Source organism: Dreissena polymorpha, chromosome 8 (genome assembly GCF_020536995.1).
Source record: "Dreissena polymorpha isolate Duluth1 chromosome 8, UMN_Dpol_1.0, whole genome shotgun sequence".
In the NCBI taxonomy this organism is placed as follows: Eukaryota; Metazoa; Mollusca; class Bivalvia; order Myida; family Dreissenidae; genus Dreissena; species Dreissena polymorpha.
The window spans coordinates 53,443,827-53,566,326 of record NC_068362.1 but is presented as its reverse complement, the minus strand read 5'-3'; the positions used below and the strand labels follow the sequence as shown (position 1 = coordinate 53,566,326).

General features: G+C 36.4%; 4 protein-coding genes and 2 long non-coding RNA genes across 6 annotated transcripts; 4 read left to right on the top strand and 2 right to left on the bottom strand.

The window, feature by feature from the left end:
* Positions 1–254: 254 nt before the first annotated feature.
* Positions 255–1,356, top strand: LOC127840536 (uncharacterized). The gene is made up of 2 exons (XM_052368951.1): positions 255–310; positions 1,017–1,356. The coding sequence occupies exons 1-2, from the start codon at positions 255–257 to the stop codon at positions 1,354–1,356; spliced, it is 396 nt and encodes a 131-aa protein (XP_052224911.1).
* A 5,357-nt stretch (positions 1,357–6,713) lies between these two features.
* On the top strand, positions 6,714–24,154 carry LOC127841935 (cell growth-regulating nucleolar protein-like). Its single transcript, XM_052371080.1, has 8 exons — positions 6,714–6,751; positions 12,385–12,511; positions 12,872–12,992; positions 14,249–14,356; positions 14,831–14,926; positions 15,750–16,032; positions 19,557–19,738; positions 23,272–24,154. The coding sequence occupies exons 2-8, from the start codon at positions 12,387–12,389 to the stop codon at positions 23,410–23,412; spliced, it is 1,056 nt and encodes a 351-aa protein (XP_052227040.1). The 5' UTR covers positions 6,714–6,751; positions 12,385–12,386; the 3' UTR covers positions 23,413–24,154.
* On the top strand, positions 16,040–18,567 carry LOC127841937 (uncharacterized). The gene is made up of 2 exons (XR_008031439.1): positions 16,040–17,626; positions 18,445–18,567. It is a non-coding gene; the product is annotated as an uncharacterized LOC127841937 (long non-coding RNA).
* A 1,011-nt stretch (positions 24,155–25,165) lies between the features above and the next one.
* On the bottom strand, positions 25,166–34,729 carry LOC127841936 (S-adenosylmethionine mitochondrial carrier protein-like). Its single transcript, XM_052371081.1, has 9 exons — positions 34,356–34,729; positions 33,228–33,384; positions 32,624–32,727; positions 30,965–31,069; positions 27,977–28,069; positions 27,641–27,710; positions 26,174–26,238; positions 25,734–25,807; positions 25,166–25,322 (listed from the first exon to the last, which is right to left on the bottom strand). Exons 1-9 carry the CDS (start codon positions 34,389–34,391, stop codon positions 25,190–25,192), a joined length of 837 nt encoding a protein of 278 aa, XP_052227041.1. The 5' UTR covers positions 34,392–34,729; the 3' UTR covers positions 25,166–25,189.
* A 5,217-nt stretch (positions 34,730–39,946) lies between these two features.
* LOC127841216 (exportin-7-like) lies at positions 39,947–109,356 on the bottom strand. The gene is made up of 27 exons (XM_052369879.1): positions 109,292–109,356; positions 106,181–106,327; positions 105,636–105,729; positions 104,422–104,492; positions 100,225–100,398; positions 98,437–98,586; positions 96,944–97,070; positions 93,001–93,074; positions 90,318–90,590; positions 86,818–86,990; positions 85,749–85,806; positions 85,186–85,321; positions 82,220–82,325; positions 80,723–80,858; positions 79,184–79,257; positions 74,952–75,096; positions 70,084–70,240; positions 68,915–68,979; positions 68,268–68,464; positions 65,105–65,187; positions 58,207–58,261; positions 57,584–57,743; positions 47,824–47,962; positions 46,737–46,894; positions 44,338–44,436; positions 42,975–43,102; positions 39,947–41,561 (listed from the first exon to the last, which is right to left on the bottom strand). Exons 1-27 carry the CDS (start codon positions 109,304–109,306, stop codon positions 41,450–41,452), a joined length of 3,306 nt encoding a protein of 1,101 aa, XP_052225839.1. The 5' UTR covers positions 109,307–109,356; the 3' UTR covers positions 39,947–41,449.
* Positions 52,757–54,044, top strand: LOC127841217 (uncharacterized). Its single transcript, XR_008030767.1, has 3 exons — positions 52,757–53,062; positions 53,384–53,574; positions 53,911–54,044. It is a non-coding gene; the product is annotated as an uncharacterized LOC127841217 (long non-coding RNA).
* Positions 109,357–122,500: the final 13,144 nt, after the last annotated feature.

Here is a 122,500-nt window from a genome sequence, read left to right as displayed (position 1 = left end):
CGAATTTGAACGGTTTTGGAGCCAGTATGAAATCGATCTGGTTGTTTTCTTGCCCGGATGGAGCATGCCTGGTCGCTGTTCTGGACGGTTTGTGTGGGTGCAGCGTGTTGGCCAGTGTGAGTGGGTGGCTTCTGGCGAACTCAAGAATTCTTGGCCAATGAAGTCTAAGAAGTGCGATTGGTCTCTCCTATACCAGTTTTGCCTACTTTTCATGACTAGTCTTGGTAGACGGCTGGTCCAACCTTGGCGTTACCATGGTTGCAGTCGCATTGGACGATAAGAATGCTATTGTTGGAGACTACAGGATGAGGTTGTCTCCCTTAGATAAATCAGAGGACTGCATATTGCTCATTCGATTTAGAACACAACAGCAACACGTTTTTGTATCAATTAAGCATTGTTTATTTTAAATAAATCTATTTAATTTCAGTTTTATATAAAAACGTACATACAATATGAATCGATGACACACACGTATGTTTTATGTAATACATATTCAAGCGCATGTACATTTACATGTAAAACATAAACAAATATCATAATGTTGGTACAAAATACGTCGACTGTACAGGATTACATTCAAAGCGGAAGCACATTGGGGTTTCCGCACACACAGTCAATACACGATTGTTAAGATTTGTCCTGACCTCGACGTAATTAGAAGGAAGTTCCGAATGAACAAAACGGATTCGTCAAACTGTCGCAAATTACCACGCGATCTCGATTCCAGTGTTTTAGAAATTCATAAAGCAGGAAACTCTGAATTGCGGAAGTCGACTATTCGTCGTGAGCCTAGTCCCAGATGAAACCAGTCACGTGATATGATAGAGAAAATCTGATTGGTTGTCCATTAAGCAGAGATTATGTTAGAGATGATGATAGAGATAACGATGGAAACAATGGTGATAGAGATGATGATGACGGCGATGATGATGATAGAGATGATGATGGAAACGATGACGATAGAGATGACGATGATAGAAATGAAAATAGTAGCGATAATGTATTAATGATAGAGATGGAGATGGTAGCGATGGTAATGGAGGTGAAGATGGTAGCAATGATGATAAAGATGGAGATAGTAGCGTGGATGATAGAAATGAAGATGGTTGCGATGATGATAAAGATCAAGATGGAAACGATGATCATAGAGATGACGAAGATAAAAATGAAGATGGTGATAAAGATGACGATGGCAGCGATGATAATAGAGATGACGATGGCAGCGATGATGATAGAGACGAAGATGATAGCGATTATAATAGAGAAGAAGATGGTAGCGATGATAATAGAGACGAAGATGATAGCGATGATGATAGAGATGACGATGGCAGCGATGATAATAGAGTAAGATGATAGCGAAGATGATAGAGATGACGTTGGCAGCGATGATGACAGAGATTAAGATGGTAGCGATGATGGTAGGGATGAAGATGAAAGCGATGATGATGAATGTGAAGATGTGGCGATGATTATAGAGCTGACGACGGTATCGATGATGATAGAGATGAAGACGGTAGCAGTTATGATAGAGGTGAAGACAATATTACATCAATGCCACTTGCTACGACGTTATTTTGAATATTTTTTGTGCATGTGGTTGGATTTTTTTGCGTAATAAACATTCATTGTTACGCTTAAGGTTGTAGACTAAATGATGATGTTGTCTCCTTGAGATAAATCCAAGGACTGCACGTGATTCGTTTGTACATGTAAATATCTTTATTAATCTTGCATCCCTAGTTTGCGATACATAAAAGAATAAGAACAACCTTTGAAACAATTCAATTTTGTTTATTTTAAATAAATAAATTTCAATTTAAAAAAACGTAAATAAAGTATGAATCCATAAAACGTGTGCATTACATATTCAATTATATGTACGTTTATATGTAAAGCATGAACAAATACTCACAAATACAACATGTGATGTATGTATCTCAATATTAACGTATTCACGAGCCATCGTTACAAGCAAAGGCAAAGACACTAACATTAGTATTTTGCGATAACTAGAAGCATTAGAGCCGCTTTTTCGAAAGCCGTTGCATAATGCATTTTAGTGTCGCTAAATGTGTCTCTATTATTGGCGAAAATCTAGTTTAAGCGGAAAGTGTCCTCCCAGATAAGCAGGTGCGGACTGCACAGGCTAGACTTAGACGTCACTTTTGTATAAGCATTAATCCCTGTTTTCCTAAAACGGGTCTCATTAGATCTACCATGAAGTAAAAATGATCCGTTATGTATCACACACAGCGTCTTATTAATACAAGTTGAACATATACACAAGTAAATAAATAGCAGTTCGTTTACATTTACAAGAGCACTGCGCTAAACATTACGTTCAATACTACACAACATCACAGGCTACAAACATGATGCTTTAGGTACAAAATACGTCGATTGAACATCATTACAATACATCCAAAACGGAAGCACATCCGTGATCCGCACACAAAATCGTTTCTTATCACGCGACCTCGATTCCAGTGGTTTGAAAAGCTGGAACACATGCAACTCTGACTCCCGGAAGTCGACCGTCCATCGTGAGTCTAGTCTCAGCCAGTCTCGGACCAGTCACTTGATATGACAGAGGAAATATGGTTGTTTTTCAATAGTTCTCCTAAGCGGTTTACAGAGCTTTAGGGTTCCGTACGAGACACATTCGAGCGGCGCTTTAGGAACATGGGGGTTAATGAATCTGCGTAAATTGGCGTCCCAGATTAGCCTATGCAGTCCGCACAGGCTAATTAGGGACGATACTTTCAACCTCAATTGGATTTTCGCTAAGAAGACACTTACTTGCAACAAAAAGTACCACTTAAGCGAAAAGCCTCGTCCCAGATTTGCCTGCTTGGACTGCAGGGGCTTATCTGGGACGACATTTTACGAACATACATTACGCCCCATTTTCCCAGATCGACGCTCAAATGTTTCAAATTCATTTAACCCAGTTTTTCAAAAGCGCAACTCAAATTTGCCACATGCATTAAGACCCGTTTTCCAAGAGCGCCGCTCACATGTGTCACATGCCAAATATGCAGATTAAATCCTATATACCTAGCAAAAGATATCTTCAACGATAGACTTATACGTCACATTGAACTAGAAGGCCAATGCCTCGGATATATCCCTGATGCATACAGGATACTACAAAAGTAGGACTTAATGAACGTCTTACGCTCATACGTCCAGGATGGAAATTTCCCCACAAAGCGAAAATGGAAAAAAAAAATAGTTGAGCGAAAAGTCGTAATGAACATAAAGAACGAAATACAGAGTCGCATCAATGACAAGGATCAATGGGGAGTAACTGTGCATGTAATAGACTCCAATAATTACTCCCCTTTATGGAGAGTTGTAAAAGACAATCCAAAAATAATTAACGTGTGCAAAACAATATTGAATAGCATAGGTATGTTTGTGTCTAGACAGTATGTGCGAAAATGCAGATATTGTTGCCTGAAAACCGTTAATCTCGTAGTTAATAAGTTGTATTATTTGTCACTTGCTAGAGGATAAGCGAAAACATTTATGGACAACTCTAATTGAATGCATCGGTATAACGGAATGTTCGCGCTTTATCCACTTAAATGGCTTAGAACAAAGAGCATCGTTGCTGAAAATGATATCTGAAACTTTTGACTCATATTTTGTGCATTTTAAATTGTGCAAGGCTGCTGTTTGCATCCTGAACTAGTGTTAGACGCTCTGAGCCAGGTTTTGTGGTGTTTTGTTTGTTTTTTTACACATATGTTGACATGTCGATCCAATCTATGTTAGTGTATCTTAACACTATATACCAGTGGAAGGCAAAACCTATGACATTTATTAAGTATATTCGTCTATTATGTCTTTATTTTCGTTTTCGCTTTAAGACATATCCTCGACGAATAAGTTACACTGAAAAAAGGTGATTTGTATTATTATTTCAATGTGATTATTTTCCTTAGGGATTAACAATTATGTATCATCTATATATAATCTAGTTATGTTATACTTATCTTTGTAAATAATCTAATGGCTGTATTGAGTTGTTTCATTTTTGATCTCTTGTATGTGTAATATACTCGATTGTTCTTCCTTGCTTGTATTATATGTTATGCTCTTCATGAATGGAGGAAAATAAAAGTCTTTCTATCTACCCGTTTTTGCTCAGCGCGGCTGATTTAAAAGGTCCCATTTCCTACCATTTCATGATGTCTTTAAGATAATGTAAAGAGAACACAATAAATTTGGTGTTTATCAAGTAAGCTATTGATTTTGATGCTAAAAATCACAAATCACAAAAAAATTGATCGAAACTAATGTGGTCAACTGGGTTCGCCAAAATGAGTCATTGAAGATGACGACCGATGGATGACTACGACACAGGACAGCGAAGAGTGCGAAAGCGATGGCAAAGAATGATGGAACTGAAATTAAAGTCTTACGCTTTATACGTGTATACAGAATGCATTCCTTTAGGAAATATTGTAATCAGTGCCAGATTAAGCACCGTAGATGCCCATAGGCACGGAAACTTGTGGGACCCGGCCGACGGAATTTCGTTACAAAAAGTAACTCTGAAATGAAGTAACGTCAAACAAGATTACATATGCAATCATTTATCTGTTATATAAATACGGTGTTTACACGCAAATGATGAGTTCTTTAGTACCGCGAGAATACCGTGTCGCATGCTCTTTAAGTCAGTTTTTTTTCATTTCGTGACGGTCTCATGGGGCCCCTAAAAGTCGCGGGGCCGATAGCCAGTTGCCTACTATGATTAATGAGAATCAAGACTGTTGGTTGTGATGTATACATGTTTGCATTATAATGTAGAAATGCATTATAAATACCATAGTTGTTTGAAGGCCTCATTGAAAATAAGATTGCCATTTTTAAACTGTTTGCATGACTTTGTATCAATGTGTTGTCTTAATGAGTAACCTTCGGAAAATAAAGAGATTATTATTATTATTATTATTATTATTATTATTATTATTATTATTATTATTATTATTATTATTATTATGTCTAATATTTGTTATGACCAGCGGGTAGTTATCGCCTGTGAGAAGTGTAAGAACAAGTTAGTGTCTTAAAAAATAATGTTGGTGGTGGTTGTGTCTGATGTTTGGCACGACCAGCTGATACGGGAATGCTATCACCCAAATATAAATCGCTGTCCTGTATATTGGAAGCGCGTTTGGTTTTTGCTTCGAGAGGTCCCGGGGTTTCGACCCAATGACATGCACATTTGTTTTATTGTATATATTTTCCCGTTTATTTATTCTGCTGAATTAGTCCATATATGTGCTATATTCCTCTTGAGTCGCGGGTTATTTTCATGAAAGATGTAACACCACAAATATTAGTCAAATAAAGGACCATGAGTCATTATAATCCTTATAATTAACCTTTGGTCTGTATAATTGTTCCGTTTTTCAAATGCGTATATCGTCTTTTAAATCAAAATAATCGTTTTTGGTGACAGTGCCAATCCGCCATCTTGAAATCATTGGTTATTCTTGAGCCGTTTTTATTGGCTGTTCCAAATTCAAGATTTGCATGCCATAGATAGCGTTAAAACTGACTTTGCATGAGAGATGCTGTCCGGCTATCGCAGTGGTCGGTACACTCGCTTTTCACATAGGCGATTCGGGTTCGATTCCAGTTCCAGTAAGCATGTGAGTTTGGTTGGTGGTCACCATACCGGACAGGTGGGGTTTCTTCCTGGTAATCCGATGTTCCTCTGCAACAAAAGACCATATTCAAATTGAAAAATAGTTCAGTAACACAAGAAAAAGCTAGAAATTGCAGCTATAATTCAAAATTCACCTCAACTTCCGTTAGTCTAGAAATTTAATCAGGTAGGAGTGTTGTGCCAAACTCCGGGTCCAACCATAATTTAGCCTCTGGCTCGGAAAGGACCTCATATACTTTAAATTACACAAATTGCATGGGGTATTTCATGTAACAAAATGTCAACAGAAGATGACGCATGAAAAATAATCATGAATAAACTAGTTTGCCGTACTTAGAATAACATTATATAAAGGAGATATTACGGCTCGATTGGTCATTGTCGGATCGGGTACTACTTACATGTATCCCGGGAACGGTAAATATACTTAAACGTACCCGGGAATGTTAACGCTTAATCGGTCGTTGTCGGCATTTTTTTTAAAACTCATTATGTTCACATTTATGTCAAATTTTCTGTTGAATGGCCTCTATATTATCGAAACTCATACTCAAAAAGCATGTTGATGCAGTTTTTAAGAGAAGTTTGTTTAAGATAACTCAGATACAGTCTATAAATATCGACCGAGTACACGGGGTACATGTAATAAGTACCCGAGCGGACAATGACCAATCAAGCGGGAATATGTGATAAAAACATGAATGAATTAAAATATTTAAATACCTGTTTTTGACCAAACAAAATTCAGAAAAAAAACGATGGTGACTGTGTCAAAAAAAAACGTAACGACTACACCATGTGCGAATTTTCTATCAAGGGATTTCACGCGATCAATAATTACGACTCAACAAGCACGTACCATATAAGCTGTGTTAGGTACTATATAATAACATACAACATAATAAAATATGTCAACATGTCAACGAGTCCTTTTGATGGGTCATACATGTAGTTTATCCAACTTGAAATATGAAGAGTAAAGTGATACGTAACCGGTTAGAATGGTTGTTTGTAATCCCATATGGTTACCTCCCCTAGAAAGCAACACGACAGTAATTTGCGGTATGCTATTTTATTTACAACTTTTAATAAGCATAATATATTAGAAAGGCAAACTATTTAAACTTAAGTGAAGAGTAATACACTCTGTTTTCACAAAATTGTTTGGTATCTCTGAAGACAAATAATGATATCTAAAAATGTTAATTATCATGTAATTTCGCGAGCAGAGTTAACCACATTTTTAAGAATTCGTGTCGAATTATAAGAGAGTCAACAAAGAAAATCATTTGAAAGCGCAGTGATTGGTAGACGCACTTCTCACATAGGCCACTCAAGTTATATCCAGCTCCATGCGTGGTCATCTTACACTGTGATGGGACACTTTTTGTCGGCGCATAATGTAGCCTGTGCTGGAAGCACGGAGTGTATATTGATAGGAGATGAATCGAGTATTTGACCCTTACTGTAGTAAATTCAATCTTATGCAAATACTATTCATCCGATTTTATTGGTTTATACGTTATCTTGTTGCTTATTAATTCCTCTTTCAAAAAAATATAACTAAGTATATTCCAGTTGTTATTAATGGATTTATAGCGAGGTAAACACAAGAAATACACATTTTATGTTTTACCATCGCGCGTTTTAACGTGTTGGGGCTATCTATCTTTTACAATTAGTGTACAGCGAAGCGCCAAGGTAATACATTTTGGTGTACCCACTCACGTATTTTGTTAAATTATAGTTTCATTTCTCTGCCCATTTTGACAAATTATATATCATTAGAAAGCATACGTTACATAGTAAACAGATATATAAATATATATTAAGTTTTTCTTCTGATTTCGACAACCCGGCGAGTTATAACTTTAACTTTTGCAAATATCATACCGTTTTGGAGTTATAGAATCTAGATTTACGGTTGACATGTTCATACTTAATACCAATTTGTAGCCTTTATATTTGAAGTTCAGTTTTAAAAATTACATCTTGCTTAGGAGAATAGAATTCTGTATACGATAGAAAAAAAATTGTTTAAAAACAAAAGTAATTAAGGAATGAATGCGGAAAAATGTAGCGCGCGTTCCTAACGCACTGAACTGATGCTACGGTCTTGGCGATTATGCTTTTGTTTAGAAACCGGCCATTGAATTTCCTTTGCCATCTTATAATATTTTTTATGAAATATATTGTAGTATTTTGTTCATGAAAAATATCAATAAAGCTTATTATAAATGAAACTTAATAAATTAACGATTTCAGCTCTTGTTTATAACACAGAAAGGGTGTTAAATTTATGATGAAACAGCGTATATAGCGGACCCTCTCGATATTATTCGGCTTTGCATGCATACTTGAAATAAAATGGGTGTCAAAAACATTCATCGTTTGCTGTTTATTATCAACGAAGTAATTATGTATAATTATATGAAATGTTATTTACCTTTAATTATCAATTTATTAAAGATTGTTGAAAATCACAGTCGGTATTACGCGGGTCATTTCGTATTTTGACATCAGGGCATCATGTCCAACTATTCAAAATCAGATTTTTAGCTCATCTATTTTTTGAAAAAAAATTATGAGCTATTGTCATCACCTTGGCGTCGGCGTCGGCGTCCGGTTAAGTTTTGCGTTTAGGTCCACTTTTCTCAGAAAGTATCAATGCTATTGCATTCAAACTTGGTACACTTACTTACTATCATGAGGGGACTGGGCAGGCAAAGTTAGATAACTCTGGCGTGCATTTTGACTGAATTATGTGCCCTTTTTATACTTAGAAAATTGAAAATTTTGGTTAAGTTTTGCGTTTAGGTCCACTTTTTTCAGAAAGTATCAATGCTATTGCATTCAAACTTGGTACACTTACTTACTATCATGAGGGGACTGGGCAGGCAAAGTTAGATAACTCTGGCGTGCATTTTGACAGAATTATGTGCCCTTTTTATACTTAGAAAATTGAAAAGTTTTTTGTTAAGGTCCATTTTATTCCTTAAGTATCAAAGCTATTGCTTTCATACTTGCAACACTTACTAACTACCGTAAGGGGACTGTGCAGGCAAAGTTATGTAACTCTGACTGGCATTTGGACGGAATTATGGGCCCTTTATACTTAGAAAATTGAAAGTTTGGTTAAGTTTTGTGTTTTGGTCCACTTTACCCCTAAAGTATCATAGATATTGCTTTCATACTTGGAACACTCGCAAACTATCATAAGGGTACAGTAAAAGGACAAGTTGCATAACTCTGGATGTCATTTTTACGGAATTATGGCCCTTTTTTGACTTAGTAACTTTGAATATATGGTTAAATTTTGTGTTTCGATCCACTTTACTTCTTAAGTATCAAGGCTATTGCTTTCAAACTTCATATACTTTCATGCTATCATGAGGTTACTGTACCTGGCAAGTTGAATTTTACCTTGACCTTTGAATGACCTTGACTCTCAAGGTCAAATTATTAAATTTCTCTAAAATTGCCATAACTTCTTTATTTATGATTAGATTTGATTGATACTTTGACAAAACTACTCTTACCTGACATACCACAATAGACTCCACCCAAACCATCGCCCGTGCCCCCCCCCCCAACCCCCCCCCCCTATTTTTTTTTTTTTTTTTTTTTTTTAAGATCATCATATGACCACCACACCCTCACACTATACCCCCCCACCCCACCCCCTCCCCAATTTTTTTTTTTAAACGGTTAAAAAACAAAACTATTTATTTTGATTATTTTATGTTTGAAATACCATCCAACCATCGCACCATCGCACCCAAGAATCCCCCCTCCCCCCACCCGAATCCCCCCCCCTATTTTTTTTTTTTTTTTTTTTTAAGATCATCTCACAAATTACCACCACACCCTCACACTATACCCCCCCACCTCACCCCCCCTATTTTTTTTTTATGAAACGGTTAAAAAACACAAATATTTATTTTTATTATTTTATGTTTGAAATACCGTCCAACCATCGCACCCAAGAATCCCCCCCCCCCCCCCACCCCCCCCCCCCCCCCCCCCCCCCCCGATTTTTTTTTTTCCTTTTTTTCGCATTTTTGGAAGAAAATGTAATAAATGTCCACACCCCCACACAATGCACCGCTCTTCACTCCACCCCTCCCTCCTTTGTGATTGAAAATGAGAGTCCCTTCACCTTTAAAAAGAAAATAGATGAGCGGTCTGCACCCGCAAGGCGGTGCTCTTGTTTTCACTGGGACGATGACGGCTTGGATATAGACAGGCAGACAGATAGTTTATTCAGACTTATACAACAGTACATCGTCTTCAACTCAAATGTATACATTATTTTTAGACGAATTGTTAGGTGATTACACATATAGCAGTGATGATTCTGAGAATGTTGCCATGTTTCTTATCCGTGTAATCTAGAGTCCGTGGTTTGAGCATTTTTATAGCGGTGTTCAATAAAAGATATCTCAATAATCTTGTTTATTGATAGATCTGTGGTTTTATTGCCCCTGTGTTCAGCACAAACCAATTATCTTGTTATGATCAGATACTGTGCCGACCAATACTAAATAACACTATGATGTCATACGCCACAGCAGGGACCTATACTTGTATATTGGTCCCTAACCACAGGTGACAATGTCTGGTCAGTTTACACTTTTTATGATAGCTCCATGTCTTCTCGTGGTATTAGTGGTCATTTCTTGGAGTAATGTAACGCCAAATACTCAATTTTGCGTTTATAAGATATGTAGCGTATTGAAAACATTTATAGTCATCTGCCCATACAGATTGCCATAAACTACATACCGTATAGATGTTAGCCAGCTTAATCATAATAATTATAAGTGCCTAATACCTATACATGTACATTTTAAACATTTAAAAAATCGAATACTTAACATTTAACGTATTTAGAGGGTACCGGTAAAAACTCCGTCATTTCGTAGTCCTATAAAGAGTTATGGTAGTGTACGGAACAACATGATTAAAAACAGCATTCTCATTTGACCACAACGGGGTTAAATAATCTTTCCGAATAATACAAATAATACAGAGTTATAATTTAGAATTCTATATATTTATAACTCTGATAACTTATAAAGATATTTCAATATACATGCATAGACAGTTGACTGTGATTTTCAAGAATCTTTAAATAATTTTAATTGATTGATAATTTATGGTTTATAACCTTTCATATAATTTTACATAATTACCTTTTTGATAATAAACAACAAACGATAAATGTTTTGACACCCATTATATTTGAAGTATGCATAGCCGAAAAATATCAAGAGGGTCCGCTATATACGCTGTTTCATCATAAAATTAACACCCTTTCTGTGTTATAATCAAGAGCTGAAATCGTTAATTTATTAAGCTTCATTAATACTTAGCTTTATTGATATGTCTCTAGAACAAAATATTTCAATATATTCCATAAAAAAATATAATATAATCATGGCAAAGGAAATTCAATGGCCGGTATCTAAACAAAAGCATAATCGCCAAGACCGTAGCATCAGTTCGGTTTGTTAGGACCGCGCGCTACTTTTTTCCGCCTTCATTCCTTACTTGCTTTCATTTTTAAACCATTTTTTTTCTATCATATACAGAATTCTATTCTCCTAAGCAAGATGTTATTTTTAAAACTGAACTCCAAATATAAACGCTACAAATCGGTATAAAGTACGAACATGTCAACCGTAAATCTAGATTCTAAAACTCCAAAACGGTATGATATTTGCAAAAGTTTAAGTTATAACTCGCCGGGCTTCCGAAATCAGAAGAAAAACTTAATATATATTTACATATCTGAAAACTTCGTTATGTTAGCTTTCTAATGATATATAATTTGTCAAAATCGGCCTAAAAATGAAATTATAATTTAACAAAATACGTGAGTGGGTACATCAAATGTATGACCTCGGCGCTTCGATAAAAGATCGATGGTTACGACACGGTCACGTGACTTAGACATAACAAGATATTTGGCGTAACGGTCCCGTTTCTTATCCGTGTAATCTAGAGTCCTTGCTGGAAGGAACCCCCAACATTAGAAATGTTTTGTAATAATGCCAATGGGTAACTCTATACGATACTATAAAGCAATCAGATTTGTTTTTTTAATGCTTAGGTTAGTAGCTGTCCAGACTCACAACAAAATACTTTAATATGGAAATAGAATAAACTATTTGACCTGCAAATGCACATTGTGTGAGTTTTGGGTGACCATGTACCTGCTTGAACCTCAAGTCCTATGCTTTGTACTTATTGTTTCACTGTGGTGCACCCAATTTTATTCATTTGTCACATGTCTATTAAATGTAGTAATATGGTCTTTGCCTTCAAGACAGGGCCTTGTAGTGGGGATAAGAATGAACCAATTCGCAATCTAACAATATTCATTTGTCCTTTGGAATGAGCACCCTTATTGATGCTTCTTTTGTAGAATTTGTAAAACATTGAAATGTGAAACATGGTCAGGTTACTTTTGGCTTCCATGCTCCTAATCAAATGAAATTTAAGTCAAATCTTAATATCACATTGGGATTGATGAAATTTTGTCTGCTAAGCTATTTTGAATTTCCCACAGTCAAGTCCCGGTCTGAGAGGATTCTTAAAATCTCTTAAAACACCAGTCCAATATTACTAAATCAGACACAAGAATGTTTATGTATTCAAGCACTTTACTGTCCAACTCTTTACTCTTCCAGCAATGGTTGTGTTTAACTGCAACGCTTGTGGAGAGGCGCTAAAGAAGAATCAAGTGGAGAAACACTACATGACAAAGTGCAGGAGCTGCAATGTACTTTCTTGTATTGACTGTGGAAAAGACTTCTGGTAATTATACTGCTGTCTATTTTATACTTATTATGGTCAATTTAATATCTATGCAGCATATAATTATATACATATATCATTGCTGTTCTAAGTGTTAAAATTATGCTATCAAACAATTTAATACTTTGGGTAAAAGGTTTGAAAGAAATTAGCAGAAATTGTTTACTCAGTATAATGATTATTTCTCCAAACTCTAATACAAATTGTTTAATGATTTTACATTCATCGGTGTCAGTTTGCAAGTCGGTTTTTACTTTTGACTTAACTTCACTCAGAACAGTGCTTTTAATATATGTTTAAAGTTAAATAGAAATAACAGCATTTGTATATGGGTTATAACTTGTATAATTACATTTCTAGGGGCAATGATTATGAGCAGCATACAAAGTGTATCTCAGAGGAGGAGAAATACTCTGGCAAGAACTTTGTACCAAAGCCTGGACAAAACAAGAATGAGGTCAAGCAATTACAGTGGCTACAGGTATGCATCAAGTGACATGCACCTTGCTAAAACACAAGTTTGACAACTGGAGAACACAATTTATATCTTGCGCTATAAACTCTGTCAGAAGAAGACAAAATGTTAAGTTATTTTCTTCTTTTTTAATTGTGACAACAGTAAGATTTTGCCTTATTTTTAAAAGCAGCAATAACCCAACAAAATTTTATGTGGACAAGTATTTTAAGAAAACTATAATATATATTTGCATAAATGCAAATTACCAATACATTATAATTAATGCTTTCAATGTACACCATAGCTGATTGCAGTAGCCACGTTTACTATCCCATTGTTATCTGCAGTTTTCAAGTTTACTATCTCATTGTTATTAGCAGCATTCAAGATTACAATCCCATTGTTAACTGCAGTAGTCAAGTTTACAATACCATCGTTAACTGCAGTAGTCAAGTTAACAATTCCATCCTTAACTGCAGTAGTGAAGTTTACTATCTCATTTTTAACTGCAGTAGTCAAGTTTACAATCTTATTGTTTACTGCAGTACTCAAATTTACTATCACAGTGCTTTCTGCAGTAGTCAAGTTTACTATCCTATTTCTAACTGCAGTATTCAATTTTACTATCTTATTGTTTACTGCAGTACTCAAGTTTACTATCCCATTGCTTTCTGCAGTAGTCAAGTTAACAATCCTATTATTAGCTCGGCTGTTTTCGGAGAAAACCCAATATTTCATAGCCAGCTCGCCTTCGTTGTGCTAAAACCTTTACATTGGCTCTAAAATCAAATAGCTTCCACCTACAACTTTGAAACTTCATATGTGGATGCACCTTGATGATTTCTACACGCCACACCCATTTTGGGGTCACTAGGTCACTGTGACCTCTAAAAAAACCAAAAAACTCTGGCATCTTTTATTTATTTAAAAATGCACCCACCGCCGAGCGTTGGCACCTGTTATGCGGTGCTCTTGTTACTAACTGCAGTCTTTTTTACTGTTCAATTGTTAGTATTCTAGTTTACTTTCCCATTATTAAATGCATTATTCAAATTTACTATTCAAATGTTAACTGCAGTATTCAAGTCTACTATCATGTTGTTATCTGCAGTATTTTAGTTTTGTGTCCAATTGTTAACTACAGTATCTATCCCATTGGCATTGGTAATTGCAGTGTTTAAGTTTTCTATCCAATTGTTAATTGCAGTGTTTAAGTTTTCTATCCAATTGTTAATTGCACTATTCAAGTTAACTATCCAATTGTTTTTCCACTTTGTTAGCAAGTTCAGTTGGCGATAGACAAGGCGAAGACGAACCCACAACTGAGGGATCTCCTTGTCCGACTGAGGGACTACCCCAACATACCCAGGAAACAGAACAAGTTCATAGTACGTATTCGTGGATGGCAGGAGCTTTTCTAAGAAAACTTCTATGTGTTCTGTACACTAAGTATTGAAGGAACAAGAGTTGGCGGCCATGGCGAAAATATTAGTTATCTAATCTTGATATACTGCTCATCATGTCTCGTACTTCTATGTAATGAAATATTTTTAATTAATGCATTTATTTCAACTCTTCAAGCCAGTGTAAATCCACGACTTAGAATAACCTTTAACACAAAGGCAGACCAGAATGATTTCTTTGCCTCTTCAATGAATGCCACACCTTCTGTTCTTACTTCTAACACAGTTAAAATTATCACATAGTGGCTGGTATAAACATTACATTTGTGTTGTTCAATGGAACATGTAGATTGATAAACAAAAAGAAATAATAAATTTGTCAATTAAATACACAAAAGCCTTCAATTGCAAGTTAATGTATGTATGGCTATGTGTACTTATGTGCTTCTTGCTTTTCAGAACTTCCTGGCAAACAGCATCAAGTGTCGAAACCCTAAAGTCTGCAATGAAGCATGGAAAGTACTGATGGAAAATGTTGAAATGCCTCCTAAACCGGTACGTTTGTAAGCCTTGCCCACTCAAAAGCATAGACAAATGGCTATATGCAAAAAGCACGCAACAAGAACAGCCTGAAAGTAACTTGCAGCTCTTCAGGTTTTATGCTGTTTGCTGCTCAGAAATATTTTATGGTTGGAAATGAAGCATTTTAACTGAATCAATTAATTAAGGTATTAATTTTAATTTCATTGTCATGGTTTAACAAACAGGTTAAAAATGCATGTATGTGTGGTAAGTTTTTAAGAAGTTCCATTGTTTTTGTACATGTCCTGTTTTCAATGTTCCATTAAAATGTAATATCTGAATTTACCAGTAAGCATTTAATCATTACATACTTGTTTGTTTGATCATAACCAAGGTCAGCAATGTTCTGTATCACCAGTGAAATTATGTAAGATTAGGGTCTCAACTAAAATACCTAGTGTGTAAACAAACTTGTTTCAATTTGACCTACCCAGGATTGACCAAGTTTTGGACTCGCATAACCCAGATTTAAACTCCAAGATATTATTTGACAGATATTATCATTTCCCCCATAAGAAGCAAAGTGAATATGGTAAGAAAGGTCTTTAATTAAATGTAGCTTTCTAAGGGACTACAAATGGGTCAAAATATGTATCTAAGTGGTAAAGAGGTCAGGTAATTCATGCAGCTGGTATGTGTTGACATGTTCAATGCTGACAACAGTCTCAAGGCTTGCTATGCCCTTTGAACTTCCTATTGACAAATGGGCCAGCCCTAAATTATGTCTAATTGAATTGTCTCATTCATTAATCCTTTGTAGAAAATAACGCATATTATAACCAGAATTTAATTTAAGGCGGAGAATGGAGTGAACAGCAAGGAGTCAGCAGCTAATTCAGAAACAAAGACTGCAGACGTAGTGTCAGAAACCAGCTCCAGTGCAGGGCGAGTAAATGCTGTAAATGGGGAAACAACTGAAATTGACACACACAAATTAAGCAAAAGAGAGAAAAAAGAGGAAAGAAAAATGAAAGCCCATAAGAATGAGAAAAAGGAAAAATTTGTGGAGACAAACAATGAAATAAAAGAAACAAGCAAAAAAGGAAAAAAACGAAAGAAGGATGCACTGGAAGACGATGGTATGAACATTTTTTACCAGGTTTTCAACAAGTTGGAATCATGTTCATGAGATATTGGCTATGGAAGGCAGGTGGTAGGGCAGTTGGTTTCAATAACTTAAGTTTGCATCAACCAATCAAGCTTGCATTGAGTCTAGCATGGGATGGAATTTGAGGCATGTGTTGTGAAAGGGTAACTGTTTCTAAAAATAGAAAAACAGAAAATTTAATAAGTGCATAATCATTCAGTAAATCTTATGCAAATTGATAGATGTTTTTTTTTCTTTATGCAAATGATGTCATATATGATCGTATTGCCTTAAGATTTGGTTATGAATATAATTATGATATTTATTTTTAGCTCACCTGAGCGATAGCTCGGGGTGAGCTATTGTGATCACTCAGCGTCCGGCGTCCGTCCGTCTGTCTGTAAACAATTTGTAAACATCTTCTACTAAACCATTGAGCCAATTTCAACTAAATTTCATGTGGAGCATCCCTAGGTCATGGGACAAAAGAATTGTTAAAAAAAAATTGATCACATAACCAAGATGGCCGCCATGACCATATATGGTAAAAACCTTAAAAAAACTTCTTGTCAGAAACCGCTCATCAGATTTTCAAAAAATTTCACAGGGATGACCTTTGAAGGCTCCCCTGAAAAAGTTGTTCAAAGAAATTTGATTCGTCAAAAAACATGGCCACAGGAACTCGTTGAACTTTGCATGTTTATTCGTTTTTGCCTATTTTGTGAAAACTTTCAAAAATCTTCCACATTTTTTGTCTGATTCTTTCCAAATTTGCACAGTGTCTTTATATCAATGAGGACACGAACCCTACAAAAAAATTAGCATTATTGGTCCATGAAGTACAGAATTACCTCCCCTTGAATTGAGAAAATGGTGTTTATGCAATAAAGTCCAAATTTGTCATCCAATTCTTTCCAAACTTGTTTATATATCAGATTAAAGAGAATAAAATTTTCTTTATTATGGTTTTTCTTTCATGAAAATCCATAAAGGATAAGTGTTGTTAATCGTTGCTTAATTAATGAACAATGCGAATTATCGGTATTGATTTTTTTTCCTGACATGCCGTCCCAGATATTTACCGCTTTCAGCTTTAGACTGTGCATCAATACATCGCCGTGTTATTGACCTGAAAAATTCATACGCAGTCGGCATTAACACCGGTCATCGAGACAAATTACTGATGTGAAAACAAATCATACATCGTAGAGGATTAAATAAACAATTACATCTGATTAAAGATTAAAGATTGCTGCCGATTTAAATCAATTTGAGTACTTTTTGCATATATTTGATGCCGAATGGGAAGCTGTGTTTAGACTTAAGTTGAGAAAAATGGCAACGAGATAAATGCCTGTTGGTAGCTAAAGAAACTTCAGCGTACAGTTTATAATGGGTGGCCATTCCCCGCTGTAGTCTACGGGCGGGTAGTGAACTGGTTGAGAAAAGTGGAAGCTTGTGGAAAAGCGGTTTGAGAAGTTTGTAAGAAAACCCTGAATTATCAGTCTTGTGGGAAGAAGGCATTGCGTCTCCACGCAGAGGGCCCTTATCACATAAAGAATATAAGAACCATCAAGACCAACCAGGTAGGGTTTTTATTTTTTTAAACTAACACCCCGAATTTGGTCGTATTTTCTGTTGCTAAAGTTTACTGTTTAGGTTGTTTTGCATCAAAAATCGGCAAGATAGATCTAGCAAATTTGCCAATTTTTTTTATTAATAACGTATGATTCATTGATTGTGAGCTTTTAAAACATTTTGACCTTTGAATAAAGCATAAATCAGGAAAAGAATTTTAACAGTAATTGAAAATACGATCAAATACGCCATTTTTGCTGACTGGGACAGGTCTTTTTTAGTTAAATAAAATGTTTTATTGTCCCCAACATATGAGCCCAGCAGCAAGAAATGTTGTTTTTTTTTACTTTTTGTAAAACAAATATGGGCAACCTACCGTAATCCAAATTCGCCGACACCTTAATTCGACGATGTTCTATTTTTATCGATTAAATGGATGATTATTGTCTTGGAATCATTTCAAAGTAATACAGCCGAGTTTAAAATTATTATTTTGTGCTATTAAACATTCATTATTTCTTAAATTATTTGCTAAATATTGCTTCATGTAACCGTTACATCGTCAAATTTGGGTCACACCAGGATACAAATATTTAGCATTCAAACAACGATTGGGATAAAAACTAGGGGAACCCATGCTGAAATTTTCAATTTTAACTGTTTAGCAGAAGCCACCATACCCAATTTTCTTAGGTGTATTGGGAGGCTTCTGGCAGCATGATTCTGTGAATATAAATGGTGACATTTGATTCTGCATTAATTAAACATGTATTATTGACTTTTTTAAAGTATGTGTGAAAAATATAATTTGTAACCACTGTTACAGGTTTTATCTGGTTCTTCAAAAGCAACACCTGCAGTCGAGTCCATGCCAGACAGAGGGTGCATGTGAATGAATTGCCTTTTGACTAACTTTGTGTTCTTTATCAAATACATGAAGATTTTTAAATATATGTGTATGTTTTTTTTTTTAAGAAAATAGAATCACCAGAACAGGTACAGGCACCCTTTAAATGTGTCGAATCCAGAAGCTTCTGGGGGCCTCTGGCCCCCTTGTCCCCTGGACCCACCGAGGGCCCTGCGGCCCCCTGGCCCCCAGCTTTAAGTTCAGGATTTTCAAAATATCCAACTTTGACCCCTGCAAATGCTTTGCTAAAACTTTGGCTACAGTTTCTAAAATTTGGCTACACAAAATTCCATTTGGCTAAAATGTTGGCCACATAAATTTTTGGGCAAGAGGAGCCCTGTTTGGATTGTATTTGGGTCATCTGGGTTCAGCAACTAGGCACTTGGTCAAATAATAGAAAAACCTTGTGTAGACTATAGAGGTCACAGTTTTCATCAGATTTTATTGAAATAAAGTCAGAATGTTTGTCTTGTTAAAATCTGGATTGGGATTGACTTTGGGTCATCTAGGGTCAAAAACTAGGTCAGATTAAAAAAAACAACTTTTGTAGACAGTAGAGGTCACAGTTTTCATTAAATCTTTATGAAATTTGGCCAGAATATTAATCTTGATGAAATCTGGGTTGGGATTGTATTAGGGTCATCCTGGGGTCAAAAACTAGGTCAAATCATAGAAAAACTTTGTGAAGACAATAGGGGTCATAGTTTTCATATGATCTTAATGAAATATGGTCAGAATGTTTATCTTGATAATATCTGATTTTGGATCGTATATGGGTAATCTGGGGTCAAAAATTAGGTCACCGGGCAAATTCTAGTAAAACCTTGTGTTGATGAAAGAGGTCACAGTTTTCATCACGTCTTAATGAAATTTTGTCAGAATGTATTAATTAATGAAATTTGGCTTGGGATTGTATATGGGTCTAATAAAATTTAAGTTCATGAAGCAAGGTTAGTCAGGTGAGAGATTCAGGGCCATCATGGCCCTCTTGTTTAACTGAACTATCATTTTGAATATATATATTTTATCAGAAGAGGAAGAAGTGACATCACAAGACGACAGTAGGCTGGTTTCAGATGCTGAGATTGCTGAGGAGGAATCTAGTGAACCAGTCAGGAAAAAGTTCAAAACCAAGTTCAATTGGGCAGAGGTTATACTTGAGGTGGTGCAGTCAAAAGGAACAGAAATGAAGATGAAAAGATTAAAGAAGAAGGTACAAATATTTTTCATATTTTGATGGGGTGCATTTGTGGACGGTAAACATCAATGATGATGTGTTACAGAAATGTTTGCATTTTCTACCAGAGTACCTAGGACTGGCAAAATAATTGTGCAATTTTCAAGATTCGTATTCAAATAATTTCTCATCAAGATTAAATTATAGATGTGGCTTCAATAGTGGTAAAAAGGTATGTATAAGCTTACACATGGTGGCCTTAAGACAAACAATCTGACAAAAGTTTAATGAAGAACGAGCCATAAATGAGGCTTCTAATGTGGTAACAAGCTCCTTCTAAGATATATGTCACATATAATATTCTGTCCTGACCTAGATATTGTAAAGATGTGCATGTACATTCTGACCAAGTTTCATAAAGATGGAACAACAATGTGACCTTTAGAGTGGTTGTGTGGTAAAAGTTGACATGAGAAGCATCACACTGGGCAAAGACTGATCATAATAGCTCATATTGAGCCCTTCTCACAATTTACTGGTATTATTTTTTTTTCTTTTTCTGTGGCAATCTCAGGAACACTAGATCTGAAATAAAAGAAATCATGTATGCGGTATCGTTATATGGTGGACATGCGCATGTTAGGTTGTTCAGCTTCAGCTTTTAAGGCAGTGGTTGTCTTTTGAATCGTAATTTGTTTCCAAGCAAGGTACCGGGCACTGATAAAATTAATTGGATGAAATTTAGGTTAACACTCTTTCCAACACGATCTCTAGCACATACTGTATTTTGAAGATTGCTTTCAACCAGGCATAACTGTTTTTTTAAAAAGCTCTTGTTAATTATCGATTGTTTTACTCCTAAAATTCCTATATGGCCAACAGTGTTTACCCTGTGTACACATGAAAGAAATGAGCTGTGCTCTGTGAAAATAGGGTTTAATGCATGTGCGTAAAGTGTTGTCCCAGTCTACACAGGCTAATCAGGTACGACACTTTCTGCTTAAACAGGATTTTTGTTAAGAAGAGACAAATATCTTTAAACAACAAGGGCTGTTTGTAAAACATGCATGCCCCCCATATGGGCTGTCAGTTGTAGTGGCAGCCATTGTGTGAATCCGTTTTCTGTCACTGTGACCTTTGACCTAGTGACCTGAAAATCAATAGGGGTCATCTGCCAGTCATGATCAATGTGCCTATGAAGTTTCATTATCCTAGGCCTAATTATTCTTGAGTTATCATCAGGAAACCATTTTATTGTTTAAAGTCACTGTGACCTTGACCTTTGACCTAGTGACCTGAAAATTAGTAGGGGGTCATCTGCCAGTCATGATCAATGAACCTATGAATTTTCATGATCCTAGGCGTAAGCATTCTTTAGTTATCATCCGGAAACCATTTTACTATTTAGAGTCACTGTGACCTTTGACCTAGTGACCTGAAAATAGGGGTCATCTGCGAGTCATGATCAATGTACCTATGAAGTTTCATGATCCTAGGCGTAAGCGTTCTTGAGTTATCATCCTGAAACTATTTTACTGGTTCGAGTCACTGTGACCTTGACCTTTGACCTAGTGACCTGAAAATCAATAGGGGTCATCTGCGAGTCATGATCAATGTACCTATGAAGTTTCATGATCCTAGGCGTAAGCGTTCTTGAGTTATCATCCGGAAACCATCTGGTGGACGGACCGACCAACCGACATGAGCAAAACAATATACCCCCTCTTCTTTGAAGGGGGGGCATAAACATCATTAAAGCAGAAAGTGTCGTCCCTGATTAGCCTGTGCGGTCTGCACAGGCTGATCTGGGACGACACTTTACGCATATGCATTAAGCACCCTTTTCTCAGAGAACGGCCCAAATATAATGTGTGTATGCACTTTACAAGTTTCACATAGAAATCAATCTACTGGGGGCTAATTATTTGTGAAGAGCATTAATAAATCCATTTGCATCCATTGTTTCTAAGCCTATAAAGCTGAATTTGGCATATTTCTTTAAGACAGCTGCTAACTGATGACAGTTCTGCCATTTCTATTATTATAATAATAATATTATATTCTTACTTAAACTTATATTATAACATAATTATACCCCCATTACTGGTAATGGGGGCTATATAGGAGTCACTTTGTCGGTCTGCCCGAAATTTCATCCCATCTTCACCAAACTTGGTCACAAGTTGTATCTAGATGATGTCTAGGTCAAGTTCGAATATGGGTCATGCCAGGTCAAAAACTAGGTCACGGGGTCACTTTTGTGTTTTGAACCGAAAGTTTGTCCGCACCATAACTATGTCATTTATCGTTATATTTTAAAATGACTTGATACATTTGTTCACCATCATGGGACGATGTGTCAAATGAACAAAGTACGTTGATATCTCCAAGGTCAAGGTCACACTTGGGGTTCAAAGGTCACATGCTTGTCCGGGCCATAACTTTGTAATTAATTGTGAGATTTTAAAACCTTTTGGCAGATTTGTTCACCATCAGTGGACGGTGTGTCGCGCAAAAGAATTACGTCGATATCTTCAAGGTCAAGGTCACACTTTGAGTTCAACGATCATACATTAGCTTGTCTGGGCCATATTTATGTCATTCATTGTTAGATTTTAAAATCATTTGGCACATTTGTTCACCATAATTTAATGGTGTGTTGCGCGGAAGAATTAGGTCGATATCTCCAAGCTCAAGGTCACACTTAAAGTTCAAAGGTCAAAACTGGCCATAAATGAGCTTGTCTGGGCCATTACAATGTCGTTCATTGTGATATTTAAAAATCATTTGGCACATTTGTTCACCATCATTATACGGTGTGTCACGCGAAAGAATTACATCAATATCTCCAAGGTCAAGGTCAGACTTTGAGTTCAAAGGTCAAAAATGGAAATAACTGATCTTGTCTGGACCATAACTATGTCATTCATTGTGAGATTTTAAAATGACTCTGTACATTAATTTTGTTCACAGTCATCGGACGGCGTGTCATGGGAAGGAATTCAATAGTTCAAAGGTCAAAATGGCTGTAAATAATAAAGGCATAACAATTCTTAAAACTTGCCATAAATTACATTCTCTTGTTTTGTGAAGACATCATGCAAAATAGTCTTGTGTCAATGCGGCACGTGGGGGTATACGTCACGTCTGTGACAAAGCTCTAGTTTCTTATTTGTTGCTGAAAATCCATGAATAAACATTCATGCTAATTTGTTTATGGCTACTAAGCAACTGCATTGCTGAGCTAATAAATAAACCTTGTTCTGGGAAAATGTGGCTTAATGCATGTGCATAGTGTCGTTCCAGATTAGCGTATGAAACCCGTTCAGTCTAATCAGGGACTACACTTTCCGCTTAGACTAGATATTATCTAGAAGAGATTACCTTAAAACAAACTATAATAAAGGCAAAAAGTGTCAGCCCTGATTAGAAGGTCCGGACTGCATGGGCAAACCTGGTACAACTTTAACACAAACATGCATTAAGCCCCGTTTTCCCAGAAGGAAACATTAGTTGTCGATTATCAGACCAGGCTGCTGCATGTTACAATTGGTTTGTTACTATCATAGGTGCTGGCTGAGTACTTGTCACAAGGGTGCACGGAGAGGTCAGAAGAAAAACTGTGGGCCAAGTTTGACAAACGACTGAAGCGCCATCCAAACATTAAAATCCTTGGTGACAAAGTGAAGTTGATAAATATGAATGTGTGAAGGAATGTGTAAAATAAAACAATTATTGGATTTTGTGATGATATTTTGTTTTCTTTACAAGAGTATATTGCTTTAAAAAAACATGTACAGCTTTACAACCACATGTAAAAAGGGACTGTTATTTATGCAGCATGTTTAAAGAATGATTTTTTACAGTCCATAAATTACCTGGGTTTAGGGGGAATGTACATGAATACAATTTTAGTGCGTTAGATTGTACTTAAAATTATACGGATTTTTTTTTCCAAATACAATTGTTTTATGTCTACACTTCATTATTTTTAGCTCGGCTGTTTTCTGAGAAAACTGGAGGTATTGTCATAGCCAGTGTTGTTGGCCGTCCGTGTCATGCTAAAACCTTCACATTTTGTTAAGGTTTTGAACATTGGCTCTAAAATCAAAGTGCTTCAACCTACAACTTTGAAACTTCATCTGTAGCTGTAACTTGATTAGTTATACATGCCACACCCATTTTTGGGTCACTAGGTCAAAGGTTAAGGTCACTGTGACCTCTAAAAAAATATAATCTGACAAGCTTTCATTTATTCAAAACTGGACCCGCAGCAGAGCATGGCACCCGTTATGCGGTGCTCTTGTTACATTCATGCTGTTATAAGATTATTGAAAATAATGTTTGTCTAGTAGTAGTTTTAAGAAATTTTGAAATATTTGTATATTCATTATTGTTAATAATTTTGTTGGTTGTACATGGTTAACGATAATAAATTAATTTTTCAGCAAAGCCCATTCTATTATTACTTTTTAGATGATCACAATATGTTGTTTGTTATTAAAAGGTATAATTGAAATTTTATAGATTGGTTTGTGTGTTAAATGAAATCTTTGCAGTTTTTCAACGGTATTTCATATCACAGCAGTTAGTTTACAATCTCCTGGGGTATGCCAGTAATTGACAACTGCCCTACTAAAATCTTAGGTTGGGGGAGAATGGCAGTAGAAAAACAAGTTCATGATCTAGCTGCACACAAGCTATGTGGCTGGGCCGGAGATCAAACCAGCGATTCACAGATTTGTATCCCAGCGCTCCAACAACAGAGCTATGGACAGGTGTTAGGAAAACATGTTCCTATTTTATAGGCCAATTATATTAATTATTAATTATGTATTAATTTATGCATAAGTTTTGAAGTCTAATCTAAAACATGCTTTGTGTTTTGCTATTAGCTATAAGTAGGGCTGATTTCTTTCTCTGCTGCCATAAGGTTTTGGTCAAAAGTTTTGAAAATGGTCTTACAAATAGCTTTCTCTTGATTAGCAACTTTGACAGAGTCATTCATGCATTACCGATATGAGCTTTCCTTTATGCTTTAAAACTTTACGCACATGAATAAAGCCCCGTTTTTTTTTCAGAGGTAGCCTAATTATATAAATGTATGGGCCATTCTCTGTGAAAAAAGGGTTCAATGCATGTGTGTAAAGTGTCGTCCCAGATTAGCCTGGGCAGTCGGCACAGGCTAATCAGATATGACACTTTCCGTCTTAACTTTATTTTTACTAAGAGACTTTCTTGAAACGAAAAATATCATAAAAGCAGATAGTGTCGTCCCTGATAAGCCTGTGCAGACTGCACAGTCTAATCTGGGCCTACACTTTACACACATGCATTAAACCCCCTTTTCACAGGGCACAGCTCATATATTTATATAAAGCATGCTACTTTGCACTCGTCACTTTTTATCACATTCATCCCTCACAATTTCTCCAATATGGGTATCCAGAACAAACAAGGTAGTACAAATTTCTAAACATTTATTCATCAAGTCACTGCAATATTCTCCCTATAATACACAGAGTTATTGATGGTTTTACGGGCCTTGTCAAAGACTCCCAGGAATATGGCGCCCCCTATAGAGATCCACATCATCCGAGGTAACACTCCACTAAATAATCTGAAACAAAAAACAGGTCACATGGCAAGGATTTACAAAATATAAAAGGCGCATTTGTAAATCTGGCTCCACAAGTCTATTCAACCTGCGATCAAATGATTCCAGTTTAATCACTGGGTTCATAGCTGGTAAAAATATTCCAGTGAACGATGATGACTTTTTGCATGCCCTCGTCATATTTTTTAACAGGCATAAAAGTCGTGTATGGAACGTTGGACCTGTTATATCAGATAACCTCAACTGAATGCCAATGGCTTAAAGGTTGGTTGCTGTTTCAAACGTTTACTTGATTGTTGCCTGTAAACGTATTCAAGCTTTTATGTCTTTAATATAATGCAAAAGTTGTTTTTGAAATAATTCACAGTGTATCTATCAGGCAAATTATTCCATCTTTAAACATTACACAAATACCCTTTAACTCCTTTCTCCCTGTAAATGAGCTGTAGTGCTACATGTATGTGTCCCTTTGAGAGATGGCTGCCTTTCTGAAAAATAAAACGCGTGGACAACTTTTAAACATTGCAGTACATTTGTAAGAGCTATTCAACTTTAAGTAAGGTACTGACATTGAAAGAGAAGGACAAGAAATTGTGTTGTCATCAAACATAATCTGGTGAATATAAATATGTGGATGAAGATAAATTTGAAACGCAATACATGTATTTTTTTTAAGATTATATATATTATATACACCAATTGAAATGCTGACAGTTTTTAGGAAAAAAGACAATACTTATGTATTTTTTAACAAAGAAAAAAAGAACAATTAAATGACTAAATGCAAAAAATGATAGATAACTGTAAGGAAAGATTGTTCTATGATTCTCTTCTACTGCAATAATTTCATTTACCTCTGCCAGCATAATCCTAGTTTTGGCCACATCCAGTGGTGTGGTTATGCCTGCTGCGCAGCAACCTGAACACAACAACATGATAAATAGAACACAGCAACCTGATAAATAGAACACAGCAACCTGATAAATAGAACATAGAAACCTGATAAATAGAACAGTGACCTGATAAATAGAACACAGCAACCTGATAAATAGAACATAGAAGTCTGGTAAATAGAACACAGTGACCTAATAAGTAGAACACAGCAACCTGATGAATAGAACATAGCAACCTGATTAATTGAACACAGACACCCAATAAATAGAACATAGCAACCTGATAAATACAACACAGTGACCTGATAAATAGAACACAGCAACCTGATTAGAACATAGCAACCTGATAAATAGAACATAACAGCCTAATAAATAGAATGCAGCAACCTGTTAAATAGAACATAACAGCCTGATAAATAGAACACAGCAACCTGATATATAGAACACAGTGACCTGATTTATAGAACACAGTGAACTGATAAATAGAACACAGCAACCTGATGAACAGAACACAGCAACTTGATAAATAGAAAATAGAATGCAGCAACCTGATCAATAGAACAAAACAACCTGATAAATAGAAAGCAGAAACATGATAAATAGAACGCAGCAACCTGATAAATAGAACAAAGCAACCTGATAAATAGAACACAGCAACCTGATAAATGGGGAACAACAACCTGATAAATAGAAAACAACAACCAGATAAATAAAAAACAGCAACCTGATAAATAGAACAGAGCGACCTGATAAATAGAACAGAGTGACCTGATAAACATAACACAACAACCTGATAAACAGAATGCAGATCTGAAAACCTGGCAACCAGAAAAACAACTCAACATGACTTTCTCTATGTTCTGGATGTGTTCAAACGGTTATTTTTGCAGACTTAAATAGTCCTCCAGCTAGGATTTGAAAATGACAGGGGGGACTATTTTGTCAAAAGGGCACTTTGGATGCGCAGTATTTTGTCAAAAGGGCACTTTCGAGCATGTGGGTTTATCTGGGATGCTCCCTGTTGCATATTAATTTATATGTTATTCATAATTGTTAGAATATATTATTCCCATAATTATTAACCCATTCAAATAAAATAAATACACTGAGGAATAAAGAAATTACAATGTAATAAGAGATTTATAAATTATCATGTAAAAAAAATATATAAAAGGGCTGGGCCATTGATATTATAAACAACAAATATTGTTACCTCAAATTTTTAATTAAATGTTAAGTTATGTCAAAGTGTTTTTTCCAATAAACATTGTCTACAAATTATTTAACAGAATATATGAAATTATAATTTCATTGAAAAGATATAATGCTACAATATTTTTAACAGTAATTGACAGCATTTGTTCAATTTTAAGTCACTGAAGGGACATTCCAATGAACTTGAATTCACCCAACAACTATGTGTACTACCTGCAATGGCTCCACAGATTGCAGATTGCCAGGGCTCCACTGGCTTGCCTTGAAACTGTGTACAGCATTGCTAAGGAAACCAAACAAGCAAGATTGATTACTAATAATTGCAAGCAACACATTGTTAAATTAAAATAATTTCAAAATAGCCATCGATGTCGGTATTAATAAAACTTTGTGAAGATGAAATGTTTGTAATAAAATGGCATAAAATATCTTTGTACCTATACATATACATGTATTTGCATACAGATGTTTTATCACATTAGTACATGTAAGTGACTTGGTATGCAATCCACAGCTTTCCTTGACGCTGTCTCATATCACAGAGCTTACCTTGAGGTACTCCCAGAGTGGATACTGAAGGAATGAGAATGGGATCTCTCTTATCACAGTGCTGAGATAACCTCGGTACAGACCACTCCAACCCTGCAAAGCAATATAAACAAGGGCTGTTTGTAGAAAATGCATGCCCCCCATATTAGCTGTCAGTTGTAGTGGCAGCCATTGTGTGAATACATTTTTGTCACTGTGACCTTGACCTTTTAGCTAGTGACTTAAAAATCAATAGGGGTCATCTGCCAGTAATGATCAATGTACCTATGAAGTTTCATGATCCTAGGCCTAATTATTCTTGAGTTATCATCAGGAAACCATTTTACTGTTTCCAGTCACTGTGACCTATGACCTAGTGACCTGAAAATCAATAGGGGTCATCTGCGAGTCATGATCAATGTACCTATGAAGTTTCATGATCCTAGGCGTAAGAATTCTTGAGTTATCATCCGGAAACCATTTTACTGTTTCGAGTCACTGTGACCTTGACCTTTGACCTAGTGACCTGACAATCAATAGGGGTCATCTGCCAGTCATGATCAATGTACCTATGAAGTTTCATGACACTGGGTGTAAGCATTCTTGAGTTATCATCCGGAAACCATTTTACTATTTCGAGTAACTGTGACCTGGACCTTTGACCTAATGACCTGAAAATCAATAGGGTCATCTGCCAGTCATGATCAATGTACCTATGAAGTTTCATGATCCTAGGCCTAAACGTTCTTGAGTTATCGGCCGGAAACCATCTGGTGGACGGACGTACCGACATGTGCAAAACAATATACCCCCTCTTCTTCAAAGGGGGGCATAATAAATGAGATGAAATAGTAAGTGATCAACAATTGGATACATGATCGCTAGAGATTTGTAGCAAACATGACTTACATCTGTTCATCGCTTTTTCACCTATGTTCGATGGCAAATAGTTCAGGATCAAATTCATATGTGGGCTTGAAAAAATGTCTTACACATCTGAAATCCATTGTGATGACATATTTGAAATTTCAATTATATCGCTTAAGAAAATGAGCAAGGACCGAGCCTAAAAATTATGACAAAACCATCATGTGACTCAAATAACCCCATCCCTGTGGGCAAATAATCATTCATGAAGCCACATTTCAAAGGCTTAATATTGTGTTGAATGTTTACCTACATGTACATTACAAAGAACTTGGGCTAAAAATGTCTTGCATGGACATACTGAGTATAATGACGAATATGGGGTAGGGTAAAGATAAAGCCAAAATTACTCAACAGAAACTCTTTAGAAACACAAGACATTAAGAAAATCATGTTCTTCTATTAAACTATTATGCTTCCATGTGAAGAGTATTACAACTGGAGCTTTGTCACAGACTTGACGAATACCCCCACATGCCGCATTGAAACATAATATTTTGCATGTCGTCTTCACAAAAAACAGCGGACACCATGCTCAATTTTTAAAACGCACTAAGTGACCCCTTGACCTAGTTTTTGACCCAGAAAGGATCATGTTCTATCTTGGCCTTAAGATCATCTCCATAAAACTTCTGACCAAGTTTGGTGAAGATCGGATGTAAACTACTTGAATTAAAGAGCGGACACCCATGCTGTATGTTAAAAAACGCACTAAGTGACCCCGTGACCTAGTTTTAGGCCCAGAATGGCCCATGTTCAAACTTGTCCTAGAGATCATTTAGATAAAACTTGTGACCAAGTTTGGTGAGGATTGGATGAAAACAACTTGAATTAGAGAGCGGACAACATGGTGAGGTTTAAAACGCACTAAGATACCCCGTGACCTAGTTTTTGACCCGGCATGACCCATATTCAAACTTGACCTCCACATCATCTAGATACAACTTCTGACCAAGTTTGGTGAAGATTGGATGAAAACTACTTGAATTAGAGAGCGGATAACATTGTGATGTTTAAAACGTGTTTAAATGTTTAGTGACCCCGTGACCTTGTTTTTGACCCGGCATGACCCATATTCAAACTTGCCCTAGACATTATCAAGATACATCTTCTGACCAATTTGAGTAAAGATTGGATAAAAACTACTTGAATTAGAGAGCGGACAATATGGTGAGGTTTAAAACACACTTAGTGACCCCGTGACCTAGTTTTTGACCCGGCATGGCCCATGTTCGAACTTGACCTACATATCATCTAGTTACAACTTCTGACCAAGTGTGGTGAAGATCGGATTTAAACTACTTGAAATAGAGAGCGGACACCATGCTCAATGTGTATAACGTACTAAGTGACCCTGTGACCTAGTTTTTGATCAGGCATGGCCCATGTTCGAACTTGGCCTTCAGATCTTCTAGATAATACTTCTGATCAAGTTTGGTGAAGATCGGATGAAAACTACTTAAATAAGAGAGGACACCATGCTGAATGTTAAAAAACGCACTAAGTGACCTAGTTTTTGACCCGGCAAAGCCCATGTTCGAACTTGGCCTTAAGATCATCTAGATACAACTTCTGACCAAGTTTGGTGAAGATCGGATGAAAACTACTTGAATTAGAGAGCGGACAAAATGCTGAATGTTTGAAACGCACTAAGTGACCCCATGACCAAGTTTTTGACCCGGCAAGGCCCATGTTTGAACTTGGCCATAAGATCATCTAGATACAACTTCTGACCAAGTTTGGTGAATATCGGATGAAAACTACTTGAATTAGAGAGCGGACAACATGCTGAATGTTTAAAATGCACTAAGTGACCCTGTGACCTAGTTTTTGACCTGACAAGGCCCATGTTCGAACTTGGCCTAGACATCATGTAGATACAACTTCTGACCAAGTTTGGTGAAGATCGGATGAAAACTACTTGAATTAGAGAGCGGACACTTAATACGGACCGACAGACCGACCGACCGACAAGTTCACTCTTATATACCCCCTAAACTTCGTTTGTGCGGGTATAATTATGTCAGTAAATATTATACTTCAATTTAAGGAGTTTACAAATTCTATTAGTAAATATTCTACCTCCATTTGAAGAGTTTGCTTAAAGACCTTCAGGGAAGACAACTGTGTGTTGGCCTGTGCCCTCTGTTTCACAACCTCAACAGGCACTCGTATACTGCACGCTGCCTGATGGGAAATTGAAGATGAATATTGGAAAAATGCTTGTTTGCCAAATAAAATCTTCACCAAACATTGTATTGTGGTTATAAGCTGGAGAACAAAAACAAAAATATATGTTTCTGATTTTCCACTCTTTAAAGGCCGTTGGCTAATAGCAAACAGCCTAAAAACTTATGCTAGTTGATGTTAAAGTCCTAAGGTGATAATGTTCTTAATGCATGTGTGTAAAGTGTCGTCCTAGATAAACCTGTGCAGTTTGCACAGGCTACTGGGGACAACACTTTAAAGGGGCCTTTTCACGTTTTGATAAATTGACAAAATAAATAAAAAAAGTTTCAGATTCACAAATTTTTGTTGTAGTAATGATATTTGTGAGGAAACAGTAATACTGAACATTTACCATGCTATATAATATCCATTATGTGCATCTTGTGACTATTTAAAAACCTGAAAATTATAAAGCGTTGCAACCCGAAACAATTGAATAATTTGGAGAGTTCTGTTGCTGTCGTTATCTTTAGTGATACTACGAGGATTGCTTATATAAAGTATAAAATACAATTCGCATGGTATGAGCACTGATGGCCGAGTGGTCTCAGCGGAAGACTTTTTACTCCAGGGTTCCAGGGGTTAGTGGTTCGAGCCCCGTTGAAGGTTACTTTTTTTTCTTTCTTTAATCTTATTCTTGATTTTTTACTAAAGCTTTTTAACCAATGTTTACATTTATCAACAAGAGCTGTCACCATAGGATGACTTATGCCCCCTATAAACGGTTGATAGGAGTTATGAGCTTTTTACGAAACCTAAACGCAGATTTTGAAATCTAGACGCAGACCTTAAGTTCAAGGTCAAGGTCACAGGGGTCAAAATTTGTGTGCGTTTGTAAAGGCCTTGTCCATATACACATGCATGCCAAATATTAAATAGCTATCTGAAGCGACATAGACGTAATGAGACACCATGCTAAATCCTTGAAATGCACTAAGTGACCCTCTGACCTAGTTTTTGACCAGGCATGACCCATATTCGAATTTGACCTAGATATTGTCTTGATACAACTTCTGACCAAGTTTGGTAAAGATCAGATGAAAACTACTCCAATAAGAGAGCGGACACCATGCTAAATCCTTGAAATGCACTAAGTGACCCCGTGACCTTGTTTTTGACCCGGCATGATCCATATTCGAACTTGACCTAGATATTGTCTAGATTAAACTTCTGACCAAGTTTGGTACAGATCGGATGAAAACTATTTGAATTAGAGAGCGAACACGAAAAGTGTGACAGACTGACAGACAGACTGACTGATGGACAGTGCGTAAACTATATACACCCTTTTCTTCGAAAGGGGGCATAATAAAAAGCATTTAATGACAAACTTTAACACTTGAAAAAATCAGTGAAAAGGCCCCTTTAAGCCTAAAACTGGATTTTCCTACAGAGAAGACTCTTTAAACAAAAAATTCCTTAAAACCCAAAAGTGTCAACCCTGATAAGCCTATGCACATGAGATAAGCCCAGTTTTCCAGGAAAGCAGCTAATTTTCTTAATGTTTCTTACCACTTCCCCCATGGAGGCAGCTAACATGTGCACATACGGTCCAGACTTGGAATTGTTTCTTGCGGCATATTTCACCCCTTCGTATGTCAGGAAGAACACCGCAGCTGCAGCAATACACAGAATACATGATATACATGTAGTAAACTTATAAATGAGTCACCTCATGCAAAACTGGGTCTTAAGCCATATGCAGTCAGCGTTACTAAGCACCATACCAGCCTGTACATTTGTCCAGTCTGATCAGTGTTAATTCGTAGCAGACAAGGACACTCTTGACCAGACTGCGCGAATGGGCAGGCTGGTCTAGAACCACGCTGGCAGCATATGGCATAAGACCCATTTTTGCATGACATTGCTCAAAATGTTAAGTACAATTTAATAGATCTAAACAATGGTCTTAAATATTAAATACTAACAGTATTTTGAACAAAACTACTGATAGGGGTCGTAAATAAATTTACTTCAATGAAAACATGTTTTTATTTTTATCTATGGTAATCTAGAAATTCATTTAAATAAAAAAAAACAGTTTTGAATTGTTGTCACAATATAAAAACAGGATTTAACCTTAATTATTAAAGCATACAGTCATACTATCACTCACCAGTAGGGGCTGAACCCAGGGCAACTGACCCAATACCCGAGTAGATCCCTGAGAAACCCCCGGCCTTCCAGAAACCATGGGCACTCTGCAGGCGAGTTTTCACAGTGTCCAAAGGGAACAACGCCAGATCAACTGACATGCCCGCCATACCACCAGCCTTGAAAGTCATCAAATTTATAAATAAAATAAAAGTAATCGAGCCTTGCAAGTGTGTCGTGTCGTCCCAGATTATCCTGTGTGGTCTGCACCTTAACCCTTTGCATGCTGGGTAATTTGTCATCTGCTAAAATGGTGTCTGCTGAATTTCTAAAATTAGCATTTTCTTCGATTTTTTTCAAAGAATACTATCAGAATAGCAAACAGTTTGGATCCAAATGAGACGCCACATTTTGTGGCGTCTCATCTGCATCCAAACTGTTTGCAAAGGCCTTCAAAATTTGGTTTCAGCACTGTACGGGTTAACCTTATTTTATCAAATCAAATCATGTATTTAATTTTGTTTTACCCCTTTAAATTCAGTCAAATAAAACAATTATGCAAATGAAAATATGTCAGAGTGTTAAATATGATTTTCTAAATATAATGTGCTAGCTGAATTTTTTTCAAACCCATTTATTTAAGCTCGATTGCATAACAAACCTAAGCTTATATGAAACGCTCTTGAGTCCGTTTTCCTTGGTGTCTATGGGCGGATCTAAAGAACGCTCCCACAGTGGGGATCAAACCCGTGACCTCCAGATCGCTAGGTGGACACCATATCCACTACACCACGGTGATCTAGCTGCATATTTAATAAGAACCAACACATTGACTGAAATAATTTGATGTAATAAAGCTCATAAAGTGTGTCTTTCAAAAATCAATGACAGTAATTGCTAATAAGCACATGGCTGACCAATGAATTTCTTGATGATTGCATATCTCTCGTTCTGACAGGACTAATCACGTATGACATGACCGTACATGGCAGGGCGCACACAGAAAAAAGAACTGAATTTCACTTAATATGTTCACATACAAGGCAAGAAGAGACATAAACGCTAGCATATGACACTTTGACACATAATATATGTATATAACATAATCAATTACCTTCCCCACATTAACAACATGTACTGTGCAACTTACCAGTAAAGCTGAGGAAAAGTAGCCCTTTTCTGCCATTTAACAGTCGAGTGATATGCGCCCAACTTTGCTTACATTTATGTCCACAGACCACACAATGACACTAATCTTCAATGGAAGCGACAATGTAAAACATCCGAATATTACAATATCCGAATGTAGTGCAGGTAATGTAAACACATTTGTATTTGAATGTAAAGCACATATACAAGTATGCCAATTCTTGTTTCCGTATATATAAAAATAAATGAAATCTTAAGCAAACATTCAACTATTTTGTTAGCGTAAATAAACCGTTTACTTGCTTACACAACTTAAGTTCATAAAATGTGACTTGTTCATGTGGTTGTGACTTTGACGAATGCCATTGTGTTGCAGGGCCGACAACTCTAACTAAAACAGGTTAAAACCAACCATTATGTGTGTGATGACTAATGCAACTGTTAACATGTACATATCATGTACACTATTGACTATTTTTTGTTGGTTTCCAATTGTTTAAACTTTATTTTCACAAAACAAAAATGCTAATTGCTGTTTTGACAAATTAAACCAAATTCATTGTGAACATAAACTAATCTTCAATTTTTATACAAATAATAAGAGCATTAATTATTCAAATAATAAGAGCATTAATTTAAGGGAGCTGTGCATCCAAGCCATTCTTCAATGACACAATGTTACTGAAATGCTTTTAGAACTTTAAAGTATCATCTATTTTATTGGTTTTACTGAATGTGTGAGTGCATTTTTATCGATTGCAGCTGAATTCTCCTATATGGCAATCAAACACAGTATATGCGAATGTTGGTTTACCCCTGATTGCACCAGGGACACTTTCCACTCAATGGATTTTTTTTCATTTAAAGGAAGTCCATTCTTAACAAAAAATCCAGTTAAGCCAGGAAAGCCTTGTCCCTGTGTAGCCTGGTTGCATTATAAAGGCTAATCTAACACTTTTTTGCACATGCATTTAGTACTGTGTTGCCAGAGCGTGGGGGAATTGTTACAGCAAAATACCAAACAAGCTTTTAGCTCTTACTCACTGAAGCTAATCAGACAAATCTGTAAAAAAAAATCAACAAGTTGGTTTGTTTGTCTTCTTTTATTACAAATTATTTTACATAACATTGCAAAAATCTACTCGATTGTTCAAGTAGAAAATCATACACCTCAGTAATACATATGTACACATAGATTTGGGTGAACACTCAATGCTTATACAAAACATAACACTTTACAAATACACCCATAGCACTTCACTTTTGATAACAACTGTTTGTCAACCATACAAATATAGAGTATTTACAGACACATTGAAACAAGTCAAAAATCAAAATAAATTTATTTTCATTACTCCGCCTTCTATTATATAACCAAAATTAATATTGAAAGCACCTAAACCCCTATTATCCAAACCCTAAATATCCATCTCCATATTTAACCACAATAATAATTCTAGGATATATACCGTACCATTGGATGTAAATATAGAAAGACCACCACAATAGCTAATGGCTATAATATTTCAATTTATCCCTTTCAGAAAAAGATCCTTAGATTGTTCAATACATATATAAGAACAATAATGTTAAATTTCAGTTAGTGAACATTGATTACCTGTCACAAATCTCTAGACCAAACCACAAAGTAGATCAACTATGGATTCACATTATCAATATATGTGTAGTGTTCTGTGAAAATTGGCAAAATGCATGTGCGTAAAGTGTCAGCCCAGATTAGCCTGTGCAGTTCGCACAGGCCTATCAGGGACGGCACTTTCCTCTGTAATAGTATTTTGTTCTAAGGAGTCCCTTTTTACCGAAAATCTAGTTTAAGCGTAAAGTGTCGTCCCTGATAAGCCTGTGCGGACAGCACATGCTAATCTGGGAAGACACTTTACGCACATGCATAAAGCCCCGTTTTCTCAGAGAACAAGAAACATATAAACATTACAATGTAAATCGCAATGGCTCCCCTTGAATTTAATCAATCACAATATTGTAAAGGTCAAAAGCCTGCATATCAAAACTATATGGTTGGAGTTGAAAATTAAATAAACATTGAAGACAATCAGAGATGTATTCACTAGTTAATACATGGTACCTTTAAGGGACCTTTTCACAGATTTTGGCATTTATTCAAGTTTGTCATTAAACCAAAGAAATGTTAACATTGGAACTATATAACTCCTGTTAAAAAAGAATTACATTAATGAAAGAAAAAAAAAATCCTCAACTGGGTTTGAACCACTGACCCTTTGTAAAATTTTAGCGCTATAACCACTCGGCCATCCGTGCTCAGACTAAGCGAAACGTATTTTGTACATTATATAAGCAATCCTCATAATGTCACAAAATATAACAATAACTCTTTATATTATTCAATCGTTTCACGTTTGTAACTCTTATAATTTTCAGGCTTTTAAATAGCCAAGAGATGCATAAAATGGACATTTTAAAGCATGGTAAATGTTCAGTATTACTGTTTCCTCGCAAATATCTTAATTACAATGAAAATTTGCAAATCTGAAACAATTTTGTTCAATGTTGTCAATTTACCAAAACATGAAAAGGCCCCTTTAATGATTTCTGTACAGGGATTCTAGTGCATTTTAAGGTCTGAGAAATAACAGCCTTCAAATAATAAGAAACAAACAATATGACGTCAAAAAATTAGTTTAACAATAGCGGGTATCAAGAAATAAGTCTGGTCACACTCACTGAGACAACAAACTTACACATTTGATTTCTGCTTCCAGATTGCCCTTAAGTTCATCAAGGCATAGCAAATCAGGTACAAAGAAGTGACATTTGACATGTATTATAACAGTGCTTTAGTAAACACAACACAAATATTTGATAATGCCACGATAAACATCATGTGCAGCATACTTTACATGCACATAATTTAAACACAAAAAAGTACAATAATGATATTAGGGCTAATAACAGGCTTCCTGAAAAGTCCCAAAAAGTGCCTGTCAACCGGACAGGCTGATGGAAAAGTTCACCTGTCCGAACAAAAACTCACCTGACCGAACAGCGTGAGTTTATAAATGAAGAATTAAGTAAAAACATCAAAGGGAGAGCAATCTTAAGAACTAGCAACGCATTATAGTTCCTAATGACAAAAAGGTTGGAAATTCACGAAAAGAGATATTCTAATTGGATGTTGTCCTTCTTTTGGCAATTATTAGACTTTTCAGTATTTAGTCATAGCTTTTTTGGCCACTCACAAGGACCGGCGATATTAGAAACTTTGCCGGACCGTAAAGAATTTTGACCGACAAGACCGGCCGTCTGGCCTTTTCAGGAAGCCTGTAATAACAAATCTTAAGTGTTAAAAAGACTTCAATTGAACATTTGTTTAAACAAAAAGCACTTTCAAAATGTTAACAATAATCATATTGTGAATATTTAGTTTACTGTATAAAATTCAAAAATTTCTTAATATATTTTTAAACAATTGATTAACAATCATGCCTTTTTTGTAGAAAGTACAAAATTACACTAGCATAAACACATGGTATAGATGTATCTGTTTGCATCATTCGTCTGTTCTTATAAACACACCTACAATTTTCAACCAAAAAAGATATAACAAATACAAAATCGAAAGGATATCTATTCAAATAATAGCCATGACATTTTTTCCTAAAATATATCAGTCCATGTGAAGTGATTAACAACATGGAAATCTGAACACCAAACGCAAAACAACTGACACGCTGGGTGTAAAAATCTCTCTGCAAATATGTTTTAAATAAAAGCTTTAAAGATCTCAATCAATTGACATTTTATGAAAAAAATACATTTTCAAAAAGCTTCACAGTACAGTAACACGATATCTTTCTGCGAACAAATTACCATAACACCAGGGGGAACTATAACAGTTTATACAAATTAACAACACAAAATCTAAACAAAAATGAAGGATTTATTATAAAATGCATCCCTCAATTGATAAACAAGCTCTGTTTTTTCATGTCAGCATTCATAAAAGTCTAATTTAATTCGTAATTTAGAACTGCATACTTCTTTACTTACTATCTTGGACAAGTATATCTGTGGAAACATGTAAATGATTATTGGCAGACAGACAATAGGACAAAACTAATGTAAAACAATAATTGTTCGTGGAACATTGATTTTAAGGGTTGACTTATCCACACATTTAACACAAACATGACTGGCCGTGCCCCCTGGGGTCACGTGATTTACATGGACCGTGCTCTCAGGGACAAAACTTTCTGCTTTTATGATATTTTTGTTTCAAGAAAGTCTCTTCTTTGCAAAAATCTACTTTAAGCTCAAAGTGTCGTCCCTGATTAGCCAGTGCGGACTGCACAGGCTAATCTGGGATGACACTTTACGCGCATGCATTAAATCCCCTTTTCACAGAGCATGGTCCATGACTGTTGCACATTCCTCTTTTTTTCCCAAAAATCAGAAAACCATAAATTAACTTGTCAACTTAAGTGTTCTTTTTAAGCACGAAATTTCATGCTGTTAAATATACAAGACTTACAGAAGATTGAAACTGCAGTATTTCTTCTTTACAGTGACACAATTGTAGCTGCCACCTTAAAAATCTTTAGTTTGACAAATATACAACATTAAAACCATTAATGTGCATCACAACACAATTCAAAGCATTATTCTTCATTAATCCATTTACCGAATACTAGTAGTAGGCGATCATCTTCAATACACTCGGGCAATTCACAAACAATCTTACTGTCTCAGTAAACAGCCAACCTTTATCTGCTACACAGGAATATGTCTTCTTAAAAATTAAACATCATAATTATATTTCCATCATTTTTCCATAGAGCTAACCACCAACATCTCAGATTTGTCAATGTCTTTAATTATTTTCCTTATTATGAGTACCTAAACTACATTAATCATAAAAATATAAGTGCAGACTATACACATGCATTTTTCACTTCAAAATACAGTTGTAACTTGCTGTTATAGTTTTGAAAAGAATTGGTTTGGTCTAGGACACTATGTTTGATGCTAAAATGTGAACGTAGTGATGACAAAAATTTGCTATGATGTCATCAGGGCCAATTTTGGTGATGTCATCAGATTTTGATTGTCACAATTTCAATGCACTCCACTCTTCAACAGACAAAACTAAGTTTCTTGAAGAACAAATATCAATCTCTTAAACGACAAAACACATAGTTTACTTATAATACACTGCTGACATGTCATTGGTAATAGACAACAAATAGTCAAGGTAACAAAAGGAGAAATTCAGACCCAAGCATGATGTCAGGAAAATGAAGGTCCACACATACAGGAGAACATCAGACCCAAGCATGATGTCAGGAAAATGAAGGTCCAAACATACAGGAGAACATCAGACCCAAGCATGATGTCAGGAAAATGAAGGTCCACACATACAGGAGAACATCAGACCCAAGCATGATGTCAGGAAAATGAAGGTCCACACATACAGGAGAACATCAGACCCAAGCATGATGTCAGGAAAATGAAGGTTCACACATACATCAGACCCAAGCATGATGTCAGGAAAATGAAGGTCCACACATACATCAGACCCAAGCATGATGTCAGGAAAATGAAGGTCCACACATACAGGAGAACATCAGACCCAAGCATGATGTCAGGAAAATGAAGGTCCACACATACATCAGACCCAAGCATGATGTCAGGAAAATGAAGGTCCACACATACATCAGACCCAAGCATGATGTCAGGAAAATGAAGGTCCACACATACAATGATGGAACATCAGACCAAAGCATGATGTCAGGAAAATGAAGGTCCACAAAGCATGATGTCAGGAAAATGAAGGTCCACAAAGCATGATGTCAGGAAAATGAAGGTCCACACATACAATGACGATTCGACACTTTTGAAGTGCTTAAAATTATTGTTCATGGTATCAACTTACTCACACCTGATTCAAAAAAATTTAACACTTGAAGCAATACTTCACAAACCATTTAATTTGCATTTACCAATAGTTTAGAACCCACTTATTCCTACAAAAACCTGAAATGCTTCATCAACATAACACAACTACACAGTCACATTTCCTACATTGTTCTGAATATAACTGGTTGTTAAACAGTCAAAGATGTTATTCATTAATTTTACTTCTAAGAAACTTGACAACAAACACTGTTTTTTATAGGAACACTTACTGCAAATTGTTTATACATGTTCTATGGTAATGACTGTCCAAAATTCAAATTCAGAAACTTTCATTATTAATCTTAAACAAACTCTCTCCCATGATCCTTTGTTATTTTGCTGAAATTCATGCTGTAAGTCCCGCTTTTTAACAGAAACTTGTAATGTTCACACTACATTTGTATTTGCACATGCACATTAGAAACAGATTTATCTAATGCCATATCAAATTGATCAAATGTTTAATGGCTATGCTGCATCTCAAATCCATAAAACATTTTTGTTATCTCGCATGGTCCATTCTGTCCTGTATATGACTTTACAAAACAAAAGTGTTTTTTTTATTTTAAATATCATTTTGGTTGAGTTCACGTATTTGACGACAAAGGCTTTTTTTTACAATTGCAATCACAATCAACAACAAAACTAGCCAGATTGTATAACGAGGAAACGATTTCCAACAAGGCCTCAACCATGAGTTTGGCAAAAATGTTCAAAACATGAAGACAAAATATTTTGTATTCTGCACTTTGCGCTTGCCTCCGAATGTATCAAAAACATGAGAATTTTATTTTTTTTTAATTTTGGTAGCTTGCTTCAATTTTCTGGGGCCAAGTTCAATCAAACAACTGATCGATTTGCTTTGGCATAATCAAGAGAATGACTTGGCAAAACTTGGATTATAAATCTTAACAAATACATGTACTGTTGTTTCCACGACTCTGTGTATCATGTATACTCAGTATGAACATGTATACACATAGGCCGTCCTCATCTCAACATTATTCTGCGATCTTTCTGTGTTAATCTATATACCCAGGAATTCAGGAGCGTTCATCACATTGCGAGACTTGTCCAAACTGACTCATAAACCTCGACATGTCCCACCATTATTTTTTTTTAGTATCTACAACAACCTGTTTGCTACAAGTTCATCATATCTAGATTGTTCGGTGACTCTGTAGGACTGTTAGAGCCCGTAGCTTTCAGGGAGTCATTCACATCACGACGGAACAGCGACAAGTTCTGGGTAAATCTGAAATTAATACAAATAATACATTGAGCCTAAATCTGAGCTAAATGATTGTGCGTAAACTATCATCAAAGATAAGCCTGTACAGTCCACACAGGCTAATCAGAGATGACACTTTCCAATTGTATGGTATTTTGCGTTAAAAGAATATCTCTTAAAAAAAATTCTGTCTACGCAGAAAGTGTTGTCACTGATTAGCCTGTGAAGACTGCACAGGCTTACCTGAGACAACACTTAAAGCACATGCATTAAGCCTTTTTCCCCCATAACCTCCATGTATTAGTAAAACTGTAAACTGTTCTTTTAATGAATACTTATTTCCAAAAATGACAAAAAAGGAATATCCAAATCAAGGATAATTCTGGCTTAAAAATGTTCTTTCTAAAACAGTAAACAGCTGTTTTAATTTATAAATCTTTAAGTCTAAGTACTGGTTACCTAAAAAAAACTGCCTTAGAAACTTGTCACCCATAATTTTTCATGTGAGCGAAAATCACTTATATGAAAATATAATACAGGTAAGGGAAATGCCTTTAACTGACCTATAGCATAACGCCCTGGCATAAGTTTGCAGAGACTAAGTTTTCTCACCACAATACAGCACTATTTACCGATACTTACGTTGAAAGGCAAAAGGTCAATTAAATTTGATCATAAGCTGCTACAAATCATTAAAATTTTAATCAATGTTTTACCTTTTTTTATCTCACAAAACAGAAAGGAAAACTGTACTTAAATTCCATCTATACATGGCATCTCGTTTTTTTTCCATAAAAAAAAAGCTCAAACAATTTTACATTACATAAATTTGGCCAAGCTCTTTTTTCTGGGGAGAATATATCATTCATGTTTGTCCTATCTAACCGCTGACCTATTTATGCAGCCAATGTAGAAGAAATTACCGCTCTCTTACCATTGACTATTGATCTGAACTATAGCTGAGGTTGTAAAACAGATCTAATTGTAGTTATCATCCTATGTTATTATTCTTGCAACGACCTTTTGCTGAAACTTTGTAGGACATATTCACTGGATGCTATTTTATTACTGATCTAATGTTGCAACCCTGGTATAGTTTAAACCTATTTATTTTTGTTCCATTGCATTGAAAGCCTATGGCTTATTGGAATGCTATCGAGTCCATTTCCTGGGACTAAGAACCAGAACTTGGTGTCTTTGGAGAAAGTCGAAAGAATGCTCCCACAGTGTGGATTGAACCAGTGACTTACCTGGTATCAGAGCGAAATGTTCTTGACTGGTGTCTATCTTTCAACAGCACCTACCTGTCCCTGTTCTTGGTGAGTAAAGATCTCTCAATGCCCTCCATGAGGCCATCAAAGCACTGCACCTACCTGTCCCTGTTCTTGGTGAGTAAAGATCTCTCAATGCCCTCCATGAGGCCATCAAAGCACCTACCTGTCCCTGTTCTTGGTGAGTAGAGATCTCTCTATGCCCTCCATGAGGCCATCAAAGCACTGCACCATGGTCTGCTGCTTGTCCTGAGGCTGACTCGTGATGATGCTCTCACGTAGCTTGCTGAAGTACTTAACAAACAAGCACATTCGTTCAATTGATATCCACGGCTAAATATATTTTGTTTTCAGAGGGGCTTGATGAAGTATTGAACAAACAAGCAAATTCCTTCAATTGATATCCATGGCCAAATGATTTATGTTTTCATAGGGGATTGCTGAAGTACTGAACAAACAAACAAATTCCTTCAATTGATATCCCCTGCCAAATGAATTTTGTTTATGAGGGGCTTGCTGAAGTACTCAACAAACAAGCAAATTCGCTCAATTGATATCCACTGCAAATACACTTTGTTTTTAGAGGGACGCAAACCCTTGATGTATAGTAGAATTCTAACAAATAACGCATATTTTTGCCCTAAGTGTGACCATGACCTTAGAGACCCGAGTCTAACCTGTCACATGCAGCCTGATAAAGGAAAACAATAGTGCAAGGTTATTACACAGTTCCTTGACGATTAGTGAAGTAATGGCTAAATTATGACTAACTCATCAAAATTGTGATCTTAGACCTCAATGTGTTATCTTGACATTGCCCTTAGGGTTATAGGTTTTGCCGAAGTCTAGGCCCAAGCTGATTGAGATCAACTGTGGTAAGTTGTATGGCTTTTGCCTACATGTTATTGGAGACAAAACAAATCCTATAGATCTAAAAGTTTATTTTTAAGTCAATGAGGGCCGTATATCTGTTATTGACACATGGTTTGCGTCGTAATTTAACCTGCTTCTTCTTTTTACCCATATACACAGTCATACCAAGTTTCAATGAAATCTGCCCAAGCAGTTACAAGATGTGACTCCAGACAAAAAAGTGTGCTTCTTTCAAGTAAAACCGGGCCATAACTCTGTTGTTTGCAAAAGGATTGTGATTGGATTTGACATGCATCCTCCTCTTATCCATATATACACGCATACCAACTTTCCATGAAATTGGCCCAAGCAGTTCCGAGATATGGCTCTCGACACATAAGTGTTCTTGACAGGCGGAAAACACTAAAACTATATTACTCTGCCTATGGTTCGGGATAAAAAGGTCACTACAAATCTTTCTTTGATAAGTGGGGTAAATTTACACCTACTATTAGATAACTTTGTAATAAGATTAATAGAGTTGTATAAAATAAAATAAATTCTTCATTTGTACATATATCCAACAAAGTTTATAACTATTTGTAAAATTATTTTGAAATTGAAAAGAAAGCAATCAGCTTATAGGAGGAAACATTACGTCAATGAACGGTACATACCTCTTCGTTAAGCAGTATGAGGCCTAGCAGGGGCCGGGACATGGACCACTGGTTACGGCAGTCCTCAAACATGATGATGTTCAACACTGTCTGTAGCATCTGTAAACATATCAATTGAACATTGGTTATGGGGGTCCTCAAACACTAAATGACAATGTTCAACACGGTCTGTAGCATCTGTAAAAATAACAAATGAACATTGGTTATGGCAGTTCTCAAACATGATGTTCAACACGGTCTGTAGCATCTGTAAACATATCAATTGAATATTTAGGCTAATTTCTGGGAAAACTGGGCTAAATGCATGTGTAGTCTGCACAGCCTAATCAGGGTCCAAACTTTAAGCTCTTATGAAGTTTTTCAAAGGATGTCTCTTCTTAACTAAAATCCAGTTAAGGCGAAAAGTGAAAACCCTGATTAGCCTGTGCTGATTGCACAGGCTATTCTGGGACCAGACTTTACTCACATTCATTAGCCCAATTTTTCCAGCATATGTTTAATTCATCCTGTTTCTACCTGCAATATTGATGTAATAAAGGGATTACAGGAGAAACATTTCTATTTCTATTCCAAGTAAATAGGAAGTGGGAAATTTTTAAAGGTAGGTGGCATATCCATAAATGTCGGATAACATAATGATTATGTACTCATGAAGGTAGACTCACTAACCAAAACAAGAGGCCCATGACGGCCTGAATCGCTCTACTGCTATAAACACTGTGCAAGATGGAAACTGTGTACTTAATCGCGCAAACAAGGAGAATTTTCTCAAATTCAAGGGGAGATTATTGTGTACTTATTCCTCCAATACTGCTTATATTCAATAGGGTTCAAGTCCTCATTGATATAAAGATACTGTGCAAATTTGGAAATAATTAGATGAAAACTGTGGAATAAATTGCGTTAACAAGCAGGCTTCAAAATTTTCTCATATTCAAGGGGAAGTCATTCTGGACTTATTGCTTCGATATTGCACTTTTTAACAAGAGCACTGCATAACGGGTGCCACGCTCAGCTGCGAAAGCTTGTCAGAATTTTTTTTATTTCTTTTTAGAGGTCACATTGACCTTGACGTTTGACCTAGTGACCCAAAATGGGTGTGGCGTGTAGAACTCATCAAGGTGCACCTACAAATGAAGTTTCAAAGTTGAAGGTGGAAGCACTTTGATTTTAGAGCCAATGTAAAGGTTTAAGCATGACGCCGGCTGACGACGAGCAGGCTATGACAATCAATACCTCAGGTTTTCTCCGAAAACAGCCTCGCTAAAAAAGGGTTTGAGTCCTCATTGATACAAAGACAATGTGCAAGTTTGCCAAGAATTGGATGAAAATTATGGACTGTATCACATAAAAAAACTGAATTTTCATTTTTTTCTCAACTTCAAGGGCAGATAATTCTGGATTTATACCTCCGATATTGCTCATTTTCAATAGGGTTTGACTCATCATTCAGATAAAGACACTGTGCAAGTTGAGAAATAATTGGATGAAAACTGTGGACTTTATTGCATAAACAAGCCTTATTTCACAATTTTCTCAAATTCAAGGGGAGATAATTCTGGACTTTTTACTCTGATGTAACCCATTTTCAATAGGGCTCGAGTCCTCATTAATATAAAGACACTGAACAAGTTTGAAAAGAATCGGATGAAAACTGTGGATTTTATCGGGTAAACAAGAAAATGACTAACGCACGCATGCACGGACGACGGAAACCACGCCATGACATAAGCTCTTCCGGCCTTATCTGAAGTGTTTTGTTTGTTTTTTTAAACTCTGGGAAATGGCTTTTATACAATTTTCGAGTCAAAGGCCCATAACTTCTCCATAAATCAATGGACCGGAAAAAACTCACACTTCATCCGTTAATCATATATATAGGTTGTTTCACATACCATAAATCAATATCTGAAATCCTTTTTTTTAAATCCAGAAAACGATTATTTTAGAGAAATTTTCTAAGTACAACCCCATAACTTTGCAAAAAATCACTGGACAGGAACGAAACTCACACTTCATCTGTAAGTCATGTAGGGAGACTCAGACACGGAATATCAGGTCAATAGCATAAAAATATGGCATTAAAAAAGTAGAAATGATTTTACTCTCCATTTATTTATTGTTGATAATAAGCAGGTAAATTCTTTGAATGTACATTTTATTAATCAAAAATAAAGTTTATAGATCAAAGAATTAAGCCTTTATCCTACACCAATTGCTTAACTGTGAACTGCAGTGGCCCAGAAAATTCTACAAAATAAATACAATCTAAGATTCGAGGCATTATATGTGTACACTGCTTGTTCAAACCTATGCAGACTGCACTGGCCAATCAGGGATGACACTTTATGCACATGCATTACGCCTCGTTTTCCCAGAGGGCTTAGCCACCCAGGTACCTGTTGCAATATTTCTGGATGTAGCTCCAGGATACGCAGGAAGGTCTGGCTGTCCTGGGGGCTCGTCATTGTCTTCTTCTTCTTGCTGGTGAGCCTCTTGAACAGGTAGGTGATGATGTTGTCCAGCGTGGCGCAGCAGCCTGTGCACACCATCGTGTCTGGAATACAAGATTAACGGAGGAGCAGCGCTATGGGGCTTCGTGCATGTGATAAAAGTGTCGTCCCAGATGAGCCTGTGCAGTCTGCACACTTTCCATTTTTAATGTATATTTTGTTTAGAGCAAGTCTCTTTTTAAAGATTTAAGTTTTTTTGAAAGTGTTGCTCTGATATGCGAAGTGTACATTAGTTTCAAGGTGAACAAGAAATGTGTTTGCCAGAAACACAATGCCCCCTATTGCGCCGCTTTGAAATACAATTTCAATATATCATTTAGAAGGTTCAGAAATTATCTCCCTTTAAAAGCGTATTACTTCCCTTATATTGTATTTTTTTTACTTTTGACCATAAAGGATGACCTTGACCTTTCACCACTAAAAAATGCGCAGCTTCATGAGATACACATGCATGCCAAATATCAAGTTACTATCTTCAACCAAGGTTAAAGTTTTGGGACAGAATGACAGACAGACAGGCCAAAAACAATATGCCCTCAATCAATCGATCCGGGGGCATAATAATAAATAATACAATATCATGCAAGACTTACACAAAGTGGTAAAAAGCTCAAATTTAGTATGGGGAATAGCCATTTTAAATTTGAAAGAAATCCCTTCAGCAGTTGCTAAGAAACCATTCTATCCACACATAATGCACTGACGCTTAAGCAAGATCATGCCTTTTCTTCAATAGTAGATCTAAACATAAATGCCAACCCTACATTTTAATCATTCTGCAAAACAATCCAATCACTGCAGTTGTATGTCCTCCGTTAAATTGTAAAACAATTATATTGCATAAAACATGTGCAAAATGTTTGCTGACATTCATGAGGCCAATCGTATATGATTTTGAAATAAGAAAAGTGTACCGGTTTTTATTTTGTAGGAACACATTTTTGTGTGTGTAAAAGATAACAAGCCAACATACCTAAAGCTGAAAGTCCCTCTGATATCGTTGACAGTACATACAGGAACACTTGTGGTTCTAGATTACTGATGAAGGTCATGTGGTCTTGGGCTAAACACTCCAGCAGCCCGTAGTAATTCTGACTCAACTTTGGGTAGTCCTGTGGGGAAAACATCACACGCAACTAGTCATTGTTAACCCTTTACCACTAAGATACGTATTTTGACATGTTTGTAGTCTCGTAGAAAGTTATAATTAATTAAACACCTTTCTTACTATATTCAAGTTTTAAAGGCTTCATTTCCAAACCTTAGATACTGATGAGCAGAAAACAGCATAAAACCTGAACAGACTGCGAGTTACTTGCAGGCTGTTCTTGTTTTATGCTGTTTGCACATAGCCATTTTCACTTTGCCTTTGAGTGGGAAAGGGTTTATACATTCCTGTTTAGAAGCAAACCGAAAATGGCTAGATGCAACGAGCATAAAACCAGAAGAGCCTGCTAGTACCTCGCAGTCTGTTCAGGATTTATTCTGTTTGCTCCTTATTAACATCTTAGGAATGGAATGAAGCCTTTAAAACTTGAATCTCTTAATAAAGGTCTTTTATTAAACAGATTTTCTAGTCAACTACAGTTGCGTCAAATAGCATTTCTGAGTGGTAATGGGTTTACAGTTATAGAATTTAAATATGCGATCTACTAACCAATTGAACTGAAAACAAACCAACACTATTTAGCAGGGAAATTAACAATGACACAGAATGAAATTATGAACACTGACTTCTCATTGAAAACAAGAGCACCGCCTTGCCTTGCAGACCGCTCATCTATTTTTCTTTTTAAAGGTGAATGGACCAATCTCAATTTCAATCACAAAGGAGGGAAGGGTGGAGTGGAGAGGGTGTATAGTGTGGGGTTGTGGTCATTTATTACATTATCTTCCAAAAATGAAAAAAAAGCAAAAAAAAAGCAAATTTAAAAAAAAAAAACATTTTTTGGGGGGGGAAGGGGGGGGGGGGGGGGTTGGGGCGGGATATAATGTGGTCATTTATTAGATGATCTTTTTAAAAAAAAAAAAATATCTAATCATAAATAAAGAAGTTATGGCAATTTTAGCAAAATTTAAAGCAAAATTTAATCATTTGACCTTGAGAGTCAAGGTCATTCAAAGATCAAGGTAAAATTCAACTTGCCAGGTACAGTACCCTCATGATTGCATGAAAGTATTTGAAGTTTAAAAGCAATAGCCTTGATACTTTAGAAGTAAAGTGGATCTAAACACAAAATTTAACCATATATTCAAAGTTACTAAGTCAAAAAAGGCCATAAGTCCGTAAAAATGACAATCAGAGTTATGCAACTTGTACTTTACTGTCCCCTTATGATAGTTTGCGAGTGTTCCAAGTATGAAAGCAATATCTATGATACTTTAGGGGTAAAGTGGACCAAAACACAAAACTTAACCAAATTTTCAATTTTCTAAGTATAAAGGGCCCATAATTCCGTCAAAATGCCAGTCAGAGTTACATTACTTTGCCTGCACAGTCCCCTTATGATAGTTAGTAAGTGTTGCAAGTATGAAAGCAAAAGCTTTGATACTTTAGGAATAAAGTGGACCTAAACACAAAACTAAACCAAATTTTTGATTTTCTAAGTATAAAAAAGGCACATAATTCTGTCGAAATGCCAGTCAGAGTTACATAACTTTGCCTGCACATGCAAGTCAAAAAATAACCCACTTTCATACCAAAACACACTTAAACCAACATAAAACTGTGTTTTTTCTGAGTTTTTCTTAGCGGAAGTTGGTTTTTGCTAATAAAAGTGAGTTTTATGTGCGCTAAACTGTGCTTAACTGAGTTTAAAGTTGGTTATTTTAAGAAGATGTGTGTTTAAGCGAGTTTTTTTCTGTAAGAAGTCGGTTTTTTGTGTGTCATAAGTGAGCCTTTTTATTTATGAGTTGGTTTATGTGTGTTTAAGTGTGTCTTTTTGTTTTATAAGCAGTCTTTTACAACAGAAGTTGGTCTTTTTTTAAACAGAAGTGGGTTTAAGCGAGTTTAACTTGGTCTTTTTGTAAATAAGTTGAGAGCTGCAACGAGGCTTAAAGACTCACTTTAACACACTTTTCAACAAGTTGGTCTTTTGTTTATTAATATAACTCATCAATGAAACAATAATTCTTCAACTGGGTCTTTGTTTAATGTTTATAGCCATAAATAAAACAAGTCAATTGTAAAGGGGCTTTTTTTACAGCTTGTTTGCCATTGTCCCTATTGTACATTTGTGTGCTCCCCATAATTTTTAGGGAATATTGGATGAAAATGGCTCTATCAGATTATCACAGGTTCACAGATGGACAACAAGTATCACTGACAAAAACTATAACAATGGTCAAGCTTAGTTTTATACATGAAAATGAAAGAGTTTGTGTTTCACTTTGAATTTTTTCTTTATGTTTGTTTTTATTATAAACAATATCTTATGATTGTTTTATGTCTTAATTTTATTTTTTTTTTAAACAATCTCATATGATTGTTTATATTTTTTTAAAACAGTATTTACTTGTTAAATCTGCATATTTAAATAATTATGGTATTGGAAACATTATTTTGGAAATAATCTATTTATTTTTGTACATAAGTTATGCAAGATTTTGATATTTGCATATGATACCATCATATCCATTTTCTTAATTTGCAATAAAATAATAAAATGCCAAACATGACCTGTGTTACATAAACTGTCAACAAAATAACAAGGCTCTAGGAGAAGTGCCCCCCCGGAGAACTGCCCCCCCAAAGATTTTTCACTGGGCGGAGAACTGCCCCCTCACTGTTTTTGTATAGGGCGGAGAACTGCCCCCCTGCTGATTAATAAGGGGCGGAGAACTGCCCCCCTGTCAGAATTGATGACCCGGAGAAGTGCCCCCTAATTAAAGAAATAGCGGTATAAATAAAGCGAGTATTATAATGACAATAACGCCAGTAACTTTCTTGCTATTATGTATGGAAATTGAGTGAAATTTCAAAAGTAATATAAAGTTGTACAAGTAATAAAAGTTATAAAACGGCATAAAATACCTACCTCGGCATGGACGTCGTCACGTCGCCAACTTTATAATCACGTGATTTTCGTCAATGTGAACAAAGTAAAACAAATAACTTTTTGCTAATAAAAAGTTTTCGCGGCTGAATTATTTGATATTTTCCCCGTAATAAAAACAAACAATTAGCATGCAATTTAATCCATCCTTATGCCAGCTGAAAACAATAATTTATTTGTTTGTTTTCGCCAATTACGGATTTGGACGGTTCAATATAATAAACCCATATGCGGCTTTATTCAAAGCTAACAAGTTCTTAACAATTAAGGTCGGTCCGGTCTACCAATTAAAAGATTAAAAGATCGCGGTACTTATCGTTAACGGTAACAAGTTCTCTGCCTGCCTTATTAGCTGCTAATTAAAGCAACTGTTACCGATTTTGTTTGTTTGGCATGTCGACATGATCTGCTCAAAATGCAAACTGCGGACGACTCGACGGTCTGGCGATGCTACCGACGGATAAGGTGCTAGAAGACATGAATTAACTAAACAACATAAATAAATTGCTTATAAATTCAACTTCACTTCACTTTTTTCTTTATGTCAGCTAAATTATTGCCTTTGCCTTGCCTATTAATTTACTTTTTTATATGTCAATTAACTTTTTTTCCATGGGTCAATACTATCTTTATAATGTAAATTAATTCCGATGTAACTTTTCCTCCATAAGTACCGAGTTGCACGTCTATATTTAGTTGCAACACATTGCCAGTATTAAAGGTGCCTTTTCACAGATTTTGGCATTTTTTTAACTTATTCATTAAAAGCTTTATATTGATAAATGTAAACATTGGATCGTAAAAGCTCCAGTAAAAAATCAAGAAAAAAATTAAAAAAAGGAAAAGAGCATTGCCCGGAGCAGGTTTCGAACCAGTGACCCCTGGAGTCCTGCCAGAGTCCTGAAGTAAAAACGCTTTAGCCTACTGAGCTATTCCGCCGAGTACACATACTGTAAGTATTTTATTCCTTATATAAGCAATCTTCGTAGTTTCACAAAATTTAACGACAAAAACAGAACTCTCCAAATTATTCAATCGTTTCGCGTTGCAACGCTTTATAATTTTTAGGTTTTAAAATCGTCAAAAGATGCATATAATGGCTATATTAGAGCATGGTTAATGTTCAGTATTACTGTTTCCTCACAAATATCATATCTAAAACGAAAACTTGCGAATCTGAAACAACTTTTTTCAATTTTGTCAATTTACCAAAGCGTGAAAAGATCCCTTTAACACGCACGCGTTTCCTGTGTGGATCTCGACTATGTTTCGCGCTCTTATTAAAACACGACTTTTACAAGGCATTCATGTATAGTGAGTGGTGCAGATGCGTACCAAGGGCCTTAAACAGTATTATCACATGCCTCTAGACAATTTGTGTTATTCAGTTCGATAAATGGTAATATACTTGTACTGAAATTAAATTGTTACCGGATAAAATGTGGTCGGCGATAACGTAAAATTACCCGAAAGTATTGTTTTCACTACGTAACTAATAACTAATATGACACCGGGGGGCAGTTCTCCGCCCCTACAGATTTGATGGGGGGGCAGATATCCGCCTACTAAATTCTGACAGGGGGGCAGTTCTCCGCCCCTACCGATTTGATGGGGGGGCACCTCTCCGCCACCTTTAAAATAAGGGGGCAGTTCTCCGGGGGGCAGTTCTCCGGGGGGGCACTTCTCCGGATACCAAATAACAAGACAATACCTAAAACACCCTTATTTCACACCACTAACAATAAACAGATAACAATCTGTCAGGCATTCAGAGCTAAACAGGGTACTGATTATCTAGGGGAAGATAAGGCTACTGATGGGGTTTGCCTAGAGATAAGGCTGTGTGGAATAAGATATAAGGCTTTTGATTGGCTATTGCACTGAGGAAGTTATCTTTTTGAAAACAACAACTTTTGAAAAATAAGCTGGTGTCAGCAATTGAATATTGAGCTAAATTTAATTCAGCAACATTAATATAATGAAGTGAAAGACTTATAATGGTAGTGTAAAATGTCTTGAAATTCTGTCAGCATGAAGTATTGTGTGATGAAAACAATGTGTTTTTTACTGCAATGTGGAAATCAATAATAAGATTGTTGGAAAGGAGGTTGAACTGCCTGTTGTTGTTTTTGGAATACTGAAGAACAGTTTTAACAGGTTTGTATTGTCATTTCTTCACCCCTTTTTTTATTTAGTTTATTGAATTAATTATGATCATTATCATATTTATGTATTGTCACTGGGAAATGTAAATGGATAAGTTATTGTATTGCAATTTAAAGGATAAACAACACATTTTGAAGCAAAAATAGATAAACTTACACATGAAAAAGTGTAAATGTTGTGTACAGTGAATAATTATGGTTGTGTTTCATGGTTATTGTCATCTAAAATTTTATTTATATCTATTTCTGGTTATTACTGAACGGATTTCTTTCCCTCATACTTAATTAGAACTTATATATTTTAATTTTGAAGGTTAAACTCTTGCCACAAGGCAAAATTGACATCAATGGGAAGATCCTTTGGAAAGAATGTGCATCATCGCCTGCCTGATGTATGGACTTTTAAACCTGGTTTTTACCCTGCACAAGCTGGCAAACTTGAGGGGAACAACAGTGGGAAAACCTCGCCCTGTCCTTGACCAAGAAAGCTCGATTTGTTGAGAGGTAAACTATACAGGTTATTGCATTTACAATGCCACCAGACCACACAGCCAAATGAGACCACGCATCTTGGTACATTTTCAAACTGCATTTTCTACCAAACGCAATTTCTTTTAATAATTGATGAAAAGTGCTTAGTCACATGTGATCACGGGATTAAAATTTCAAAAATAAACAAACAAAAACAACAAGCAAATAACTTAAATTTATTATTATTAAAGCAAAAAGATTACCATAACAGCAATATTTCATAGTTAAGTGGAATGAAAACATAACCAATCAACATGTTTGAAGAATGCCTTGCCCTTTTGAAAGTGATATGGTATTAATCCTTTGCAGATCAACTGGCATAAGAGATGCTCAAGAGGAGAAGGACACAAGCAGCATCAATGGTACAACTACGTGTCGCTCCAGGGCCCGCTTTCCAGGTCTCTACCAGCTGCTTTCCAGGTCCCTCCACCCGCCAAGATCAGGTCTTATTCCCTGCACTGGCTGCTTTCCAGGTCCCCTAGCAGTCAAGGTCTCTCCAGTAGCTGCTGTGCAGGTCCCAACACCGTATGCCGTCAAGGTCCCTCCATAAGCTGAAATCCAGGTTCCTCATTCCACTGCGGTTCAGGTACCTCCAACAGCTGAGATCCAGGTCTCTGCAGCAGCTGCGGTCTAAATACTCCACCCGCAGTGGTCCATTGCGGTCAACCTTTTGCTTTAAAATCTTCCATATATGTCTATTATTTTATAATGTATTGTAAAAATAATCTGTTTGTATTAATTTGCGGTGTACTATTTTTGTCATATAAACATAATTTTCGTACACATTGTGTTTTTTTCCCTTTTAACCACATGGGGCTTATAATGAACTGTTGTAATTGCTTCACAAAAACTATTTTTTCTAGAACATATCAGTCCAAAATTATTTTTTTTCACACTGCAAAATCCCACAAAAGGCTCACAAAAAACCTACTTTCTTAAAAAAACTCACTAAAACACTGTTAAAACCCACAAAAATCAACTTAGCCAAACCCACAAATTTCTTTTGTTTTTTCACAGATAAAATACTGTTAATAACTAGGTTTAAAGCGAGTTAAAAGCATGTTTTCACTGTGAAAAAAACTAACAAAGGCGTGCTTTCAGCTCACTTTTCGCTCACTTAAAAACCGTGTTTAGCCTGCTTATAGCTCACATAAAAAACACACTTTTTACTCACTTAAAACCAACTTCACAGATAGAAGTTGGTCTAAGCATGTTTAAAAAACCTCAAAAAACCAACTTGTAGAAAATCATACTCACTTTAAACCCACTTAAGATGGTTAAAAAACCCACTATGTTGGTTTAAAGCGAGTAAAACCAAGATTTAACTCAGAAAAAACCAAGTCGGTAAGCTAAAAAACCCAGTCGGTAAGCTAAAAGCGTGTCTGAAAAACCCGCTTTTAGCACAGTGCAAATACCGCAGAGTTTAACACAGATGCCTGAAAAAAACTCACTTTAAACCCACTTAAGACGGTTAAAAAAACCACTATGTTGGCTTTAAGCGAGTTAAACCAAGATTCAACTCAGATAAAACCAAGTTGGTAAGCAAAAAGTGTGTTTAAAAGACTCGCTTTTAGCTCGGTGCCAATACCGCAGGGTTAAACCCAGTTTAAAACTGGGTTATAACCGGATTTTGCTCACTTTTTTGACAAGGGCAGTCCCCTTATGATAGTTAGTAAGTGTTGCAAGTATGAAAGCAATAGCGTTGATACTTAAGGAATAAAATGGACATAAACACAAAACATAACCAAAATTTTCAATTTTCTAAGTATAAAAAGGGCACATAATTCTGTCAAAATGCACGCCAGAGTTATATAACTTTGCCTGCCCAGTCCCCTCATGAAAGTAAGTAAGTGTACCAAGTTTGAATGCAATAGCATTGATACTTAATGAGAAAAGTGGACCTAAACGCAAAACTTAACCGGACACTGATGCCAAGGTGATGACAATAGCTCATTTTTTTATCAAAAAATAGATGAGCTAAAAATAAATTAACGGTATATTGATATAATAATAGTATGTGTTTTCTGCGGTGTTATATACTCTGTTAACATTCCTTGAAAATTATTTAATGGTCAATCTGTGATAAAAGTCTTTGTGCCCAATATCTCAAAAAGGCCTATGCAATTACTTTATATTTTAGAGATGGATCTCAAACATCAGTTCCTACTGGTAAATGATCCTATGTTGTTTTTTGACATAGGTGGATTTGATTCCTATGTTATACGTCAGAAAACTGTTCCTTGAAAGCCTGGACATTGTTTCTTAATTTTAACCACCAGTGTAGTTTGTTTCTATTAATTTGTTTCTCGATCTTTCGTTGACTTGTATGAAAATGAAAACTTCAAATGAGTAACTGTGAGTTACCTAGTTTAAATATAAGTCATTCATTTAATGCACACTCCAAGACAGCTCAATATGGGTCTTGTTCTAAGAAAACTGGGCTTAATTCATGTGCGTAAAGTGTCGTCCAAGATTAGCCTGTGCAGTTTGCACAGGCTAATCAGGGACGACACTTTCCGCCTAAACTTGAATTTTGGTAAGGAGGGACTTCCTTGAAACTAAAAATACCATTAAAGCGGAAAGTGTCGTCCCTGATTAGCCTGTGCGGACTGAATTAAGCCCAGTTTTCTCAGAACAAGACACATATGATCACAGTTTTTCAAAGTCGAACCCAACAAGCTGTGTTGTGAAATTATGATGGCATAACCATCTTAAATTTCTGTAAATGATTTTATTAAGTTTTGCACATAGTTGAACTGGCATTTGAAAACAATATGAAAACATATGCGTAGGCAAAAAATGTAGGAACCATTGACTTAGCTGTAAAATTAACATAGGAACCATTGTCCAGACAATTAAATTAACATACTTATCAATGTCTGCCTAAGTCAACAAGAATATCAGTAAAACTGATGGATGCTCCCCGATTAGCCTCTGTGACCTTGACCCCAGTGACCTCAAACCTCATCAAAAGGTAGATGTCCATGCAAGGTACCTACATGCCAAATATGAAAGAGATCGGTAAAGTATTGAAGGTACTATGAAAAACTGTAAAAAAAAGTGTGACAGAAAATTCTATTATTAGCCTCGGTGACCTCGACCCCAGTGACCTCAAACCTCATCATAAGGTAGAGGTCCATGCAAGGTACCTACATGCCAAATATGAAAGAGATCCGTAAAGTATTGAAGGTGATATGATAAAAAGGGTAACAAAAGTGTGACGGAAAAAGTATATTATTGTTAGCCTCGGTGACCTTGACCGAGTGACCTCAAACCTCATCAAAAGGTAGAGTTCCAAGCAAGGTACCTACATGCTTAATATGAAAGAGATCGGTAAAGTATTGAAGGTGCTATGAGAAACTGTAAACAAAGTGTGATGGAAAAAGTATATTATTAGCCTCGGTGACCTTGACCTTGACCCCAGTGACCTCAAAACTCATCAAAAGGTAGAGGTCCATGCAAGGTACCTACATGCCAAATATGAAAGAGATCAGTAAAGTATTGAAGGTGCTATGAGAAACAGTAACAAAAGTGTGACGGAAAAAGTATATTATTATGAGCCTCGCTGACCTTGACCCAGTGACCTCAAACCTCATCAAAAGGTAGAGGTCAATGCAAGGTACTTTTGCCAAATATGAAAGAGATCTGTAAAGTATTGAAGGTGCTATGAGAAACGGTAACAAAAGTGTGAAGGAAAAAGTATATAATTATGAGCCTCGCTGACCTTGACCCAGTGACCTCAAACTCATCAAAAGGTAGAGGTCCATGCAAGGTACCTACATGCCAAATATGAAAGAGATCGGTAAAGTATTGAAGGTGCTATGAGAAACTGTAACAAAAGTGTGACGGAAAGAAGGAAGTACGGAAGTAAGGAAGGAACTTCAAACTGGCAACTATATGCTCCCGGAAAATTTTCGGGGAGCATAAAAATAAATAAAAAACCATTGTCTGATGTATGGATAGCCTCAGAAATGTCACTTACCAGCAAGTCATTCTGAGAGATGGACAAGAGCAGTTTCACAAACATGTTGAGAGCGTTGTCAAGGGCGTCGTCTCCATAGAGACGGAACACTCCAAAGTTTACGTAGTTCCCACATAGAGCTGCCCGCAGCATAGAGAAGCATATCGATATGCCTTTCAATGTGAATACAGTGTCAAGGAAACAGAGGGGTGAAAAACATTCAATAATTATTTTTGAAAATTATCGAGCTAATTTTTCTCTACCATTTTAACTAAATACTATTGAATCATCCATATTTGTTTTTATTTTTAAGGTTAAATGATATTATGCACTGAAATAAATTAATTGGTAAATTCAGAAGGTAAGTTTAAGTATTTTACACATTATTTTATTAAGCTCTCATATTGATATACATGTACCCATGCACTGTAGCATAACAAAACATACCGGTATCTGCTTATAATCATAACAGAGGATGAAATAAGGCATTCACATACATGATTAATAAATCTTAATTTCTCCAAACATTTAATTCAACACCTTGAATGTGTGTGTCCCTTTTACAAATATGGCGCAATTTTTTCTGCAGAACAGAGAATTTTTTCTCCTTACAAACACAGATCTCTACTATAATCAAAGGATATTTCATGGGGTACATTTGATCTTTGGGTGGGTCGCCTATTGTTAAAATTCTGGATCCTGAAATAAGAATACAACCAAAACCTAAATTACATGAAAACATTTCAAACTCCCTTAAAATCATAATTTAATGACATGTATTATAAAGGTTCTTATCAAAAATAAAAATTTATCAAATATTATTACAAATTTACAAAATGAACAGATATAATCACTCAAAAGCTGGAGAAAACTAATACTTGAATTCTTTAAAGGTAAGCAACATTTGATGAACAATTTTTAATTGAACACAGAAAGGTCATATTCCAAACACTATAAAAATGATTAAACACTTATCTAAGTGGTTAAGGGTTAAATATGTATCTAAGTGGTAAAGGGTTAAATATGTATCTTAGTGGTAAAGGGTTAAATACTTATCTAAGTGGTAAAGGGTTACATACATACCTAAGTGGTTAAGGGTTAACTACGTATCTAAGTGGTAAAGGGTTAAATACGTATCTAGGTGGTAAAGAGTTAACTACGTATTGAAGTGGTAAAGGGTTAAATACGTATCTAAGTGGTGAAGGCTTAACTACGTATCAAAGTGGTAAAGGGTTAAATACGTATCTAAGTGGTGAAGGCTTAACTACGTATCAAAGTGGTTAAGGGTTAAATACGTATCTAAGTGGTGAAGGCTTAACTACGTATCAAAGTGGTAAAGGGTTTAATATGTTTTTAAGTGGTAAAGGGTTAAATTTTAAAGTAAAATTCATTTTAATTATTAAATACTTACCTGCTATCTCATTGCTTCTCCTTTCCAAGGGAAATTAACTCATCCGGAATTTTAACTGGGAATCCGCCACCTCAATACCGTAATACAGGCCAGGTTAAACATAGTGCAATGCAACCTAGTCAAAAATCGGTAACCAACCCTCTATATTCTTTCAATATATATACACAAATATTAATCGAATAGTGGGGTGGGAGGTGGGACTTACCAATAGCAGGTAAGTATTTAATAATTAAAATGAATTTTACTTAAAAAAATATTGTTTTAATGTCATAAATACTGACCTGCTATCTCATTGCTGATTTTGCAGCTGCGGTGGGAAGGTTCGTATATATTTTCCCATCACAGTAGAACCCATAAACAGGGTTATCAGCTAATGATAGCAAAACCCTAAACAAGGGTTATCAGGTAATCTTCGTTAAAATGGTATAAATATGTCTATGTCGTAAAGAAGATAAAAATATGACAAAAGGTGGTGGGATTCCTCCAGAAAACAGCTTAGAGCACGTCAAAAAGTGGGGTGTAATTAATATATGCCCACAAAACAGACAGAGCTCTTAATTCATGCGGTCAGATCCTAAAAAGGTATGAATCCTTAGATAGAGATAAGAGTAACTTTCCGTAGTCGAGGTCTAACCCCGAGAAATAGAAGCCGCAGACACATCTCCCCCTTTTTTAGGGAATTGATGAGTGTCTTTTGAGAACCTCGAATGGACTAACACTGCTGAGATAGAACTTCAAAGCCCCGATTGGCCATAGAAGTTTATCCGCATCTTCATGACTACCAGTTTAAGAAAAACTTGGAAACTTTAATGTTTTTAGAAGCCATATAGAGGACTTGATATTAAGCAAGGAATCCTGGCTGACATAACAAAGTGAAGACGCCAAAACCGCTTAAGAAGGTAAAAGAACGAAAAACATAGTGTTGACGTTCCATAGCTTGGATCAGTTCCAAAATAGGTAAGACAGCACAGAGTTGTGATGACTTACACAAAACGCATAATCTCTATCCTTTGATGGAGAGAAGAACAAATTTCTTATCATCAAGAAAAAGATGAGAAAAACCTCTATGCATCTAGCAGATAGATTAAGGTAATAACTTTGCTCTCAAATACCCAGTCAAAAAAGAATTTCCATAGAACCTTTATACAGTTCTGATGGAATTATCCTTGCACAAGTAACAAGGATTGAAACTCTAACAGAAAAACGTTCTTCTGTAGAGATAACTAAATAATGGCCAGACATGTAGTGGCACATGTTTAGATCAGTAAAAATATGTCACTCAAATATGATATTTGACCTGTGAAGAAGTTTCCTGAAAATATTTGTACAGGAGACTTAAAAAGGTCGTAGAACCATAATCCCATGGTTCATTAAGTAGATTCCATGAAATTATGGCAAAAACTCGGTTTTTCCAAAAACTCACCAAGAAGGCAAGATATTTCCAGTTTATGTAAAGTGGACGAATGTATAACATCGCACACCCTGCTGGATCAATTTCTGTGAACTGCATTATTGACGTTGTTCAGCATATATACTGCGATCTACGATCGCATAACGCTCATGACTAGCGTAAGATGAGAAACAACGTTCTTCGATTTACTTTGCATCTATTTACTACGCCATTGCAAAAATACAGCCGCGCATGCGCAATTACATTTCATTTGAACCAAACGGAAAAATAATTCGACAGAAAGAACTGCAAGACAAAACGTCCATCAGGGAGTTGATACGACCTGGTATGTGAAAGACAATAGAAAAATTTGATGTTCTTGCAAAGAACGAATAAATTCCTGGTTTCCAGATACAAGGAGTGATAATATGATCACCTCCATGTCTGTACGTAAACCACGACCGATGTGTGTTAGTTAAACCATCACAAAGGAGTCGTGAAAATGTGTTGTAAATGAAAAACAGCTAAAAAGAATTTTCGCTATTCAAGATGTAGATGTGCATGTGATATTCATTAGGATACCACATTATTGAGAAAACATAGATACGTTGTTCTATGTAATCATCCCTAACCTTCCCTGCTCACATCTGTATAAGATGTAAGGAAGGTTGTGATAGAATAAACTATATTCTTGCCAAAATATATTCTAGTCTAGACACCAATGAATAGTGGGAAATAATGACAAAAAGATGGAAATCTGTGTCATTGAATAATCCCCAGATTAATACAATTAACTTAAAAATAAAGCTGAAACGGACGTAAGAAAAGACGTCTCAGCAGAAAGACCAGTGACCAGACCGGTAAATACCGACCAGTGGCCGGAACCATTAGTCAAGGATGGGTGGGGAAAGAAATCACGGCAAGCCGAACTTTCCCACTTCCAACACACTTTAAAATCGGTAGAATAGGAAAGTGTTAACACTTATAAGTTTATGACCTATCTACAGTATATAGCCTCTTTTTTGAACCAATAAAAGGCTCCTTTAAAATCCTGGACAATCAAGGTCGTGAAGTCATTGATTTGCGAAGTACGGAGATATGATTGACAGTGGTACCTCCGCAATCGGAGGTGTGGTTGCAAAAAAAGGTGAAAACCCTAGGAGTAACCTTAAGGGGGTCCACCCTTGCCGGTAGAATGCTTGGAAGTCTTCAAATCTGACTTGATTAATCTATTTACTTCAAGACTCCTAACCGGGACGAATTCCGAAAGGAATACGATCAGTTATAGGAAGATGGCCTGTTATTGCCAGAAGTGTAATAGAAGAAGAACTTTAAGAGGGAAACAAAATTGTTCTTTCTTATAAAATTGTCTCCAACCAGGGAATCTTGAAGATGAAACGAGATGAGGTCCCTCCAGATCCTTAGCATCTAAGATCTGAGTTCAATAGCTCCCAAGCCATCTACAAGACTGTAGGTGCCATGCGGTCAATCTGATAGGCAATCCTATGTATCAGAACTCTTGTTGATTCCAGTAACTAGAAAATATGCACTGTCCTAGGAGCAATAAAAAAGCAGAAGTCGACACGAAATGTTGCTAATCCTGCTAGCGTCACATGAAGTCGACACGAAATGTTGCTAATCCTGCTAGCGTCACATATGTGTCCCAACTGTTTCGTGACACTGACTGCAAAGTCTGTAGCCGACAGGTAAAGGCGGTTAAAACAATTCATCCTTCGGGTCTCGAACATAAATTGATAGAGGTCAAATAATAAAGTTCGCCCTCAATGCTAGACTCTAAGCCCGCTTCAGCCGATCCATCTGCAAGACTAGTAGTCTGCATGTAACCTGTTGAGATAGAAGTAGAAATAACAGATATAGGTATTTCATAATCTTCTAGTATTAGTAGTTCATAACCAGCACCAGAATGGATAGCTGGTCAGGAAAATCAACCTTAGACCAAGTCAGCGGAGATGATTTGGTAACCAAAGGTCGCCAGTAGAACATCAGTATTGAAAAACACAAAAAGTCATGTAGATTGTTGAATCCATAAAATAGGAGGAAGAATAGTCCGATGATGATTACGAAGAAGAGGTGATGAACAACTACTTATTCTGACCGTTGACCAGTGACCGGTGATATGACCGGTGAATGGTGACCGATGTCCGGTGATCGGACCGGACCGGTATAATATAACTGCGTCAGAATGGAATTATCTGGTGCAGAAGAATGACCATCCACGAAGTCATCTGATAATGTAAACCGGAAAACAACAGTAGATTACCAGTATTAATAGTCATAAAGTATTCATTGTAGTCGTAGTGGAGAAATGAACCGAAGCACGAAAGTTAAATGAACTAGTATTCGTTTACAAATACGGTTCGGTGACTGCAACATGTGTGGATGCCATAAGAGAACCAACACACGTGGAATGGAGACATGATATTCCGTAAAGGAATAAAATGGAGATTGTCGATATGACCAGTAGGTAAATTAACGCCTATGTGAGGAGTGGCAACATCCCATATACCTTCGGCTACGCTGGAAATAATGTCTCCTACAATAGTGTCTCCGTGAGCGTTGACGTGATCACTTATGAATGTATCGACGCTGAGAAATGCACAATAAAGGAGAGGTGTGTTCGATGACTATCCTGTTGTGCTCAAGGACGGAGAGGCGTCGCCAATGACTATCCTGTTATGTTCAATGAAGGAGAGGTGTGTCCGATGTCTACCCTGATCTATTTTGGCAGCTCGTTGACGATGATGAGTCCTTCGACGAAGAAGAAGAAGAATAGTCCAATGATGATGAAAGATTTCTTCTTCTGACCATTGACCGGACCGGTGCAGGGTGACAAGAGATGACCGGTGACCGGACCGGTGACCGGATCAGACTGGTGACCGGATCAGACTGGTGATGAATGGTGACCGGACCGGTGATGAACGGTGACCGGATCAGACCGGTGATGAATGTTGACCGGACCGGTGACCAGACCGGATGGTCAGACATCGATCAAAGCAGAGCCAAAGATCCGTGATCAACGTCCTCTGTGACATACCGGTCATATCATGACCAGTGTTGTCACCGGATGATGACCAAAGTATGGCGGCTGTCATATGGTCAGACATTGGTCGATGTCCTTGACCAATGCCCTCAGGCAAAGACCGGCGTAAGGGGACACCATATGGTCTGAGGTTGACCGACTGTTAAACTTAATAAGCTCAGTATGGTCGCCATCTTGCCCGGTACCCGGTGACTGATGCTGCAACTCGTCATCCATGGTCTGCGAAGTCACCGGGTATTTATCAACTCTTGTATCTGCGACCATCATGTAGTCGATTATATAAAAAACAAGAGCAAAACATATTCAACAATAAACTGGTCACAGACCAGATTATCATATGGCACATAAAATTATTATTTGCCCATAATGAAAATTATAATAACACTGCCATAGATCATAAATTAAAGAAAAGTTGAATTCAAAACAATTGAAAAACAAGGGCTGTTTGTAAAACATGCATGCCCCCCATATGGGCTGTCAATTGTTGTGGCAGCCATTGTGTGAATATGTTTTTTGGCACTGTGACCTTGACCTTTGACCTAGTGACGTGAAAATCATTAGGGGTCATCTGCGAGTCATGATCAATGTACCTATAAAGTTTCATGATCCTAGGCATAAGCGTTCTTGAGTTATCATCCAGTAACCATTTTACTATTTCGGGTCACCGTGACCTTGACCTTTGACCTAGTGACCTGAAAATCAATAGGGGTCATCTGCGAGTCATGATTAATGTACCTATGAAGTTTCATGATCCTAGGCATAAGCGTTCTTGAGTTATCATCTGGAAACCATTTTACTATTTCGGGTCACAGTGACCTTGACCTTTGACCTAGTGGCCTGAAAATCAATAGGAGTCATCTGCGAGTCATGATCAATGTACCTATGAAGTTTCATGATTCTAGGCCTAAAATTCTTGAGTTATCATCCAAAACCATCTGGTGGACAACATACAGACGGACGGACATTTGCAAAACAATATACCCCCTCTTCTTCGAAGGGGGGGCATAATAAAATGACCATTAATTAGATTGTCATATGCAACGTTAAAATCATATTTGCACACAATGGCAAATGATAAACAATCTGTCAATGAATGAGAAGAACACGCTGTGCACGATCTCGTAACACATTAGAAGAACTTGCTTTGCACGTTCTAGCAATGTTTTAGAAGAGCACGTTTTGCACGTGGTATTTCGCGCCTGAAAACATCCAGCATGGTAGAAATAAACCATTGTTTGATAAAAGCAAGTATGGCTTACCTTTACAAATGAAACAAAAATCCATTAAATCCACATAAATTAATCCGAATGAGAAATAAAAAGATAAATAACACAATTTATCTATTCAAAACCCCAATCAACCAAGTGAAATAAATCAAAAAACTATTTTTAATTCAGAGCCGTAAAAGACACATATACACCTGGTCTATCAGGAAAGAATATTAAGGGTTGGTTACCGATTTTTGCCTAGGTTGCATTGCACTATGTTTAACCTGACCTGTATTACGGTATTGAGGTGGCGGATTCCCAGTTAAAATTCCAGATGAGTTAATTCCCCTTGGAAAGAGAAGCAATGAGATAGCAGGTCAGTATTTATGACATAAAAACGTATCTAAGTGGTAAAGAATTAAATACATATCTAGTGGTAAAGATTTAAATATGTATCTAAGTGGTAACTCACCATAGCTCACCATGACCTTGCTAACTTCCCTGAAGAGTAGAATACCATTTGGCGAGGACACATCAAACTGCAGCCTTTGAGATCTGCAACACAGCCACAGTAACCAGTGTTATTTTTCTTTCAAATTTAGGGCCGGTATTTGGCACAATTCCCAATATAATTTTTTATATATATTCTTCCCAAATATGATCTAAAATTTTCGATTTGAAGGATCCCCCCCCCCCCCACCATTTTTTTTATTTTTTTTAAGACTTCAACATTTTGTTTATCTCCCATCTAGCTGTATAAGTTGCACCTTAATAAAAATTAATATTAAACACATTTTCTCAATTTTGAAGCATTTGTTAGCAAAACAACAACAACACTAATTTCCCAATTTTAGTCAATACGCCGGGATGTTTCCCAATCCAATGGGACACAAAATGGTGAAACAAAAACTGATTACAATTACATGGATCATCAGTTAAACTTGTATTTATAAATATGTTGTATTGGTATATTGAGCATAAACTTCACTTCTACTAAGAAAAGATTCACTAATATGTAAATAAAACCAGTTTAAAAAGCCATGTGTATATTTGTGATATAACATTTTGTACTTAACTAAATTCATTGAAATTTGTAGTTGTTACTAAATAGATAAAATGCATTAAACAATCCTCTTCAAATTGTTTAACTTTCTATTTTAACTCAAGATCTTAAGCATGTATTTTTATGTTGGCTTCCTTTTTCAGGCCATCAGTTTTCTGCAGAAATTGTGATATTATTGATTATTTTTTTCAACTAACACACAGCATTTCTCTAATTGGGATTAATGCTGCAAAAAAAAACAAAAAAACTAATCGTAAAATATGGAAAAACAAATTTGGGACAAATATATTTTTTCTTTAAGTTTACAGAGTACGAATCAATGTTTTGTTTAAGAGCTGCTTTCTGATAAGCTGAATAAACAAGAGCTGTTAGAGGACAGCGCGTTCGACTATTCGAGTGCTTGACAGTATAACGTAAGCCATCATGGAGGGGGGGGGGGGGGGGGGGGGGGGGGTGTATAATGTGGGTGTGTGATCATTTAATAGATGATCTTAAAAAAATAAGAAAAAAAATATTTTTTTTGGGGGGGGGGGGGGCGGGGAGGTGGGGGGGGGGGGGGGGTGAGAGGGGGGTATAATGTTGGTGTGTGATCATTTAATAGATGATCTTTCAAAAATAAGAAATAAAAATTCATTTTATTTGGGGGGGGGGGGGGTGGGGGGTTCTGGGGGGGCATGGGGGATGGTTTGGGTGGAGTGCATTGTGGTATGTAATGTAAGTGTTGTTTTGTCAACTTTTAACATAGATTTATTAATAATATGCATATTCTAAGTATAAAAGGGGCCATAATTCTGTCAAAATGCTTGATACAGTTGTCTGCTCTTCTTAATAGGTTGGGGTCATGTTGGTAAACAAGTATGCAAAATATGAAAGCAATATGTCAAGGGACACAGGAAATATTTGGGGTAGTACGCAAACTTTAACATAGATTTATCAATAATATGCATATTCTAAGTATAAAAGGGGCCATAATTCTGTCGAAATGCTTGATACAGTTGTCTGCTCTTGTTCATAGGTTGGAGTCATGATTGTTAACAAGTATGCAAAATATGAAAGCAATATGTCAAGGGACACAGGAAATATTTGGGGTAGTACGCAAACTTTAACATAGATTTATCAATAACATGTATATTCTAAGTATAAAAGGGGCCATAATTCTATCAAAATGCTTGATACAGTTGTCTGCTCTTGTTTATAGATTGGGGTCATGATGGTAAACAAGTATGCAAAATATGAAAGCATTATGTCAAAGGACATTGAAAATATTTGGGGTAGTACGCAAACTTTAACATTTGCACGCAAACGGACACGGCAACGCCGACGCCGGGGTGATTAGGATAGCTCCACTATATATATTTCATATATAATAGTCGAGCTAAAAATGGTGCTTCAAACACAGCCATTAGATAAAAATATTACATTTGAGATATTTCTCTTCATTGAAGAGTACTGGCTTTGTTTCCAAAAAAGGTTTTCACAAAAAGGTTCAGATTGTGAATTAACTTTCATAAAGAATGTCGTCTTCCTAACAAACAAAACTTAAAAATGCCATTGGTTTATTTTAAAAATGAACTTGTCACAATTCTTTAGATGCCATTTTAATATGAGCCATGTTCTGTGAAAAGGGGGTTTAATGCATGTGCGTAGTGCCATCCCAGATTAGCCTGTGCAGTCCACACAGGCTTATCAGGGACGACACTTTCCCCCTAAACTTGATTTCTTGCTAAGAAGAGACTTTCTGTAAATGAAAAATATCATAAAAGGGGAAAGTGTCATCCTGATTAGCCTGTGAGGATTGCACGGGCTAATCTGTGATGACACTTAACGCACAAGCATTAAGCCCCCTTTTCACAGAGTGAGGCTTATATAAGGGACCATAAGGAAGTTGACAGAAACAATACAAGTGACAATTTGACAGGTTTGATTAAAACGAACTAAAAACTGCAAAATAATTTCCAAAGTATTTTGTTAAATTTCAAGCTAACAGCTTTCAGTTAAATTTTTACAAAAAGAGTTCAGTTGGCCCGTGTATGATTGTTAAATATAACAGAATTGTATACTGTTTCTAATTTATTTTATTCAAAAAAGAATAAAAATTAGTTGAACAACAGATGTGTTTGTCAGAAACACTATTCCCCCTATTGCGCCGCTTTGAAATAAAATTTCAATATATCATTTGGCAGGTTTAGAAATTATCTCCCTTTTAAAGCTTATTACTTCCCTTGGATTGTATCTTTTACTTTTGACCTTGAAGGATGACCTTGACCTTTCACCACTCAAAATGTGCAGCTCTATGAGATATACATGCATGCCAAATATCAAGTTGCTATTGCAAAAGTTATGGCCAATGTTAAAGTTTTCGGACAGACTGACGGACGGACAGACAGTTCAAATGCTATATTCCACCCTACCGGGGGGGCATAAAAATATTTAAGTTCATTAGTTTGTGTCTCATAAGTATGGAAAATGTCCCCAAGTTTTCATGAGCTCTGAGGCATTTGTGCCATCTTTTTTTATACCTTGCCAAAACTCTGAGTCTATACCTATATTGCCTTTGGCTCTAAGTCCATACCTATTCTGCGCTAATTCTGCCATCAGTTTAAGCACAGGTGTGGTGACACTTGGTTCGCTGTACCATATTTCTATTGCACGGTGTAATACGGGGGTATAATTGGGGTAAAGCCAATCAAACAACATCATGTAGCTGCCCTTGGTGTTGAACGCGAATGCAACACCTCGTAAATCTCTCGCCAATCCAACCAGTGAACGCTGAGAAGAGAAGTTAATGCATTACAAAAAACAACATGGCAATGCTAAAAATCCAGGTCTTCATCATTTTAGTTATTTATTTAAGTTAAATAATAGTGCAATATGAAGATAAGTCTGCATGTAAGCTAAATACACACACAATTTGAGCAAAATACCTCCATCCAATTATAAATTATTTGGCGGAACCAGTATTGCTTAATTTTTAATGCAACATGGTTGCAAGCCAACTGTTTTGAGGCAAAGTAAAAATTATATCACATGACTGAAACCCCTTTCCCATATGAAAGGCAAAAGGTTCATGTGAACGGAACAAAACTTGAACAAAATTTTTCAAAATGATTTTGTATGCAATTATTCCAATTGTTGGCAATATACTGAAACTGACTACAGAATGCTTGTATTTGCCGTACAGTAAAACAGTACAAAAGGCATTGCCAGTGTTTTTATTACCTTCGCCTCTTCTACTTTGATAGCTGTGTCTGCGTTGGCCAACATTGTCCCCACCTTGTCAAATGCTGAAGAAAGCAAACAACAGCAAGTTTAAACATTTCCAGATATATTAGTTGTGGTTTATGTATTTCCTTTTTGCTTTCATTATTCAAATTAGTAAGGTAATGGTCCATCTTTCAAAATTGATTATCACTTCATGTCAAGTGTTCTTTTTTCTCACCATTTTGGAACCCGGCCCGGGTTCCTGTGGATTGGGAAAAATTGCTGTGTTTTGACTTAATTTGGAAATTAGTAATATTGTTGTTTTGCTTATAAATGCTTCAAAATTGAGAATAAGTGTTTTAAATATTATATTTACTATGGTTCAACTTAAACAGCGACTTGTACAGCTGGATGGGAGATGAACAAACTGCTGAGATGTAAAAAAAATAATTAAATGTTTTTTGTTTTTTTTTGGAAACCTTCATTTTTTTTGCAAATTGTAAGGTTCCCATTGGGAAAAAATAAAAAAAATACCTTTGGTAATGAAAAGGCCGTATACTGGCCCTGAATTTCAAAGGAAAAAAAACAACACTGATGTCTGGTGTTGTTTTTTTCCTAATTGTCAACTAAATATAACCCATGCCTTGGGAAAACATTGTTTCATGCATTTGCATTAACTGTCGTCCCAGGTGAGCCTGCGCATTCCGCACAGGCTAATCAGAAACAACACTATCTGCATAAATTGGATAAAACCGAAGTGTCCTCCCTGCTTAGCCTCTCATTATGTCATCTAAAAGGATGAACAACTTTGCCAATTCATCATTAAGAAATAGAACTGACAGTCCCATGAACATCGTGATATTACCGTATAATGATCATACACAAACTTACAGTTCTATTTGTGACAAACAGACATGTGAATGAACATCAATGTTGATTCCAGCAAATCCTCCTTTATTTCACATAATAAAGTATGAAACGACAACTTGGTGTCAGATCTTATATCCATTACAAATGCTTTGTTTTGGGGAAACTGCGTTTTATGCATGTGCATAAAGTGTAATCCCTGTTAGCCTGTGCCAACTTCACAGGCTTATCTGGGACAACACTTTAGGCACACACAAAAAGCCAGTTTTCCCAAAGTGCGGCCCATATTAATCACGCAAGAATCAAAAAGAAATTTCAACCTTCTAGGGGCATCATGAACTGCTCAAATCTCTCCTCATCTTCCCCCAGGTCCACCATGAGTAGGCGACCCAGAGCCGTGTAGAATGTCGTCCTACATCGCATGTCGGTGATGGGACTGGTTCCAGCATTGATCCCCAGAAATGGGAAATGATCGCTCTGAAAATAGGATTGTTTACAATTACAGCGGATATGTATCCTTTTAATATGCAACAATTACTCTCAATCTGTATCACTAGAAAATGCAACAACTATTGTTCATACTTGTGCCTTGAATATGCAGGATTATTTACAATTACCGTTAATATTCATCCCTTGCATTTGAAGGGTTACTTACAATGCTATTTAATACATATACCAAGAATATGCAGGACTATTTTCAATTCAGGTTAATATTAGGGATGTCAACAAATATCCGAATTTTGGTCCCGCATCGAATATTCGAATACTATTTTCCGAATCGAATATTCGAAAGAAAAAAAATCAAGTAATTTCAAAGACTTTGTATTCGTGAAATTTGCTTCAAACATTGTTAAAATAAGTTGTTCCTCGTGTCATAGTGTTTATTCCGGTAGGCGCGATAATGCGTCGCTTTGGTGACGATAGCATACCTGATATAAATCCCACTAATTGCATACCTTCAGGAATCTTAAATTGACCAAAGACAGTCACTTTGTGTCAAAATTATGATCAGTACAAATCGCGTCTGCAATTAAAACACCGACCTGCACTTGACCTAATGCATCCAATTACATTTAAAATGATCATAGATTAAATGAGTAAAGGAAAAGCCGACTTGGTGTAAAAAACAACAAATAAGAACGTATGCAAAAGATTTTTGATTGACGTAAATCGCGTTCTCCGATCGAAAATTGTTTTTTTTTTCACTAATTAAATTGAGTAAATGCGCATCGTATTGTTACAATCACATTGTCCAATCAAAAAGCTTTTAGAAAATAATTTACTCAACCTCTAATGAGTATTTGCGTTTCGTAAGTAAATGTCCAAACTTTAATTAATTACTCAATATTCCATCAGGTACTTTACTTAAAGAAATGTTTTTGGGATTTCACCCCCATTTAATTGAAAATATTATCACTGCTTCACAAAGAAAGTAAATCTCTGTCAAATCAAAATTCCACCTAAATCATTCGCTTCCGATAAGAAGTTGGCAACGTGTAACTTGTGTGGAGCTTATCTTATGTACATGGGCGGTACGTCCAATCTTCTCAATCATAAATATTATGTTTTTCGTTCTATTGTTGATGTACAATATTAAAAGTCTAAAAACAGTTTTTGTCATTCAATTTTAACAATAAACAAGAGGGCCATGGTGGCCCTGAATCGCTCACCTGACTAACCAAATACAATCCCAACCCAGATTTCATCAAGATAAACATTCTGACCAAATTTCATAAAGATTAGATGAAAACTGCGACCTCTATTGTCTACACAAGGTTTTTCTATTATTTGACCTAGTGACCTAGTTTTTGACCCCAGGTGACCCAAATACAGTCCCCACCCAGATTTCCTCAAGATAAACATTCTGATCGAATTTTATAAAGATTGGATGAAAACTGTCACCTCTATTGTCTATACAAGGTTTTTCTATTATTCGACCTAGTGACGTAGTTTTTGACCCCAGATGACCCAAATACAATCCCAACCCAGATTTCATCAAGATAAACATTCTGACCAAATTTCAAAAAGATTGGTTGAAAACTGTGACCTCTACTATCTACACAAACAAATTGTTGACGTTTTTTCTATTATTTTACCTATTGACCTAGTTTTTTACCTCAGATGACCCAAATACAATCCCAACCCAGATTTTATCAAGATAAACATTCTGACCAAATTTCATAACGATTGGATGAAAACTGCTATCTCTATTGTCTACACAAGGTTTTTCTATTATTTGACCTAGTTTTTGACCTAGTGACCTAGTTTTTGACCCCAGATGACCCAAATACAATCCCAACCAAGATTTCATCAAGATAAACATTCTGACCAAATTTCATTAAGATTGGATGAAAACTGCGTCCTCTGCTGTCTACACAAGGTTTTTCTATTATTTGACCTAGTTTTTGACCTAGTGACCTAGTTTTTGACCCCAGATGACCAAAATACAATCCCAACCCAGATTTCATCAAGATAAACATTCTGACCAAATTTCATAAAGGTTGGTTGAAAACTGCGACCTCTATTGTATACACAAGGTTTTTCTATTATTTGACCTAGTTTTTGACCTAGTGACCTAGTTTTTGACCCCAGATGACCCAAATACAATCCCAACCCAGATTTCATCAAGATAAATATTCTGGCCAAATTTCATAAAGATTGGATGAAAACTGTGACCTCTACTGTCTACAAAAACAAATTGTTGATGGTTTTTCTATTATTTGACCTATTGACTTAGTTTTTGACCTCAGATGACCCAAATACAATCCCAACCCAGATTTTATCAAGATAAACATTCTGACAAAATTTCATAAAGATTGGATGAAAACTGCGACCTCTATTGTCTACACAAGGTTTTTCTATTATTTGACCTAGTTTTTGACCAAGTGACCTAGTTTTTGACCCCAGATAACCCAAATACAATCCCAACTCAGATTTCATCAAGATAACAATTCTGACCATATTTCATAAAGATTGGATGAAAACTGTGACCTCTACTGTCTACACAAACAAAATGTTGACGGTTTTTCAATTATTTGACCTATTGACCTAGTTTTTGACCTCAGATGACCCAAATACAATCCTAACCCAGATTTTATCAAGATAAACATTCTGATCAAATTTCATAACAATTGGATGAAAACTGCGACCTCTATTGTCTACACAAGGTTTTTCTATTATTTGACCTAGTTTTTGACCTAGTGACCTAGTTTTTGACCCCAGATGACCCAAATACAATCCCAACCCAGATTTTATCAAGATAAACATTCTGACCAAATATCATAAAGATTGGATGAAAACTGTGTCCTCTACTGTCTACACAAGGTTTTTCTATTATTTGACCTAGTTTTTGACCTAGTGACCTAGTTTTTGACCCCAGATGACCCAAATACAATCCCAACCCAGATTTCATCAAGATAACAATTCTGACCAAATTTCATAAAGATTGGATGAAAACTGCGACCTCTATTGTCTACACAAGGTTTTTCTATTATTTGACCTATTATGTGACCTAGTTTTGACCTGGTGACCTAGTTTTTGACCCCAGATGACTCAAATACAATCCCAACCCAGATTTCATCAAGATAAACATTCTGACCAAATTTCATAAAGATTGGATGAAAACTGTGACCTCTACTGGCTACACAAACAAATTGTTGACGGACGCACACACATATGGACGCCGGACATCACACGGTCACATAAGCTCACCATGTCACTGCGTGACAGGTGAGCTAAAAATAATCAACAAAATCAACTTCGAATTAGCGACAGCAACGCTGTGTCAATATTTAGTCAATTCCGGTGAACTTCCGGTAAAAGCGAAAGTAGAATTCATGGAGTAATAGTACGGTAAACAAGCAAATTCGTTGAATTGATATACCCTGCCAATATGCTTCTGGACACACAAATTTTATATTTGACACAAAAAAGCATTTTTTCAAGATACAAAGGGCCATAAATCTGTTATTAACAAATGGTGTACAATGCCATTTGGTGCGCATCATCCTCTTATATATATACATATACTCATACCAAGTTTCAATGAAATCCGCCAAAGCACTTCCAAGATATGGCTCCAGACACAAAAGTGCCGAACGGACGGACGGACAACGCCAAAACAATATCCCTCCGCCATGGCGGGGGATAAAAAGTTGATTTTGTTGATTTTTTTTTTCCAACAGATAATGACCGAATATCCGAAAAGTCGTTCGAAAGGTTGACCGAATATTCGAATACCAAAATCTGTATTCGTTTCCATCCCTAGTTAATATGTATCCCTAGAATATGCAGCATTGTTTACAATCATACTAATCATAGGCAAATGCAGAAAATGTTCACTGGCATCACAAATATGCATTGCTTACCTCTCAACCAAGTTAATACCATGTTGATATCAAATTTCAATGGATTTAATCAATGTTCATCTTAAACTATAGATAGAGGTTGTTATAAGTCCTAATTGTAAACAAGAGATGTGTTTGTCAGAAACACATTGCCCCATATTGCGCCGCGTTGAAATATATCAAATTTCAATATATCATTTGGCAGGTTTAGAAATTATCTCCCTTTTAAAGCTGATTACTTCCCTTGAATTGTATGTTTTTACTTTTGACCTTGAAGGATGACCTTGACCTTTCACCACTCAAAATATGCAGCTCCATGAGATACACATGCATGCCAAATATCAAGTTGCTACGTTCAATATTGCAAAAGTTATGAAGAAGGTTAAAGTTTTGTGACACATATATTTGACCTTGAAGGATGACCTTGACCTTTCACCACTCAAAATGTGCAGCTCCATGAGATACACATGCATGCCAAATATCAAGATGCTATCTTCAATATTGAAAAAGTTATGGCCATTAAAGTTTTTGGACGGACGGACAGACTGACATACACACATACTGACTGACGGACAGTTCAACTGCTATATGCCACCCTACAGGGGGCATAAAAATCAGATGATAATGTGTATATGTTGCATTCCATCTAAATTTAAATTGACTTAAGATGCTACGTTCAATATTGCAAAAGTTATGACCAAGGTTAAAGTTTTGGTTAAAGTTTTGGGACACACACAAACACACACTCACACAGACACATACAATGACAGACAGGCCCAAAACAATATACCCCTGATCTTTCGATCCGGGGGCATAAAAACAAACACAAAACTACTTCTCACTGTGTGGCTATTGAGCATGAACTGCACAGCCTCCAGTTTCACGAGCTTCCTCACACTGCTATAGCCCACAGAGAGGTCGCTAAGCAACTGCAGCGTCTTGGTGATGATCTGCTCACTGCGGCCCCAGAACTTCAGGTTTGTGATACTGTAAGCAGGTCGACAACTTGTGTCTCTCTTAGTTGTATTGGCCATTAAGGGGCATGTGTGAGATTAATTAATCAATTTAAAACATAGGAAATCTTTCATAAACAAAAGCTGTATTTGTAAAACACAATGCCTCCTACTACACCATTCCAGAAAGAAAACCTCAGCCTTGATCTGAAATTCATGCGGGTAGACACAGACACCAACAAGAGCTGTCTCCATAGAATGACATGTGCCCCCGAAAAACGCTTTGATAGATGTTATGAGCATTTTTTGAAACCTAAACGCAGACCCTAAGTTCAAAGTCAAGGTCACAGGGGTTAAAATTTTTGTGGGTATGGAAAGGCCATATGCACATGCATACCAAATATGAAGGTTACATCTGAAGCGACATAGAAGTTATAAGCATTTTTCGAAACCTTTACGCAAAGTGTGACCAAAGGACAGACAGACGGACAGTGCGATCACTATATGCCCTTTTCAGGGGCATACAAATTAGGTAAGTATCAGAAAGTGTTTTGGACAAAATCTGGACCAAGGCCCCTTGCTTGGAAAAAAAATCAATGGACCGGAACAAAACTTAGTCTTGACCTGTGAGTCATGTAAGTAGACTCAAACACCCAAAATCAGGTGAATATCTGCAAGTGTTTAGAAAAAAGTATGGAAAACTGTTATTCTAGAGAAAAAAGTCCAAGACCCGTTAATTTGCCAAGCATCAATGGACCAGATCAAAACTCGATCTTAAAAACATGATCTTAAGTTACGTAGGAAGACTCACAAACCAAAAATAAGGTGAATATATGAAAGCATTTTAAAACAAGAGCTGTCACCATAGGATGACATATGCCCTCTATAAAGGCTTTGATAGAAGTAATAGCATTTTTCGAAACCTAAACGCAGATTTCGAAACCTAAACGCTGACCCTAAGTTCAAGGTCACAGGGGTGAAAATTTGTGTGCGTATGGAAAATCCTTGTCCATATACACATGCATTCCAAATATGAAGGTTATATCTCAAGGGACATAGAAGTTATGAGCATTTTTCGAAACCTTAATGCAAAGTGTGACGGACGGACAGACAGACAGATCACTATATGCCCTCCTTTAGGAGCATAATAACTTCAAAAGTGGAATGTCTGACAGACAGACTGCTTTATGCCATACCACTGTGGTCACAAAAAAAATCCTGTTATTATTTTTTATAACAGATATTCAGAAGTCAGATTTTAAAGTTCAAAGTCATCACTGAACAGCAAATAACTGCAACCACATTTAGGTTTATAAATATCAATATGTAGTCCACCCTATTGTACTGTGAATCATATTGAACTGTACAAAATATTGTATATGTACATGTGAATTTATGTCTCTATAACAATTTTCTGAAGTGTTTTTGAATATAAGAGGAAAACAATATCATATAAAACATCAAATGAGGAACAATACCATGTTCTTTGTATTTGTGTTTTATTCAAAAGTGAGAGGTCTGAAAACTTCTCTTCAAAAGTGAGAGGTCTGAAAACTTCTCTTCAAAAGTGAGAGGTTTGAAAACTTCTCTTCAAAAGTGAGAGGTTTGAAAACTTCTCTTCAAAAGTGAGAGGTCTGAAAACTTCTCTTCAAAAGTGAGAATAATTGCAAGAACTTAAAATGATCACAGAAAAATGTTCAGGTCCATTATAAATTGCACTTTATTTGTACAAATTAACAACACATTTAAGATGTTAACTGTCTATTGCAACTTCATATATTAAATCAATCTTTTGGAGCATTGACAAGTTTGACAATTCTATCAATTTATTTTTATGTCATTTTTATTTATAGACAATATTTGCGAATATTTTCTTCTAAAATGTAATTAACAGCTACCAAGGAGAGAAAACAAATTCAGACACTTTAAATATATACAAACAAAAGAATATTATTAAAAAACAAGATAGTGTTTTTCCCAGCCCATTTTAGCGTGGCGAAAAGCCACGCCGCCCTTCCCGATCGCCACTCTGCCCTTTTCAAAGGCAAATTTCGCCATGCGCCCGTCTTTTCAAAGGCTAAGTTCGCCACGCGCCCTTATCGATAACATCTTTATTGCCTTTACGATCTAACTTGGTCCGCAAAATCAGCTTCCTTGATTGTCTGTGACGCTCCGACTGTGCTTGATTTACTCGAGAGACGTCAACGTCTAATCGACTATATTAATTGAGCAGATTTTTTTTTTTTTTATCAGAGTTTATTTACAGGTCCTACCGGCCTCTTCACGAGGTCTTTGAGGTCCGACCTGAACAAATAAGCAGATTTAATCTATTACAGTGCTCGATTTATAAGTAGGTCTTACTGACTGCTCCAAAGCTGTGAATTAGTCATGCGTGAATAACCCCGTGTCAGTATCAATCGATAATGCCAGAGGCTATGTTATAGCAAGCGCACTTTTCGGTCGGCAATGTGTACTACACAATAAAATCGTTACTTCGGAGACTTTTGATGAAAAACTCGATGTTATTCTCGTGGCAATTGTGCATTGCATGCATTATTCAGTTATATCAAAACATATATTTTAACGCATAATTACATTCAAAAACACAAACAAATTTATTCTCTATCGTTTTCGTCTTTAAGATAAGTAGATCTAATTATTGAAATAATTACTGAGACGTATACTAATTTAACAAAATGCGAATCGCGTATACGATTTAACGTTGCTATGCGCACCTGTCGCTTACATCATTTGACATTTTAACAACATGGCGGAATATACAGAATAAAATTGTGACTCAGCAAAAATGGCAAATAACGTCGTAAACGATCGAATTAACGATTGAGGTTAAACATTAAGAATGAATTAATGAAATGTCTGTGATAATCAACAATGCATAAAAAGTTTTAGATAGCAACAACATTATTTATTTATTTGTAATCTACTCGGTGGATGTATGTCACGGAAACGAGTGTTTGCATATTGTTAGCGATCAATTTACTCGCAATGTTATTTTAAACATCTGGCAAGATTATTGTTAGAAAATGGGATAAGACAAACATGGTTTCATTTATATGTTAGTGGATCTGGGTATAATCAGATTCATATGCATATATTGCTTTATTATGTTTGTCGTGCTGTACAGTTTATTGAAACAGCATGGAACTTAATGTACATTTCAAGGTAAATATATAAACATAAATCATAGTAAGTTAAATACATCAATTACCATTAAATGTGCTTGTTTATATGTTATTTTTTCCACAACTGCTTCTGATGCGATTATATGTTTCCCCGTAATTCAGGTATTAAGGGAACGTTTTTGCCCTTTTTTGCCTAAACTGCGCGCTAAAATGCCCTTTTTGAAAGTTATGCGCCATGCCCCTTTGCCCTCCTGGGAAAAACACTACAAGATATGTGTTCGTTAGAAACAAAATGCCCCCTATTGCGCAGCTTTGAAGGAAATTTTTTTATATTTTTTTACCTTTGACCTTGAAGGATGACCTTGATCTTGAACTTCCACCACTCAAAATGTGCAGCTTCATGAGAACGCAGCTTTGAATTTTTTGTTGTTGTTGTTGTTGACCTTTGACATTGAAGGATGACCTTGACCTTGAACTTCCACCACTCAAAATGTGCAGCTTCATGAGAACGCCGCTTTGAAAGATTATTTTTTTTGGACCTTTGACCTTGAAGGATGACCTTGACATTGAACTTCCACCACTCAAAATAATCAGCTTCATGAGACACACATGCATGCCAAATATAAAGTTGCTATCTTCAATAGTGAAAAAGTTATGGCTAATGTTAAAGTTTTGGACGGATGGACAGACACCATTTATTAGACATTTGACCTTGAAGGATGACCTTGACCTTTCACCACTCAAAATGTGCAGCTCCGTGAGATGCACATGCATGCCAAATATCAAGTTGTTATCTTCAATATTGAAAAAGTTATGGCCATAAAAGTTTTCGGACGGACGGACAGACTGACATACACACATACCGACTGACGGACAGTTCAACTGCTATATGCCACCCTACCGGGGGCATAAAAATCAGATTATAATGTGTATATGTTGCATTCCATCTAAATTTAAATTGGCTCTGTCAATGCTTACATTTTGCCAATGAACACACTGAGGACCATGGACTCTTCACTGAGGCCCAGGACTTCTGACAGTCTGCGGTAAACCTGCAGAAAGATGTGTTTGAAACTAGAGTTTTTTTGTTTTTTTAAACATGTATGGCTTGTATGAGAAAACGGGGCTTGATGCATTAAGTGCTGTCCGAGATAAGCTAAACTGGATTTTCCCTAAGAAGAGACTTCTTTTAAAGGAAAAATATCATTAAAAAGTAAAGTGCCGTCCATGATTAGCCTATGCAGACTGCACAGGCTTATCTGGGACGAACTTTTATGCACATGTATAAAGCCTTTCCCACTAAGAAGCAAAGTGAAAATGGCTATGTGCAAACAGCATAAAACCAGAACAGCCTGCGAGTAACTCACAGTCTGTTCAGGTTTTATTCTGTTTGCTGCTCATTAGAATTTAAGGGTTGGCAATGAAGCCTTTAAAACTTGAATCTAGTATGAAAGGTCTTTAATTAAATGTACCTTTTTTAGGGACTACAAACACATCAAAATACATATCTAAGTGGGGAAGGGTTACACAGATAGAGGCTCATTTCCTTATCACATAAATAGTTTAAGTACGTAAGTACGTAAGTGAACAGTATACACTTATTATTACACCAAGCATCCATGAAATAAGTGTTTTATTACCTGATCAAATTTCCAACATAGAAATAACAGCAAACTAAATTTTTATTTACACACAACAGTTATCGATAAAATAAATTGTTTTGACTATTTAACTGTAAAATGACGTCATTTTTTGACGAAATGACGTCATAATTCCAGCGGGCAACAGTTCAAACTGTTTACCGGTCAACAGTTCAAACTGTTTACCGGTCAACAGTTCGATATTCACCGGTAACAGTTTAAAACATTGCAAATTTCTTTTTCTACGAGGAAATAGCAAAAATTAATTTATTATCATTTATATAAGACATCAGGTAATAATATTTATTATTGTAATAGCTAGATCTATCTTATTTTTGCATGTCAGCAGGCAATGCAATAAGAAACCTATAACAAGTTGTATAACCCTTGTTTTGTCATATTCCCAATCATAAAAGAAATATTTTTTTCCAAACCCTGTCCGAAAATTCCCAATTGATGGTTTGACTTTCACATAATTGGATATCGAGCTGTTCAAGTGTAGAAATATGCAGTTGTGATAATCACTTACATGATAAGTTGATGCTAAGGAGTATCAGCTTTATATAAGTTTTATCTATATTTATTCCAGAATTGAAAATCTTAAACCTTTTTCCAACTTCAATCAAAATTTTCCAGATAGAGTTCATATTCCCAAAATTGTTGGGAAAGGCTCTGAAGCATAAACATATTAAATTAATTGAAGTATTTTTGGATTCAAACAGGTACTTAAATTCGTTTATCTCATGCTTAAAAAATCATTATCCCTTTTTGGAACTTTTACACGATGTCCAAATTTTTCACAGATAATATTATCAAAAATGGATCAAAAAGACCTGTGCACATTTTAGGGTGACTGTCTTTACATTTTTCCACAAACCTTAGACGATTTTTGGACTTGGTCCCCCACATATATTTTCCTGAACTGCTCAAAGAAGCTGAGAATGGCGAGATCCAGTTTCTCACATCCGTTCTGTGTGAGCCGGGAGTCGGTCAGATTCATTAGCTGTAGTACCCTGCAAACGACAGCATGCTGGTGCAACATGTAGCTTCAAGTAATCATTGCTAATGGGTGATCAGAAATGCGGAAAAAAAGTAAACAAAAGCATGCTGGTGTAGCATGTACCTTCAAGAAATGATTGATAATGGGTGATCAGAAATGTGAAAAAAGTAAACCAAAGCATGCTGGTGTAACATGTACCTTCAAGAAATCATTGATAATGGGTGATCAGAAATGTGAAAAAAGTAAACCATTTTTAAGAACACCTTTTTGTCTCAGGTAATAAGTAGAAACCGTATGTCTCTTTGTTTATTTGTGCATAGGAATTTGTTCCTATTTTCCACAATATTTCAGATCCTTTCCACAATATTTCAGATCCTTTCCACAATATTTCAGATCCTGTCCACAATATTTCAGATCCTGTCCACAATATTTCAGATCCTGTCCACAATATTTCAGATCCTTTCCACAATATTTCAGATCCTTTCCACAATATTTCAGATCCTTTCAACAATATTTCAGATCCTTTCCACAATATTTCAGATCCTTTCCACAATATTTCAGATCCTGTCCACAATATTTCAGATCCTGTCCACAATATTTCAGATCCTTTCCACAATATTTCAGATCCTTTCCACAATATTTCAGATCCTTTCCACAATATTTCAGATCCTTTCCACAATATTTCAGATCCTTTCCACAATATTTCAGATCCTTTCCACAATATTTCAGATCCTGTCCACAATATTTCAGATCCTTTCCACAATATTTCAGATCCTTTCCACAATATTTAAGATCCTTTCCACAATATTTCAGATCCTTTACACACATGTATTAAGCCTCCTTTTCCCAGAGCAAGGCTAATATATTTAGCACAGGCTAATCAGGGATGACGCTTTCTGCTTTTATGGATTTTTTTTTTGTTTAAAGAAAAGTCTCTCCTAAACGAAAAATTAAGTTAAGGCAGGTGTTGTACCTGATTAGCTTGTGCACAGGCTAATCTGGGACGACACTTGACGCTCATGCATTACGTCAAGTTTTCCCAGAGCGAGACTCATATAAATGGTTCATTGCAACAGCTCCTTTGCTTAATAGGGTAAACCAGAGAATATTAACCCTTTACCCCCAAGATATGTATTTGTACGCATTTGTAGTCCAATAGAAAGTTGAATTTAATTAAAGACCTTTCTTACTAGATTCAAATTTTAAAGGCTTCATTTCCAACCCCTAACTACTGATGAGCAGCAAATAGCATAAAACCTAACAGACTGCGAGTTACTCGCAGGCTGTTCTGGTTTTATGCTGGTCGCAAACGCCATTTTTGCTTTGCTTCTTATGGGGAAAGGGTTTAAAAAGCAAGGGTCCCATGCCAGTTACCTGCACACAAGCTCCCCATCCATGGCGTCATGTTCGTCTGTAGTGGTGAAGGCTACACGGCCGCCAATCACGGACCCAATTATGTACACCAGCCATGTTAGCCGACCTGGGAGAAACAGAACATCAATAATCAGGTTCAGCATCAAGGAAAAATGTTTCAAATGAGGCATAATGTTGTCATGCACAGTATATTCTGTGAACTATACCATTTAGCGAGCAACCCTATTATTGCAAACAGCATGTCGTCTTTTTATCACAATTATTTGTACCAATGAATTAAAAAAATCCAATTATGCAGGATCAAATTATGGGCTGGACACAAACATTTCATTTCACTTTATCCATATACTAGTATAAACAAGTTTCAAGAGTTATCTGTGACCTTGACCTTTGGGCTGTCAACATGTTTTTTTAACAGGAGACCCCATCTTGAAATAATAATTTTGCACAGAATAAAAGACATTTAATATTTTGTTCATGCACAACAAAGTTATATGCCCGACGCAATAATGCCCACACATACTTAAACAATAAGACACAGGCAAGGTAATGACAATGTCCATCGGCCATTACCAAGCCATTGGCAGTAAAAGTGTTTGCCATGAAGACATTTGAGTAGCGTTCTAGGAAAACTGGGCTTTATGCATGTGCAATAAGTGTCCTCCCTGATAGGACTGTTCAGTCCGCACAGGCCATTCAGGGAGGTAACTATCCTTCAGAAGAGACTTCCATTTGATATATATATAAAACAAGATGTGTTTGTGAAACACAATGTCCCCCTATATGATGTTTGACCTTGAAGGATGACCTTGACCCCTATATGATGTTTGACCTTGAAGGATGACCTTGACCTCGACCCTTCACCACTCAAAATGTGCAGCTCCATGAGATACACATGCATTTCCAATATAAAATTGCTAGCTTCCATATTGCAGAAGTGACATTACATGAGCAATTTTGACCCATATATTTGACCTTGAAGGATGACCTTGACCTTGACCTTTCACCACTCAAAATGTGCAGCTCCATGAGATACACATGCATGCCAAATATCAAGTTGCTATCTTCAATATTGCAAAAGTTTTCATAAAATAAGCGATTTGGGCCACATCAGGGGTTCTGAAATATGCTGTCCGAGTTGTCCGAGTCGTCAATTTACCCTTCCGGGCAAGCAGTTTTTGAAAGCTGGCTTGTCCGGGGACAAGTAAAATTTCCGTTGTAAAATTTGTTTCGAGAACGAAACTTCAATATTTTTTTTGAAAATAAAAAACGAAGTTTATATAAATAGCTTATGATTAATCTGCGGACTAGCACACTTTTTTGACTGGAGGTATGTTATTTTCCGATAATAATTATTTAATGTGGTAAACCAGTCCACGAGTATATATAGCAACAGCCAATCACGCATAAGAAAACAATTTTAATCAGGGACCTATGTCCCTGATTTAATAGAGAAACCAGCACACATGTGTATAGCAACAGCCAATCACGCATAAGAATTTTAAGATAACACTTTTCGTACATTGCAAATTGCCGCATACATGTTCTAACGACCTGCATTCAATTTTTATATAATAAAACCACTTCAACGTCTAGCCATGTCGCTAATCAGACCAATGATAAAATCAGTTCGGCGTCGGAAAAGAAGAGAAAAGCCAAGTATGAATATGATAAACACACGACGTCAAGCGGAAACGAGAATTTTTTGAGTCTTGGCCAATTGATTTTCCTTGGCTTGAAACGTTGCTGATGTGTGTAAATGTAAACTTCGTAAGGAGTTTCCTTTATTAGCGGATAATTATATACTTATAATTAACGGAGATTATTTTATTTCAAGTGAATTGTCTAGTCATGTTGAGATTATTAAATATCCGAGATGGTAACATGTTAGTCAAACTTGTTGACGCTCTCAAATATTAAGCTACTTTTTATATTGGTAATATTTGGAGTTCCAAAGAATTTAGCCCACATAAAAAGTATCTCTAAATTCTTTGCGCGTCTTATAAATAAGACTAGTATCATGTGTGACTTAAACGTGATCTTATTATATGCATATCTTGCTTGTATTTTTTGTTCAATTTTCTAGTTAACTATGTTTATAATTTAAAATAGAAGTTAACAAAAGTGTATTCTTGTATTATTTGTTTAATTAGTAATGACCTTATCCTTTATCTATCTTAAAAGTACGGACAAGTACTTCTTTGGTACGGACAAGTGAATTTGTGGGTCCAACTTGTCCGTGGACAATTTGACTCTTAAAATATTTCAGAACCCCTGCACATATATTTGACCTCTGACCTTGAAGGATGACCTTGACCTTGACCTTTCACCACTCAAAATGTGCAGCTCCATGAGATACACATGCATGCCAAATATCAAGTTGCTATCTTCAATATTGCAAAAGTACTCATAAAATGAGCGATTTTGGCCACATATATTTGACATCTGACCTTGAAGGATGACCTTGACCTTGACCTTTCACCACTCAAAATGTGCAGCTCCATGAGATACACATGCATGCCAAATATCAAGTTGCTATCTTGAATATTGAAATACTGCAAAAGTGTACATTAAATTAGCGATTTTGACCCATATATTTGACCTTTGACCTTGAAAGATGACCTTGACCTTTCACCACTCAAAATGTGCAGCTCCATGAGATACATATGCATGCAAAATATCAAGTTGCTATCTTCAATATTGCAAAAGTTATTGCAAATGTTAAAGTTGGCACAAACCAACCAACCAACCAACCAACAGACCAACAGACCAACCAACAGACCAACAGACAGGGCAAAAACAATGTGTCCCCCACTACTATAGTGGGGGACATAAAAATACGATAAAAGCAGACATTGTTGTCCTTTACTAATCTGGGGCTTTATGCACTTTATCTACATGCGTTAAGCCAAGTTCTCCCAGAACAAGGCTAATTAATTAAATGTTAATCAAGATAGCCCACTAACCTTCTTGAACGGAGAGTTCGGCCCTGTTCCCCCCGCCAGTATTCACGAGCTCCTGGTACCGCTGGGCAGACTCATCAAACAGCCTCACAAGCAGCGCACACGTCTTGTCGTACTCACACCGACCAATCGTAGACAGCTGAGAAACACACGGATCAAGAGATAGAAAACACTGAAGAGTGGAGCTATGAGAAAGGTCTCATTTCAAATTTAATACAGACAATAACATAATTGACAATAACATGACTGATACAGACAACAAAATTAGAAAATTATAATTTTTAAGTCGCAATTAAAGTGCATTTCATAAGAGTCAACTTAAAGAGTTGAATAAGGAAATTAACTAAATTTGCAACTTATTTAACAAAATTAAAAGGGTGTGGGGTGAGAGGAGGAATAAAGGATTATTTGGGACTTAAAAATTTCTTGAATACTTTTTGAGGTTGGGGGTGTGGCCAAATTTCAGCACATATTTTAACCAGAACAAAACCACTAATTCAGGCAAAGGTACACTAAATTAATAATTATATTATCTTAAATCTTGTGGATTACATTTTCATGGTTACCTGTTCGAGCTGTTGTGAAATGAGACCATGGTCATCTAGAGGGTCTTCTAAACAATCCCTGAAAAACACATCAAGTAACATGTTGAACAGTCTCACAATTATCACAATAATACCGGTCTGCACTGATCTAGTGCTTTCCTAATGCTGTCTCAATTCATGGCTAATTTTTTTCTTCAAATAGATCCATTTAGATAACCTGCTTCTGTTATGTCAAACTTATGCTGTAAGTTATTTGTTAAACTTAAACGAAAAAAATCGTTAAAAGATTAGTGATTGAAATAAGAACAAGACCAAGGGTGCAGACATGTTGTTTTATATAGACTACCTTGGAAGAACTGCTTACTTCAAAACCTTCCTCCGCAGTAGTCATTGAAAAAAGAGTTTATCTTAGATTCAACTAAGAATATAATTAACATTTAGAAAGAAATACATCATCAAATAACTCATTTTTATGCAGTAAAACAGGATATTTTTTTTCTCAATTTTATAAACATGACAATGTGAGGGCATCTATAGGGCTCATATAGAGGTAAAACACAGAATGGAACCAACATTTGGGGCTAATCAGCCTGAAAACACACACACACACAAACACTGACAATTTGAGCCCCTTCCTAGGAAAATTGGGATTAATGTATGTTTGTAAAGTGTCCTCCCAGATTAGCCTGTGCCAATAACATATTAATCAGGGACAACACTTTCTGCTTTTATGGAATTATTCTTTAAAGGCAGTCCATTCTAAACAAAAATCCAGAACAGGTTACCCACATGCATAAAGACTAGTTTTCCCAGAGTTTGGCTAAATTTTATGTTACATTAAGGTAATAATTTTATCAAACATATAGAAGGAAATTAATCATTTTTAAGCAGTAAAATGGGATCTTTTTTCCTGAATTAATTTAACAGTACATTCTAAGGAAAATCTTACATGGAGTAAAAAGTGTGGAGCAAAAATGCATACAATTGGCGAAAAAACACACACTACCTGACTATTTACTACCAACGCTAGAGTAAGAGATTCCACAGCTTACCCAACAACCGCATGGACAGACTTGAGACCACAGCTTACCTAACAACCACATGGACAGACTCGAGTCTGGAGGTGATGTAGGCGGAGGTGACTTCGGGCGTGTAGGTCTCCAACATGTGGGGCTCTGTGGCCTTCACGTAGGGCACGGAGGCCACCATGCGCTGCCACAGGCTGAGCAGGTAGTGAACACTGTTGGGGGCAAACTGCCACATCTGAAACACCAGTGATTTCAATTGAAGAGGAATCCTGCTTTTTGATGCTAGCATTTTGAAATGTTTTCCTATTTGACTCCTGCAAAAAATCTGCCTTGCATCATTAGGAACCAAATGATAATAAGAGGCTAACTATAAAACATGTATTTGAGGCATAACGGATACCAAGGCTCGGCTGCGAAAGCTTGTCAGAATTTTTTTTTTTTTTTTTTTTTTAGAGGTCACAGTGACCTTGACCTTTGACCTAGTGACCCAAAATTGTGTGTGGCGTGTAGAACTCATTAAGGTGCATCTACATATGAAGTTTCAAAGTTGTAGGTGGAAACACTTTGATTTAAGAGCCAATGTTAAGGTTTTAGCACGACGCCTACGGCGGACGGCTGACGACACGACGAGCTGGCTATGACAATACCTCAGGTTTTCTCCGAAAACAGCCGAGCTAAAAATTAACGATTGGACAATGATAACTATGTTTTCATCTAAGGCATCTATTTATAAGCTAAGTCTTGCAAAAATGGATCTGATGTCTTATGCGGTGTAGCTCCAGCCAGCCTGCGAAAACATGCAGTCTGGCCAGGAGCTATTCTGTCCCTTAATGAGACCACAAAATATTGCATAACTTTATATCAGACCATGTAGCCAAAAAAAGCAACTTTCCAGGCTGGTTTTGAGATATCTTGGAGGTATATGGCATAATAACTATTTCCAGATGACAAAGCTTACATGATATTTGTAAATATACCACTGACTTCCACTGTGCAAAATTAGCGTGAAGTATTTACTAGTTCAAAAGAACTTTGCCTTCGTAGTGAAGTTTATGCCAATAAAGACAAATTTGTCGCCCAACTTTCCACATTGTTGATCATATTAAAGGTCTTAAATTTAATTTGATTTTCTAAACAACTACAAACACGTCAAAGTGTGTATCTGAGTGGTTTTAGGTTTATTTCAGGTCGCTGTGACATAATGGATATCGTGTTCACCTTAAGATCCCCACAGTGGGAGCGTTCTTTAGTTGTTCCCCATACACACTCAGTAAGAGTTTAACCCATAAAACAGACCCTAAGAGAGTTTAAATAAGCCTATGGCTTCTGATGCAATCAAGCTTAATAAATAGGTTTAAACTAAACTAAAGGGTTCATATAAAAGCATTTTCCAGGCCATTTTGGAAACATGCAATTTATGGATTTAGACTTTTTTGACGCATCTGTAGACTTGTGACAGTGAAATCAGCTGTAGACTAGTGACAGTGTATTCAACTGTAGACTAGTGACAGTAAACTCATCTGTAGACTAGTGACAGTGAACTCACCTTTAGACTAGTGACAGTGAACTCACCTGTAGACTAGTGACAGTGAACTCACATGTAGACTAGTGACAGTGAACTCAAATGTAGACTAGTGACAGTGAATTCACATGTAGAATAGTGACAGTGAATTCACACATAGAATAGTGACAGTGAACTCACCCGTAGACTTGTGACAGTGAGCTCACCTGAAGACTAGTGATAGTGAACCCACCTGTAGGCTTTTGACAGTGAACTTACCTGTAGACTAGTGACAGTGAAATCACCCTAAGACTAGTGCCAGTGCAGGGGTTTTTCTGCTATGTAAAAAAGGCCATAAAACAGACCTGATTCCAAAGCAAACAGACCAGATCCCAAACCGAATTTCTATAAAAAAAAATTACTTAATTTGATTATTAGACTCTATATCTAATTCTTTTTTTTTTTTTAAACAACCTACAAAACATATTGCCATAATTTATATGATTTTTATCCAAAATGGCCAGGAAAAGACCTGTTGTGTCAATAGTTGTTGATAAAACACCCCCAATTTGGTTGTTTTTGTCAATAAAAAAATCCCAAATTTGCCACTTTTACCGATTAACAAGGGACAAAATTGTCACAAAACCAGGTTTTCATTGTGAAAAAAAATCTGATAAAGGGAGAAAACTCAAACTGAACTTTTGAAATGAACAAACAAAATTAACCCCCTTTGTAAGTTTTTTTTTTTTTTTAATCTATTTTTAGTCGTGGCGACCTTGACATTGGAGATATTGACGTGATTCTTTCGTGCGACACACCGTCCCATGATGGTGAACAAATGTGCCAAATGATTTTAAAATCTCACAATGAATGACATAGTTATGGCCAGGACAAGCTCATTTATGGCCATTTTTGACCTTTGAACTCAAAGTGTGACCTTGACCTTGGAGATATCGATGTAATTATTTCGCGCGACACACCGTCCAATGATGGTGAACAAATGTGCCAAATGATTTTAAAATCTGACAATGAACGACATAGTTATGGCCCGTACAAGCTTGTTCCGCCCGCCCGCCAGCCAGCCAGCCCGCCCGCATTCGCCAATCTAATAACCAGTTTTTTCCTTCGGAAAACCTGGTTAAAAAATCCCAATTTGACCAGACTTCTTTTCCCAAAAGAGCTGGAAAAAACCCTGCACTGAACTCACCCCTAGACTAGTGACAGTGATCTCACCTGTAGACTAGTGACAGTGAATTCACCTGAAGACTAGTGACAGTGAACTTACCTGTAGACTAGTGACAGTTAATTCACATGTAAACTTGTGACAGTGAACTTACCTGTCAACTAGTGACAGTGAATTCACCTGAAGACAAGTGACAGTGAACATACTTGTCGACTAGTGACAGTGAATTCATCTGTAGACTAGTGACAGTGAACTCACCTGTAAACCAGTGACAGTTAATTAACCTGTAGACAAGAGACAGTGAATTCACCTGAAGTCTAGTGACAGTGTATTCACCTGTAGACTAGTGACTGTAAAATCACCTGAAGACTAGTGACAGTGACCTCACCTGAAGTCATGTGACAGTGAATTCACCTTTAGACTAGTGACAGTGAATTCACCTGTAAACTAGTGACAATAAATTCACCGGTAGACTAGTGACAGTGAATTCACCTGAAGACTAGTGACAGTAAACTCACATGTAGACTAGTGACAGTGAATTCACATGTAGACTAGTGACCGTGAAATCACCTGTAGACTAGTGACATTGAACTCACATGTAGACTAGTGACAGTGAATTCACATGTAGACTTGTCACAGTGAACTTACCTGTTGACTAGTGATAATAAACTCCCCTATATACTAGTGACAGTGAACTTACCTATAGACTGGTGACAGTGAACTCACATGTAGACAAGTGACAATCCACCTGAAAACTGGTGACAGTACACTTACATGTAGATAAGTAACAGTGAACTCAACTGTAGACTGGTGGCAGTGAACTCACCTATAGACTAGTGACAGTCCATCCACCTGTTAGCTAGTGACAGTGAACTTACCTGTAGACTAGTGACTGTGAACTCGGCCACCAGTTTGATCACCAGGGGATAGTCGTCCACTTTGACTAGCTCCCCCAGCTGATAGTTGGACTTGAGTCTAGCCAAGAGGCGACAGAACTCATGATAGTTACTGGGGTCTGATAGGCCCTGTGCCTGGGGGTTCTCCAGTATGACCTTCACCCCTGTCACGATGTGGTTGAGGAAGTTGGCACGCTCGGCATTGTTGAATAGAGATCTTCGCACTGAGGCGATCTGCACCAAGCAAGACAGGGCCTGCAGAAAACAGCAAGGTCATTGGTTGAGATACATTTAAACAAATATAGCTGCCAATACAAACTGTACCCATTAAGTTATGTTTTTGTTATTTTGTAGTGCTGAAAAGGGGTATTGATTAGAGTAATTGTTTTATGATGGAATTGCGTTACCAATTGTTCAAAACAAAACTTTATTCCATGTTTATTTCTTATATTCATAGATGCTATACGTGTATTGATGTTTAATTTTAAGGGGAATATACATTCATTAAAAAAAAAATCCATATGGATAAGATACCGAGTTGTTTTGTTTTTTAATAGATATATCCTAAAGTAATATGTGTGAAAACAACTTTTGAATAAACAAGAGCTGTGTTTGTCAGAAACACAATGCCCCCTATTGTGCCGATGTAAAGCCTTATATTAGACCTTAGACCTTGAAGGATGACCTTGACCTTGCAGCTCCTGGAGATACACATGCATGCCAAATATCAAGTTATCAAATATCAAGTTGCTATCTTCAATAATGCAAAAGTTATTGCAAAACTTTAACCAAGGTTAAAGTTTTGGGACACACACAATGAATAAATGAATGAATGAATGACAGACAGGCCAAAAACAATATGCCCGCGATCTTTGGATACGAGGGCATAAAAAGAAATTGAACAAAGAAATTCATCTTTTCAGGAAGCTAACATTTTAGCATAAATTCAACCTGGGGACAGGTCTGAGCCTCACTCTGGGAAAATGGGGCTTAATGCATTCACAGTGTTTTTCATTTAAAAGAGGTCTCATAGCGAAAATCCAGTTTTGGCGGATAGTGTCGCACCTGATCAGCCTATGTTAATTGCAAAGACTTATCACGAATGACATTTTCCGCTTTTTTTAATTTTCTGTTTCAAGGAAGTCTATAGCAAAAATCATATTTAGGCGGAAAGTGTCCTGGATGATGAACCTATGCAGACTGAACATGCTAATCTGGGAAGACACTTTAGGCACATGCATTAAGCCCCATTTTCCCTGAGCGAGTCTCACATGTTTGATATTCACAGATGTATCATACCATTGGAGTGAGGGAGGTGGGTAGACCAGTACATACCATTGGAGTGAGAGAGGTGGGCAGACCAGTACATACCATTGTAGTGAGAGAGGTGGGCAGACCAGTACATACCATTGGAGTGAGAGAGGTGGGCAGACCAGTACATACCATTGGAGTGAGGGAGGTGGGCAGACCGGTACATACCATTGGAGTGAGAGAGGTGGGTAGACCAGTACATACCATTGGAGTGAGAGAGGTGGGTAGACCAGTACATACCATTGGAGTGAGAGAGGTGGGCAGACCAGTACATACCATTGGAGTGAGGGAGGTGGGTAGACCAGTACATACCATTGGAGTGAGGGAGGTGGGTAGACCAGTACATACCATTGGAGTGAGAGAGGTGGGCAGACCAGTACATACCATTGGAGTGAGGGAGGTGGGCAGACCAGTACATACCATTGTAGTGAGAGAGGTGGGCAGACCAGTACATACCATTGGAGTGAGAGAGGTGGGCAGACCAGTACATACCATTGGAGTGAGGGAGGTGGGCAGACCGGTACATACCATTGGAGTGAGAGAGGTGGGTAGACCAGTACATACCATTGGAGTGAGAGAGGTGGGTAGACCAGTACATACCATTAGAGTGAGGGAGGTGGGTAGACCAGTACATACCATTGGAGTGAAAGAGGTGGGCAGACCAGTACATACCATTGGAGTGAGAGAGGTGGGCAGACCAGTACATACCATTGGAGTGAGAGAGGTGGGCAGACCAGTACATACCATTGGAGTGAGGGAGGTGGGCAGACCAGTACATACCATGGGAGTGAGAGGTGGGCAGACCAGTACATACCCTTGTAGTGAGAGAGGTGGGCAGACCAGTACATACCATTGTAGTGAGAGAGGTGGGCAGACCAGTACATACCATTGGAGTGAGAGAGGTGGGCAGACCAGTACATACCAATGTAGTGAGAGAGGTGGGCAGACCAGTACATACCATTGTAGTGAGAGAGGTGGGCAGACCAGTACATACCATTGGAGTGAGAGAGGTGGGCAGACCAGTACATACCATTGGAGTGAGAGAGGTGGGCAGACCAGTACGTACCATTGGAGTGAGAGAGGTGGGCAGACCAGTACATACCATTGGAGTGAGAGAGGTGGGCAGACCAGTACATACCATTGGAGTGTGGGAGGTGGGCAGACCAGTACATACCATTGGAGTGAGAGAGGTGGGCAGACCAGTACATACCATTGGAGTGAGAGAGGTGGGCAGACCAGTACATACCATTGGAGTGAGAGAGGTGGCCAGACCAGTACATACCATTGGAGTGAGGGAGGTGGGCAGACCAGTACATACCATTGGAGTGAGAGAGGTGGGCAGACCAGTACATACCATTGGAGTGAGGGAGGTGGGCAGACCAGTGTAGAGGTTGAAGAACAGCTGCAGTGTAGAGAAATCCAGGAACGCTGCAAACACAAGAAAGGATTTACATTTAAACCCTTTTTCACTCAGAAACAAACTTCCACGTGTTTGTAGTCATTTGATTTGCTTTAATGAGAATCAAACAGCAAAATACCTGATCAGACTAAGCAATACTCGCAGGCTTTCTGGTTGTTTGCTTGTTGAATATAGCAATTTACACTTGGCTTCTGAGCAGGGGCGGGTTAAGTTTATTAATTGAATGAACACTCCAATAAATAACAGGCCGAAGTTATACAGTTTTTTATTGCTGTTATGACCAAGAGATTAAAGCAACTTGGATAATTGCCTAAATATACGCCATATCATGCAAAAATGGGTCTAATGCCATATGCGGCCAGGGCATTCTGGCCAGGAGGTTCCCTGTCCACTGTTAAGTCGAACACAATTTCATGGACTCATAATTGGACAGGCTTGTCTGGAGCGACCCTGGCAGCATAGGTCATAAGACCCGTATTTGTATGACGCGCTTAAAGGGCTTAAATATGCACAGCACTGCTCAGAAGTCATTTACATCAGTCCAACACAATTCCTGTACCCAGTAAATTTAGGTATTCAACAGCATTTACAATTACAATACAAACAAGATTTCTTTGAGAAATACAATGCCCCCCAGTAAGCCAAATATGAATCATCACCTACAGGTGACCCCTATTGATTTCCATAAAAGACCATCTAAGTTCAAGCTCACATTCAGTCATTGACAAAATAACCAATACAACTGATAGCCCATACTTAAAAAAAACCTTTAAGAAGTGAATGAGTAGTGAATGTTGTGTCCAATTTGTTCAATGTATATATACTTATGCCAGTAGTAGTAGTAGTAGCAGTAGCAGTAGCAGCAGCAGTAGCAGCATTACAATACCAATACTTAAGAATGATCAAATGGGAAAAGGTAACCTAGCACTGGCAGTAAATATGGGGCTCATTTACAGGTCAGATTTGAAATCTCTGCTGTAAAATCTGATTTTGAATGAATTAAAGGGAGGCAAATCTGTAATAAAAAAAACAACATGCATAAACCGTAGTTGTTTCCCTTGTTTGAACCATGCTTAATCCTTATAATGCCTATTTCCAGTAACTGTGACCTTCACCTGTGACCTTTGACCTAGTGACCTCAAAATCAATAGGGGTCATCTGCGAGTCATGATCAATGTACTTATGAAGTTTCATGATCCTAGCCCCAAGCGTTCTTGAGTTATCATCCGGAAACCACCTGGTGGACGGACCGACAGACCTACCAACCGATCAACCGACATGAGCAAAGCAATATACCCCCTCTTCTTCGAAGGGGTGCATAATTAGTAACAAGAGGGCATGAAAGGCCCAAAGTCGCTCACCTGAGATTTAAAGGAACTGACCTGTTCGATGCAGCCCAAGATGTAAACTTTCATGAGAGTGAACAATAAATGTAACTTGAAGAGTTTTAACAAGTTTTTGCTATAGCCATATAAGGATAAATTCCCTGCTCCCTGGCGGCCACGTTTTTGTACAGGCTGGAACCATTTTCGTACATATCCAAGCTATAATAAGAACAAATGTTCTGACCAAGTTTCATCAGGGTTGGACTGAAAATGTGACTTTTAGAGTGTTAAAAAGTTTTTACCAAAGCCATAAGGAAAAATGTCCAACCCCTGGTGGCCATGTTTTTCAATTTTTGAACTTGTTCAAGATATCATTGGGACAAATCTTCTGACCAAGTTTCATGAAGACCAGACGATAAATGGGGCCTTTAGGGTGTTAACAAAGTTTTACTAAAGCCATATAAGGAAAAATGCCCCGCCCCATGTTTTTCAACCAACCAGAATTATTTTTTTTTAACTTCTCCATGATATAATTGGGACAAATCTTCTGACCAAGTTTCATGGAGACCAGACAATGTATGTGGCCTCTAGAGTGATAACAAGGTTTTACTAAAGCCATATAAGGAAAAAAAACAAGAGATGTGTTTATCAGAAACACAATGCCCCCTAATGCGCCGCTTTTTTTGCTTTTTTGTGACCTTTGACCTTGAAGGATGACCTTGACCTTTCACCACTTAAAATGTGCAGCTCCATGAGATACACATGCATGCCAAATATCATGTTGCTATCTTCAATATTGCAAAAATTATTCAATATTGCAAAACTTTAACCTAAAACTTTAACCTAGGTTAAAGTTTTGGGACAGAATGACAGACAGACAGAATGACAGACAGACAGACAGGCCAAAAACAATATACCCCCGATCATTCGATCCAGGGGCATAAAAAGCCCCGCCCCATGGTGGCCATGTTTTTCAACATATTGGAACCAATTTCGAACTCGTCCAAGCTTTAATTGGCACAAATGTTCTGACCAAATTTCATGAAGATAGAACAATATGGCATTTAGAGTGTAACAACACAAATGTTGACGCCGCACAACGCAAGCTGGACAAAAGGCAACGCAAGCTGGACAAAAGGCTATCACAACAGCTCATCATGAGCACATTGTTTGTCTTAGGTGAGCTAAAAACAGGAACTTAATTAAATTATCGTTTACTTTAAATCAAAATCACTTTCAGCATTTCCGAAAGAATTCTGGTGAAATGTATTTATAAATTAAGAAACAAATATCAACACACTTAAGGTGCAATAAATACAGTTCATGAAATGAATGTTGAGGTTTTATAGGAATTCATAAAGTTCTTTGTATGTATAATACATGTGCAAATGAAATTTGCAGGGAATTCTGCAGTAGAGTTCAATGTGCAAGTGAAACTTAAATAATGTTTTTTTTAAATGCATATATCATATTTTCCTATTAACTACAACCAATTTTAATAATTAAAACTGTATAATACGAAACAGTAAGTTACAGTATGCCTTATTGACCAATTTAAAAACAAAATTTAATTTATAAGGACTGGAGGTGGATCTTTCAAATATACAGAAGCTTTGTAATTTTTTAGTCCAGTCTACTAAAGCTGGTTTTCTTTTAATCTTGTTTCTTAGCCTAAAAGACCAATTCAAAGCCATCAGAAATTCATCTTATGAAATATTCTGTAATGTGAAACTTTGATGGAACATTGAATATGATTTGCTAAGCGACCAAGATACGAGCCTAATGATTGGATGTGAGAAGGAACCCTTAGAAATGGGCTTAAACATAGAAGAATTATCAGTTGAAAATCATGTAGAGTTCCTCTAATCGATCGTCATCATACCGCCACTCTCATTTTTTATCCTCTGATTTGTGTCAATCTTAAAAGTGACCTCTTGGGTGTAATAGCCGCAATTTTCTGTTGATTGTGGAAAATTCACAAAATCGTGATTACTTCAAACCAATTTATTTAAGTTTGAGTGCATTAAAAGCTAAGGGCTTGTTAAAACTCTCTCTAGTCCGTTCCTTTGGAAGAACCAGTACTTCGCATTTTGAGATCAAAGGAACGCTCCCACAAAAGTAATCAAACCGCTTTCTTCTCGGTCGCTAGACGGACATCTGTTCCACTGCACCACAGCAACCTTTTTGGTAATTGATGTACAAAACTCAGCGTTTTTTTTCTTTAAAAATTGGGTCCGGTATTCGGCCCCATTCCCAATTGAACAAAGTATACATTTTTCCCAAATGGGACCTAAACATTCCAAATTGAAGGTTTCCAAATAAAAATTAAACAAAAATCTTATAGACTTTGACATTTTCTTCGTCTCCCATCCAGCCATATCAGTTCAACCTCATTAAAAATAATACTGAAAAACATTTCTATTCTCAATTTGAAGCATTTCTTAGCAAAAGAGCAACAACACTAATCTCCCAATTTTGGTCAAAATGCAGCATATTTTCTCAATTTAAAGGGACCCAGCCCCATTCCAAAATGATCAAAAATAACAGTGCACCTGTCCTCCAGCTGGTGGGTATCTGTACAGTACACAGGTCGTCAGAGGACTCGTCTGTGGATGTGCCAATGAAGTCAAACGTGAGGCAGTTGTGAGCCAACCGCAGGGAATGCAGCAACAAACCGTGCTGAAAATAGCAATAATACCAACTTTGAGAATTAAGATGATAATTATGAAGTATACCTAATGAGTACCGGTTTCATTCACTTGCATTAAACAAGCAAATTCGTTGAATTGATATCCCCCGCCAATAAACTTCTGGACACATAAGTTTTCTGGACGGATGGACAACGCCAACGTGCATCATCCTCTTATCCATATATATATACTCATACCAAGTTTCAATGAAATCTGTCAAAGCACTTCCAAGATATGGCTTTGGACACACACAAAAAGCATTTTTTCAAGATACAAAGGGCCATAACTCCGTTATTATCCGATGGTGTACAATGCCATTTGGCGTGCATCATCCTCTTATCCATATATATACTAATACCAAGTTTCAATGAAATCAGCCAAGCACTTCTAAGATATGGCTCCGGACACAAAAAAGCATTTTTTTAAGATACAAAGGGCCATAACTCCGTTATTAACAAATGGTGTACAATGACATTTGGTGTGCATCATCCTCTTATCCATATATATACTCATACCAAGTTTCAATGAAATCCGCCAAACACAAAAGTACCGGTCAGCCGGACGGACAGACAACGCCAAAACAATACATCCTCGCCTATGGCGGGGGATAATTTTTTATTTTTTTTTAGAATATTACAATTTTAACAAGTTCTAAGATCTTTGAGGTAGACAGACAGGTGCTTCACACAACCTGTCTTCTTAAGAGGATTGATATTCGAGTAAAATTGTTTTTAAATCCATCTTTATATATGGCAAAGTTAGGGCTGGGACCTGAAGTTTGGCACAGACGAACAGATAGACCGGCAGACACTGCCATTCTTTGAAGGGGTCCATGACACGGGGCAAAACTTCCGAAATGTTAAAAGTTGAATAATAAAATTGTAACAATGCATGAAAGTTTAAATAAATGTCAACATAAAAGAGTAAAAGTATTTCCTCTGACAAGATTTGTCTAGGACACAAGCAAATGGACAAGCGGTAATATTTCATTGCTGGGGTATAATGAAAAGTCAGCATCTTTGAACAGTCGATAAACAATCAAAAGCTACAAAACATGATATGTATTGCATACTTCACAAAACATACAAAATGTTAAGAAATTATTTGTGCATTGAAACAGCACTGCATTGAAACTATGAACAAAACTGAACTTTAGCAACATATTTTAAAATAAGTATTCACCATCATTTTGATATGAAATGTTTAGTAATTTATCACAGCTAGATGCCATTTTCTGAAACAACACTTTTCTCTTGTTTGTTTTAAGCTGCCTTCTAGTTTTACGCAGTAAAAATGTATTTGGGATACCCCGAATTTTCACCGTCAATACTAACAAGATTACCAAAGCTACAGACCTGGTTTTCATCTGAGAAGTCAAGAGTTTTGAGGTTTCCGGCCGCCGTGCGAAGCAGTGTACATGAAAGCTGGAAAATCTCAAACAACTGTGTGTCACGAAAGGAGGAAGCAATCTTTCTGTGTTTGGTCAGTGAGCGACTTATCTCTGCCTGCAATGAAACATATCATATAAATATGAACAAACAGTACACAAAGTATATGAAACTTAAAAATACAGTAATTCTGCTGGTTTCCGACAAGTATAGCCCACACACAAAATAAGAACAATTGTGTTATTAATTTCAAATCCTAAAATCACTGATGCTGATTTATCAACGGGCACTGGGCAATAATATTTAAAGCTACCTTAATTAAATGGGCCATGCTCTGTGAAAAGAGGGTTTAATCCATGTGCGTAAAGTGTCGTCCCAGATTAGTCTAGACAGGATAGAATTCAAGCTTGAGTTTATCCCATTTCATTTACCCATGCACTTCCAACCCTTAGATACTGATGAGCAGCAAAAAGCATGAAACCCGAACAGACTGTGACAACTGGGCTACATGCCTGTGTGGTGTTATCCCAGATTAGCTTGTGCAGTATGAACATGCTAATCAGGGACAATATTTTCCGCCTTAACTTTATTTTTGTTTATAACAGACTTTCTTTGAATGAAAAATTCCATAAAAGCGTAGTGTTGTCCCAGATTAGCCTGTGTGGACTGCACAGGCTTAATTGTGACGGCACTTTAGGCACATGCATTAAGCCTTGTTTTCCCAGAAAGAGGCTTAATAAAGGGAAAATAAATGACTTGACTGTGCCCTTGCTGCATTAAGCCTAGTTTTCCCAGAAAGAGGCTTAATAAAGGGAAAATAAATGACTTGACTGTGCCCTTGCTGCATTAAGCCTTGTTTTCCCAGAAAGAGGCTTAATAAAGGGAAAATAAATGACTTGACTGTGCCCTTGCTGCATTTTGACAAGTTTTCCCAGAGCGAGGCTTAGTTATGAGAAAACAAATTCAATGTTTTTGTTTTTTTTCAAAGTTGGGGCCAGGATTCGGCCACATTCCCAATAAAAAAGTACATATTTTGCCTTCAAATTCCCAATTGAAGGTTTCCAAAAAAAATTAGATCTCAATATTTAGTTCATATCCAGCTCTACAAGTTGAAACTTGTTAAATATAATATTGAAAACACTTATTCTCAATTGTGAAGGATTTGTTAGAAAAACAACAACATTAATTTCCAAATTTAAGTCGAAATGCTGCATTTTCTCCCCATCAATGGGCCCAAAAATGTTGAAAAACTACATTGTAAAGTCACAGATGCCATGGTCTTGGCCATCTGATTTAAAGCTACCTTAATTAACTGACAATTAAGCTGAAATACATGCCTGAACAGTGCCATGCCTAGCTGACCCAGTTCATCTTACACAGGAGCTTTTTATTCTCAATGTTTAACCCTTTACCATACCACTTAAATACATATTTTCATGCATTTGCAGTCCCTTTAAAAGTTATATTGAAGAACTTTTTTACAATACTAGACTCAAGTTTTTAAGGCTTCATTACCAAACCTTAGATACTGTTGAGCAGCAAACAGTACAAAACCTGAACATACTGCAGGTTTCTCGCAGGCTGTTCTGGTTTTATGCTGTTTGTACATTGCCTTTTTCACTTGGCTGGGAAAGGGTTCAGTACATGTTAGCAAAAAACACCAATTTCCCAATTCTACTCACAATGAAGCTATTTTGCCCATAAGAACCTTGTCCCATCCAAAAAATGTTTTTTAAAAAATTGCCTGTTCTGTACCTCGCTGACCCTGTTCATCTCACATACGAGTTGAGAGAGGAGCTGTACACCGATCATGATGTGCTGGCTGGAGCCACTGTTGATGAACTTGCCCACGTCGCTAACCACATTCCTAAACACGTACTCATCCTTGGCCACGTCAAACCAGCCCAGCTTGGTGATACGAGAAAATAGCTGCAACAGGGCAACGGCATAACCATTTATAACGATACCAGGAAATTAATTAAGCCTCACTCTGGGGATCCTGGCTTAATACTTGTGTGTGTAGTGCACTTTATCCCATCATCAGACGTGTATTGTCGAAATACACCACTGTGGAATAAATTTTCCTCTATTTCAGCAGTGCTGAAATATAGCTGTCACGCGCGGCGGAGAATGGTCATATTACTCGGAATCATCTATAAAGTAATCATTTTAAGTAAAATCGAATCAGATTCAACAAAACAAACAATTTGATACCAAGATGTAATATATTTCTAACCCATAAAGCAACTCTAAAAGCATAAAAACATTATTTACAAATATTAAGTGCGCGTACTTGTGACGTCATTATTAACACGTCATACGACACAATGCATGTTCTTTTATGCTAAAGCTGCAGTTGTTTAGTGTTTTTTTTTTCATTATTTCTTTAAAATCGGGGACGTAGAGGTATGATTAACAGAAAAACAGGTTAGTGACTGATCGTTTTGTAATGTTTTAGGCTCAGCACGATTAAAATAATGAAACAATGTTTGCTTAAAATAACTTTGGGATTTTCTGGTAGTTCGATTTTCCTATTCTATTTTTAAAGAAATAATTTACGAATAAGAAAATTGATGGGATAAATCGAACACTAGGTCGGTGCCAAATAAAGCAAAGTTTATTTTGCTCAGCACGAAAATCTGAACCACTCCCCAAGGCTCGTGGTTCAGATTTTCTAAGCCTCGCAAAATAAACTTTGCTTTATTCGGCACCGACCTAGTATTCTCTATTTCCTTCTTAACTGGATTTTTTTAGCAAAGAACAGTCTTTTTTAAATGAAAAATTCCTTTCACAATTAAGTTTCGTCCCAGATAAGCCTGTGCAAACTGAACAGGCTAATCTGGGACAATACTTTACCGACATGCATTTACATCTGTTTCAAATGTTGCCATCCCCAGAATTCAAACCAGGGTCCTTTGCAAGCAAAAGCTTATAGGCTACCACTTTGCCACGCAGCCAATCGAGTTAAACATAAAAACATAATAGCTATAATAATAATAAACTTATTTTCCAAATAACTGAGCAAAGCGCTCTACTATTTTTACTGATTTTGAACTATTATTATCCATTAATTAACCAATATTTACCAAAATAATTCAAAGACAATAGCGTCATTTCGCTTGACTAAACATAATGTATACATTCTTTTTTAAATATATGAAAACCCCTATTAATCCATAGATTCCAATCTGTTTACAGCAGGCAGTCAAGGGAAGTGGTCAAAGTGGCTACTGTAGGCAGTTGACCAACTTTTTAAGATGCAGGGTTTTCATTAGGATTCTTTGTAGCAGGCTTTTGAGTTATTTGAGGAGGCCAACGTTCTAGGGGGTCCGGGAAAATTTTTTTAAATAAAGGTGCCAAATCGTGGCCTTTGAGCGATTTTGGGCACATATTTTACATGATTTTCCTCAGTTAAAATAGAGGATGTTAATGTGAATTGTAAAGTCCTCAGGTTACATCAACTCTCAGGGGTGTCAATTGTCCCAAATTTGAAATCCTGAAAATAAAATCTGGGTGCCGATAGGGCCACGGTGGGTTCAGGGCACACCCTGGACAGGGGTCCAGAGACCCCCGGAAGCACCTGCAATTTAACTTATTTGAAACAAAGAAATCGCTTCTCCTGAGCTTTAAGACACCTGTATTTTTGAGATTCAAAACAGAAAAAAATACTTTGGCTAGCAAATATCAAAATCTATTTCTTTAAATTTTCATGTAGATGCTTGGGTCTGAGGTGGAATGTCCCCGTCGGGGGCGAAGGGCCCGGGCCCTAGCTTAATGTATAATTTCTGTGCAGTACATAACATGTATTCTTTACAGTATTAATGAAAATCTGAATTAAACAAACACTGGAAATTTTAACATTTTAATAAGTTGTAACTTCCAATAATGACTATGACATTTCAAAATATAGAACTAAACCAATTTAAATGACTAGTCCACAAGTAGTTATTGCAAATAAGAAGAAACAGTACACACTGTAAACATCTTTATCACATGTCAAACAATAACATTCAATATAATTAACCTCTACTTAACACGATCCCATTTTACCAAGAGTATGTGAATAGCAATTCAAATACTATTACCAAAGGAGTAAATTACCTTAACAAAAATAAAGTCTGATAAACATCACAGGGGTTTTTCTGCCTATTATGGGAAAAGGAGTCTGACCAAATTGGGAATTTTTTATCGACAAAATTGGTCATTTTGGGAATTTTTGCTTCGATGAAACGGCTCATTTGGGAAAAAATTGTGAATTAATCATGCTTAAATAATTCAGTGGTTTAACAAACAAATTTGTTTTTATTTGGTTATTTTGTCTTCTTTATGTAAACAGATGCAATATTGGGCATGTTCAACGTTAATTCAAGTACTGCAGTATTGTTTTTCAGTTACAGTTACACTCTGTGATAAGAACTGAACAGTCAAAACCTTATAGCAAATATTTTTGACCAAACAAACACTGGTTAGTCACACAAGTTATAAGATACTTCATTCTTAAAAAAAAAAAAAAAAAAAAAAAAAAAAATTTTTTATTTTTTTTTATTTTTTTTTGGAAATTGGGAATTTTTTTTTATAATTTCGGTTTGGGATCGGGTCCGTTTGCTTTGGGAGTGCCTCCGTTGTCCGGAGGCGCAGACAGTGCTGAAAAACCCGTGCATCACAATAATTAAAACAATAATACTGAAGCATTTTATGAGCAAATACCTGAACATTTATAAGTAATACTGTGTTAAGAGTACACAATGACTGTCTTTTTCTGAAATAATTGATTATTCAGTTTATAAAGATTGTGTGCCTGTTGACATGAGAATAATTGTTGTTTTCTTTATTAACTTAGGCAATTATTTGGGAAAAAAATCGGGCATATGTTGCCCCAGCTGATGCAATCTTAGGATTTAAATATTTTGCTGAGGAATCTTCTTTGGGCCATTTTTTTCAAATAAAAATTTGGACATAGCTTAACATTGCAGTGCCAATTCAATATATTTAGCATTTAAGCCAACCAAATGCGACCTTAATCAGGAAAAAATCAGGAGAGTTTGGGGCTCGAGAGTTTCATTTATCCTAATGAAAGACTCACCCTCCTGTAAAATGTGGTAACAAATAAATCCACTTACCGCTCGGAGGATCAAAACTCCGCGGAAAAAAACAAACATCAACGAAATCTGTCGAAAATCGAATAAAAAACGAAATGTAAGTGTAGCAGGAAAGTGCATTTATCCGGAGGTGCCGGTAAATGATAAACGTTAAAAAAAACTGGAACAAGATAACTTTAACAGCGAACTATCGTTCTTACTCGAAACACAAACGAAAAAGTCGTTTATTTTTCTTTTTTTTTTACATATCTAATTGTTGACTTTGTCACAGTTTGTGACCTTGAATCAAAGTCGTACAGTCTCGTTACCCGCTCCGCAATTGGACAATTATATCGATACGACCAATGAGAAAGCAGTTAACATATATCGGCTAAGGTTATTTACTTCCGTTTCAGACAGTTAGTATATTAACGAATACTAAATATCTCGTCATCGTCGTGAAAATTTGCCGATGTTTTGTTTTAATTTTCTTTCCGAATTTGAGCCGGCCTGAATAACATTTGAGGCGGTCAAATCGGCCGCCGGCCGCCTCCTAATGAAAACCCTGAGATGGTTTGTAAGCTTACAGTATCATTCTCATTCAAAGAAAGAAATATCAAAAGCATTCTTCTTTATACACAAATATCACACAAACATCATTTTCATTCAAACAACCACAAGTTTTGCACAAGTTTTTTTTAAATAAGTCAATGTTTTATAACAATCTTTGCCATCCACGGCTCAACAAAAGCAAGCTTAATCTTACCACGATACTTTCACCATTAACACTTGTACACACAGTGGTCAGAAAAAGGCCTGTTTACACCAGAATATTTAATTATGTAAACCAGGAAGCTGTTTAGTAGATTCTTACCTGCACAAGGGCTTGTAGGACGTAATGCACCAATTTTGGCCGTGTTCCCATGTAATTGAGTATATAATTTCCTGAAATTGCAATAAAGTGATGTATAAGTTAACAAGAGAATATGAATGCCTTGATTCTGTCTGATTATGTCTTAGCCATACTTATACCATTAAGACCTCAACAATATTCAGTTTGCTTTAACTGTCAACCCTTCGCGAAAATCAAAACACTTTAAGTAGCAAACAATGTAATAACATGGTTGTTAACCATAAATCTTAGAACACCTATATTTCCTGTATTCTATGAACTAACAGTGGGACATCCATGTGAAATAGTGTGCCATCCATGTCAACTCACTAATATGACTTAAATGTTTTAAACTCACTAATATTACATCCATGTTAACTCACTAATATGACATGCACAGTCTCCGCCAAACTAGTCAAATTTTTACAGGACAGTAGGTCCTGTAAACTGGGAAAAAATACAGGACCTCCTCTTTTTTTATAGGACCTATCAACTTACATAAATATATTAATAAAATAACACGAAAAGACGAGACGTATACCCCCACATGGTGCATTGAAACAGAATATTTTCATGCTGTCTTAACAAAACAAGAGAAGCGAATTTATGGCGATTTTTAAGAATTAATAATCCATTGTCGTTTGTTGATTCTTGTTGCTAAGTCTCAGTGCGCATGTAAGAGAGGAATCTGGTCAATACGGCCTAAACCGACGACGGCCTAGATAATTGATCACCAGCCTTTTTTCACGCAGGGACATTGACAGTCAAGATCATGACATTGCGAATGAAGATGATCACAATTATTAATATCTATCTCGATTACATCCATACAAATTGATATTTGTATCATTTAATAATCAGATTTATAATTATCTTAATCAGCGACTAGGCCGTCATGGATTTAGACCGTTCTGAGGAGCATTTGTCATATGGTAACGACGCAAAAAAAATGGACCAATCAGGTGCATCGCAAAATTCCGTATAGTAGAGCGTTGGAATGGAAAGACGCGATCGCTATTTTTATACAGCGGAAAACTTTCAGAGCCTTAAAAACATAAATAATCAACAATTTCGTCCTTTTTTTTTTAACAATTGGTCCTGTAAGTTAGACCGACAGGCCGGACCTTACAAAATTTTACAGGACATGTCCGTCGGTCCGACCATGTTTGGCGGTGACTGCATGCATGTGAACTTACTAATGTCAATCCTCTGTTCTAGTGGAAGGGTGAGATTGATTCTACCCACTAACTTTGTAAGGGTTGTAGCTGCAAGCAACTGGGCATATGGGGACTGAAACAAATATCCATACACTATAAATGATTACTTTATTGTATTACTTGATAACCTGTAAGTGCATTATACTACGATTCTTATTAATCAGAAGGCAATAAACAAGGCAATTGAAGATATGTTTTAGATTCATAAATAATATTTAATAATATTCACACATTCAATCCATATACATGTAACTTAGTGCCCTTAACTGTTCTATAAAAAAGATAATCAAATAAGCTTGTGATATGTCAGGGTTATCATTATCATTTGAAACAAGCGATTTTCATATAACGGCAGTATTCAGCAAGGGTCTATCAGACTCGAAAGGCACCACAGAAATCTACACACCTAGATTTTTTGCATGAAAAACTGTTATTTTTCTCATGTCATAAGGTGTAAAAAGCTACAGAGACGGTTATTTTATTCGTATGTCAGCAAAGAAATGCTTTGATAATGAACCACTCACATTTCCTCGTTCCAACAAGAGTTGACACTTGCTGAGGCAGTCTGGGGCATTGGCGAAGGCCACCAGTGCCTTCTCCGCCTCTGTTCTCAGACTGGTATCTGCTGTCTCATAGAGCTGTTTGCACAGGTTTTCCAGCTGCAGAAGCTCCTGTATTCAATCAGGACATATCTTATGAACATAAGCAGAGATCCCAGTGTACTAAACTATACAGCAACTTGTCGCCTATATAGGTATATGCCGGATTCTTATAGCTATTAACAAATTGCTTCTGAAAGCGAAAAAAACAGTTTCCTTTTTTGCCAAAAATGTGTTAAAACATACACGTTAAATCACACAAACAATTGATTGTTTTGAATATATTTTCATTATGTTATCACCCACTATCAAACAGCCATAGGGGTATTCACAGGGTTCGACACTAAGGCACGTCCGACAAACATTGTCTAGTAAGATCGGTGGTCGGGCTAGTAAAACTGTAGGCTAGCTTTTCCGACTGGTCGTACATAAAACATCTATACTGATTCATATAACTATAACTAATCGAAAACCTTTTTCTCTTAATGTGTAAAATAACTCTTGTATCCTTTATTTACATCAGAACAAAACTAGCGTGTATAAATAAACACGGAGCAATCACATGATTCATCGCTATTTTTAGACGCGAAGGAGAGCTTCCCGCAGAAATTGCTTGTTTCCATTGGTCAAGTTGTCATGAATATAAATGATTTTCTGCAGTGTCGTAGAACTTTACATCATGTTTTTACGACTTCTATCGAAAATCGGTATCGTCAATGTTAACATTTTGGCGTTGATGACGAGAGAATGTAAGTTAAAGAGTGGCTTTGTTCAAGATTGGATTTTCGTCCGACAAAATAGTTAATAAAGAAGAATCCGCCGGTAAAACTGACACAGATTATGATGAAGAAAGGGCCTTGGAGCTGTGGTAGCATGCAGCACAGCGGTCAAGGAGGCCAGAATTTGATGACGTTGAATAAATGTCACCTGCTGTACAGACATCATTTGTTTAACTGGTGATAAACAGTGAAATTATAACAAACAATTTATGTTGTTAAATAGTTTTATTTTATTTTTTATTCTGTGCATCAAAATAACTTTCTTGTATTCACTAATTATTTACTGATAAAACCTGATTAAACAGTTACACGACACAATTGTGTTTATTTGCTATGTCATTTATGGTCTAGTAGACATCAGATTCGGGCTAGTACATTTTAAGAGGAGCTGGTCCGATGGTCTGGCTGTAAAAAATGTTAATGTCGAACCCTGATTCAATTAATTTATACATTATACAGAAAACAACTCGCTTAATTTGTTTTTGACAAACATTATTTCAGAAGCATTTTTTCTCCAATATTTCTTTATTGAAAATAGTCAGGGCCCTCGTTTGGCCGTTTTTGGGACAAAATTCCGCCCCGTTCCCTCTGTAGAATAGTAAACTTTTTTCCACTATTTCAGCTAAAAATTCCCCCCTCCAAAAAAATTTTTTTTTTTTGATCAATTTTATACCTATGTTGCCAGCTGGTATTGTGCTGTTAACCTTTAATTAAATGTCTATTTATGTAAACTACATGAAAATATAGCAATTTTAAGTGTTGAATGGTTGGTGAAAAGATCTACAATTCCCCTTTTCGCCAAAAACAACACGAAATTCCCCCCTCTAAAGGCCCTGGCCTCAATCTCCCAAAGTGTAGCAAGGGCCCTGATAGTTCAATCAATTAATAGCACGATGCTGCATTTATTTGAGGCTGATGCCCATGATGGAAGCTACATCAGTATCAATTAAATGGTCAATTTGAATAAGTCTCAGTCTAAATGAACCCTCTTTACCATTAGTTAACAGAATTATACTGAAAAGAAACATACCTTTTTCTAAGTAAAGTAATGTTCATTCATAAATTTCCTTCTGCATACAATATTTCTTGAAGTAAGACCTTTTAATTACTTTCACTATTGAAATCTTGTTTTGTTTTGAAACTGAGTTTCATTGCTTGCTATTTTCAATAATGAGCTACATAACCCACTTGTTGCAAGACCAGGAGCAAACATAAGGACCTCAAGACACAAGTTGAATGTAATTACAAGAAAATGAGAAATATAGTGTTCATGAAATATTTGATTTTTCTTGATTGACTTGTGATTCTTAGTCTTACATGAATGTAATTATTGTACAGCAATAAATAAAACTGAGTTGGAGCATGTCAAAGAATCAAAGAATTTCAAGTTGGAGAATCTCAGTGCAAATAAAACTACAAAATGGTTGAGAACAATTGCATAATTTAAATTATAATACTCACATTGCAGTTCTTTGCGTTATAAAAACATTTCCAAAAGTAAGACTATGAGACATTTCTGTAATAATGTGTATTTTTATTTCAGAAAAAGAACAAAGATTCAGATGACAAGTATTATAAGAAGTCTTATTTGTTCCTATCATTTCTCAAGAATTAATTTCCTTAACAATGTGACACATTTATTTTAAGTAAAAAAACAACTGACTAGGCCAATGATTTTGCTAACGCTGTACACTTAATCAAAGTTTGCGCTCGCCCTCTCATAAGTTATAACTAATGAAATACACAATATCTTTGATGATGACGAAACCCATATTGAAATTGATAATGAAGATGTTGGCTCAAAGGGATCCTGATCCTAACTTACACGGCTTACAACAATAACTGAATAACGATTCTACGGTATGTATTAAATAGCCGATGGCTATGCTTTAAAACTATTTTTTTGGCAACTACAGATCTAATTTTCCACACCTCTGTAAAACTGATGTGGTCTTAACTTATACACTTTAAATGGCAGGTTGTTTTGTTTACATTCATTTATTTTATATTTCGGGTTACTATTTTAACAAGAACTTAGAAAGATATTTGTTAGAAAAGACCATTGGCGGAGACAGATTTCAGATAATTGCAGGTTGGATAAATCGTCATAATTTCACATGCAAAACGTATGGGACATGCACGTTTAATTTTACAATCGTAGACTGCCGTACAATTATGGTGTATTTCAATCAATTGCAACGGTTGCCACTACGAAAAATACGAATTTACACCGAAAATTTTGAAAGAGCGCTATTACCTGTTCTTCCGCCATTGTTGTGTTCCCTCACTTTTGGTTTATTGCGCATGCCTGGATTGTTAAACCCAAAGCTTTAATGAAGAGAAAGAAAACGATCCGCTCTGCTGAACCACAGTTTCGCACTTGCCCTCAGACAATTAATAAAAAACACTTACTATTGCACAATATCTTTTAACGACACACATATTCTGACGATAAAAACTTAGTTTTATTTTTACCAACACATGCTAAAATACAAATTCATTATGAAAATTTTCTCCAAACTGACCCAGAATCGTAAATACTCATGTACTAATTGATGAAATATCGTATATCTTTATGGGCCTATCTTTATCCAGGTATGTGTATTAGTTAATACACATACCTGCTTTATCTTTAGTCAATTCTCTTAGCTGACTTATCAAATTATGGTCACTGCACTGTGACCACAGCGTGATGCAAGAAGAAATAGATATAATTCTTATGATTTAATATAACATAAGGCGAAGTGAGGAGGTTGGCATGTTCGCGGGCGTAAGGGTTTCGGGGTGGGAGCGTGGTTCAGGGGTTGGGGCGGGGTTCAGGAAAAGTTATCGGTAGTCTTAAACTAGTCATTTTATTTATCAATAATACTTACTCAATCAGTTTTAACTTATTTTTAACTCGATCACACTTCATGCTGAATGCTTATTGAAGCGCTCGAGTCCGTTTTCAAGGTAGAACCTGTACTTGGCGTCTTTGAGGAGATCTGAAGGACAATCCCACAGTGGGGATCGAACCCTTAACCTCCCAGTCGCTAGTTAGACACAATATCCACTACGGCGATATGCGATCATCTTAGAGTATGAATTGACCACGTTGCATACAGGTTTACTAGGCGAAAACGCATTCGCTTTTCTAACGTTTGCCAACGCTTCAGTTATGCAATTGAATTCATAGAGGCTCGAAAATACTGCATTAGTCCACGACTCAACTTGATGAAACTGTATGCATTGCAAATGTACACAAATACTTTTTTGTTATCATGTTATATCCCCATCACGCCGGACTGGCGTTCTTACTCCATGTTAAAAGCGACGCAATAGGATCGCCTGGACGCCCTGTGGTTATAGCACAAACGGGTTCAAATATTGTCTCCGGGCCGGGTGTGCGGGCAAAATTTAAATGGCAGAAAAAAAAACCGGATCGGGTCGGTTCAGGCATTTAATAAGTTAATTAAAATATAACTACCCCGGTACATACATTTTCATAACATGTGGCGGCGCGTTACTCATTCCACTGTTTGTCTAGAAAGATTATACCGAATAGTTTTATTTATATTAGATTCATATATTTAATTATGACTGAAATACTGAACAACATATACACATTTATTTCGCAGACATAACATTGTTGAAGTAAAAAGCAAATGCTTGTATTCCTATCATCTTCGCCTCTCGGTTATATGCCGCAGACCAACTTCCAGCAGATTTGTCGATTCTGGGCGAGTCTCTCCAACTACCCCTCGTCTTGCCCATCTGCTCAGCATCTGCATCCATGTATCGGCGCCAGGTTTTTTGAGGCAACACTCTCTTCCTCTTGACTTGGGGGCTCTCTGTAAGAGATTGCATAGTCGCGTTGGATGCCAGCTTGTAAACGGATGTGGCATACACATCGCCAACGACTATGATGGATATCTTCTTCAATGGGCTGTTGCTTTGTTCCTCTGCATAATTCTATGTCGGTGATCTTCTCTGGCCAGTGGATCATAAGGATCTTCCTTAAGCCGGTGTTTATTTAGACCTGCACTTTCTCTATGTTGGTGACGGTGGTTCTCCAGGTCTCTGCTCCACCGAGGAGTGCTGGTATTGAAGAGCCTGGTCTTGGTGGCCATGCTAATTGACCTGGATCCCCAGATTTTCTTAGGTGATGGAAGGCTGCTCCTGCTGTACCAATACGGGATTTAACTTGAACTTCCTTATCTCTGCGGCTACTTTTGATGTCTTTGCGGTCTTTAACATCGTTCAGACATTCCGTGTAGTGATGATGGCAGTGGCCCTATTTGAGACGATGATCGTCGGCCTGACGGTTTCCAGTTGACTTTTGATTTCACCGCCCTGCGTCATACGCCCTCCAGCTGGATGTCCATATTCTCCCATGTCCGCGATGTCTGTTGTTGTGCTGTCCGGCGTTTTTTGTGTGCAGGACTGAGACCGTCCTAAGCGGATTTAATGCTAGCATTTCATGTAAAGAATGTTATCATTTAAGCATCATTTGCACGGAAGAACGATACAATGTATAGAACAAAAATAAAGCGTCAATCAGAAATAAACCTGCTAATATTTTGACTGGAAAAGCCAAAATTGCTGTCAGCTCTAACTGTCGTTTTAACTTCTTTATTATACAGATTTTGTTTTAAACATCGCCATTTTGGATATGTACATGTATAACAAATTATACGCGACATAAATGCGTTTGGTGCGTCACTTCTATTCCTTTATTAAATAATACATGTATTTTAAATAAAAACATTGCTTAAACAGATAAAATATATAATTTTACTGTATTTATTTAATAAATATACACTTTAAACGTATGATCTTCCACTTCGTAACTAGCGTCATGGACCGGTAACGCAGAAACTTAGAACCGCATTTGCGGGTACAGTATTTTCAATCCATGAAGTGTTTTTCGAGTTCCTGTTGGAGCCCTATACATGGGATCGTGCGTAAAAACATACGAAGGAGGCGTTAAACGACAAGAAACGCAATGAACGGTGATCTTTGGGTGACCATTTTGGAAATATACAACCCAGGGCGGCGATATTTCGGCGTCTACCTAGAACGCCTTTTGATCGCCACGAGTACGTCATAAACGCAGCAGCAACGCGAAGAATGTGAGAGGGTTTAAGTACAGTCGTACTATAGTCGCCGTGGACACGCAGACGATACGGTCATAGACGTCCGGAGCCTAGGAGGTGACACTTCTTCTTACTCAGTACGTCTATGATGTCCTTGTTACGAACCTGTTACGTTCTTCGAATTGTAGTAGTAGTGTCCAATGTCGCATTAGTTAGTTTCTTACGTAAAATTGTCACCGGTGATCACAGCGTGAAAGCTGTGAGATCGTATAATAAACGCAAACGTGATGAGAACACCGTATAGGCGCAAAAAGACAAACAAACAACATATAGAATGATGGCTAATGGAATTTCTTAGAGATAGAAACACGTTCGAGTTCTAACTACGACTATTTTGCCGTAGCGTGAAATTTTATTATGATTCATGGAACAAAGTTAAAGTGCTGAATCATTGCTGAATCATTCTTGTAAGAGACTTCATTTCTTCAACTTCACTCATTAAGAAATTTAATTGTAATGTGAATTACACGTTGAATGGAATACTTTTGAACGGATTTTAAGTCGCAAAACAGTCAATATGGAATGAGTGATATATTGACGTAATCATTTGATGACGTTCAATTGAACGAATGATAATGGCGACTAAAATTCGTTAAGCTCCGCGATTTGGGCTTCTTGAAAACTGGCCCAACACTTTTGCTGAAATTTGACATGTATATGGACCAGAATGCGATCTACCTGTTGGCGTATTCGTCATATCTGGGGAAAAATCTAGTTTTTGATTAAATCACGAAAAAGTGGTGTTTTTTTTATTGCGCAATCGCTATAAAATGAGTTCTCGCCGGAAGCGTTATTAGCTTTAAAAGCAACCCCAAGACAATTCACCCCCAGGAGATAATTTACGCGCTAGAGAATTCAGATTTAATATTAAATAATAAATATTGCGATTTTATTCCCAAATGAATTGCGTTTAACATACGAAGCTGAACCCGTTTTACAAAATATTAACAAAACAAACAAAAACAAACAACCGCTAAATTTCATTGATGTAGATTCGGTAGCCTTATTACATATCCACTAGCGTCTATGCGTATTTACACATAAAAATAGTTCGCAAGTAAGCAATAAACAATCAAATTTAAACGAAAATAATTTAACAAAATATCGAAATAGATACTTAAAATTACAGTTTCTGCACTAAAAACATTTATGAGAGTGTATGCCATTAAAATTCATAATTTCGTTAGTTAGACGAAACCGGAAGTAAACAACCAACAATAAAAATGGCAGACATAAAACGTTAAAAAAGAACGCCGAGAAAGTATATACAAAATAACATTATCAAAAATGATGTAAAGTGAACGCTTCTTAGCTGTTTAGTAAACGCTACTTAGCTGTTTTGTAGAGACGTATACGATCCATTGAAAAACACTAACATTTGACATAAAAAACACCCGTGGATATGGAAATCTTCAGCGTACGAAATTGAAGGCATTTAACAATATATGATTGGAAATGCACTCAGTAACTGGCAAACAAATGCATTATTAGGTTGTTTCGTGATTATTTAGAAACGACTACATAATTCTTGGGGTTCAGCCAATGCAACTCAACAGAAATAAGTATAAAAAGTATCTCCACCGGACAACAAAGTGCCAACTAGCTTAAGAAACTTCAGCGTACAGTTTATATACTATTGACATACCTGTACGCTGAAGCCAACCCCGTATCGAAAGTCAACCAGAGTCGTAACATATTTATGTCACGCTATAAATCAAAGACAGTTCATTTTCTTGGATACATTTCTACATATATTGGTGAATGAATATAAATTACTGCATCGGGGAATATTTTAAGGTTCAAATGTTTCAAATGCATCTTACAATAGATGAAAAGAGTTATGGAGGTTTCGGTAAATGACAAGTTCGGTAAATTGATTTATATAGTAAATGCCGTGGAGGTTTCAGTAAATTGGTATAAATAGGGATTATCTCACCTTTTGTCGATAAGCGTGAACATTAATTGAGTTGTTTGACACTAATTAAATAATCTGTTTAAATGTCCGGAGTTGATTTTATCAATTTAGAGATGTTTGCAAAGTGTTTATATAAATTATCCTGGCTTGCAACAAATTAATATTCTAATCAAGGGAGGTAAATTATATACTAAAAGTTTATCTTAAGGTCATGATTGTTTTATTTTTTATATATGTTTTTAAACAATTAGTTGAAAAAAACCTTAATTAAAGCGTATCAGATAAAAATAATAATAATGTGGCTCTTACAAGAGGTGGCCTCCACGTGGCAAGAACTGAGCAACATATTCATTATGTTGGCAAACTACCTCATGTTTATATAATGAGAAATTTTCGGTGGTTTAAAATACTTATATCAAATATGTTTGTTTCTTATATAAATAAATTTCTCGCTTCTTTTTCCTACAATAAGGTCAGCACATAAGGTATTATTCTTAAAATAATCTAGATATGTATGTTTAGATCGTGAACATGCTTTAACACTGGTGGCCGAGTTTTTACATACACGACCAGTAACTTTCAAACTGTGAAATAAACAAACGTTTTCCTTCTTTAATAATGTTTACAAAAAAATACTGGCGGTGACATCAAAGGATGTTTATTTGTGGTAAAAATAAAATTATTATGTAATTGGGTAATTATAAAATTATCATGGTCATTTTCAAATAAGAAATCAAAGAGAGGATGAAGAGAAGGTTTTCACGGGTTATCGAGTAACTAAGGTAAGTGTTGTTGCTCAATTGTTAAAGTGTGTATATATGCAGGTGATTTTTTTACTGTTTCATACAATCATGGCTGACCATCCATGTATTTTCTGCAATATTGAGGTCACTTCTCGTGCGCACGCTATTGCATGTGATGCATGTGGAAGATGGAGTCACCGTAGACACACCGGTAAGTCTTAGTATTTTCTTTGTGATAACAGAGATACATTAAAATTGTAAATTTGCATTTCTGTTGTGGTCGTCTGTAATGTCTTTATTTAACACTGATTATAAGTAATACCAATGATTATTTTAATTAACGTGAATTAACAGATAATGGTTGTAAATATAAAATCATATTATGTTATAACTTTTCTTTATTTATTTTCAGAAATTACCCATCAGCAGTACATGCAACTTCGCAGTGGTGAGTTACAGATAGAGTGGTTATGTATTGGCTGCCGGAACCCTCCTCTGAATACCACAGCAGAGGGCGACGAACCACCAACACCACTTTTAGTCCCGGTCTCGCCACTCAGAAATCTTGTGCAATAGGACATAAAACAAGGGGGTAACACTACCATACCTAATGTGTCATTCGATCTAACTCAACAGTACGAACGACCAACGCCCGTGGTAGACACGTCTCTTCCTGACCTTGAGCTGAACGACGAAATCCCCGCCGACGACGCCGTAATCACGTATGAGATTGTGGAGTCCGGGACTAAACGAGGTGCGGCAAAACTGATCAGTTCGGATGGATATACTTACACCAAGGGGGTATGTATTTTACGTTTCCTTAAAACGAACTACATACCTTGCAAATACATAAGATGTCTGATAAATGCAGCTCGAATAAACGTTTTTATAATAATATAAAATTCTGTGATTTTGCATAATAATTCGTTACACGCATTTTGAATACACTGATATAAATATTACACATGATTTTTTATCATTTCAGGTAACGTCCGGAGAGAGACAATTCTGGCAGCTCGGTGCGAAACAAGACGGTAAAATGTCCAGCGTCCGTGAAACAGTACCGCGACATGTTCACATCGGGTGAAGGGGGACACGTTCATCCAGCAGATCCTGGTGCTACAAAAAAGATGAAAATAGCTAAGAAGGTACGATTGTTTGGATATTTTATTATTACTTATTGTACTTAATATATGTACATTGAAGTGTAATTTATTCTGCACAATCTAACTTATAATATTATATAACTTATATTATGGATATTGTATTATTGCTTATTTTATTTAATCAATTTTACATTGAAGTGTATTTTATTTTGCACAATATAACTTATAATCTTATATAACTTACATTATATTTGTTTCAGGTGAAGGAACTTGCCCGAGAGCGTGTCTTTGAGCCAGCCGCCGCAATCGTCGAACGTGTCATGAAGGAGATGGTGACACCAAACGATGTCAGCCTACCCAAACCAGCAAATCTAGTTCGTGCTGCCAACCACCACCGACGTCTCCCTCCCGATGATCCAAAAGACTTAGGGTTTGAGGTGAGTAGGCGTCCGGTTATATCAACATTACTGTATTGCGCTACCTCTCCTTACATTTCTTTTAATATTTTAATTATTTAATTATTAAACTTTTGTTGCAATAATAATGTAATTGAAACCAAAATAACATTTTATTTTTTATTTCAGCTTGACAAAAACTTCATCGGAGAAGTTTGCAGGAGTCTACGTCGCCGACTGGGGGGTCCCACTGTAGAGTAGATTATGTTAGACTTTGAAGCTGGTAAGTAAATAAAAGTTATTAAAACGACTAAATTGATTTGAGTAATGCACTTTTGTAGCAATAACATAAATAATGCATGTTGGATTACTATTAATTTCTATTTATTTTCTATTTTCAACCTGGCAGGCGATTAGAGAGGTTTTTCCTGATGCCGTGATAAGGGGGTGCGTCTTCCACTTTACACAGCGGATATACAGGAAGATCAACACCGAGGGACTGAGTACCGCGTATCAGCAACATGTGACTACGCCCTCATTTTTTTAAATGACATGAAATATTAAAATAAGTCCTATATATATATATATATATATATATATATATATATATATATATATATATATATATATATATATATATATATATATATATATATATATATATATTGTATCCATGTTTTACTTATTGCTTATTTACAATATATGGTAAATAAAACGGATTACAAAGTCAATCAGTTATTATTTTTTTAACAACGGATTTGTTCAGGCAAAAAATGATATCAGTTATTTTGGCCGTAAAACCCATTGTTCCAGTACAGTAGCCATGTGCCTGTGTATTAAGCTGATAAGATATTGATCATCACAGCAGCTTGCTATTACACAGTGTATTCATTCTGCTGGCGTTGTGTTATATGTCATTTTTATCAGTTTTCAATTATGTGTATCTCTTCGCTTAACTCAACGTTCGATGGCACGCGCACTTAACCAAATTATAAAACATAGCGTATCATTATATTACTTTTTATTAATTACGTACACGTATTAGATTTTATATATTGTTTTTTTCTTGTGTTTTTCTCAACCAGAAAGAAATAACTAAACATGTAATATAAAATTCAACATTTGGCTCTTACAAGAGGTGGTCTCCACGTGGCAAGAGCTGGGCAACATATTCATAATGTTGGCAAACTACCTCATGTTTATATATTGAGAAATTGAGTGTTTATCATCGGTCTAAAATACTATTGCGCTTTATATTTAAACTGAAATCATTTTTATTAAATCATGTCTACAACATTTTACAAGAAACTTTTTTTAAATAGCATTAAACTTAATTGAAGATCTTACATTGATTCCGCCATAAATCATTATTTATTATTACTATTATGTTATTTAAATAAAAGCACCAATTATTAAAAAAACAGTATTGCGTGATTTAAATCGTAAATTTACCTACAATTTCCTAACATAATTCGTTTTTCAGAGGTAGCTCATTCATTCCCCTTAATGCTTTACCGTAGGCATATCATTAATTACTCAACTCAAAATTAATCCACAGTTTGCAAATAAATGCCCCTGATGTTATTGTAAGCCAATAATAGGTGTCATTAACACCTCGGTGTAGGTATATCACCTCTATAAAAACCAATTAACCGAACCCTCCACGGCATCTACTAAATAAATCAATTTACCGAACTTGTCATTTACCGAAACCTCCAGCACCCGATGAAAATAAGTCTGAAATTCACAATTTTGACACCATTGTCGCTTTGTCATGTGACGAGTTTTCATTTGGAAACTTTCAGATCAACCTTGACATTTTATGCTGAAATTTGTAAACATTATTCTGGGCACCCGTATTACCGGTGACTTAAGCATTCATTTGTTAATAAATACCATTAAATGCAACTTCCGTTAAAAAAACTTCATGTTATTATCAGACTCATTCATTTTTCCTCAAGTGAACACGAAACGTAACTTATATGTTAACGAAAAGTCATTTTAATCCATCACAGAGGTAGGTCACTGTCCGCCATTTTGGTTTCTACTGTTTACTTGTATTACCGGAGATGACATAGTTTTCACTCAGACACAACACATTTTCAGAAAATCACAGTTTATTCAACTAAACTTCCGTACTGTTGAATATAAACAAACAATATATCAAATTTTACAAAATGTTAAGATCATTTTTAAAACAATAAATGACATGTAATATGAATGATGTAACAGGGTTGAACATGGAATTCGTATATAAATTGAACAGAAAACAATTAGCACTCATTTTCACAATGAGGACACAGGAATGTAGAATTTCTCCGCAAACACCGCACTGGAGAACAATATTTTAGATGAGTCCAGTGGCTACATTTGTCACATTTACCTCACTGAATAATTTTTCGTGTGTATATTAAGTTTGTTGCATCTGGTGAGGTGTTGCCACATACACAACATGGAGTGCTGTCAGCTTCATCATCAGTCAGTTCTGAGTCACAATCATCAATGTGAGGAGCATTAAGTCCAGATGTGCTTGGTTGTGGTGACGCACTATGTTTGTTGGAATGTAAGTTTGTTTTTGTTCTTTTTGAACCTTTACTTGTTTTTGCCTTTGTTGTTTTCTTTGTTGTTGTGACAACATCTATTTTCTTCAGTTTGCTTTCTTTTGATGGTGACATCAAATTACCAGTGACAGATGGTTGTAATTTTCTTTTCTGTGGCTTTTCGATAATTTTTGTAATTTTTCTAAAAAGCTTTCTGTTTTGTTTTCAGGAATGACCACAGCCTGTGAATTGGTGTAAATAATTGATGGGGCTGTCTTAGAAGGGAGAATCTGGTTCCTCTGCACAGGGTAGACACCAGCTTTTTTAAATGAAGATATGAGATTTTCTGGAGTAAGACCCTTGTTATATGCTTTACTTGACAATTCAGCAATATTCAAACGGGTTACCTGAAGACCAAGATTGTTTCTCAAAAAAGTTTGACATTCACTGTAGAAGACACTTTTCAAAGGTCCGAAGCAGCCAACGTCCAAGGGTTGCGTGACATGAGAGGTGTGGGTGGTACTACAAAAAATATCACATTGTGCTCTTTACCCCAATCTCTTGAAGTCAGATTAACATGTGATTTGTGTCCATCAAAAAGGAATAACAAAGGAAAGCCATTGGATGGAGCATGTTTAAGAAAATGTGTGTTCATGTACTGTAAAAATACAGTTGAATTGGACCACCCACTTTCTGTGACAGTACCATTTGCACCTGGACAACAGCCTTTACACATATAACATTTTTAGGATTATGTTCCATGAGCAATCCTGTTTCATCAATGTTAAAAAGATTTTCTGGGTTGTCTGTTAAATTATACTTGACTAAAACAGCATTGAGTTCATTGAAGTATTTATCAAGGACTTCATTTGAAGTGCATTTGGCACGAAGTTGTGACAACTTTTGAGGCTTTGCCAATGTCAACTGTTGATGACGTCTCTTGAAACCTTCAAACCAGGAATTACCAAAAGGGGGATCTGTTGGCACTTTCCGACCAAGAGACACTGCAAATTAGTTGCAATATTGATAAATTCAGCCCGGCTATACCCGTAACCAATACTAGCCATGTATGAAACAAGCTCAACAAGTTCAACCTCTTCACATAATGCCAATACAGGGGATGGACCAGAATTGATAAGAAATTTATCTATTTCTGGTACAGGTTGCAGACCTAGAGGTCTGTCCCTTAAAGTACTTTCAGATACACCATACGTTTGGGCAGCTTTCCTAACTGAAGTGTTATTTTCTTTAACTTGTTTATGTGCCATAAACAACTGATTCGATTCATACTGACGCTTTTTCTTCTTCACAGGTGGGAACTGAAACTAAACAAGACAACATATTTTTAACTTACCTTGAAATCTTCGGTAGAATAATCATTTCAATAATTAGGACTTATGACAATTGAGAAGTTTCGCTCAGTAATAATATGTACATCAGGGTTACGGAAACGCGCACCTGTTGTCTACTATGTAAAAATTTGCAGACGTACTCTATAAAATCATAAAAAAGCGACATTTTAAAGTTATGGTAGCCAGAACTAAGTGACAATACAAGGTAAGTGGTTTACAGTATTAAAAATATTGCAAGCTTATGGTTCATGTTGAATTTCAACAGTTTATGTCAGTTCAAAAACAAATAGCGGCATGCCAAAATAGCTTGTAATTATAATTGATTGATGTGAATGTTTTATTTTATTTGTTTGCAACAATTTGGAACCTTTTGGTTTGAGCATTGTAAGCCTAGTGTTTAATTGACCAGTCACCATCTGTCAATCAAACTCACGAAATAATCAATCAGATTTCGTTTATTGCGGCCACATGGTCCGACAAACAAAGACTGTCTGAGTAATGGATAAAGCGTTTTATGAAAACACAACTTAGTGGGCGGAGCGATCTCGTATTTGGGTGAATATTCGATTAAGTTCCATTTACTGTCCATATTCAACAATTATCTAAATGGTAGACATTTACAGAGATAAGTTTCATAATTACAATGTTAAATAATATGTAAACAGTATTGGATGAGAGTTCTTAGCAGATCACATGCTTAAAGCAGTTTTATGCTTTGTCGAAGCAACTAACCCCCATGTATTTTAGTAACGGTGTGTTGTCCGAATTCTTAAAGGGTAATTTTCTTGATTGTTTTATAAAAGAATGTCAAACGAAAATAAAAACCGAACCATATGGAGCTATTTTTATATTTAAACTTAACTTAATAACAGTTACATTTAGTAGCTTTATTTGCAGACTATTTATAAATGGTCAGTTATGGCTCTGTCCGTAATTTTTCAAGTCGACACCGATACGGAGAAAATTTCATCTACCGCACGGGAATGATACGGGGATACAACTTTTTCCGAAAAGTAAACATTCTTTCAACCTTTTACGTCATAATTAAGCAATGAACAGAGCGCGAAAAATGTGAAAATCATCAAAAAGTAAGTAAAATATTGAACGTACTTTTATTCAGTGTCAACACTGTTCTTCCATTTTCTTTGATATTTCCACTTCCTGTTCTTTTATGATTTTCAAATATTATGTATTCTTAGATGCCACAAAATAATGTGTGCGTAATGTGTTTTTGAGAAGAAGTAGCATGCTGTTTGTGGATGATCAAATGCCTGAATGTCATCACCGTTACAGTCCACACTGTTACGCTGAATGAGTAACGGTGATGACAACATCGTAACGATGTGCACAAATATATACACACATTATGGTGTGAATAAACTTTATGTCGCCGATTGTTTTTCAAACAACATCGCAAATTTTACATGGAATTTATCAGACAAAAATGGAGAATTAATACAATTGGAATCAGTTCTGTCAGAATTCCCGAATGTTATCACCGTTCCGTTCCACACCGTTACGCTGAATGAGAAACGGTGTTGATAACATCGTAACGGTGTGGAGAAATTTATACAAACAATATGATGCGAATAAAGTTGGTATCATATCGCCGATTGTCTTTCAAACAACATCACAAATTTTACATTGAACTGATCTGACATACTTTCTAGTAAAAAACACGATGCGAATAAACAAGAATATGAAAGTATAAGATAATCTGTCCACACCGTTACGGCGCATAAAAAAGAAGACTTTTATATACATTAAGATTCAACAAAAACTGCAAACGTGTTTTAACATCTTAAAGTCTTCAAAAAGGTGTCCGATGAAAGAAGAATTTAGTCAACACTAAACTACTACTACTACTACTACTACTGCTGCTACTACTACTACTACTACTACTACTACTACTACTACTTTTAATACTACTGCTACTTCTACTGCTACTACTACTACTTCTACCACTGCTACTACTACTACTACTACTACTACTACTACTACTACTACTACTACTACTACTACTACTACTACTACTACTACTTCTACTACTACTACTACTACTACTACTACTACTACTACTACTACTACCACTACTAGTACTACTAGTACTACTTCTACTACTATATCTGCTACTACAACTACTTCTACTACTCCTACTACTACTACTACTACTACTAGTACTAATACTACTACAATTACTACTCTTCTACTACTACTTCTACTTAACTTACTACTTCTGCTACTACTTCTACTACTACTACGTCTACTACTACTACTACT

Coding starts and splice junctions, on each gene's coding strand:
- LOC127840536 (XM_052368951.1), top strand. CDS start 255: ATGGTTGCAGTCGCATTGGACGATAAGAATGCTATTGTTGGAGACTAC. Junction 311..1,016: donor GTTGGAGACTACAGGATGAG/GTTGTCTCCCTT, acceptor TATTAATGATAG/AGATGGAGATGGTAGCGATG.
- LOC127841935 (XM_052371080.1), top strand. CDS start 12,387: ATGGTTGTGTTTAACTGCAACGCTTGTGGAGAGGCGCTAAAGAAGAAT. Junction 12,512..12,871: donor GACTGTGGAAAAGACTTCTG/GTAATTATACTG, acceptor TTACATTTCTAG/GGGCAATGATTATGAGCAGC. Junction 14,357..14,830: donor GGAAACAGAACAAGTTCATA/GTACGTATTCGT, acceptor CTTGCTTTTCAG/AACTTCCTGGCAAACAGCAT.
- LOC127841936 (XM_052371081.1), bottom strand. CDS start 34,391: ATGGCAGAAAAGGGCTACTTTTCCTCAGCTTTACTG. Junction 32,728..33,227: donor CCTGGGTTCAGCCCCTACTG/GTGAGTGATAGT, acceptor GTATTGCTGCAG/CTGCGGTGTTCTTCCTGACA. Junction 27,711..27,976: donor CACTCTGGGAGTACCTCAAG/GTAAGCTCTGTG, acceptor TGGTTTCCTTAG/CAATGCTGTACACAGTTTCA.
- LOC127841216 (XM_052369879.1), bottom strand. Junction 90,591..93,000: donor CCACCTCCCTCACTCCAATG/GTATGTACTGGT, acceptor TGTTTTCTGCAG/GCCCTGTCTTGCTTGGTGCA. Junction 43,103..44,337: donor TCATACTGCTTAACGAAGAG/GTATGTACCGTT, acceptor TTGTTTGTTAAG/TACTTCAGCAAGCTACGTGA.